This window comes from Equus przewalskii, chromosome X (assembly GCF_037783145.1).
Source record: "Equus przewalskii isolate Varuska chromosome X, EquPr2, whole genome shotgun sequence".
NCBI lineage: Eukaryota > Metazoa > Chordata > Mammalia > Perissodactyla > Equidae > Equus > Equus przewalskii.
In genome coordinates, this window is record NC_091863.1 from 57,021,520 (window position 1) to 57,165,068 (window position 143,549).

Consider the following 143,549-nt stretch of genomic DNA (forward strand, 5'->3'; position numbering starts at 1 on the left):
TGTTTATGGTTGACTGATTAGCCAAAACATCCACTCTGTCCTACTCCCAATACTGGATATTTATGTATCTGTAACTTTTAAGTGTCCATGTTTAACCTTTCCTTTCAATAAGCCTTTGCTGGGTGTGAATATGTATTTGCAGGGCACTGTGCTAGGCCTTGCTCTGAAAATTAAAGTTTTAAATAAGATAAGGTCTCTGTACTCAGGGAACTTAAGATTTTGTTAGAGGCAGGAGAAATAGAGGGTAAGGGGAAGACCTGGGGACCCTGTCCTCTCTTTTTCATTCCAAGCATCAGGTTGGACCCATTTCTACAAGTTATTATGATAGCAGAACAAGTTTTAAATTTCTATTAAAATTATTCTCTTTCTAGAAATGAGTTTTTTTAGATCTAGGTTTTGTCTTTACTGGGGGATGGAAGTGAGAGGTCAAGAGAAGACATGGCCTCAAGTTGGTGGTATAGCCTCCTCAGGACAACCTAGCCAGATTTACTATAGAGATAGGCTTATTCTTCTGAGAGAAAAATTGGGGCCTGCTGTGGTTCTTCTATCTAAAATAGCTACCTAGAGTGAGTATTTCATGAGCAGTAGATATATTCTTTTCTAAGATGCCTTAGTGTCCTTTACAAAGTCGTTTCCCACCATTCTCACTCCCTTTCCAGACCTTGATCAGTAGATTAACCAAGGCTTAACTGAGCACTAAGCCAGGCTATGTTATGGGAAATACAGAGATTTAAAAATTTAGAATCTTAAGCCTCTTTTGATCCAGATGGAGATGTAGGGGAGGAATACATTTCCTGCCCATGGGCCCTGTCCCCACGCTGTTCTCTGAATGAAGGAGCACCACTACTAGACCTTGAGAGTCCAAGAAGTCTTTCTTTTGACTCCTTGGCTCGCTGAGCCCACTTGCTTCACCAGCTTGCAAGCTGAAGTTCTAGTCTTCCTTGTGCCTTTCTCTTTTTCAAGGATGGATCTAAATTCACTTCTGCATCGGGAACCTTCTCGGACAGCTGTATGAATCCACGTTTGCTGCCTATGGCTACTCTATGGGGCAAATTGTGGCATTCAGCCTGAAGAGAATCAGTACCTTAAGCCTGACGGTGATGAAAAATGAATTAATCTGTTCCTTCCTAATCCTATCTCTAATATATAAATTTTACATGGGCGCAGATCGACCACTTAAGTCATTAGGATGGTCGCCAATCTCCAAGATTCCCATAACAGGTTTCTTTTCCTAAGGCCGCATTGGTATCCCTCCCTATGGCTCCTGACCACATTCCGAACACGAGAAAGTCCCAATCGGCACTCTGGTTCAAGGGAAGTACCAAACTCTAACCTTTGGTTGAGTATGGGAACCCCTTCTTGGGAGAACGGCTCCAGGATGCAATTGGGTAGAATGTCCCCCAGACCGATGGAAAATTCTTCACTGTTTTTCCCTATTCTTTTATCTTTGGGACAATTCACCCAGCACTTATTACTGCCAGGCATAATAGGGAAGGTATACAAGGGATGCAATGCAGAGGGACGCCCCCATCGCCCCCTGCTATAGGAACCCCACAGGCACAACGGGTAGGATGCTGCCCTAGGTTCAGGGGAGATTTTCAAGGTAATGGACCCTTTTCTTTCGTCTCTCTTAAAGTTACAGTGGCCATTTTGGGCTCCTTTTGAGCTTTACAATAGACAAACAAGGAAATCTTTAAAGTGTCAAAGGCTCCACCTCTGGGAGCCTCCACTCTGGTTTCCGGGCCTGATCACCCTGGCGACCAAGTGGGATGCCCTCTCTTGACAGTTAACTCTGAGTATTTTAGGTGCCTACTGAGTCAGTTATGAGGATAGGAGACCTGTGATTTATTCTGTGCACTGTCCTGCGGGTGTTGTGTGCCCCAGCATGGGAACTGTTGTGTGACCCTTATCTTGATAACCCTCAGGAAGAAGCCATGAGGGTGAGGCCTGATCCCTTCTTTCCCCTGCTTTGTCTGTCTTGTTTGTCACCTCTCTTTTCACCAAGTCGAGGTTAAGTTCAGGCTGGACCTGAGTAGAACCTGGACCTTCTGTACTTAACTCTCAACCCCGGACACAGGGAGCCTCAGCTCCCAGGCAGCTCCAGGCCTTTGCCTCCTGCTTCCCTGCCTCGCATTGTGCTGGCTTAGGGACTAAGTGCCCGGGAGTGGGACTTAACTAAATCTTAAGTATGTTAATGCCTGCAGTCAAGCTCTGCACCCTTTCTTTCCCTGCTGTCAGCTGGACACCAGCTTTACTGCCATGGGGAATGCCTCAAGCATCCCCAGAGACTCACCCCACCCCCACCCCAGGTGCATTTTAACTAGTTGGAAATGCTTTCAATTGAGTGGTTTATGCCCCAGGAACTCCATCTGAAAAAAAACTTGAGCTGTGTCTCTGTGCTGTTGTGATGAAGTTAATTCCCAGGACTGAAGAAAAAAAAAGGTGGGGGGTGGGGAGGCCATAAGCGTGCCCTTGCCGAAAAACAAAAAAGAAAAAAAAGAGCTAGCATCTTGAGTGTCTTCTCCACAGATATTGGTAAAAAGACTCAAAACAAAATTTGGGTTCATTACTAGGGAGCTTTGTTTTATTGTATTTGATTCATGGCAGTGATTTTTAAAACAATAGCTGTGGAAACTCTGTGTCTGCGTGTCTATATGTATGTTATATATGTATGATTTTTACTTCCGGATGGTATGGCCAAAACTAACAGCTCTATTTAATTGACTTAAAGTAAGCGCTTACATAAATTCTAAATGTAATAGTAATTAACCCAATGTCTTTTAAGTTAAGATGATATAGATTAATCTTTGGTTAACGAAAGTTTAAGTTGTTGGTTTGATTGAAAAGGCATGTCCTCAAGAGTAGTTGGTATTTGAATATGATGCAGATATGCAGCCTGGGTTTACTAGTCAAATAAGCTCACGTTGTCTGTTAGAAATTTCTCAGCATAATAACTTTAAATGATAGCTAATTTTATCTAATGTCTCATGAAGTTTTATAGGCAATCTAAATAAGTATTAGGAACAAGTAAACTAAACAGACATGAAAAAGATAAGTATTGGGTAAACTTTTAAAATAATTACGTCTTATGACATGTATATTTAAAATAAACTCCAAAATCTCTTTGGTAACTTGAAACTTTGAAGTTTTACTAGGTTTATTTAAATGATAAAATTCATTGAGTATCTAGATCATTTCCAAATAAGATATTAGATATTAATTATTAAATGTAAGTTTATCTACTTTTGACTTCTTATTGCAAAGAGGCTAAAAGCGTTTGGGTCTTTTAGAAAGCATGCCTGGTGTTTTATTGTGGAGTGGCGTGTTTCGAGAAATTATGAAAAATGTTTAGAATGCTGATATAAAAGACAGTTCATAATTGCTTAGTTTTCAGTGTTTACTAGGGTCTGTTAAGGGTTAAAATTTCTAATTAATATATGTAATTAAAGCTACTGGAAATTAATAAGGAAAACAGCTCTGTATTCAAGGAAAGTAAAATGTATGTTTTCAGTAAAGAAGGTATAAGGGATGGAAGTATTTTTGTTGGGTTAAGAAAGATAAATTTGTCCTAAAGTACTAGAAGGGAATAAAAGAAAGCATGGGACAAATTCTGAATGTAAAAAGAAATTTGGATAAGTTTATGAAGGAGAAATTCTGAAAGGAGTTTTATGCTGGTAAAGTTGGCTAAGATTAAAGTAAATCGAATTAAGTAAATGAGTTTTAATGTTAAAAAAATGAGTGGGTGCTAAAATTAAAATTTGTTTTTCTCTCTGAAAAGGATAATTTTCTTGAACTTTTGGCCAGCTCTAAGTCTACCTAAAGAACCTCTGTTTTGTTAAAATAATATCTTATGTTCAGAAAGAAAGAAATCTCTTAAGATTTTGACTGTTTTAACTGTTTTGCCCTTGACTATTTCTGTTGTCATTTTGAGTATATACCTGACCATTGTTTCACAGTGAGTGTTGTTTCCTATTTGAACAAGTGTTTAAAACCTTTTGATATTTTTGACAAGCTTCTCCCTCAAAAATATTCAAGTCCTGAATAAAGGCTTTGTTTTGACCTGGATGAAGGAAGAGGATTTCTCTGGGGATTTTCAGAGGGCCCCTGGGACTTCACAGAGAAATTTGCTCTCTCTTCCTATAAGGTGGAAGATTCTAAACTAATTAGGCATATTTGGTCTGTTAAATTACATTGGAAGCATTGTCAGATAAGTGATGATAATCTTTCTTAGGTGGTATTATGTGGGTGAATGTTATTGATATAAATGTTTTGAAAATTATATAACATTCCTAAAATTCTGATCTGTTCTGGTTATCAGGCATAATTCTGCTTAAAGTGTTGTATGTCACAAAATTAACCAAATTTCTTTGTCAATTTCCATTTTTGAGTCTTTTGTTGTTTACAAACAGTTGTTGTTTTACTCTAATGCTTTCTGCTTTTGCAAACATGTCTCATCTTCAGAGAGATTCATGGAAAGGACTCTGACACTCTGGAATACAGGTTTCTGATAAACTTTTAGGTCATAAAACTGAACTGGGTAAGACATTACAGAAATCTAATGGAAAAACTGATGACCTCATAAAACTGCTAGCAGAAGATTAAGATCAAGAATTGATTATACAGGACTGAATGAACTGATGAGGGTGATTATAACTTTAATGACTTTTATTTGAAATATTGTTGATTTTTTGATGTTTTGCTTTGTTTTCTCAGATTTAAGAAAATCTTTTTCTCTTTTCTCTTATGCTAACTATGACTTATAGCAATTTAGTGAAATTATACCTTTGTGAGCAAAACTGAAACATTTATCTTTTTCTCCCTACCTGATCCCTCCAAAATTTTGAAACTCAGTGAGTGAGTATGGTTATTTCGTGGCAATATGGTTATTTGCATAAGTTCAATAAGAATTTGGTCTCCTTATAACAGGACACAATTGGACACATTGGTTATCTTACCAAAGCTTTGACTGGAATGTCATATTTGAGAAACATACAGGCTTGGATATGACAATACTGCCTTTGAGGAATAAGGTTGACTTTCTGGAAATAAAGCCACTTGGAAATATGGGCCTGGTACCTTGTTTACAGAGAGAGATTCCAGCAGTCTTACCTGGTAAGTAAGGAAGCTCACTTTTCTGGCAGGTGCAAGGAACCTTGAAATATTTTGGGGAATCTCAAGAGAAGAGAGAAATTCACCCAAATCTGTAGGTACTGCAGGCAAAATCTGATGGCAAGTCCCTGTCTTGGCTTTTCTGTCCTCGAGAGGTCAATCTGAGGTTCCTCATAAAAAATTCTAGCAAAGCAGATTTAAGAGTCTATATGGGGGCTGGCTCCGTGGCCGAGCGGTTAAATTCACACACTCCGCTGCAGGCGGCCCAGTGTTTCGTTGGTTCGAATCCTGGGCGTGGACATGGCACTGCTCGTCGAGCCATGCTGAGGCAGTGTCCCACATGCCACAACTAGAAGGACCCACAATGAAGAATATACAACTATGTCCGGGGGCCTTTGGGGAGAAAAAGGAAAAAATAAAATCTTTAAAAAAAAAAAAAGAGCCTGTATGATCAATTGCTATTCTTGCTGCACTTATGTAAATAATTAGGCCAAGTTTCTTGAAACTAAACTTATTTTGCAAGCCAATTAGTCTTAATTTGGCTATCTTTGGAAAAAATGAGGGTGATTTTAGAGAGAAAAATTATGTTTCAGTAAAAAATTATAATACACATTTGTGAATATTAGATCCTAGTTCTGTTAATTGTCTTTGAGGTTTTTCTTTCTACATGTGAACTGGACTGGATCCTGAATTCTTCTCCTGAAATATCTGGTTACAAATCTCCAAACTAAGCTTTTCAATTTTTTCCCTCATTTTCATTCTGAATCATTGAGAATTGAACCTGGCTTTTTTTCTGAAGCCTTGCAAACTAAAGCTGAACAACTTGACAGAAACTTAAGAGACATTCCTGTCTGTTGCTGTGTAAGCTGCAAGCCACTCAGAAAGATACCTGAATGCCCGATGACATCATCAGAGACATTTCAAGCTGCAAAAGATGCTCTGACTCTGACATCTAGAAATCTTCTTGACTGGCTGCCCCCTGGATTCAGGAACTAGTTTATAATTTGCTCCAACCATTAACCTTGCTTTCCTTTTTATTTCCATAGAAATACTTATTAAATACCTGATTGCTTGCTTCCAAAATATAGGCCTAATGTTGGGAGCACACCTGTATCACTGCCTTCTAAAATGGATTTCACTGGACTGATCTATTACCAGGACTAAGAAATGTGTTCAGTGAGATGAAACAATCTGCGACTCAGCTTCTGGACTATGAAACTTCTTAAAGTTTCAAAGGACTGTGAAACTTAAAGGTTTCTAAGGTGGGACTGTGGAGGACTGGAATTGGCCACCCCAAATATGTCTCTTTGGCATGAGGATTATTTTGGGCTGGATACTTTTAAAAACTGCAGACAGGAAAGAAACTCTGAAAAGCAGAGTTTACTTACCCTTTGCTAAGAAACATTTACATTGTAAAGGAAATCTCCATCTGCAAAGGTGTTTCCCTCTCTGTACAGGAAGAAGGGGGGATGACCTTATCTCTAGAAACTCTTATCAATGCAGAAGGCAAGGACTTAAATCTGCATAATAACCTGACCCTTGTTTACTGCACTTGTCTAGTAATCTCCTGTAACTGACTCCCCCCAACCCCAACATCCTCCTTTGTCTTTAGCTGAGGATGATATTTAAGTTGGTGGCTTCAGCCATTTTGGCAAGTCACTCAGTTTGCCTGAGCCTCTCCCATGTATACATGTTATAAAGCTTTGTTTAATTTTCTCCTGTTATTCTGTCTCATGTGAATTTAATTCATTCTTTGGCCAGAAGAACCCACAGTGGGTAGAGGAAATGTCTTCTTCCCTTACAGGGAGAAAAGACTAAAGTGAATAAAAAACAGGTTCCACATAAAGCAGTTGTATTCCAAGGGTGAAATGAGTGGTATTGATAGTCAATGCTATAGTTCAGAGAAAGGAAAGATTGCTGTGGTGACAAAAGATTTCAAGACTAAGATCTTGAAGGATGGGTAAAATTTAGAATGGTAAAAAGAAGGAGAGGGCAAAGACAGCCCAGGTAAAAGTAAAGATACAGAAAATGGGTGTTATGGGATACTGTATAGACTGATTTGAGGTGAAATAGAGAGAAAGTAGCGAGAGACGAGGCTGGGGCAGACATGGGCACTCAGAGATGGATTGACTTCTAGACTAAAGAGTTCAGACTTTATTCAGCAAGCAACAGCAGCTATTGGATATTTACAGCCTCAATTGCATTGCTTCTTCTATATGTTCTAGCTCCTGTACTGGACTCCTAGCTGCCTCAAGCTGAGAATGGTATCATATATCTTTATAACTCCAGAGTGCTTAGCAGTGTAAATGAAAAGGCCAGAAATATGAAGGAGGAGTTGGCAGTTGGTTTATGAACTGAATTCCTGATTTTGCTTGCGGCCCTATGTTAAATCAGATATGTGAGACAGAAATGGGCCCTCCTAGCCACTTGAAAATTCAGGGTAAGTGAAAAACAACAGAAAACTTGAGTTGAACTGAGAGAGAGAGAGAGAAAGAAAGAGAGAGAGAGAGAGAGAAAGAGAAGGAGAGATCCCTTGCCTTTGTATGAAATTAGGGCCTCTTCAGGGAATGAAAAGTGTCCTTGTGGAATTCAAGCTTTGCTCTTAAGGCCCTCACTAACAGTGATAAGAGAAGTCTTATGACTTGTTCTCCTTAGGCATTTGTGAACTGCTATGACAAATCATTTGTAGGGCAAGGAACCTTCCTACAACCTCTGAAATCACATTTTATACAGTCTCTAACTTACAAACACTTGATTTACAAGTGACACTTCCATGCAAGCACCTACTGCCATCTCTGCCCTTCCTTTCCCTTATCTGCATCCCTCTCCTCCAAGGCCCCTGATGCCACTGGCACTTGAGGCATTGAGAAGAAATTAAAATGAATTTGCAGAAAACCTGTAGGAGAAACGGACAAAGCTGTGACAAATAAGAACAATTTAGAGGACATGAAGAGGGTTCAGGAGTAAGCTCCCAAATAGGTCTTGCCTGACTATATGGTGGCCCTCTGCCCCAAAATATCTTTCACCAAAAGGCCTGAATTATTCTCATAAATGTGTTATACTGTCTGAAAATAAACGATATGGAAACACATTTTGATTAATAAGCACCTTCTTTCTCTGTATACAAACACCTCTGGGAGGGTTAAGGCAGCTATCAGACCTTTATTTACTTTTGCTGTGCCAAATGAAGGCCCATTGCCTACAGGCTAATAATTAGCTAACTTTTCCCCCTGGCACGTGAATATTATTAGAATCTCTGGGCTGGGAGTTTGGGTTCTGGTAGAGAGGGTAGGTCACTCTGTAAGGCCTAGCAGACTTCTGTGGTATGGTAGGCAGGATTCTAAGATGACCTCCTAAGATTCCTGGGTCCCTGGTATATAACCTTCTCCCACGAATTCAATCAAACGCTAATCTAGGTACTGCCATGAATGGATTTTGCAGATGAAATTGAAGTCCTAAATCACTTGACCATAAAATAGAGAGATGATCTGGGTGGGCCTCATCTAATCTACAAGTTTTTTAAAGGTAGAAAGTTTTCTCCAACTAGTGGCAGAACAGGAAGTCAGAGACTTTAAGTCCTAGTAGGATTTGATATATAAGAAGTTTTTTGTTGTTGGTTTGAAAACGGAGAAAGATAGGTGGAAAGGAATGTCAGCAAACTCTTGGAGCTGGGAGTAGCCCCTGGTTGACAGCTTGCAAGAAAATGGGAACCTCAGTCCTGCATTTGCAAGGCAATGAATTTTGTGAATAACCTGAGTGAGTTTGGAAGAAGACTCCAAGGCCCCGAGGAAAACTGTAGCCCCGGGCAATACCTTCATTTTAATCTTGTTAAACCTGAGCAGAGGAGCCAGCTAAGCTGTACCAAACTCCTAACTCAGGGAACCGTGAGCTAATAAATGGCTGTCATTTTAAGCCACTAGGTTTGTATTTTGTTATGCAGCAATAGAAACTAGTACAAATGTGATCTCCTAGGATGAGCCTGAGGGTTTGGGCACTCAAGAGTCTCGGGCACTCAAGAGTCTTTATAGAGGGGCTCTATAAAGCAAGGGGCTACAAAAAACAAAGTTACCTATTTGAATATTTTGCTGATGAGCTGGCTCTCTGCTCAAGAAAGGGAAGGTAACTTTCTTTCCTCCTCTGCTCCATCCTATGAACAACAGGACCTTCTTCTTTCTAAAACTCAAGGCTCAGATCAGTCCTGTTATTTCTATAGTTCAGTTTTACAAAAGTTAAATGGATTTCTACAGTCTGGCCTGAGAACTTAACTACCACGTATAATGTTGTTTCCCTGGGAAAATTCATTCTGAGTTCCCAAGAACTTAAAAGCAAGTTTTTGGAACAACACCCATGTGTTCTAAAAACAGACTGCAATCATTTTAATAGAATATAAAGCTTTAACCCGAAGATATCTATCTATATGTATATCTATCTATCTATCTATCTATCTATCTATCTATCTATCTATATCTGCAGATATACAGGCACCTGAGAGCTGGTGTTTGGGAGGATGAAAAGGAGAGGAGGAATCAGTTTTGTAGCAAGGCTGTATATAGCATAGCATATCATGGATCTAGATCCTAGTTGCCTGTGTTTAAATCCTAGCTCTGACACTCGCCAGTTGTGGACTTTGGACAAGCTGCTTAACCTCTCAGTGCTTCCTGTTTTCCATCTACAAAATGAGATAATAATACCAGTCTCATAGGGTTGCTGCACAAATAAAAGAGCAGATATATGTAAAGCCCTTACACTAATACCTGGCACACTACATAAGTATTAGTTATTTCTGTTATAAACTCGCAGAAACTTTTTTTTATAGTTTCTTTTGCCTCTCAGTTTCCTCAGCCCTACCAGTTAATCTAAATCAGTTAATCTCTAAAGCTTTAGTTATTTGATCATTCAGGCATTTACAGTCTTAGAATATTAGGGCCATCCTTAAGCCATTCCACCTGGAGATTCCCTAGTCTAAGGCCAAGTTGGGAGTGCTTTTTATCTAGACCAAATCCTATCTACCTCAACAGAAGCCCAATATCTTTTTGTCTGGTCACCAAAGAAGAGCAATTCTTGTTTGTTTTGTGTTTGTTTTAAGTAGAAGAGTGTAAAGGTGAAGAGAGTGAACCTGAAAATGAGTTTTAAGACCTCAGTCTTGAGGGTATGCATGGGATCTAAGTTCAAAGTGTGAAGGTGGTCTGACCATGAAGCCTGAGATCCAAGTGAGGTTATTATGACTGAATTTAGAATTTTGATTTTCACTCTTTAGTCAAAGCTTTCCAACCTAATTCAATTTGCATAGTCTATTTGAGCCAAAGTGTAGCACTCTGGCATATCAAAAACAAATAGTTTATAACAACAACAACAAACAAACACACAAATATAGAGATTGGATTGGTGCGCCAAAGGGGAAGGGAGGAGGGAGGAGGGTGAAAGGAGTGAAAGGGCACATGTGTATGGTGACACATGGTAATTAGTCTTTGGGTGGTGAACACGATGTTCTTTACACAAAAATCAAAATATAATTATGTACACTTGAAATTTACAAAATGTTATAAACGAATGTTACCACAATAAAAAAATTAAATTAGATTAAATTTAAAAAGAAAAGAAATACAATTGATATTTTTAGATTGACTTCATATCACACGGCCTTGCTAAATTCACTTGTTACTTTCAGCAGTTTGTAGATGCCTTGGATATTTTATGTACACAATCATGTCATTTATGAATAAAAAATAGTTTTACTAAAATAAAATAGCCACCTTTACACAGAAGGGCCTAGTTTTAAGAACTGTAAAAGATAACTTAAAAAGCTTACTAAAGAAGCCACAAGAGGCATCGGGGTGGCACAAAGCTCTTTCTAAACATTTTTATGAGATAAATGAAAATAAATCAGAATATAAATCTGAAATTACATGGAATATAACAGACAGCTTTAGTTCACGTTCGAATAGACGGAGGTTTTTGTTTAGAGGTAATCAATAATGCCATTTATTATTGTACTTGGCAAAAAGCAAGAGGCTGGCAAAGAACTCATGAAGAGGAACTCTAGTATATCCCAGTACGATGTGTATATGTCATTTGGCTAAGGACTTCCTCACTCCTGCCTCCCTCATCCTTTTCAAGTGTTGGCTGCATTTTTGGAGATATACAGGAGGGTAGATTTTGAGGGGTGTGAGGCAGGAAAGAAAATGAAACTCATCCAGTCACACCTCTTATAGCTCCAGCACCATGAGCCAAGGAGAATAGACAGGCCTCTGTGTGTGAGAGGTTGCAGGATGTAGTGAAAAGATCATGAAACCTGGATTCTAGTCCTGACTACTGCTTAGTTTAACCTCAGTTTTCTCATGTGTAAAATGAGAACACCAAACTCTACTCTGCAAAACTCAAAGGGTTGTTGTGAAGATCCAGTGAGATCATGTGTGAGAAGGTGCTTTGTAAACTATAAAGCACTGTGCAAACCCCAATACTTTCCCTCCTCTGTGCACTATCTCATGCCTTTATTATAGTACTTGGCACTATACAAAATCAGGTTGTTACCGGTCTATCTTATCTACCAGACTGTGAAGTCATTGAAGGCATGGGACATGTCTGTCCTTTTCATGGCATTACCCCTGCACCTAGTACAGAGCTTGACATAGAGTAGATATTCAATAAATATTAGGTAAATTGATCATAAGAAATTCATATTAAAAAGGCAGAGTTTGCTTCTGTGGCCTTCAATCTTTTTTCTCTTCACTTCTCTGATTTCTGGTGCCCTCTGTTTCAGAGCCCTAGTATCTTATAGTTTCCCATTAAAAATGCTCTGGGGAAAAGAACCAATAATTTCAATTATAAGATGTCAATGGTAGACAATACTTACTGAGATATTCTCTGCCCCTCTTCCTCTTGGGGAATAGGAGTGAAAACCTTAGGCTAAAGGGATAATCTCTAATAGTTGGAATTTTAGGGATCAGTAGCTTGTGGGGAATGCATGATTTTATGTAAGAAACCTTTTCAGAGTCAGGATTAGGGTGAGGTATGGCACTTGCCTTGGATGCAAAATTTATGAGAGCATCAAAAAACTCAATAATTAAGATAAATAATATTTTAATGTAATGATTTTCTAACTTTTTTATAGCTTTATTGAGATATAATTTACATACCACAAAGCTCACTCATTTAAAGTGCATGATACAATGGTTTTTAGTATGTTTACAAAGTTGTGAAACCATCACCATAATCTACTTTTAGAACATTTTCATCACCCCAAAAAGAAACCTTGTACCCATTGGGAGCCAGTCCCTATTCCCCTCAACCCCTAATCCCTCTCCTCCTAGTTCCAGGCAACCACAAATCTATTTTCTGTCTCTATAGATTTGTCTATTCCAGACATTTCATGTACTTTAAATTATATAATATGTGCTCTTTTGTGATTGGCTTCTTTAATTTAGCATAACGTTTTAAAGGTTCATCCGTTGTATGGATATACTACATTTTGTTTATCCATTCATCAGTTGATGAACATTTGAGTTGTTTCACTTCTGAGATATTGTCAATAATGCTGTTAGGAACAAGTTTTTGTGTGGACACACATTTTCAATTCTCTTGGGCATAGACTTAGAAGTAGAACTGTTGGGTCATATGGTAACTCTAGGTTTAACTTTTTGAGGAACTATCAAATTATCTCTCATTTTACATTCCCACCAGTAATATATGAGGGTTCCAATTTCTCCACATTCTTGCCAACGCTTGTTTGTCTTTTGGATTACAGCTATTCTAGTAGGCATGAAGTGGTAAATGCAATATAAATTATTAAATTAAAATTAATGCAAAAAATACATGATGAACAAAATATTGAAATTTTAAATAAAGACGGAACCCAGCAGTGCTGTGCTGAGCCATATTAAAGTCTGATGCAAAATGAAACGTTTCCATATGCATGTTTCTATGTAATTTTTTAAGTACATTTCTTTTTAAGATTTTATTTTTCTTTTTTCTCCCCAAAGCTGCCCGGTACATAGTTGTGTATTTGTAGTTGTGGGTCCTTCTAGTTGTGGCATGTGGGATGCCGCCTCAATGTGCGTTGATGAGTAGTGCCATGTCCATGCCGAGGATCCAAACTGGTGAAACCCTGGGCCACCAAAGCAGAGCTCACGAACTTAACCACTGGGCCGGCCCCTCTATGTATTTTTAATGGTAATGAAAGAAACCAACTATGAAAGTATGTTGTTTTGTTTTTTTGTTTTTTCTGAGGAAGATTAACCCTGAGCTAACATCTGCTGCCAATCCTACTCTTTGTGCTGAGGAAGACTGGCCCTGAGATAACATCCATGCCCATCTTCCTCTACTTTATATGTGGGATGCCTACCACAGCATGGCTTGCCAAGCGGGGCCATGTCCACACCCAGGATCCAAACAGGCGAACCCCGGGCCGCTGAAGTGGAACGTGCACACTTAACCATTGCGCCATGGGGCCCGCCCCTGAAAGTATGTTTTATGAATGTAAAACTTTATCATGAGATATGAATATTCTTCCCAGATTTGAAAATAAATGAAAAAGAAAAGTAAATAAATTGGAAGTATACAAATCACCAGATGAGAGCATCAATTATTATGGAGAAAATGCATATCAGATAGAAATTAAGAAAATTATAGATGTCTTAATTTCACATTTGAAGTAGAGATATGAAAAATTAAATGAAGTGCTCTCACAATTTCATTTTTAGCCAGAGAAAAGTTATTTTCTATGAATAACTCTGATTTACAAAAAGCAGCTAATGACCTGGCTCATAAATATTCTGATGACTTAAATCCTGTAGAAATTTCATCTGAAATAGTTTTAAGTATCATGCAAAATTAAAACAACACAAACTATCAACAACTGACTCAAAAAAAAATTAGAAAATCTGAACAGACCTTTAAAAGTGATGAGATAGAACTAGTAATCAAGGAAAAATCCATAAAGAGAAGCCCAGCCCTGGATGGCTTCACTAGTCAGTTCTACCAAATGTTTGAAGAAGAAGTAACAGTCCTTCATAAACTCTTCCAAAAAATAGAAGAGGAGGGAACAATTTCCAACTCATTCTCTGAGACCAGAATTACCCTGATACCAAAACCAGACACAGACATTGTGAGAAATGAAAACTATAGAGCAATAGCTCTTATGAATATAGACACAAAAATCCTCAACAAAATACTACCAAACTAAACCTGGAAACATATGAAAAGGATTGTATGTCATGACCACGTGGGATTTATTGCAGGAATGCTAGGTTGGTTGAACATATGAAAATCAATCACCCTAATAATGGCATAAAGCACAAAAACCACATGATCATCTCAATAGACGTAGGAAAAAAAACGTTTAACAAAATCCAAACCCTTTCATGAAAAAAAAAAAAAGCTCAACAAACTAGGAATAGAAGGGAACTTACTCAAACTGACAAAAGGCATCTTTGGTAGGCTGAATAATGGCACCTGTCCTAATCTTCACAACCTGTGAACATGTTACCTCACATGGCAAAAGAGACTTTGCAGATATGATTAAGATCTTGAGATGGGGTAGATTATGCTGGATTATTCAGTTGGGCCCAATGTAATCACAAGGTTCCTTATACGGAGGAGGCAGGGGATGAGAGTCAAAGAGAAGATGAGAGGCAGGAAGCAGAAGTGAGAGGTTAGAGATGATGTTACACTGCTGGATCTGAAGATGGAGGAAGGGGCTCATAAGCCAAGGGATGCATGCAGCCTCTAGAAGCAAGAAAATGCAAGGAAACAGATTCTCCCCTAGAGCCTCCAGAAGGAGCACAGGCCCGTTGACACCTTGATTTTAACTAAGTGAAACTGTTTTCAGATATATGACCTCCAGAAGTGTTAAGAGAATAAATTTGTGTCATTCTCAGTCACTAACTTTGCAGTAATTTTGTTTTTTTTTTTTTTTTTGAGGAAGATTAGCCCTGAGCTAACTACTGCCAATCCTCCTCTTTTTGCAGAGGAAGACAGGCCCTGAGCTAACATCCGTGCCCATCTTCCTCTAGTTTTTTTTATACGTGGGATGCCTACCACAGCATGGCTTTTGCCAAGCGGTGCCATGTCTGCACCTGGGATCTGAACCAGCGAACCCGGGGCCGCTGAGAAGCGGAAGGTGCGAACTTAACCGCTGCACCACCTGGCTGGCCCCCTGCAGTAATTTTTTATAGTGGCGATAGGAAGCTAATGAAGCACCTCTGAAAATACTTTCATCCTGAGATCAAGAACAAGCCAAGGATGTTTGCTTTCGCCACTTCTATTCAGCCTTGTAGTGGAGGTTCTGTTCAGGGCAATTAGGCAAGAAAAAGAAATGAGGCACCCAGATGAAGAAAGAAGTAAAACTACATTTACTTTCAAATGACATAATCCTGTATACAGAAAATCCTAAGGAATCCATAAAAAATTACTGGAACTACAACTAATAAACAATTTTAATAAGGTTGTACAATACAAAACCAATATACAAGAACCAGTTGTATTTTTATACACTTGCAATGAAAAATCTGAAAATGAAATTAAGAAAATAATTCCATGTAAAATAGCATCAAAAACACTCAGGAATAAATTTAACAAAAAAGTAAAAAACTTGTACATAGAAAAGTACAAAACATCATTGAAAAAACTTTAAGAACTAAGTATATGGGGAAACACCCATTCCGTGTTCATGGATTGGAAGACTTAATATTGAGATGTCAATACGCTCCCAAATTTTCTGAACATTTAACACAATTCGTATCAAAATCCCAGCTTGATTATTTCAAAAATTGTCAAGCTGATCCTAAAGTTCACATGGAACTACAAGGGACCAGAATAGCTAAAACAATCCAGAGAAAAGGAATAAAACAGCACTCACACTTCTTAATTCCAAAACTTACTTCAAAGTTACAGTAATTAAGACTTGTGGTACTGGCATAAGATTAGACATATAAATCAATGGAACAGAATTGAGAGTTCAGAAATAAACTCTCACATTTATGGTCAACTAACCTTCGACAAAGAAAGACTAGTCTTAAACATATGATGCTAAGACAACTGAATATTCACATGCAAAAGAAAGAAGTTAGATCCTTTTTTCCCACAATATACAAAAATCAACTCAAACTAGATCAAAGATCTAAGTGTAGGTGCTAAAACTATAAAACTCTTAGAGGAAAACTTAGGTGAAATCTTCATGCCCTTAGCTTAGACAATGGTTTCTTAGATATGATATCAAAAGCCCAAGGAACAAAAGAAAAAAAACAGATAAATTATACTTAATCAAAATTAAAAACTTATGTGCTTTAAAGGACACAGGAAGAAATTGAAAAAAATTCATAGAATAGGAGAAAATATTTGTAAACTATATATCTGATAATGGACATGTATCCAGAACATATATAAAATTCTTACAACTCAACAATAAAATACCAATAACCTGATCGAAAAATGGGCAAAGGATTTGAATAGATATTTCTCCAAAGCAGATATACAAATGGCTAATAAGCACAGAAAAAGATGCTCTACATTATTAGCCATCAGAGAAATGTAAATGAAAATCACAATGTGATGCTTCTTCACACCTACTAGGCTGGCTATAATTAAAATGACAAATGTTGGCAAGGATGTGGAGCAACTGGAACCCTGATACACTACTGGTGGGAATGTACAATGGTGCAGTACCTTAGAAAACAGTTTGGCAATTCTTCAAAGAGTTCAACATAGGATAACCATATTACCCAGTAGTTCCACTCCTGGGTATACTACCAAGAGAAATGAAAGTATATGTCCACACAAAAACTTCTACATGAATGTTCATAGCAGCATTATTCATAATAGCCAAAAAGTGGAAACAGCTCAAACATGCATATTGGATAAACAATACATTGTATATCAATACAATGGAATATTATTTAATCATAAAAAGGAATGAAGTATTGGTACATGCTATAACACATGTGAACTTTGAAAATAGTATGCTAAGTAAAAGAAGCCAGTCACAAAAGGCCACCTATTGTGTGACTTAATTTATATGGAAGATTCAAAAGGGGTAAATCTATACAGACGAAATAAATTGGTATTTGCCAGAGACTTATTTGGGGGAGGAGGAAATGAGTGACAATGGGTATGGAGTTTCTTTTCAGAGTGATGAAAATATTCTGAAATTAGATAGTGATGAGGATTACGCAAATCTGTGAATATACCAACAACCACTGAATCATACTCTTTGAAATGCTGAATATTATGGTATATGAATTATACCATAATCAAAAAGGAGAGGACAGGTCAACTTTATCCATAGTGTAAGCAGTTTGATTTTACATTTTTTATGATATATCCTTCATTCTAATACATTGCCATCACTGGTTGGCAGTACATCCATAGATATCTTTTTGTTGTTGTTGTTCGTCCCATTCCCTACATCACTTAGTATAGTGCCTTGCAAAATGTATGAGTTTATAAATCATTTTAGGTGTTGAAATGTATATTTAAATACATTCTTCATTTCCTTGAGTCCCGTAATAAAAAATATTACCCAACCTTCCTGTTTTATTTTTGCCCACTAGTGTGTAAATTCCCTGAGGCTAAGAATCATGGTAGATTCATCTCCATATTCTCCTACACCCAAACCTCACTTTTAGTCCCACCTTGTACCTATTACAGTGCCTGATACAAAGATACTGCCTATAATTCTTCTAGAATTCCTCTTATTTTCCCTTCCCCAACTTGAATCTAATCTCCTTCAGGACCAATACTGCATTGCACTCATATTTGTACCTCTATCACCTGCTTCTGTAGCCCTATTCTTTACGTGTAAGTTCTTAATGAATAACTTCCATGTTACGTCTGCTCTCCCACTTGCCACATGAAATTGTACTTTCTCCCAACTCATGTTTCAAATGAACGTGTTCTAGTTTACCTCTTTATACATCTATTATTTTGACTGTCATTTATAGGCCCATTACTCATTTATTTGTCTTAGATTATGAATTCACAAGTAACAGAAACTATTGTCCCAAGGGTCATCGCCTGTGCAATTATCTTTGTAAATTCTGCAGCTGAGAGCCCTTTGTAAGCAAGAGCCTGCTAAATATGCTAGATGATGGTGAAATCCCAACTCTTCTTTTGCCTATTTGGATTTTATATCCTTGCAAAAGATAGTTTTCTTACTTTTGGAACAACTACTTATGAAAGAGGAAAACTGGGCTCTCATAGAAAATGGAATAGGTACTGACTGGAACAGTAGTCCAGGAAGCCAAGAGGATCAGCCTTGAAGAGCAAATATTGTAGCCTGGCCATCAGACTCTGTTTCTGGTGTTTTCTGGAAGCATTTTTGGGGGAGGGGTGGTTGGAATTAAGGCAGATACACCAAGGGAAACGTAAGTGGGTGAAGGCAGAGGTATAAAGTTTTCACCTTGGCTGTGAATTAATGGAGCTTTTCTGCCCCTAGGTCTCTGGGTCCAGCAACTTTCAATTTGAAACACCACTAAATAAAACCAGTGCCTCAAGGCTTTTTTTCCCCCTAAAATTGATTAGCTGCTTCACAAGCCTATTGTTTTACTAATGCTTCTTGCTAATTTTATTTAGATGTATTTCTTTAAAATGCAAATAGTCATTTGTTCCTGACAGAAAAAGTCTTTAGAATCATCAGATCAAAACTGCAATAGGTTTCACTCACTTTTCTCCACCTTTCTACTTACGATTAAGTCACTGCAGAGAGATGTTGTGTACCTAGTTCAAAATAAATACATTTTGTAGTACAACCAAGAGTTGGGATGGGAAAAGATGATTGAAGTCACAGATCCCCTGAAATAGTCAGAAGTGATTTCTCATTTACTCTAGGTTGTCTGTCTGACTCCTTCCTCCCCTAGGATGGGTCTTTTCTCAAGAGTTCAGCAGTTCCTTTTGCAATTGACTTCTGGTGTCTGCCCTATCACTTTCCAAGATGTGCTCAAACATGCCTAAACCCCAGGAAATGACACACCTTAAGCTTCAACTAAGGCCTCTTCACCTCACAGCACTCATTACTGACAACACAGATTGGCTGCATGCAGTGCTTTACCCAGGAACGGCCATTCATCAAGGCCCAGATGTTTACACAATTCTCTACCATCACCCTCTATTTGAGGGTGACTATCAAAGAAAGAAAAAGTAATGATGCAAATGAATACAGTAAGAGGTGTTCTATGTTGAGTTCTTGTAGAAAGCTAGAGACAAAATTAGACTGTCGAGAGAAACTATACCTTTGGAAACGGATTAGGACCTCTGAATTGTCTTTTCCTTACTTTGGAGCAGAAACCTTCCCCCACTAACCTTCCACACGATTCACAAACAACTTTCAGCTTCATTTTTTTTTAAAAAACGTTTTGGGGGCTGGCATCCAGCTAGTGTATTTTCCCGCATGGAGAAGGACTAAAAAAGACATACGTTTTGATAAACATAGAGGCTTCCTATAGGAGTCAGGACTTGAGCTGAGTCTAAAAGAAGAGAAAGACTTTTAGGCTGGAGAATACCATCCTAACCCCTTTATGAAGATGCTTTCTGTTACAGAATTAAACAAGGAGGCAGCCTGTTTTGAAATCCAGTTTTGTCATTGATTCACTGTATGAATTTAGGCCCAAACCCTTCCCATCTTTGTCTTCAATTTTCCCATCTTTTCAATTAATTGGTTTAAGTAGATCGTGTTCTATAGGGGAGGGGGTGGGGGCGGGGTGGGGGAGGAGTGGGGGAGGGGGTGGTCACCGAGGTGAAAATATTTAAGTTCTTGTCCACTCTAACACTTACTAGCTGTTGTAGCTTTTGGGACATTGGTTCATGTCTCTGGGTCTTAGTTTCCTTATCTATAAAACAGGGAAAGTCAGTCCTCAGCTTACCTTATAATGTCAGAATTTGGTAAAATCACATAAAGATAGGTTTGTCTATTATAAAATGCGGCACACTTGTGAGGTAAATGAAAGTTGAGGAGAACGACAGCTATCTAGAAATACGGAAAGAAAAAAGGAATCGGAGCAAAGGTAAAACAAATTTGGGATGGAAAAAGAAAAAACAAATGAAGGGAAAGAAAAGGAGGAAAAACGAGGGAATTTCAACAGAGATAACAAAGGCTGTGAGGGGAAATGCAACCAGTCAGGCAAACTGGGGGAGGGGCGGCAGGCAGCTGGGTCACGTTGCCGGCGGAGCCATTTGAGTTCTGCACGGAGGCTGGGCGCGGGGCCGATTTAGCTGTGACGCCCACCAGGCTTTCATCGCCCTATCCCCTAGGGCGCATCTAAGGCCTAAGATGGCGGCGTTTGCGCCGGAGGCAAGTACTCCAGGCGAACCAGGGGTGGAAACGCGGCCAAAGCACAAATCTACGAAGGGAAGTCCAGAGACTGGCCCATTTTTGTGTTGTGGTGAGTGCTGCGCCTCACATCGGCTAGAAAAGTGGCCGTTAGCAGGCTACGCGCTTCGGGATCGCGTGGCCAGCCTGCGTGGGGGGAGGGGCCGGCCTGTATTTCATTTTTCTCTCTCGCCTCTCTGCAAAATATCGGAGAATAATTTCTCTGTCCTTAATCACCTTACCAGCGATGAGGCTAGGTGGTTGGCGGAAACTGGCTCCTAGGAGGGATTCTGGGTCGTTTTCCTTGTTTAAATGGGTTTTTATTGACACCGTGTCGTTCCAAAACGAAAGGAGCCCATCTCCCCAGAGCACTTTCAGGACCAGCCTAACCTGTTGGGGCTGCTCTTCCTTATTTCCTTCCTGCTGCCTTTCGCTTGCAAACTTTGTAGTTTTGACAGTCTAATCAGTTTGTAGCATATTTATTATGGGCTAGATTAAAATTTTTTTCTGTGCCCTTTATACCCCAGATGAGGACTTTTGGGCATATAATGCTTAACATTTGTTCTGGAAGCATCTCAGAGGTAGAGGTGTGTGTTTTTTATGTGTGTATACAGGTGATCGTTGGGCTAATTGCTACTTTATTTTGTGAATTCTCAGCTTGATTACTTATTTAGTAAGGAAAGAGCTAGATTTCCCATGTTTAAATCTCTTCGTGAAAACAAATTTATGTTAAGCATAACATGTTTATTATATGGAGAAGACAGTTAAAAAATTACATCTAATTTATTGTTAAATGCTTCTGTGGTTAAAAGAAATTTCAGTTAAGAAGTGCCCATATTTCACTCATAAGTTGCTGGAGAGTGTGAATTGCTACAACCTTTTGAAAAAGTAATCTGGCAAGATTTAGGGAAATAGAAAATACAGATATCACTTGACTAAATACTGGAACCTAATAGTATGACTTTTTAGAATCCATCCTACAGAAATAAAAAGTATCAGTATGTAAGGATACATGTACAAAGATGCTTTTCCAGTTTTGTTTTTGGGACAGGTAACTGGAAACAACCTGTATATCCATCAATAGGAGAATGTGTGAATAAATTGTGGGACATTCACATTATGAAATATTTTGCACCTGTGAAAACATTTACCTCTTTTTGATCTAGAGAATGCTATAATGGATTGTTATATCAGAAAAGTAAGTTGCAGAATACTGTAGTAGGTTTCTATTTTTTGGTGGTGATGGGTTGATGAAAGAATATAAGATTAACTTTCTTTGTGTTTTTTGTGGGGCTTTCTATATATGTTATGAAATACTTAAGACATATACAAACATATAAAGAATAATACAATGAACCTCTGTTCTCACCAGCCAATCAAAAAAAGTAAAACATTACTGTTACAGTTGAAGTTCTTGTGTACCCATCCCTGATTGCATCTCTCTCTTCCCTCATCCCCAGAGGTAACTATTATTTTAAACAGTGGTTATTTTTTGCAGGCATTTCTTTTTTTTTTTCTTTCCTGAGGAAGATTAGCCCTGAGGTAACATCTGCTGCCAATCCTACTCTTTTTGCTGAGGAAGACTGGCCCTGAGCTAACATCCGTGCCCATCTTCCTCTACTTTATATGTGGGACGCCTACCATAGCATGGCTTGCCAAGCAGTGCCATGTCCCCACCCCGGATCGGAACTGGCAAACCCCGGGCCGCCAAAGTGAAACGTGTACACTTAACTGCTGTGCCACCGGGCCAGCCCCTGCAGGCATTTCTTAAACTTTTGTGACATATGAACTTCTTCTGGCATGGGTTATTTTTTTATAAATCTTGAAGAGTAATTTTAAAAAGAAAAGTCAATTAAAAACGGTGAATTTTTAAGTGTGTGTTATCTGGATTACAGCAGCAGTGGCCATTTAAAACAACTTCTAAATTGAGGGGAGAATTTAATTTTTAAAAAAACCAAAACCAGGAAATAAGTATTGGCAAGGAAGTAGAGAAATTGGAACCCTCATACATTGCTGTTGGGATATAAACAGTACTTGGGCAATTTCTCCATAAGTTAAAGATAGAATTACCATACTTCCTTGTCAATGCTTGTTATTTCCTGGTTTTGGTTTTTTAAGAAACTACAACCATCCTAATGTGTTTGAAGTGGTATGTTATTGTGGTTTAGATTTGCATTTCCCTAATGACTATTGATTTGGGGCATCTTTTTATGTACTTGTTGGCCATTTGTATATTTTCTTTGCAGAAATGTCTATTCAAGTCCTTTCCCCATTTTTTAAATTTGAGTGTTTGTCTTTTTGTTTTTGAGTTGAGAGAATTCTTTATATAGTCTGGATAGTAGACTGCTATATATGATTTGCAGATTTTTTCCCCATTCTGTAGATGTTTTTTACACTTTCTTGATAGTGTCCTTTGGTGTACAAATTTTTTAAACTTGAGGTCTAAAGTTAGCTATTTTTTTGCTTTTATTGCTTGTGCTTTTGGCGTCAAATCTAAGAATCCTTTGCCAAATCCAAGGTCATGAAAATTTATTTCCGTGTATTCTTCTAAGTGTTCTGTGGTTTTAGCTCTTCTCTTTATGTCATTGATCCATTTTGAGTTAATTTTTGAATACGATGTGAGGTCGAACTTCATTCTTTTACATGTGCATAGCCATCGTCCCAGTGCCATATGTTGAACAGACTGTTTATTCTGCTGTTGAATGGTCTTGGCACTCTTGGCGAGATCAGTTGGCTATAGATGTCTGAGTTTATTTATGGTCTTTAAAATTTACTCCATTTGTCTCTGTGTGTGTCCTTATGCCAGTACTACATTGTTTTGATTACTGTAGACTGTAGTAAGTTTTAAAATTGAGAAGTGTCAGTCCTCCAACTTTGTTCTTCTTTTTCAAGATTGTTTTGGCTATTTAGGGTCCCTTGCAATTCCCTATGAATTTTGGGATCAGCCTGTCCATTTCTTTTTATGTCATATAAAAAAAATAAGAGGAGATACAAACCAAAAATATAGTAATACTGGCTTTTATATTTACCTACGTAGTTACCTTTACCCGTGTTCTTCATATGCTTTTGAGTTATTATCATCCTTCCATTTTAGCCTGAAGAACTGCCTTTGGCAGTTCTATTAGCAATGAACTCCCTCGGCTTTTGTTTATCTGGGAATGTTTTAATTTTTCCTTTCGGTTCTCTTTTGACAGATTTATTGAAATATAATTCATGTACCATACAATTCACCCATTTAAAGTGTACAATTCAGTGTTTTTTAGTATGTGTGCAGCCATCATCACAATCAATTTTAGAACATTTTCCTTACTTCAAGAAGTCCATATGCTTTAGCCATAACCCCATACTCCCTTGAACCCCACCTCTCCAGCTCTAGGCAACCACTAATCAACTTTTTGTCTTGATAGATTTCCCAATTTTGAACATTTCATATGAATGTAATCATATAATATGTGGTCTTTCGTGATTGGCTTCTTTCACTTAGCATAATGCTTCAAGATTCATCCATGTTGCAGTATGTATCAGTACTTCATTCCATTTATGGCTGAGTATATTCCATAGTATGGATATACCACATTTTGTTTTTCTGTTCATGCATTGATGGACATTTGGGTTGTTTCCACCTTTAGGCTATTAAGAATAATTCTGCTAAAACACTCATGAGCAAGTTTTTGTGTAGACATACGTTTTCATTTCTCTGGGTGTATACTTAAGAGTGTTATTGCTGTGTCTTATGGTAACTCTATATTTAATTGTTTGAGAAACTGCCAGACTCTTTTTCAAAGTGGCTGCACCATTTTACACTCAACACCAGCAGTGTATGAGGGCTCTAACTTGTCTACATTTTCACCAACTCTTGTCATTATCTAAATTTGCTAATTTATCCAATTCTAGCCATCCTAGTGGGTATGAAGTGGTATTTCATTGTAGGCTCCTTTCCCACAAGGTTCGTCCCTCGATGTTGCTCTTTACGGAGGTGCAATTTGAATATGCCCACAATCACCCTGGGATGACAGTGGTTTTGTTAGGGCTGTCTTTCTGTGACCACACTCAGCAGCCAAACTCCACTTACTGTGAACTGATTTTTTAATTGTTTTCCACAATGCCCTGGGGGTATAAACTACTCCAGTCAAAATATGGGTTCTTTGAAGGAATAGTTTCTGAGATTAGTTTTTGCTATTTGTTCTCACCCCAGGAGGGCTCCTCCCAGTTGCCTTTATTACCCAGTTCCCTCCTGCAAACTAACAGACCTACAGTTTAGTCTATATTTTGAATCTCCTCCTAATCGCCTTTCACTTTAACCTCACTGTTTTTTTAGGACTCCTCTAGGCTTGACTTTCTCCATGCTCTTGCAAATGAAGTCAGTCCTTTGGGAAGAGATTAGGAGCTATCTGTTTTAATGTCTGCTTCTACCCTCAAGCAAAAGCTCTGAACCTGGTCTCTAGAGGTGGGGCTAGGGAGTATGGCAAGTTTCTCTGTGACCTGCTCGATTAGCTGAGTGTTTGGTGGAGGGGAGGGTGCAGCCAGAGGTCCTCTCAGTTTGCCCCCCCCTCTCTTCTCACAACCCAGGGCAAGGATGTTCAGAGCCTCAGTCTTCTCCATGCACCACACCCAATTAAACCCCACATTCCATCAGTGGGGGCTAGGCAGCACAGGGAACCCTTACCTCTAAACCACACTTGATCAGGACTCTACCTTAGCAGCTGGCAGCTGTGGGCTGGATGAGAAACACTGATGCTCTGTTTCTCCTGGGAGGAAAGCCTCTGAATGGGACCTGTGGGGAGAGGGAGCCCTATGTTCTTGGCTGCAGGACTCTTGAGTGGAGTCTCACTCCTTCTTGAGTTGGGATGGGAGAGGGAGGGAGGGAGTAGTCTTCGTTCAAATGCCACAGACTCACCTTTCTTAGTGAATTTTTGAAGATGTTCTTGTATAGATATTTTATTATTTGCTGTTTGTTCTTAGAACCATTTCCAGTGGCTTTAAATGGTTGTGGTTTTTAAAATAGTTTTCACTGGGGAGCAGGTCACTTGAACTCCTTATGCTGTCATGCCATAAGTTGATCTCTTTATTTTTGAAATTCCACTGCCTTCTGGCCTCCATGGTTTCTAATGATGAATTACTTCTCTTGCTTTTAAGATTTTCTTTTTTTCTTGAGTTTCAGCAGTTTGATTATACTGCATTTCAGTGTGGATCTCTGAGTTTATTCTCTTTGAGATTCATTGAAGTTTTAAGATATGTAGATTGGCCATTGTTTCTTCAGATATTCTTTAATGCCCCTTTTCTCCCTCCTTTTCTTCTGGACTTGTCATTTTGCATGAGTTGGTACACTTGATGCTGTCTATAGGTCTTCTAGGCTCTTTTCATTTTTCCTCATTTTTTTCTCTTTCCAGTCCTCAGACTGGATAATCTTAATTTACGTATCTTCATGGTAATTTATCTTTTCTTGTGCCTATTGAATCTTAAGTTGAACCCCTCTAAAATTCAGTGAATTCTTTATTTCAGTCATTGTACTTTTCAGCTTAAGAGTTTCTGTTTGGTTCCTTTTTGTAATTTCTGTCTCTTTATCGATATTTTCTATTTATTGATTCACTGTTCTCCTGGTTTCCTTTAGCTTCGTCTATGGTTTCTGTTAGCTCTTGGCATATTTGTGACTGTTGATTTTCTAATAAGTCTAATGTCTGGTATTCCTCAGGGACACTTTCTATTAATTATCTTTTCTTTCTGTGAATAGGCCATACCTGCTTGTTTCTTTACGTGACTAATAATTTTTTGTTGAAAAGTAGACATTTTGCTTTTTATAATATGGCGGCTCTGGAACTCAGAGTATTCTTCCCCTCTCCAGCGTTTGCAGTTGTTGCTTATTGTGGGCTGCAGTCATCCATTTGTTTGATGGCTTTTCTAAACTACTTTTTTTGCAAAGATTGTATTCCCTGTCAAATGTGGTCACTAAAGTCTCCATTCCATTACCTGAGTTGTTAACCAGTGACCTGATTAGATTTCTTTAACAAAATTTGCAGCCCCTTTCTTTGTTAAGCACTGTCCTGGTTGTAGTAAGTTTCTGATTAGATTCTCGAATTCTGAAAAAGTTGGTAAGAGTTTTTGCCAGCTTAATCATTTCAGTGGAAGGATGGATCCTAGGAGCTCCCTACTCCACCATTTTTGGTGGTGTCTTCTCATCCCATACATTTTTATTTATTGTGTCTTCATTATAATTCAGTTCATAGTACTTTCTAATTTTGCTTGTGATTTCTTCTTTGACTTATGGGTAGTAAAGAAATGTATTGTTTAATTTTCAAACATTTGTGGAATTCCAAATTTTTCTTTTGCTTTTGATTTCTTTTTTAATTCCATTTTGTCGAAGAACATATTCTGTGTGACTTGAGTCCTGTTAAATTTAAATTGTTTTTTGGCTTAGCACAAAGCTTTTAACTGTGGCTTGTGGGTCAAATCTAACCTGTTACCTGAGTTTGTATGACTAGAAAACTAAGAATAGTTTTTGCATTTTTAAGTGGTTTAAAAAAATTCACAAGCAGAATAATATTTCCCAACTCATGAAAATCATGTGAAGTTCAAATTTCAGTGTCCATAAATAGTTTTACTGCCACACAACCATATTTATCTATATGTATATTGTCTGTGGGTAATTTCACGCTATAACAGCTGAAGTGAGCAGTTAAAACAGTGACCACATGGCCTGCAAAGCCTACAATATTTACTAACTACCTCTTAGTGAAAGAATTTGCTTAGTCCTAGTTTAAACAAACATCTCTTGTATCTATATCTCTAAATTATGCTACTACCACCCCGCATTGTCATCAAAAACAGATTTTATGCTATAATCTCTTGTTTTTTCCTGCTTTTTCCCCCAAATCCCCCCAGTACATAGTTGTATATTTTTTTAGTTATGGGTCCTTCTAGTTGTGGCATGTGGGACACCGACTCAGCATGGCCTCATGAGCGGTGCCATGTCTGCACCCAGGATCTGAATTGGTGAAACCCTGGGCAGCCAAAGCGGAGCGTGCAAACTTAACCACTTGGCCATGGGGCCGACCCCTATGCTATAGTTTCTCTTAAACATGGAATAAAATTATTCTTTTTGCCTCTTACCATTTTACCAAGTTGAAAGGCAGGAATAAAAGCCCACTGAACAAAAATATTGCTGACTGATATATGAGAAAAACTATAATGTTCTTACGCCAATAATGTTTTTGTATTGAATCTTTCTGAACATCTTTTTCTTCTGTTCTAATTTCTTTCCAAACTTAAATAAGTTTACCAAAAATAATAAATATTAGAACATTTTTTGTTATTCAAAATGATCTATCTTTACTAATGTACGTATAAGCGTTCTGCATAGTTTTAATCAATTACTATAATCAATGTTAGTTAAGAATATGTTTTTTTTTAAGATTTTATTTTTTTCCTTTTTCTCCCCAAAGCCCCCCGCTACATAGTTGTATATTTTTCGTTGTGGGTCCTTCTAGTTGTGGCATGTGGGACACTGCCTCAGTGTGGTTCGATGAGCAGTGCCATGTCCGCACCCAGGATTCAAACCAACAAAACACTGGGCCGCTTGCAGCACAGCACGTGAACTTAACCACTTGGCCACGGGGCCAGCCCCAAGAATATGGTTTTATATTCCATTTTTCCTTTTTAATGTTATTTTATACAAACAATACATTTATTTTGTACCCATCAAGATGGGCCACAGAGCTGTGGTTTCAAATAGGTTTTTGGTACTGAATTTCTATTTCTTTTGTTTTTACCTTTTGACCCCCTTCACCCATTTCTCCAACCCCCGACCCCCACCTCTGGCAATCACCAGTCTATTCTCTGTATCTATGAGCTTGGTTTTTTTGTTTCGCTTTTTTGTTTGATTCCACATATAAGAGAGATCATATGGTATTTCTTTCTGTTTCTGACTTATTTCACTTAGCATAATGCCCTCAAGATCCATCCACGTTGCAAATTGCAAGGTTTCATCCTTTTTTATGGCTGAATAGTGTTCCATTGTATATATACTTAGCATATCTTTGCCCATTCATCCATCAATGGACACTTAGGTTGTTCTCCTATCTTGGCTATTGTAAATAATACTGCAGTGGGCATGGGGGTACACGTATCTTTTCTATTTAATAGTGTTTTTGTTTCCTTTGGATAAATACACAGGAGTGAAGTTGCTGGATCATATGGTAGTTCTATTTTAATTTTTTGAGGAACTTCCATACTATTTTCCATAGTGGCTACACCAATTTACAGTCCCACCAACATTGCACGTGAGGTCCCTTTTCTTCACATCCTTACCAACACTTTTATTTTTTGTCTTTTTAATAATAGCCATTCTAACAGGTGTGACATGATTGTCTCATTGTGGTTTTGATTTGCATTTCCCTGATGGTTAATGATGTTGAGCATCTTTTCATGTACCTATTGGCCATCTGCATGTCTTTTTTGGAAAAATGTCTATTCAGATCTTCTCTTTTTTAGTTGGATTGTATAACTATCTCATGCCGGTAATTTTTGGTTACCAATATGTTGGAAAAGAGTGGGAAGATACCAGAAGTTTTAGTTCGAATAGTGAATAGTGATTTGAAAAAAAATGTCAGGCCTGCAAAGATCTGGAAAATATGAGGAGAAAAAATTCTGTCAATTGAAGCTGACTCTGAAATGACAAAAAATATAGAACTAATGTTTAAAGACTTTAAAACAGTTATTATGGGGGCTGGCCCGGTTGCACAGCGGTTAAGTGTGCACGTTTCTCTTCGGCAGCCCGGAGTTCACCAGTTGGAATCCGGGGTGTGGACATGGCACCGCTTGGCAAGCCATGCTGTGGTAGGCGTCCCACATATAAAGTGGAGGAAGATGGGCACGGATGTTAGATCAAGGCCAGTCTTCCTCAGCAAAAAGAGGAGGATTGGCAGCAGATGTTAGCTCAGGGCTAATCTTCCTCAGAAAAACAAAACAAAAATAAAGCAATTATGAATGTAGAGCAAAGACTGAAAATGTTAAGTTGAAGTATGAAAGATATAAAAAAGATTTCAGCTTCTGAAGATGAAAAGTATAATTGGTTTTTAAGTTGTTTAGGGAGTTTCCTGTGTTCTTTCTGTTATTAATTTCTAGTTTAATGTTATGACTTGAGAAAGTGCTTTTTATACTTCCAATTTTTTTAAATGTATGTTAGGCTTTGTTTTATGTAAGTGTTCCGTGTGTACTTAAAAAGAATATGAATTCTGTTATTGGGTGGAGTGTTGGGTAACTGCTGAAAAGATTTCCTTGGTTGATGATCTTGTTCAATCTTCTATACTCTAGCTCACTTTCTGCCCATTAATTCTGTCTAATACTGACAGAGAAGTGTTGAAGTCTTTAAGTATACCTGTCGATTTGCCTATTTCTTGTTTCATTTTGTCAATTTTTGTTCCATGTATTATGAAACTCTATTGGGTGCCTAGGCTTATACATTTAACATTGCTGTGGCTTCTTGTTGAGTTGACCTTTTTATCATTATATAATTCCCGTCATTACCCCTGGTAGTTTTCTTTGCTTTGAAGTCTATTTTTGTCTTTAATAAACATAACCAGTCCTGTTGTGTGGTTGATGTTTGCATGGTGTGTATCTTCTCATTTCTTCCCTTTTGGTCTGCCTGTATCAATATAGTTGAAGTCCATTTCTTTTAGGTAGGATATTGTGTCATGGTTTAGGGTGGTTTTTGTTTTTTGGTTTTTGGTCATTCTGACATTTTCCGTGCTGAGTTTTGGTGCTTAGGTTGTTTACATTCGATGTAAATATTGTTATGTTTGGATTTCGGTTTGCTGCTTTATTCTTTGTTTTCTGTTTGTTCCTTTTTTGTTCCTCTTCCCCTCACCCCCTTTCTGCCTTCTCTTGGGTTATTTGAATACTTTTTGGTTTTACGTTTTAATTTTATTGATATTTTTGACTATATCTTTTTATATAGTCTTTTTTAGTGTTTTCCTTAGAAGGTTACACAATACATACTTAAGTTTTCACTGTCTGTATTTTACCTGGTAGTTTTGAATACAGAAACATTAACATCTTGTAAGTCTCTTAACTCCCTGTTTTATAATTGTCATGTATTGTATTGGCATACATTGAAAACTCTATCAAAAAATGTTTGTCTTTTGTTTTCAGCCCTCACACAATTTGAAAGAACTCAAGAGAGAGAAATAATCTATTGTATTATCTAGATAAATGTTACTGTTGCTCATTTCTGATGAAGCAGATTTCCTTCTATTGTTTCGTTTCTATATGAAGAACTTCCTTTAGCAATTCTTTTAGAGAAGATCTCATGGGCTACATGTTCTTAGTTTTCCATCATCTCAGACTGTCTTTATTTTACTTTGATTCCTGGAGGTAATTTTTCTGCATAGATTATTTGAGGTCGACAGTTCCTTTATTTCAGCTGTTTAAACATATGTGCCACTTCATTCTGGTTTCCATGGTTTCTGATGGGAAATTGGTTATTTGAATCATTATGCCAGTAAGGGGTAATGTTTCATTTTTCTCTATGATATTTTCTTTGGCTTAAGTTTTTGGCAGTTTTATTATGATGTATCTGACCGTGGATTTCTTTGTGTTTATCCTTTTTGAAATTTTCTTAGTTTTTTGAATCTGTAGGTGTATGTTTATTGCCAAACTTTGGAAGTTTTTAGTCATTAATTTTTTTCAAATATTTTCAGTCCCACACTTTTTATCCTATCCTTCTGTTACTGTCTTGTAGTTCCCTTAGCCTTTGTACGTTTATGCATTTATGTTCAATATTTTCTCTATCAGTATTGGATAGTTTCTGTTTATCTCTTTAAGTTCCTTTGCCATCTGCATTGTGCTGTTGATTCTCTCCATTTATTTTTTTTTTTTTTTTTTTTTTTTTTAAAGATTTTATTTTTTCCTTTTTCTCCCCAAAGCCCCCCGGTACATAGTTGTGTATACTTCGTTGTGGGTTCCTCTAGTTGTGGCATGTGGGACGCTGCCTCAGCGTGGTCTGACGAGCAGTGCCATGTCCGCGCCCAGGATTCGAACCGACGAAACACTGGGCCGCCTGCAGTGGAGCGCGCGAACTTAACCACTCGGCCACGGGGCCAGCCCCTCTCCATTTATTTTTTAATTTTAGTTATTGTATTTTTTTTTTTTTAAGGAAGATTAGCCCTGAGCTAACATCTGTTGCCAGTCCTCCTCTTTTTGCTGAGGAAGACTGGCCCTGAGCTAACACCCGTGCCCTCTTCCTCCACTTTATATGTGGGACACCTGTGCCAGCCTGGCTTGCCAAGTGGTGTCATGTCCGTACCCGGGATCCAAACTGGTGAACCCGGGCTGCCAAAGCAGAACATGCGCACTTAACCACTGTGCCACCGGACCAGCCCCTAGTTATTGTATTTTTAACTTTAAAATTTCCATTTGTTCTTTATGTCATTTATTGACAAGATTTTCTATTTCAGTATTTGTTGCAAGAATGTTGTGATTGAACATTTTATAACAGTTGTTTTAAAATCTTTATCAGTTAATTTCAAGATCTGTCACATTGTTGACATTTATTATGATTTAATTCATGTCGTGCAATCTTGGGAATAATGCTACAGAAGTAATGCTGTGCTATTCTCTGTGCGTCATATGTACATGATGTTATGTCTTAATATGTGTGATGTTAATTTTGATCCCTTGGTTAAAGTGTATCAGTTTTCCACTGTAAAGTTAGTGCTTTTCCCTTTCACTTTTATATGCTTTGAGATCGTGCAAATGTCATGTTTCTCATCACACTTTCACCCACTGATTTTATCCATCCATGTTTCTTACCTGCCACAGTGATTATGTTTGTGTTTGTCTCGGTTATTTAGATTTTCCATTATTCCTTCTACATTTCTTAATTGGAGTTCTACTGTAAGGAAGCACTGTCTTTTCTTCACATTTCCTTTATTTAATGAAATACTTATGTCGGTATGGACTCATCAATATTTCGTTCTTTTGGTTGTAATTCAATACTGTCATTGTTTTATTACTGTGGCTCTGAGGTTTGGCCATTGGACTTTCCTTCACGTTGGCTCCTGTGTCCTTTTGCTGTCTCTCCATGGTCTTTGAGCATTGCTCTGCTTTCTAGCACCACAGTATGTTCTAGGCACATCTTGTTTTTTTCCCACCCCAACTCTGGAATCAACCATTTCTCTAAGGAATCTTGGTTCCTGTTATTGGAGAATGGTTTTTAGAAAACAGTATTTGTGTGTTCATTGTTACTGAGGTATCATTGTTTCTAGGCCTTCTCAGTCAACAGAGTTAGGAGATATATCTTTATATCCATATACATAGATGATCCTGTTTATGTATGTATGCTTTTGTATGTATTTATTTATGTGTGGTTGTGTGTGTTTCATGTAAAACCATGAATTTGTATTAATATATCTGATTCCAATTAAAAGCACAGGGTTAATTCTCTTCTAGTCTTCCCATTTTTCTTTTTATTTAAATTTAATTTTTATTGAGTTAATGATAGGTTACAATCTTGTGAAATTTCAGTTGTAAATTATTGTTTGTCAGTCGTGTTGTAGGTGCACCCCTTCACCCTTTGTGCCCACCCCCCACCCCACCTTTCCCCTGGTAGCCACTAATCTGTTCTCTTGGTCTACATTTTTATATTCCTCATATGAGTGGAGTCATACAGAGATTGTCCTTCTTTATCTGGCTTATTTCACTTAACATAATTCCCTCAAGGTCCATCCATGTCATTGTGAATGGGAAGACTTTGTCCTTTTTTATGGCTGAGTAGTATTCCATTGTATATATATACCATATTATCAGTTGCTGGGCACTTAGGTTGGTTCCATGACTTGGCTTTTGTGAATAATGCTGCAATGAACATAGGGGTGCATGGGACTTTTGGAATTGCTGATTTCAGGTTCTTAGGATAGATACCCAGTAGTGGGATGGCTGGGTCATAAGGTATTTCTATTTTTAACTTTTTGAGGAATCTCCATACTGTTTTCGATAGTGGCTGCACCAGTTAGCATTCCCACCAACAGTGTATGAGGGTTCCCTTTTCTCCACAGCCAACATTTGTCGCTCTTGGTTTTGGATATTTTTGCCATTCTAACAGGTATAAGGTGATATCTTAGTGTAGTTTTGATTTTGCATTTCCCTGATGATTAGTGATGATAATCATCTTTTCATGTGTCTATTGGCCATCCTTATATCTTTGGAGAAATGTCTGTTCATGTCCCCTGCCCATTTTTTGATCGAGTTGTTTGATTTTTTTGTTGTTGAGCTGTGTGAGTTCTTTATATATTATGGAGATTAACCCTTTGTCGGATAAATAACTTGTAAATACTTTTTCCCAATTAGTGGGCTGTTTTTTTGTTACAGTCCTGTTTTCCCTTGCCTTGAAGAAGCTCTTTAGTCTGATGAAGTCCCATTTGTTTATTCTTTCTATTGTTTCCCTGCTCTGAGGAGTTATGGTGGCTGAAAAGATTCTTTTGAAACTGATGTCAAAGAGTGTACTGCCTATATTCTCTTCTAGAAGACTTATTGTTTCAGGCCTAATCTTTAGGTCTTTGATCCATTTTGAGTTTATTTTTGTGAATGGTGAAAAAGAATGGTCAATTTTCATTCTTTTACATGTGGCTGTCCAGTTTCCCAAGCACAATTTATTGAAGAGACTTTCTTTTCTACATTGTGGGCCCTCAGCTCCTTTGTCAAAGATTAGCTGTCCATAGATGTGTGGTTTTATTTCTAGGCTTTCACTTCTGTTCCATTGATCTGTGTGCCTATTTTTGTACCAGTACCCTGCTGTTTTAATTAATGTAGCTTTGTAGTATGTTTTGAAGTCAGGGATTGTGATGCCTCCAGGTGTGTTCTTCTTTCTCAGGATTGCTTTAGCAATTCGGGGTCTTTTGTTGCCCCATAGGAATTTTAGGATTCTTTGTTCAATTTCTGTAAAGAATGTCATTGGGATTCTGACTGGGATAGCGTTGAATCTGTAGATTGTTTTAGGTAGTATGGACATTTTAACTATGTTTATTCTTCCAATCCATGTGCATGGAATGTCTTTCCATCTCTTTATGTCATCATCAATTCCTTTCAAGAAAGTCTTGTACAATACTTGGATATAAGCTTATGTAAACATGTACAGGATCTGTATTCTCGAAATTACTGAATGCTGATAAAAGAAACTAAGGAAAACATAAATAATTGAAGATATTTACCATGCTCATGAATTGGAAAACTCGACATAGTAAAGCTGTCAGTCGTCCGCCAAGTGATAAAGGTTTAATAGAATTCCTACTTAAGTACTAGTATGTTTTTATAAATATAGATGAGCTTATTCTAAAATTTATATGAAAGGGCACAGGCCCTAGAATAGCTGAAACAATCTTGAAAAAGAATAAATTAGTGGAATCATTCTGTCTGTTATTAATACCTACTATATACCTGCAGTAATCAAGACAGTGTTATATTGGTGGAGGGATAGATACATAGATCAATGTAACAAAATTGAGTACTCAGAAATAGACAAAAACAATTATGCCCAACTGATTTTTGATGAAAGTGGAAAAACAGTTCAGTAGGCAAAAGAGAGCCTTTTCATCAATGGTGCTTGAGCAATTGGACATCCATAGGCAAAAAAACGAACCTTGACCGAAGTCTTACACCTTATATAAAAATGAACTGAATGTAATTGTAGACTTAAGTGTAAAACGTAAATCTTAAAACTATAGGCTTCTAGAAGAAAACAAAGTCTTCTGAATCTTGGGCTGGGCGTGGAGTTCACATACTTGACCTCAAAAGCATGACCCATATAACGAAAATTGGTGGATTAAACTTCATGAAAATTAAAAAGTCTTACTTTGGCAAAGACACTGTTAAGAGGATGTACAGAGCAGCAGACTTTATTTGTAAACCACATATCTCATAAGTTACTAGTATTGAGAATATATAAAAAACTGGAAACCAAGTAGTAAAATCCAAGCAGCCAATCCATTTAGAATATGGGCAAAAGACACGAAAGGATATTTCACGGAAGAAGATGGCAAATTAGAAAAGGAAAAGGTGTTCAACACCATTAGTCATTTTTGAATTGCAAATTAAAGCCACAAGGAAATACAGCTACGTATCTATTAGAATGCTAAAATGAAAAATAATAGTAACACCAAATACTTTTTTTTAATTTATATATATTTAATTAAAATAGAATACACATAAATCAAAAAGAAGAAAAAAATCAGGTTAAGTGTCACTGCCATTTTGTTTGCAAGGAGGAGTCAGAACATGGTACAAATTACCAGGGAAACATTCTATGAACATGCCAAAGTAGCAAGGTTACATAATCCTAAGAGTAAAATGCCCAAATTAGGTATTATCCCACTTAATCTAAAAATGAAAGAAGGGAGTCAGAAGTTTGTCCTATTTCCTATAAGAATTTTTACATTAAGTATATAGTGATTCATTTCTCAGAAAGTGATACCAGTAACTTTTAGAAGAAAGAAGTTTCCATTACACAATGACTAGAAAATCTGAAATGGAACTAAGCAGCTATGATATAGCTCAGTATCTCCCAGTAAACTGCTCTGGGCTGCTGAACATTTCAGTTAATACAGAACTGCATGGTGGGTTTCAGAAAGGCAGCAGTAGTTACATTTTGGCTTTTATTCTAGATGCTTAGCATAGTTAAGGCGACAGTTTAAGCATATTAAGTGAAGGTAGTTAAAATTTAGTGATAATCTGCACAATCTCTTGCAACCTACATACACTGTCTAATGCTTACAATGGAATGAAGCCAGTGTTACTTAATTGGTGTTTTACACACACACACACACACACACACACACACACACAGACACACAAACACACAGAACTAAAAGAGAAAAAAAACTATCAAAAGCAATCATTCTAAATGTACTATGGTAAACACAGTAAAAATGCAAATATCCCATAGAACTAAAGTAATTAAACAGTACTACTTGATTTCTAGGATAAAGGTAACTGGTTCTAACACAAAGCTAAGCCTGTATCAGTCATCCTCATCATAATGGCTTGTAAAAGCATCAGGTTTCCAGTAGAGAAACTATTCTATGAAAGTCAGTAAATGTTTTCGAAGTTTCATGTTTGTAAAACCAGGATAAGGCTATACAACTATCTTGAAGTTTGAGCAAGGTATCAGATCAAACAGTAAGACTCCCAGCCATGATGTAAGACAGAAAGGTCCTCATGCAGCACATGCTCTCTGGCTCCTAGAAAGCTTCATGTGCATAATATAAAGTTAAGTTGCCAAAGAAGTAAACTGGAGAAGTTCAGCGAAGTTTCCATTGTGCCATGACTTTTAAACCTCAGGAATGGTGTGATCCATCAGGCTTTTCATAATGCTTGGTGCCATCTGTTTAATAATATGTTCAAAGATAAAAGCAGGCATGATTGTAATAGTAACTACAGTCCCAGATGTTGACAGTATGTCTGCAATTTGAGAGCCCTTCAGCCCAATGACATTCTGTCCATTGATCTCACAGGTGTTATGTTCTGTGAGGAGACCATTTCTGGCTGCAGAACTATCTTTCACTATGGATGTTATTTTTCCGTTTTTAAGGATAAAACCAACACGTACAGTACTATCCTTATGCATAGTAATTGTCCGTTCGAAGGGTCTGTCATGAATAGTCCTGGTGGTGATGTTATAGTATAGTTTTGCAAGCTGTTACTATTGGGGGAACGTGGGTATTAGTAAAAGAGTTATCTTTGTATTTCTTAAAACTGCATGTGAATCTACAGTTATCTTAAACGTTTAGTTAAACACACTCGTCTTGAATTCTTGATTTGTCAAACCTCTTTTTCTGTGGACTTCAGGTTTTCTGGACAAGACTTCATTTTAAATGCAAGTGCAATATTAAGTCTGGAGCTCATCTGTTTAGCCAGTTAACTTGTTTTGAACACAACTGAGAATTAGAATAAAAAGGATTTTGAACAGCTAAAAGAGGTTACAGCAATGTCTGTGCACTAGAACTCACATTGAATTCATTTCATTGTTATCTCTCACATGGAGCCTTCAATACATAATTCTAATAAATCTGGTTTCCAAGTCCATGGCAGATTTAGAAGATAGAAGAGAGGCAATGGCATAATAAATTGATCGTTATTACAAGTGGCAGCTCATGGCCTGACTGCAAGTGAGGAGACATATGTAAAATAGAGTACTCTGGGGCGAGTTAATGTAGAGGACATCCATAAAAGGTTAAGTTATAGTTATATCTTCTGTTTTGTTAAGCAGAAATGTAGGTTATACATTTTAGGATTCCCTTACAAAGTTAAAAAAAAAAGTTTGCTTACAGTCTAAACCCTTGGCTAATTGATAAAAGTGAGCTCAGCTTTTATGATTCCTGGGACAGATGAGAAACTTACTGATTTGGAAATAAGGTAGGGTTTTGTTTTTTTTTTTAATCCCTTGTTTTCCACAAGACACTTAACAAGGTTAAATGATAGTGAAGTTGTCATTGCTTAAACTGGTCCAGACATCAGTAAGTACTACTGGGAAAGGGCAATAAGCCATACTGGGGTGGTAGCAGATATAGGGGAACATATTACCTTAGGCGGTGGCCAACAATATACAACAGTTTTCAGAGTTTGGGCTCTTCAAAGGATCAGCAAAGTGGGAAATATTTTCATAATAGTACTAAGTTGTTACTTTCACTTTTCCTGTGCTGACATCTGCACTGATGGTGTCAATAGCGGCAGAAAATCAATCTGCTACTGCCTGATACGAATCAAGGTAGTGGCATCAAACTGTACCAGTAGTCATTTTATTCTTCACCTTGCACCTGTAGTTAAAAAAAAAAAAAGCTAGTTTCTCTTTAAAAATGTCTTTGAGCAGTAAGAGTTACTATTTTTATTGAATATGAACCTTTGAGTACATGTCTTAATATTGTGTGATGAAAAGAGAAGTATGCATAAATCTGTAAGCCAAATTATGGTTATGGTTATGATGATTAACTTGAGGAAAATCACCTGTAACGTTGTCAGCAAACTGTGCTGCTCACTTTTTTCACTTAGAACATTTTACTTAGAAGAATAACGGAAGACAAACTGTGGTTTTTCATATTTGGTATTAGGCATATATTTTTTGGTAAATAAACGAAGTGAGTTTATTCCTTCAAGGAAAACAACTGATAGTATTTGTTGCCCATCTTAAATTTGAGCTTTCAAACAAAATTAAGAATTTTTGTAAACTTGTATCCACCTGTGTGAGCTTTATAGCGTCCCAATTCTTAAAAGATTTTTTTGATGACATGAGAGATTTTATTGTGTGGTTTTTAAAATATTATTTAATGAAATATGCCAACATTTTGAAGATCTGCATTACTCAGTAAACCAGTATTTTCCAAATGACGTCTGTGGGATGTTCCAAAATCATGCATGGGTCAAATATCCATTGAAAAGGCAAGACAAGACCGGTGGATTTTACTATAACAGGGTATGAAAAGTTTGTGGATATGTTTTCAGATTCCTACCTTTCAACTGATCTTTGAGAAGCTACCAATTGTTGACTTTTGGTATAGTATCAATGAAGAATATTCATAATTATCTGAAAAGATACTAATATACTTTTTCAAGTGCAGATCTGTCAGGCAGGATTTTCTTCATATATTTGAACCCAAGCAGAACATTTCATAGTAGCTTGAATACAGAAGCAAATATGAGGCTCCACCTGTGTTTTATTGAGCCAGACATTAAGGAGATTTGCAAAAATATGTAAATATGTATAAAGGAATACCACTCATCACTAATATTATTTGATTTTGAAAATACATTTTCCATAAAAATTTGTTGTGGATGTTAACACGTAATATATACAGTATTTTTAAATTAAATATTAAATTTTTAAGTTAATTACATCAACCAGTTAATTATTAACTAATTAACTATTGATTAATAAGTATCTTAACTATTTAAAAAGCTTTTTAGTTTACTTTGTGATGTAGTAAATAAATCAACTAAAGCTCTTTGGGCCCTCAGTAGTTTTCACAGTGTTAACTCTTATGAAAGCTTCAAAACCGCTGGTCTGAAGTGTATGTTTGGGGGTAGGGGCAGGGCAAATGTGTGCCTGATCTGGCCTGATATTCAGAGAGTTGGCATCCAAATTGGTAGGTAGAACATTTCAGCGGGAAACTTCTAGGTGGTTATGTTGCTCAGGCAGGCAGATATTAGCATGTGGTCCCCTGTAGTTTGGTTCAGATTGGAGCAGGACCCGAACCAAAGGATTGAGGTACAGGGCAAGACTTCTATCCGAACAGGAATGAAGGCTAGTCATATAGACTGACAATAGTAGGTCAAAGGAAAGCTCCAAGTTGGTGGAAGCAGGGGTAATCAGGGCCCACCTTTGTGCTGTGTCTCAGAACATCTCTTTCCACATTATTGTCTCTCTCTTATCTTTAAAAGTCTACATAAAGAGGTTACTGAGATTTTGATTGGGATAATATTGAATCTATAAATCAAATAGGGGAGATTTGGTATTTTACTGAGTCTTCTGATTTGTAGACTTAGTATCTCTCCTTATTTATCTAGATTTTATTTGATTTATTGCATTAATGTTTTGTCATTTTTCAGCATCTGCATCCTGTACATATTTTGTTAGATTTATACATAAGAACTTCCTTTTTGGGGGGTGGTACTATAAATTGTATTACTTTTACTTTTTTATTTCAACTTCCAATTACTCATAGGAATTTGACTGACATTTGTTTATTTACCTCATTTTCGGCAGCCTTGCTAAACTCACTTTTTAATTCTAAGAGGTTCTTTTGGGTAGATTATTTGAGATTTTCCAGATGGAAAATAATATTTTCTGCAAAGAAAGGCCTTTTTTTTTTTTTTTAGGAAGATTAGCCCTGAGCTAACTGCTGGCAATCCTCCTCCTTTTACTGAGAAAGACTGGCCCTGACCTAACATCCGTGCCCATCTTCCTCTACTTTATATATGGAATGCCTACCACAGCAGGACTTTTGCCAAGCGGTGCCGTGTCTGCCCTCGGCATCCGAACCAGTGAACCCTGGGCCACTGAGAAGCCCGGGCCACTGAGAAGCCCAGGCCCCTGAGAAGCAGGGCCACTGAGAAGCAGAATGTGCAAACTTACCTGCTGCGCCACCGGCCCAGGCCCCAAATAAAGGCCTTTTAAATTCCTTCTTTTCAAAGATATATGCCTTATAATTGTTTTTCTTGTTTTATTGAACTGGTAGGCCTTCCAATGTTGAATAGAAGAGAGAGGGAGGGCATACTTTTCTTCTTTCCAGTCTTTGTTAGCTGTAGGTCATTCATCCATGCCGTTTGTTAGGTTAAGCACTTGCCATTGTGTTTTTAGTTGAGTTTTTATCATGAAAGTTTGTTGAATGGCTGGACCTTGAGGGTATTATGCTGAGTGAAATAAGTCAGAGGGAGAAAGTCAAATACCATAAGATCTGAATCATAAGTAGAAGATAAAACAACCAGAAAAAAAACCACATAGCATTGGAGATTGGACTGGTGGTTACCATTGGGGAAGGGGGGAGGGGGAAGGGCAAAAGGGGTGATTAGGCACACGTGTGAGGGGATGGACTATAATTAGTGTTTGGGTGGTGAACATGATGTAATCTACACAGAATTAGAAATATGTACATCAGAAAAAAATAAAAATAAAGATAAAAAAAACTTTGTTGAATTTCTCAAGTGCCTTTTTCTAAATCTATTGAGTTGATTGTCGTCTTTCTTCTTTAAATTGTTGATACAGAATTTCATTCATTTTTAAATGTTGAACTAACCTTGTGTTCCTCAGATGAAACCCACTTGATTGTGATATAATATTTTTATATTACTGAATTTGATTTGCTAAAGTTTTGTCACAGTTTTTACGTCTGTGTTTATTAGACATACTGATTTGTAATTTTCTTTTCTGGTAACGTTTCTCTGGATTTGTGAACAGGGTAATATTAGCTTCATAATTGGAACCTGTTTTCCCCTTTTTGTTTTAATAGAATTGTTTATGTAAAATTGATGTTATTTCTTCCTTTGTGGTAGAATTCACCAGTTAAACCATCTAAGCCTGAAGTTTTCATCTTTAGGTTTGTAACTTGCAATCCAATTTATTTACAAGATATAGGGCTATTCAGGTTTTCTTGAACAAGTTTTGGTAGTCTGTGTCTTTCAAATAATTATTCCATTTCATGTAATTTATCAAATTCATGAGAATAGAATTGTTTGTAGTATTCCTTCATTTTCTCTTAATGTCTTTGGCACCGTTTGTGATACTGATGATTTATATTATAGTTTCTCTCTCTCTCTCTCCTTTTTTTTTGGTCAGCTAGGCTACAAGTTTATCAGTTATATCATTGTTTTCAAAGACCCAGATTTTGGTTTTATTGACTTTTTTTGAGTATTGTTTCAATATCTGCTCTAGATCTTTATTATGTCCGTCCTTTTGCTTGCTTTAGATTTACTTTGCTGTTCTTTCTCTACTTTCTTTAGTACAAGCTTTCGTTACTGATTTTAGGTCTTTGCTATTTCCTAATACATTTATTTAATACTGTAAATTTTTCTGTTAACACTTCTTTAGCTGCATCTCACAGATTTTGATGTATTGTATTTTCATTGTCTTTTAGTTCAATCCATGTTTTAATTTCCCTTGAGACTCTCTTTCATCTATGTGTTATTTAGAGTTTTGTTATTTAATTTCCAATTGTTTGGGGATTTTCTGGATATCTTTGTTGTTGATTTCTAGTTTAATTTTATATTCTGAAAATGGCCCTTGTATTATTATTATTTTCTTAATCCATTGAGATTTTTCTTACAGACCGGAACATGATCTATCTTGAAGAATGTTATACATGTGTATTTTAGAAGAATATGTGTTCTGTTGTTAGTCTTTGGAGTGTTCCATAATCATATCAAGCTGTTGATAGTGTTGTTCAGGCCTTGCATATCTTTTCTAATTTCCTGTTTGTATTATTAATTTCTGAGAGATCAGTGTTCAAATCTCAAACTAATTTTGAATTTGCTTACTTGTTATTTCCTACCTGTCATTTATTGTTTTATGCATTTTGAAAATCTTTTGTTAGATGCATATACGTGTAGGGATGAAGACTTTTCCTCTACCTAAATGTGGGTTCGTCTGGCCGGAGAACGAATTAAATTCACATGAGACAGAATAGCAAGAGAAAATTAAACAAAGCTTTATGAGGAACCATGGCCCAGGGCCTTTCTTCCCGAAGGAAGAAAGGGCACCGAAGAAGTGGGGTGCATAGAGTGGTTATATACCCCCAAACAGGGTGTTTCACATTAGATTGAAATGTCCCTCCCACAATAGTCACAAGATTGCCCTGTCAGCACAGCGCTTGATGGACACAGCAGGTAGTGGTCTGCTATCTCAGTGGGCGTAGCAGGAGGCAAGTCTATTGTCTTGAGCTGGGTGGTCACAGGTGAGCACAGCAGTCAGTTCCTAACCTAAGGAAAGATGCTTAATCCTTAAAGAAATGCCAACATTGGGAGGGGGAGGGAAGTCAGTTACAGGTTACCAGACAAGCACAATAAAATGCAGATTTAAGTCCTTGCCTTTGGTATTGATTAAGAGTTTCTAGAGAGAAGGTCATCTCCTTTCTTCTTCCTGGTACAGAGAGGGAGACACCTTTTACAGATAGAGATTTACCTTACAAATGTAAATATGTCCTAACAAAGGGCAAGTTCCATTCCTCAGAGCCTCCTTCCCTGTACCAGTTTATCAAAAGCAATCAGCCTCAAATCATCCTGATGCCAAAGAGACATATCTTGGGGTGGCAATTTCCAGGTCCCCTACATAGGTATGGGATGATTATGCTGTTGGAAGATGTCACACCTTTATCTTTGCATAATGTTCCTTTTTATTCTCTGATAAACTTTTTTGTTCTGATGTTTACTTTGTCTTAATTTTCAGGGATTTTCAACTTCTTCTTTTGGTTAGTGTTTCTTGCTGTATCTTTCTTTGTCATTTTACTTTTAATTTTTGTATGTCTGTATAGTTCGCGTGTGTGTGTATTTCATAGTAAGTACGTTGGTGGTTGGGTTTTTAGGTTGGATAGAATAAGTAGGTAGGTGGATTGGCTTGTGTTTTATCCTATATGACAGTGTTTGTCTTTTTACTCTTGATGTTTAGACAATTTCAATTTTAAAAAACAGCCTTTTTTCAGGTAATACTAACATACCATATAATTTACTCATTTAAGGTGTACAATTAAATGACTTTTAGTAAATTTAATGAGTTCTGCAACCCTCACCATAATTTAGTTTTACATTTTCACCACCCCAGTAACATTCCTTATACCAGTTTACATTTAATCTCTGTTTCTAACCCCAGGCAAACACTAACCTACTTTTGTTTCTGTAGATTTGCCTTTTCTAGACATTTCATACAATTGGAATCATGTAATACTTAGTGTTTTGTGTTTGAGTTCTTTTATGTAGGTTTATTTTGAGGTTCATCCATATTAGTATATGTATCAGTATTCCATTTATTTGTGAATAATATTCAGTTGTCTGAGTATACCACTCTTTTGTTTCTCCGTTAAACTCTTGGAATTTGGATTTTTTCTGTTTTATTGGCTATTATAAATTATGCTTCTGTGAACATTTACTTGGAAATCTTTGTGTAGATGTTTTTATTTCTCTTGTGTATGAATTGTTGGCTCATGTGGTAATTTATGTTTAACTTCTTAAGAAATTTCCAAATTTGTTTTCCAAGTAACTGTAACATATTACGTTCCCACCAGCAACGTTAATGACTTTCATATCTTTCTCCATGGTTTTTTTTTAAAGATTGGCACCTGAGCTAATACCTGTTGCCCATCTTCTTTTATTTCCTTCACCTCAAACCCACCCCCCCTCCGGACCAGTACATAGTTGTATATCCTAGTTGTAGGCTCTTCTGGTTCTGCTATGTGGGATGCTGCCTCAGCATGGCTTGATGAGTGGTGCTAGGTCCACGCACAGGATCTGAACTGGCAAGACCCTGGGCCACCAAAGTGGAGTGCGAACTTAACCACTTGGCCATGGGGCTGGCCACCTTTGTCTACATTTGTTACCACATTCTGTTAGAGTAAAATTGCACCTCGTGGTTTCAGTTTGCATTTTTTTTTAGTGACTAATGAATAGGGTATTTTTTCGTGTTCTTATTAGCCATTCATATATCTTCTTTGGTAAAATGTCTATTTAAATTTTTTTCTCAATTTTTAAGTGGATTGTGTGCCTTCATATTATTGAGTTATAACAGTTCTTGGTATATTCTGGATAATAGCGTTTTATCAGATATGTGATCTGCAAGTATTTTCTTTTAGTATATGCCTTGCCTTTTTCATTGTCTTATTAGTATCTTATGAAACAAAAAGTTTTCAGTTTTGATGGTCTCATTTTTAATTCTTCCTTTTAGGTATGATTCTTTTGGTAACAAATCTAGCAAACCTTTGCTTAACCCAGTGTCTCAAGGGTTTACTTCTATGTTTTCTTCTAAAAGTTTTATAGTTTTACATTTTATAGTTAGATTTCTGCATACGTTTTAAGGTACTGTATATGTATGTTCTGAAGTAAGGGTCTAAGTTCATCTGATTGGTTGTAGATATCCAATAGTTCTATTACCATAATTTGGAAAGACTATACTTTCCCTATTGAATTTCCTTTGCATCCTTGTTGAAAATGAATTGACCATAATGCTAAGGGTTTATTTCTGTACTCTCAATTCTGTTGCATTGATGAATATATCTGTCCTTATTCCAGTAGCACTTTCTCCTGATAATTGCAGTAATTTTTGAATGTGGCAGAGGGAGTCCTCCAAATTTGTACTTTTGGCTATTCTGAATTTTTTGCATTTTCATATAAGTTTTAGAGTCAACTATTTTCTGGAAAAAGTCTGCTGTAATTTTTATAGTGGTTGTAATTGACTTGATAGTTCAGTTTTGGGAGAATTGCTATCTTAACTGTAATGCATTTTAAACATGAAATATTTCTCCATTTATTTAGATCTCTTTTGGTTTCTTCAACAGCATTGTGTAAGTTTCACTGTAAAAATCTTGGAGTTTTTTGTTAAATTACTCTTAAATATTTAGTCTTTTTGAAGTTGTATATGGGTTTGCTTTCTTCATTTCATTTCATTTTTAGATTGTTCATTGCTCGCATATAGAAAAACAAAAAAAGACAAAAAGGCTTGTTAAGGAAAAAAAGGAAAACTGTAAGACTTCTAAAAGAAAATACAGGAGAATATATGACCTTGGGTTTAGTGATGAGTTTTAGATACATCAAAGTATAATCCAGAAAGAAGAAATTAATAAGTAGGACTTTATTAAAATGTTTGCCGTGGAAAAAAGTCAAGAGAATGAAAAGGCAAACCACAGATTAGGAGAAAATTTTGAAAAACCCATATCTGGTAAAGGACTTTATCTAGTATAGAAACAACTCTTAGAACCCAACAATAAGAAAACAAAGAACCCAATTGAAAATTGGTCAAAAGATCTGAACATAGACCTCACCAAAGAAGATACAAGATGGCAAATGAGCAAATGAAAAGATGCTCACTCACAACTAGAGAAATTCAATTAAAAAGAAGAAACAAATAGTATGTCCCTATGCCCGTGTTAGAATGATTAAAACTTTTAAATACCTGAGAATACCAATCGCTGGCCAGGATGTGTAGCAATAGGAACTCTCATTTTTAGTGTATCTCTTAGTTTATTTTAAAATCGTTGCTCAAGAGGTTATAATATGCATATTAGCTTTAAACATCTGCTTCAGATTAATACTAATTCATGTCCGATATTCTATGGAATCTTCCAATATAGCTTTCTTCATTCTGTCTCCTTTGTGCTGTTGTCATATGAATTAGGCCTTTATGTCTTACTGCCCAACAGTTTTATCGTTGTTTTATACTTGTGTCTTTTATGCAGTTCTCTTTTAAATCATTTAAGAAGAAAAGAGTAAAATGTATATTTATACAGTCACTTATGTTTATCTATGTAATTAGCTTTTCTGGCCCTTTTTATTTCTTTATATAGATTTGAGTTAAAGTCATTTCTTTTCATCTTTAAGGAGGTGTTTTTCTTTTAAGGCAGGTCTACTAGCAATGAGTTCTCTTAGTCCTTTTTTGTGTCTTAATTTTTCCCCATTGAAAGATAGTTTTTCTGAAGATAAGATTCTTGGTTGTCATTTTTTTCCTTTTAGCACTTTGGCTATACCACACACTGCCTCTGGTCTCTGTTGTTTCTCATGAGAAGTCACCTGTAAAGGTTCTTGGGGTCACTTGTATGTGATGTATTGTTTTCCTCCTGCTCCTTTCATAATTTTCTCTTTGCTGAAAACAGCAAAACATTAATAAAATAAATCAAAGAAGATCTAGATAAATAGGGATAAATAGTACGTCCATGAACTAGAAGACTCAGTAACATATCAAGTCGCTGCGTTTTCATGTGTAGATTCAGTGTCATCCCAATCAAAATCTCAACAACCTTTTATTGTAGATATTAACAAGCTTATTCTCAAATTTATGCAAAAATGCAAAGAAACCAGAAAAACTGAAACAATTTGAAAAAGTAAAAATAAAAATATTTGAAAGCTCACACTACCTGATTTATAGACTTACGGTAAAGATGGAGTAATCAATACTATGTGGTATTGGTGAAATGAGAAATGCAAAGATCAGTGGAACAGAGTAAGGAGTCCAGAAATAGAACCACACAAACCCAGTTAATTATTTTTCAACACAGTTGCAAAGACCATTTAATGTAGAAAAGAAAATCTCTTTAACAAAAGGTGCTGGAACAATTGGAGGAACAGATACAAAAAAATGTGAATGCATACCTCACTCATTAAACAAGTTTAGTAATTAAAATGAATCTTAGAGAAACTATATGACATCTAGAAGGAAATATAGGGGAAAATGTGCATTTTTAGAAATAGCTCTGAAGGCAGAAGACTAATGCCATTTGATAAATTTGCTTCCTAGAGGAGTATGGGCTGTTTTCATTTTTAAGAAAGATTGGCCCTGAGCTAACATCTGTTGCCAAGCTTCCTCTTCTTTATTCCTCCCCAAAGCCCCCTAGTACATAGTTGTATATCCTAGTTGTGGGTCCTTCTAGTTCTTCTATATGGGACACCACCTCAGCATAGCTTGATGAGCGGTGCTAGGTCTGTGCCCAGGATCTGAACCGGCAAACCGTAGGCTGCTGAAGCACAGCGTGTAAACTTAACTACTCGGCCACAGGGCCAGCCCCGGCAGGTTTTAACAGGTTTCATTTTTTAGTGCAGTTTTAGGTTCATTGCAAATGTCGATGAAAATAATCCATAACCAATCTATAAATGAAAATTTGGGTGAGTTTATTCTGAGCTAAAATGTGAGGACCATGGCCCGGGGCCTTTCTTCCTGAAGGAAGAAAGGGCACCAAAGAAGTGGGGTGTACAGAGTAGTTATATACCCCCAAAGAGGATGTTTCACATATGATTGAAATGTCCCTTTTATAATAGTCTCGAGACTGCTCTGTTGGCACAGCGATTGATGGAAACAGCAGGTGGGTCTGCTGTCTCGGTGGACACAGCAAGGTGGCAGGTCTGTTGTCTGGAGCTGGGTGGTCACAGGTGAGCACAGCAGTCAGTTCCTAGCCTAAGGAAAGATGCTTATCCTTAAGGAAATGCCAATGTAGGGAGAAGTTGTACCTTTATCTTAAGGCCATTTGTTCTTGCCATAGTAAATGTTTAAAGCAGATATATTGTGCGTGCTCAGTGGCCACATTAGGCTCTTTTGGAAAAAAAACAAACTCAGGCCGAATTAGGTTTGCACCAAATGTCTTCCTCATATACTCCATTGTATCCTACTGCTTGCCATTTCTATTTCACAAAATTGAGAGGAAGGTACAGAGATTTCCCATATTCCCCCTCCCTCCACAACACATTGCCTTGCCTGTTATCAACATCCTCCACCAGAGTGGTACATTTGTTACAACTGATGAGCCTACATTGACACATCAGCATCCAGAGTCCATAGTTTACATTAGGGTTCGCTCTTGCTGCTCTACATTCTGTGGGTTTGAACAAATGTTTAATGACATGTTTGTCATTAAAGTATCATACTCAGTCCCTGCCCTAAAAATCCTCTGTACTCTGCCTATTTATCCTCACCCCCTACCCCCAAGCTCTGGCAACCACTGATCTTTTTACTGTCTATGTATTTCTGTCATGAATGATTTTTTCTCCTCTACTTTGTTTGCTTCTTAGTATGGGTAGTTTCTGTTGACCTTTGTTCGAGTTTCTTGATTCTTTGTGTTGATTCTACTTATGAGTCCATTAAGGACATTCTTCATTTCTGTTAATGTGTTTTTGATTGCTACTTTTTTCATTTGATTCTTATAGTTTTCATCTTTTTTCTGATGTTACCTATGTGATCTTGCCTGTTGTCTACATTTTTAACATGTTATCTTAGTTATTTTAAAGATTTTATTTTTTCCTTTATCTCCCAAAGCCCCCTGGTACATAGTTGTGCATTGTTCAGTTGTGGGTCCTTCCACTTGTGGCATGTGGGATGCCGCCCCAGCATGGCTTGACGAGCAGTGCCACGTCCGCGCCCAGGATTCGAACCGGCGAAAGCTTGGGCTGCCGAAGCGCAGCACGCGAACTTAACCACTCAGCCACGGGGCCGGCCCCCATCTTAGTCATTTTAAATTTTGTTATTTCCCATATCTTAGATTATATCTGAGCATGGTTTTGAAGATTGCGGGTTTTTTCAGACTTTTTTGTCCCTTTGTTTTTGTATATATTATAAGTTTTGTTGAAGGTCAGACGTGTTGTATAAGATAGTAGATACTGAAGTAAATAGTTTTTATTCTTTCAGAAAAGCACACCTTGTCTTTGTCTAGGCTGTTAATGTAGAGTTTTGTGTCAAAGTAGTGAATATTGGACTGGTTTTGAAGCTTGTTATTATGGTTTCCCCCAGTACACCAGAGACTTGGGACCATGTAATGATACTTTTTGTGTCCCTGCTTGGCTTTGGGTTTCTGCCTTTGCAGTGCTCCGTAGAGAGGGCCTGTCTCCTTCAGCTTTCCCCTGTATATCATTCTAATTTTACTCCATGCTCGTTAGCATGTGGTTGGGGGTAGGAATTGGGGGGCGTTCTCTAATGTTCCAATTAAGACTGTCTTAAGCAGGCACCATGAATCTGGGTCTTGGGTATGGTCTTCACTAGTCTTCTTGTACTTTCAACACGATGCTATTCTCAGCATGTATTCCAGTTCCTCCCACAGGGCTAAAGCTTTGTTTTTTCTCCCCTTGCCCAGATGTAGTTGGATTCAACCAGTGGGTATCCCCATGGTGTGCACTTAGGCTTTTATGCCTTAGGGGAGATAAGCCTGTTATTAATTTTGATCTGCCCTCTATTTCTCTAACCAACGCTCAAGGCTACAGATTTTAATGGTTTTCTTTTTAGATTAAGAACTTTTTTGTTGGTAAGAGAGATAGGAGAGATGCAACTGGATAGAATTTCAGCCATAGTTATTGCTCCCCTCCCCCAGAAAGCACCAAGGGAATCTTTCTCTGTGATCTTCCCTTTGGCCACCGGTTGGTAAAGGCTGCAGGTGAGTGGGACTTGACCCTTTTTTGAAACCCCTAGGGGGCTTCTCATTCTCCTGTTTGGCAGTTTATTATAATTTTTAGTTTAATCATCCTATCTGCTTTTATATGACTTTTTGTGGCATTCAATCAAATGCTTAGATTCTGTTTTTCCCTGCAGGCATCTTCCTTTCTCTAAATTTCTATATAATTTTTTGCCCTATGACTTCACTTCTAGGGTCAATTAGTTTGCAGTTGTCAAGCCTTTTTCTCCTCTTAAGGCTTATAGTGATGCTGTTTTTTACATGTCTGAGCTTTGTTGTCTTTGTTATTTTTGTTTGTTTCTCTGTTTTTCATTTTTTTTGCATTATTTGAATATTTTTTAGTATTCCATTTTAATGTTCTTTTCAACTTTTTGGTTACATCTCTTTAAATTTCTTTTGTTGTCCTTGTTGCTATAGAGATTACAATATACATACCTAGCAGTCACCTAACACTTTATATAATATTTTACCACTTCAAGTAAAACAGAAGCCTTAAATTCATATAGACCTCTTTATAATCCCCCATTGATTTTTAAAATAGTTGCCATGTGTTTTACATTTATCTATTTTGAAAGCCCACCCCAGACTGTGTTAAAATTTCTGCTTTCAAGAATCATGCATATTTTAAAGAACTTAAGAGAAGAAAAATAGTGTTTTATATTTGCTCAGTCACTTACTAGTTCTATTCTTCCTTCATTTCTGAATATCCTATCTTCTCTTGGATATCATTTATCTTCAGAAGAACTCATATCATTTCATCTCAACTCTCCTTGAGATAGATTCTCTTTATTTTCCTTCATCTAAGAATGTACTCATTTCAGCCTTCATTCCTGAAGGACATTTTCACTGGATGAAGAGGTGTTTGATGATTTTCCTTCTGTCAGCATTTTAAAGATGTTTTACTACTATCTTTGTTGTGCATGGTTTCTTATGAGAAATTTGAATTTGCTTGAATCATTGTTTCCCCATATGAAATGTGTTGTTTTTTATAGATACTTGTAAATTTTTTCTTTATTTTGGGCTTTTAGCAGTTTGTGATATCTATGGATATGTTTTTCTTTTGGTTTATCTTGTTTGGTTTTCCTGATGTAGTTGAATATGTGGATTTGTCTTTCTTTGGATTTGGAAAGTTTTCAGCTGATATTCCTACAAACATTTTTTACTGTGCAGTTTTTTTTTTTCTCATTCTGGCAATTCTGATGACTTGTGTGTTAAACGTTTTGATATTGCCCCGTAAGGTCCCGAGTCTGTGTTTTGTATCAACCTTTTTTATGTTCTGTTGCTTACATTGGGTAATTTCTGTTGCTATGTCTTCAAATTCAGTGATTCTTTTTTCCTGTCTCCATTCTGCTATTGAGATCTCAAGTGAATTTTTTTTTTTTACTGTAGGTGTTTTTTTTTAGTTAAAAATTTTCAGTTTGGTTCTTAATCATTATTGAGGTATAATATCATACCATAAAAATTATCCATTGTTTATGTGCAATTCATTTATTTTTAGTAAGTTTTTATAGTTTACAGTCATCACCACTGTCAAGCTACAAAAACAGAAACCAATTTAAGAGGCAAAGTGTTTATTTGGGATCAAAGAATTGCAGTTCGGGGAGCACAGATTCAGGTAGAAACCCAAATAGTGTCCCAATTACAGGAGAAGCACTCTGGGGTTTTTTTTGGAAAAAGAGAGGAAGATTAGATAAGTTGTATTAAAGAAGAGTTCATTGGTGTTAGATGAGTTTATGATAGGTTTGTAATTCATAGATTGGCTTGAGATTCGGTTGTCAGGTAAAAGACTAGACTAGTACATCATTGATTGGTTAGTGATGCCGTCATCAGTAAAATCCATTTCATGAGTCCTTATAAACAGGATATTCTTGTCCTTACTGACTTCTTAGAATGTTAGCAGTTTGATCCAGTTTGGAAGATGAAACAAGATGTGCAAGGTAATTCCTGTGAAATGACTGTTCCAGATTTATTTTAATATGGTTCCGTTCATGTCGCCTTTCATACCACAATCTGGTTTTGGGACATTTCATTGTTTCCAAAAATTCCCTCAAGACCATTTATAGTCAATCCTGTTTCCGTCCCCAGTCCCAGGCTACCACTGGTCTCTGATAATTATCCTTCTTGGGATATTTCATATAAATGAAATCATATGATATTTATTATATTGAGTTTTCCTCCACTTACTAAGATCCTTTTGAGGTTTATCTCTGTGGTAGCACGTATCAGTATTTTATTCTATTGTTTTATAGATATACCGCATTTTTATTTCTTTATTCAACACTGGATATAAAGTTGAATTGTTTCACTTTTTTTTCTTCTGGCTATTGTTAATAAATGTTATGAATGTTGATGTGCGTGTCCATGTATGTTTTCATTTCTCTTGTGTAGATTCTTTGGAGTGGAATGGCTGGGTCATGGACTAAGTATTTATTTAGCTTTTAAAGAAACTGCCAAACCTTTTCAAAGTGGCTGTACTATTTCACATTCCCACCTACAGTATATGAGAGTTCACATTTCTCTGCATCCTCCTCATCCGTTCTTATTGCCTGTCTTTTTGATGGTAACCATTTTAGTGTGAAGTGGTATTTCATTGTGATTTTATTTTGCATTTCTTTAAACTCTAATGAGATTGAGCATCTTTTCATTTGTTTATTACTCATTTGTATATATTTGGTGGAATATTATTTAAATCTTTTCTCCATTTCTAATTTTCTTTCATTTCATTCTGAGTTATATGTGTCTGTGTGTGTATGTATGTGTATGTATATATATGACACAAGTACTTTATCAGAAATATGACCTACAGATATTTCCTCCCACTTTGTGGCTTGTCTTTTTTTCTATAGCGTCTATCTGAAGTACTAAAATTTTTAATTTTGGTGAAGTCCAATATATCAGTTACTTTCTGTATGTAATCTTTCATCAGTGTTACACTGTCTTGATTACCATAGCTTTAAAATCTGGTAATGAAAGACCTACTACTTTGTTTTCTCATGTTTTGGGTATTCTGTATCCCTTGCATTTAGGATCAGCTTGCCATTTTCTGCAAAAGAAACCTCGCTAGGCTTTTGATATGGATTGCACTGACTTATAGATCATTTTGGTGGGAGTTGTCTTCATAATAATATTGCATCTTCCAATCCATGACATAGATTTCCATTTACTTCTATTTATACATCTCCTTCAGTTCCTCCAAGGAATGTTTTGTAGTTTATAATGTGTAAATCTTTCTTTTCTTTTGTTAAATTTATTCTTAAATGTTTTATTCTTTTGATGCTATTCAGAATGGAGTTCTCTTAATTTCATTTTTGGATAGTTTATTGCTGCTGTGGAAATAGGTTGATTTGGGGGCTTTAATTCTTGTATTCTATTACCTCCTAAACTTCTTTGTTAGTTGTAGTAGTTTTAATCCGGATTCCTTAGTATTTTCTACATATAGGATCATTTCACCTGCAGATAAGGACAGTTTTACTTCTTCCTTTCCAATCTCATTTAGAAATTATTACTATTATATTTACTGCCTAGAACTCCCAGAACACTGTAGAGTAAAAGTGGTGGGAATGGGCATCCTTGTCTTATTCCCTTCTGGAGAAAGCATTGGGACTTTCACCATTAAGCATGGTAGTAGCTGTAGGTTTTTGTTTTGTAGATTTCCTTTATTAGGGCAAAGCAGTTTCTTTTCATTCTTAGTCTTTTGAGAGTTTTAAAGTCTTGAATGGGCTGTTAATTTAGTCAAGCGCTATTTTTGTGTTCATTGAGATGATTATATGGTTTTTCTTTTTGAATTCAGTATATTGAACTATAATGATTGTGGTTTGAATTTTGAAACAGGCCTGCGTTTTGGGGATAAACTCTGCTTTATCAGGATACGTTATCCTACTTATATATTGTTAGAGTGGACTTGCTAAAGTTTTGTTAAGAATTGTTACATTTACTTTCATGAGGGAGATGTGTTCGTAGTTTTCTTGTAATGTCTTTTTGAGGTTTTAGTATCAGGGTGATTGTGGCTTAATGCGTTAAAATGATTTGGAAAGTAATACCTCTTCAGTTTGCTGGAATAATGTTTATAGACTCCATATTATTTCATTCTTGCGTGTTTGGTAGAATTCACCAGTGAATCTCTCTTGGCCTACTGTTTTCTTTTTTGGAAGATTTTAAACGTTTAATTCAATGTCTTTAATTGATAATTAATGTTCAGCTTATATATATTTTTTGAGTGAGGTTTGATAGTTTGATCTTTTAAGGAATTTGTCCATTTCATCTCATTGAGTTTATTGACATAAAGTTCATAAAATTCACTTTCTCTATCTTTAAAATTTTTCATAATGTCATCTTCGTCATTTGTGAAAAGACCATCTTGCTTTTTTTCTCTGTTTCCTAATCAGCCTGACTAGAGGTTTATCAACTTTGTTGATCTTCTCAGTGATCCACATTTTGACTTCATTAATTTTCTTTTTAATTTTATCGATTTTATTGACTTTTGATCTGGTTTTATTGTTTTTTTCCTGCTTACTTTTAGTTTAATTTGCTCTTTTTCTATTTTCTTAAGGTCAAGTCATTGAGTCAAGACTTTTTTTTTAATTAAGATTATGATAGTTTACAACCTTGTGAAATTTCAGTTGTACATTATTGTTAGTCATGTTGTGGGTACACCACTTCACCCTTTGTGCCCTCCCCCCACCCCCCCTTTCCCCTGGTAACCACCGATCAGTTCTCCTTGTCTATATGAAGACTTTTCTTTTTCATGTAGGTATTTTATGCTGTTTTCTCCTATGTACGTCTTTGGTGACATCCCACAAATTTTGATATATTTTTTCATTTTTATCTTATTCAAAACAGTTTCCAATTTCCATCTTGATTTCTTCTTTTGTCCATAAATGTGCTGTTTGGTTTACATGTATTTGGAGAATGTTCCAGAGATCTTTCTGTGGTTATTGTCTATTTTAATTCTCTTGTAGTCAGTGTCAGTGCCTACAAACATAGGTTCCTTACACGCCACACGAGGGGCCAAATAAAAACCGTAATGCCAGGCTTATGGCAAGGAAAGAGTTTTTATTTCAGGTGCTATTAGCCGGGAGATGAGAGTGAGCCCTAAAATTCGTCCCTTTTCATCTCGTCTTCTTGGAAAATGGGAGGCAAGGGATTTTAAAGGTTGTAAGGAATGTTTCTGTTTGTAGGGACAGGCAGGAGCCTGTGGCCTTGGTCATTTACCCACCAGCCTGTGTTCAGCCTTGGGAAGCTCCTCGAGGGAGGAGGAGGAGATGATAAGGAATCCAGATGGTTGTCCTTGGCCGTGTCTGTCTCCGCGGCAGATAGTGGATTCTGGAGCTGGGAAACCAGAGAGTAAGCAGGGAATGAGTGTTTTGGTTCTAAACTCCATATATGCTGGATTTAATGTAGGGGAACTGATATCAGGGCCAGCATCAAAAGAATATACTTTGTATGATTTACATTCTTTTAAATTTACTTAGAGTTGTTTTATGGCCCTGATTGTCATCTATCTTAATAAATGTTCAGTGTGTGCTTAAGAAGAATTGTAGACTGAAATGTTATATAAGTAGCAGCCAGGTCAAATTAGTTGATTGAGTTGATCAAGTCTTCTGTATCCTTACTGATTTTCTGTGCACTTTTTCTATCAATTATGGAGAGAAATGTATTGAAATCTTTGAGTATGAATGTTCATTAGTCTGTTTCTCCTTGCAGTTCTATCAATTTTTGCTTGTTATTTTGAAACTGTTTATAAACATTTGACATTGTCTTTCTTAAACTTTGTCATTATGAAATGACCTTCATCCATGGTAGTATTCTTTGTCAGAAATCTGGTTTGTCTGCCCAAATGGCCGTTGGTCTCTAGCAAATTAAGCCATGACCAAAAAAAAAAATACTTGGAGAAAAATTGAAAATATGATCCCAATAATTGTTGATAATAAATTTGTTGAGGCTTTAAGAGTTGCATGAAGTAGGAAATGATGAAAATGTGAGGACTTGAACATTTTTAATACCTCTGAAAATTCATTTTTCACTTGTGAAAATTGCAGCCTCCAACTAAAACAGAAACTTGAATCCTTTTTAAAGATAGGTTTAAATATATAAAGTTTAAAAATAAAAACTTTTATGGTAAAATACACCAAAAACAGAATTCAGAAGAAAACTAATTTGCATTGCACACCAAAGATAAAGGGTTACTACCGATGTTGTTTCAGGTAGTTTGTAAGAAAAATAGTAGATAAGTGTGTGAAAGATAGGAAAAATAGTAGATAAATGGGTGAAAGATAAATGGGTGGAAATGCATACCCAAATCAATATTAAACATGGAAAAGATACTGAAGGAAATGCAAGTTCTATTATTAGTGCAATATCCTTTCTCATCTCATAGAGAGGGATAAAATTAAATAATTATTATTGGCAGTGATGGGTGAAGGGTACTTTTATATGTTGCTTGTGGAAACTGAATTGTCACTCTCTTTTTTAGATAGAAAAGGCCTTGACCTCATGCAGGAAGCCCTGCCCAAGCTCCTTTTCTTTCTTGACATCACATTTCTTGCTCAGGCTTCACAGCAGTGGTTTTGATTTCTTTGTTTCTGGTAGTTGAGGAATTTTTTCTCTTCTTTTTGATCTGTCTTTTGCATTTTTATTAGTATGTTCTTTTTTATCCAGCATTTCTACTTTGAGTTGGTTGAGGGGAGGTTTTCCATAGCACTCAAGTTCACCATAGTGACTGGAATTCACCCAAAGATTTGTCACCAAATCACTCACAAAAGTCAAGTTGCTTTTGAAGTATTAAGGAGACAGGCAGAAATGATCAACTATAAACTCATGGAGTTAGCATCCATGAGCCCTTCTTGAAAAAGGTATCTGACAGTGAAATGGAGTTAACCAAGAAATAAAGAAAAATAAAGATCCAGGAATAGAGTAACTGTGATAAAAGGGCTAGTGGTAAGCACTGAATCTATGTAAGTATTGAACTAGAAGATAAACTGAGGGAGTTAAGGTTACACAACAAAATGTGTCATAAGCCCTGACAAAGTAGAAATACTTGAGCCACAGAAATTTATATTTTTATGAGGAGATGTAGGAGTAATTATCCTCATTCTTCTAATGTCATTCTTCGTTGTATTGTGTCAATGCTTACTCTAAAGTTAACATGTGGTAAAAATATATATAATGTTTACACATTAGTTTTCATCAAAAAAACGTTTTAGGGTATCCTTTTGGAAATTACATTTCTTGTGAAATAGCATCTGGACTTGAGTAATTTCTTCACTGTTCCTTTTTTTTCTTCTCTTTAAATCAAGGAGATAAAATTGAGTCATTTAAAATAAAAGCTCATATAATCCCATTTTAAAACATTGAGATATAATTCATATATATTAAAATGCACTGTAGATGTTCCACTTGACAAAATAGAATACATGTCCATCACTCCTGAAAGTTTCCTTGTACTCCTTTCCAATCACTTCTCCTCTCCCTAGCAGCCACTTTGTGATATAATCCTAGGTTAATGAAGTTATTTGTAACTATGTTTTTTCTTTAAAGAATGAGTTGTTTTTCCTTCTTCTCCCCAAAGTGCCCCCGTACATAGTTGTATATTTTAGTTGTGGGTCCTTCTAGTTGTGGCACATGGGGCACTGCTTCAGCATGGCCTGATGAGCGGTGCCATTCTGCGGCTAGGATCTGAACCCGCAAAACTCTGGGCTGCTGAAGCAGAGTGCGCGAACTTAACCACTCGGCCATGTGTTCAGCCCCTGTAACTATGTTTTTAATCTACCTATGTTTTTCTTTCTAAATTATATGCAGAGAGATGTCCAAAAGATGTTCAGTAAATGTTAAGCCTGTTTTTTTAATGATAAGGTTTTTAATACTTTATGCTTTTTTATTTGTGCTTTCCTGAATTGCTTGATTTTAAAAAGTTAGCATTCTTTTTTTAGAAAATATGATTATTTCTTTAGAAAAGAATTTTTAAAAGGGAAAATCTTCAAAGCAAAATTATCCTCCATCTTAGGAAAGGTATGAAGAAGAAAAAGATTAAGCACAGAATTATAAGGGGTAGGAGGCTAAGAAAGTCCTCCTACTCGTTTTAGTGCCTGTCATCATTTTGACGTGATGGTCTCAATCCCAGAAAATGGAGTAGGGAAAATTGCAAAAAAATGAGGTGCTTTGCTGTTTTCATGGATTTAGTACTTTTCTGTTTTGTTTTGTTAAATGTAAAACATTATAAATTTCTGGAACTATCAAATTATTTGTATTTTCCAAAGCTGAATATAAATCATTCTATTTTTATGTTAATATATAGTGTTTTCTTTGTGTATGTGTTGTGTGAATTTGCCCCTTAAAAAGTCTTTATTTATATCTTAAAATTGTCTAGTTTTGCTCATTTATTTATTTTACAGTTGTATTGAGTGCTGCCTCAGTATAAGTCCTACTATGGGTAGGCACTGAAATTGTAATTTGAGTGATCAGTTTTGTGATACGATGTAAGAGGAATAGAGGATCAGAAAACAGAGAGGACAAATAGAAAACAAATAATTAAATGGGAGACCTAAACAATCATATCAGTAATTAGATCAAATGTTAACAGACTAAACATCAATTAAAAGGCAGATTATCAGAATGGATTAAAAAAAAGCAAGATACAATTTTATGATGTCACCAGGAGATTTACTTAAAATAAAGACACCGGCTGAAGGGATGCTGTTAATATCAGATAAGTAAGACCACAAATCAGACTATTATAAGAAGTAAAGAGGGACATTTCATATTGGTGAGAGTCAGTTCATCAGGAAGCCATAACAATCTTAAATGTATATGACTAATAATAGAGGTTAAACATACATAAAGCAAAAGATGACAAAATTTAGAGGAAAAAGAGGTAATTCCACTATTACAGTGGGAGATTTTTGCCACCTGACTCAGCAGTTGATAGAATATCTAGACCAAAAAATCTGTAAAGACATAGACGGTCAGATGAATACTATCAACCACCTTGATATAATTGGTAACTGTTTAACACTGCACCCCGAAATTGCCAAATCACATTATCAAGTGTACGTCATATGTTCACCAGCATAGTCCACATGGTGGGCCATGAAATATGTTATGATAAATTTAAGATGATTGAAACCAATATATATTCAAAATATGAATTAAAAAAATTCAATGTATAATCAAAGTTAAAATAGAAATCAGTCAAAATAAATTATCTAGAAATACCCCATATATTTGGAAATTAGTAACACAATTCTAAATAATCTAAGAGTCAAAGGGAAATCAGAAAATATTTTGATCCAAATGATATTGATAATACATCATGTCAAAATTCATGGAATGTAGCTAAAGCCGTGCTTAGAGGGAAAATTATAATGCTTTTATTTATTAAATGCTTTTACTGTTAAGGAAAAAAGTCTAAATATCAGTAACCTAAGCTCCACTTTAGGAAGTTATGAAAAGAACAAAGTAAACCTATAGTAAGTAGAGGTAAGTAAATAATAGAATAGAAATCAGTGATGTGGAAAACAGGCAGATAGTAGAGAAACTTAACAAAGCCAAAATATTGTTCTTTGGCAAGACCTACAACAATGATAAACTTCTAGCTTCAGTGATCAACAAAATGACAATGTGATGTGTTATAATAGTAAAAGAATATACTCACTGCTGTGGAAAGAGAACACAGAGAAGGGCTCATTCTGAATGGAGTTTTCAAAGGTCATTTCAAAGAGTTGGTCACATTTGTGTTTGGCTTTCAAGAATTAGTATAATCTTTTCCTCATATAGATTGGGGAAAAGGATATTCTAAGTAGAGAGAAAGTAAGAGCAAAGGCATGTCTGTTTGCAAGTTTATGGAATATTTAGAGTGATATATTGTTTGTATCTGTAACATAAGGGTTATGTGAGGTGGAGAGCAATAGCTGATGAGACAAGAAAAGTAGTTTAGAGCTAGAATATACAGAACCTAGAATGCCTTCCTTGGTAATTTGTACTTCATTCTGTTGAAATAACAAGCCATCTAACATTTTTAAATAATTTTTTTTTCTTTTTGTTAAACATTGGCACCTGAGCTAACAACTATTGCTAGTCTTTTTGGTTTTTTTCCTCTGCTTTTTCTCTCCAACCCCCCTCCCCCCCCCAAGTACAGAGTTGTGTATTTTAGTTGTGGGTCCTTCTAGTTGTGGCATGTGGGATGCCGCCTCAGCATGGCCTGACGAGCAGTGCCCTGTCCGCACCCAGGTTCTGAACCCGCGAAACCCTGGGCCGCTGAAGCAGAGCGCACGAACTTAAGCACTCAGCCATGGCGTCGGCCCCTAAATAAAATTTTTTAAATGAAATATTTGAAACAGAAAACATTAAGAATGACATACTGAACACTTGTTACCACTACCCAGCTTTAACAAATCTTATACCTTATCATATTTCACATTTTTAAAAAATTTAAACATCATAGGTACAGTTGAAGTCCCCTTTGTACCTCTCTATCCCATGCCACAAGTAAGTCCTATTCTGAGGTGGTATATCCTTACCATGCATTTTGTATACTTTTCCTGCTTAGTTATATGTTAATGGTATTTTTCTTCTTATTAAACTTTATACAAATTTTATCATATTTTATTTATTACACAACTTGAGTTTTTCACTCATCATTATTTTATTTTTTATTATTTTGGTGGGGAAGATTGATTGGCCTTGAGTGATTGCCAGTCTTCCTCTTTTTACCTGAGGAAGATTGTTGCTGAGCTAACATCTGTGCCAATCTTCTTCTATTTTGTGTTGGATGCTGCCACAGCATGGATTGACCATTGGTGCTGGGTCTACACCTGGGCTCTGAACCTGCGAACCCCAGACTGCCAAAGCAGAGCTTGCAAACTTAGGCACTGTGCCACCAGGCCAGCCCCTTACTCACTATTTTTAAGATATAGGATATTCAGCAAGTACAGAGTGGTGTGGCCATAGTTGTTATTTACAGCCAGTGTCCTTTGTGATTGGTTGGTGCGTATACTAGTTCTTAAATATTTTTAATGTCTTACCCTTGAAGTTATCTATGTTGATAAATGTGTTGATCTGGCTAATTCATTTCACTTACTGTATCATATTTGACTTGGTGAAAATACAATGGCTCTATTTTCCTATTGATGGACTGGTTGTTTCCAGTTATTTGCGGTTAGATCTAATGCTGCAGTAAAATATTTGACTTCTTGTGCACATCCGTGAGTATTTCTTTAGTGTTTTTATTTAAAGTGAAATTGTGTTGTATTTAAGGCAAAATATGTGTTACTCTCCAGAGTGTTTATCTCAATTTACACTCTCACCAAAGAGTATGAGAATATTGGTTTCTCACTATTATTTTCTTTTCCCTCCATATCCCTTTTACCCCATGCTTATGCTTTTCAGGACTTTGAAAAGAATTTGCCGATATTATGCATATGAAATGATATGTTGTGCTTTAATTTACCTTTCACTCATTGGTAGTGATGTTGAAGATCTTTTCATAGGCTTATTAATGATTCTGGTTTTTCTGAAGTTTCTGATTGTCTTGTCTTTTAATTTTGTTAATTGATTTGTGACAACTTTTTTTTAATATTCTGGATTTTGATTTATAACACTTGTTTTTGTTTTAATATTCTGGAGAGCATTCCTCTCTTTCTTTTAAAAAACTTTTTCATTTGAAAATAATTTCAAACTTACAAAAACTTACCAAAAAATAATACAAGGAACACATGTATTCTCTTGTCAAGATCTGTCTATTGCTCACATTTTACACCACTTGTTCTATCTTTTGTGATCCTCCCTCTCCACCTTGTATGAATTGTTTTCTTCTGGACCATTTAACCCTCTGCCCCTAAATCTTCAGTGGGTACTTCCTAAGAGTAGGAGTTGTTTTTTATAACCATAGTACGTTTGTCAATCTCATTTGTTTAAACTACCCTTCATATTCTGCAACAATGTTTTTTATAGAATTTTTATCCCCTCTACTCCTGGATCTAGTCTAGAGGCAAGTGTTGTATTTAGTTGTCATATTTTTTTACCCTTCTTTAATATGCAGGATTTCCACAGCCTTGCAAAATTGCAGTACAGTCTGGCAACCAGAATATTCATGGTGTAGGTACACGGTGATTCCATCACAAAGTAGTGAGACATTTTAAGATCATGAAAATATCCTGCTGCCTATCAAAATGCCCCCCCCCCCCCCCCCAGATTTAACCTTTTTCCTTGCTCATTCTTTACCATGATTGTTTTGCAACTCTGGTGCTTCCTCCACATTTACCAGTCAGGCCTCAGTCAGGCTCATAATTCTGTAAGCACAAGACCTACCTTCTCTCTGATATATTTATTAATTATCAAGAGAGATTCAAATCCTTAGCTTTTTCAATGGTTTGTAGTTCATTATGTTTCTTAATTACTTTTGTCCTCAAAATGTTCTAGATTTGGCCAGTGGAAGCCCCTTCAAACTCTTCCTTGAGTCTGTGTGATATGTCCCCAACATGTATTTAAGCATTTCCTTACTTTTCTCATCTTAAGACTCATCTTGTGCCTATCCTGCCTCATCCTGTGATTATCCGTTTTTATTAGGAGCCTTGGTTCCTTTTAGTGGAAGAATAGTATTTAGAAACCAAGATCTTGGCACTAGGTTGCTCATTGCTCCTGGGGTCTGCTTCTTGTGCCTTTCAGTATTCAGAGCTAGGAAGTTCATGCATTTATATACAAAGATACACAAATATGTATACACACAAACGAATGTCTATTTTAGAACCTATGTGAGTTCATACTGTACCTTTAGTTCTAGTCCATCCCTACAGTGTTCTTTCTTGCTTTTCCCCATTCTATAGTTGTATCTTCCTTTTATGGACAGTGAGGAAACTGGCTCCCAACATGAAAAACGTTTATTCAATTATGCAGTCTTATAATATATCTAAAATAGTTTCAAAATTGCTTCACCCAAAAACCAATAAACAAATCTACTAAAAATAGTTAAGGATTTGTGTGCACTTCTACTGCTCCTTGTCCCCTGACGCCCACATCCCCCCTCCCAAGACTGAGGGTTTATTGTCAAATACTGTGTTGATAAGATACTTGAATCCATCCTTCCTACTTCCCTTCCTTGCCCGTGCTCCTTCCCTTCTGTTCCTTTGCCCCTTCCCTCCCCTTCCTCCACCCTTTCCCTTCCTCTACCCTTTCCTCTTTCTCTTCCCTTTTCCCATTCCATTTGCCTTCCTTTCATTCTTTCCGTATGTTAAAAACTCAAAATATAACTAGGTTCATTTGTTTAGTTTTATTTTTTCTTCCATCACATTCTTATTGATATAATTTTACTTTTTGAGTATTTAGGATAGTAGTGTGCTTTAAAAAGTTATAAGTGTAGGACCCAGCCCGGTGGCACAGTGGTTAAGTTCACATGCTCTGCTTCGCTGGCCCAGGGTTTGCCTGTTCGGATCCTGGGTGCTGACCTACACACTGCTTGTCAAGGCATGCTCTGGCAGGCATCCCACATATAAAGTAGAGGAAGATGGGCACAAATGTTAGCTCAGGGCCAGTTTTCCTCCGTCAAAAGAGGGGGATTGGTGGCAGATGTTAGCTCAGGGCTAATCTTCCTCAAAAAAAAGAGTTATAGAAGTGTACAAAAAGGAACACTCAGAGAAGTGTCACTCTCTCCTGTATCTTTTCTACCTCACTTTACCTCCCCATCCTTTATGGATCACCAACTTCAATGTTTTCTACTTTATTCTTCCAACCCAGATACATATTTTCTTAGTTTCCTTTCTTATACAATAGGTAGCATGTTATATATGTTCTTTAGCATATTGCATGTTGATTTCTCTTTTTAATATTGTTTCTTGGAAACCATTCCACGTCAGTTTATAATATTCTTTTATTATCTTTTGAATGTATGATGCTTCTGGAGTGATGTTTCTTATTTAATTCTTGATATTAGAAATCTGTCTTTTTCTTTCTTTATCAATCTATCTGGGTTATCAGTTTTAAGATTTGTTTTCTTTATTTTCTTTCTTATTTCAGCGATTTCTGTTCTTTATAATTTCCGTCTACTTTCTTTGAATTTGTTTTCCCTTTTTACTTTCAAAAGGTAGAAGCTTAGATCAGGTGTGGGCAAACTTTTTGTTAAAGGGCGACATAAATACTTTAGCTTTATGGCCCATATGGTCTTTCACAATTCCTCAATAGTGCCATTGTAGCAAAAGTCAGCTGTAGATAATTCTTAAGTGAATGAATGTAGTTGTGTTCCAATAAAACGTTACTTACAATGACAATGCAGGGCTGAGGGCTGTAGCTCAGTGATCCCTGGCTTAGATCATTGATTTAAGACCTTCCTTCTTTTCAAACATAGGCATTTAAAGTTACAGATTTCTCTATTTAGCTGCGTCCTACAGATTTTTTTGGTTATATTTTTATTATCTTTCAGTTCAAAATGTCATCTGATTTCTCTTAGAATTTTTTTCACTGACTCTGATTATTTAAAGATGCTGTAATTTCCAAATATCTGGGCTTTTTCTGGTTATCTTATTGTTTTTGTTTAATTCTATTGCAGTTAAAGAACATATTCATTATGATCCAAATGTTTTTAGTTATATTGGGACTATGTTATGCTCTAGAATATTGTCTATCCTGGTAAACCTACCTTGTACAATTGAAAATAGTGTATTATGCCATTTTTGGTGTAGTATCTAAACATATCAATTGAATCTAGTTGATTGATAATGTTGTTCATATCTTCTTTGCATGTATTTGTTCCTGAATTTTTTTTTAGGTCTATCAGTTGCTAGGAGAGAGGTTTAAAATTACCAAGCATGAATGTGGAATTGCTTGTTTCTCCCTTTACTTTTATCAGTCTTTAGCTCATGTATTTTGATACAATGTTATTGAGTGCCATATGTGTTTATAATTGTTATGTCTTATCGAATGAATCCTTTTATCAGTATGAGTCCTTCTTGATTTCTGGTAATACGTTTTGTTTTGAAATCTGTTTTATCTGCTATTAATATAACCATTTTATTTGTCTTATTAAATTGCTAACTATTTTCTTGTGATATCTTTTTCCATCCATTTACTTTCAATCTATTTGCATCTTTATGTTTAAAGTTCATCTCTTGTACTTTGTATTTAGTTTTCTTAGTTTTTTAATCTATTCTTGCAGTCTCTGCCTCTAGTCAGAGCATATATTCCATTAGCATCTAATGTAATTGTTGATATGCCGTGGCTGGGGTCTGCCGTTTTATTTTTGGCTACTTGTTTCTGTAGGGGAGGAAGACATTTCCTCTTCCCAAATGTGTGTTCGTCTGGCCGGAGAACGAATTAAATTCACATGAGACAGAATAGCAAGAGAAAATTAAACAAAGCTTTATGAGGAACCATGGCCCAGGGCCTTTCCTCCCGAAGGAAGAAAGGGCACCGAAGAAGTGGGGTGCATAGAGTGGTTATATACCCCCAAACAGGGTGTTTCACATCAGATTGAAATGTCCCTCCCACAATAGTCACAAGATTGCCCTGTCAGCACAGCGCTTGATGGACACAGCAGGTAGTGGTCTGCTATCTCAGTGGGCGTAGCAGGAGGCAAGTCTATTGTCTTGAGCTGGGTGGTCACAGGTGAGCACAGCAGTCAGTTCCTAGCCTAAGGAAAGATGCTTAATCCTTAAAGAAATGAGAACATTGGGAGGAAGAGGGAAGTCAGTTACAGGAGGCTGCCAGACAAGCACAATAAAATGCAGATTTAAGTCCTTGCCTTTGGTATTGATTAAGAGTTTCTAGAGAGAAGGTCATCTCCTTTCTTCTTCCTGGTACAGAGAGGGAGGCACCTTTTACAGATAGAGATTTACCTTACAAATGTAAATGTGTCCTAGCAAAGGGCAAGTTCCATTCCTCAGAGCCTCCTTCCCTGTCCCAGTTTATCAAAAGCGATCAGCCTCAAATCATCCTGATGCCAAAGAGACATATGTTGGGGTGGCCAATTCCAGACCCCTACATTTCTGTTGTTATTAGTCCATCTGTTCTTCCTTTCTTGCTTTTCTGGGAGCAATTGAATAGCTTTAGAATTCCGTTTTAGTTTTCCTGTTTGGTATTTAGCTATTTTTTTTTACATTATTTTTTCAGTGGTTTTCCTGTGGATTACAATGTTCATTCTTGACTGAGGAAAAACCAAGAAAATGTAGCACATTCTCTAGAGAAAAAAAAATTAATTCCATCTTTAAGATGAACCAGATGTTGTAACTAGCGGATGAGAATTTTAAAGTTGGAATTTTAGCTATTCTCCATGAAGTAAAACATTTTCAGTGCATGAAAATCTCAACAGAAAAATGGAAACGCTCAATAAGAAAATGTAAGTCATGAAAAGGAAACAAATGGAAATTGTAGAAAGGAACAATACAGTTTCTGAAGTGAAAAGTTCACTGAAAGGAGTTAGCTTCTGTATGATGTATAGGTGTGACAGAGGAACGAGTAAGTGAACTTGACGCCAGATCGATAGAAATTATTCTAGGTGAAGGAAATAATAATAAAAAAGACTGGAAAGAACTGAACAGGACCTCAGAGACCTATTAGATCACATCAAACAGTTAAACATAGATGTGATTGGGATATCAGAAGAGATGAGAGAGAGAGAAATGGGGAAAAACTTTGTAGTGACTGAAAATTTCTCAAACTCAATGAAATATAAAAATTTGCAGATACAAAATGCTAAACATGTAGCATTATAAAAGCAAAGAAGCCCACCTTGGGCACATCATAGTTAAAGTGTTTACAGCCAAAGACAAAGTATAAATCTTCAGCAACAGAAAAATGATATATAAGTGGGCACAATGATCCTATAGTTTGACTTCTCATCATAAATCATTCCAGCCAGAACTGCATGGAACACCTTTAAATTGTGAGAAAAAAACCCCAAACAATCCCGTCAATCTTGAATGTATATCCAGTGAAAATATTTAAAAATAAAGAGAAAATAAAGGCATTCTCACTAAAAGAAAACTAAGAATATTTGTTACAAACAAATCTATATTACAACACATGAGAAAGGAAGTTCTTCATACTGAAGTAAATGAAACTTCATGGATCCTCAGAAAAGAATGAAGGACATTTAAGCTGGCAAATGTCTGGGAAAATACACTGTTTTTGTGTTTTCTCTCTTAATAGCTGTATATACCAAATGCCTTTTTAAAAATTAGAATTGTAACATTGTCTTATGAGGTCCATAACATATTGTCGTTAGCACTATTGAGTCAGTTCCAACTCCTTAATGACCTTGTGTACAGTAGAGTGGAACACTGCCCTGTCTTTTTGGCATCATCCTCTCATCTTCTGGCGCTCCATCAAACAAAGCTTCGCTGCTATTCACCAGGTTTTCATGGCCGACTTTTTCAGAAGTGGGTGGCCAGTTCCTTCTTCCTAGTCTGTCTGAGTCTGAAAGCTTCACTGAAACCTGTCTACCTTAGAAGACCCTCCTGATATTTGAAATACTGTTGGCATAGCTTTCAGCATCGCAGCAATACATAGCTGCCACAGTATGGCAACTGGCAGACAGTTCCTGTGGTTCCCTGACTGGGAAACGAACCCAGACCGCAGTGGTGAGGGCACCGAATTTTAACTACTAGACCGCCATGGCTGGTTATCTATAGTATATATACATGTATTATATATAAAGATAGTAACATAAAGGACAGAGGGCTATGATCTTATAAGATTGCAAGAAGTTATGAAACAATACATTGTTAACTGCAAATGGACTGTGATGTACTAGACTTTTACATGTAGTTGGATCTATTTCTAGACTTTTCTGCTTTTTCTATTATTGATCTGTTTATTCGGGTGGCAGTACCACACTTTTAATTATATAGGCTTTACAGTATATTATAATATTTTGTCAGGCTAGTTCACTCGTGGAGCTTTTTTTTTTCTTCAATGTTTTCCCAGAAATTTGTGTAGGTTAATTTTTCCCTTTGAACTTTAGGATCAACTTGTGTACCTCTACAAAAACTCACTGGGAGTTTTTTCACATTTTATTAAATTTATAAATTAATATTTTTATAAAATTTATAAATGACATGTTGAAGATTTTGGGACATCCTAATCCAAGAACAAGGGATGTCTTTTCTTTCGTTTAAGGCTCTTTTTGAATTTTAATTATATTTTAGTTATCTTCATCTATATTTTGAACATTTTTTTGTTCTGCTTATAATATTTCAGCTTTTTCGTTGCTATTGTATTTGAGGTTTTATCATTATGTCCTCTATAACACAGGGGTCAGGAAACTTTCTGTAAGGACCAGATAGTGAATATTTTAAGTTTTTTGTCTGTGTCACACTACTTAACTTTTGCCATTGTAGCACAAAAGTCACCTTAGAAAATAAATAAATGAATGAGTGTAACTGTTTTGCATTAAAACTTTATTTATAAAAAGAGGCACCAGAACTTCTGTTTCAGACAGGGTAACACAGACACATTTCTCCCTGTTCTTCCCATTTTAAGTACAGTATAATCCTTGGAAAGTTGGAGGCATCACAGTCTCTGACTTCAAAATATACTACAAAGCTATAGTAATCAAAACAGCATGGTACTGGCATAAAAACAGAGACACAGATCAGTGGAACAGAATTGAAAACCCAGAAATAAAACCACACATCTGTGGACAACTAATCTTTGACAAAGGAGCCAGGAACATACAATGGATTAACGAAAGTCTCTTCAATAATGGTGTTGGGAAAACTGGACAGCCACATGCAAAAGAATGAAAGTAGGCCATTATCTTACACCATACACAAAAATTAACTCAAAATGGATTAAAGACTTGAATGTAAAACCTGAAACCATAAAACTCCTAGGAGAAAATATAGGCAGTACACTCTTTGACATTGGTCTTAGCAGTATCTTTTTGAATATCATGTCTGCTTTGGCAAGGGAAACGAGAAAAAATAAACAATTGGGACTACATCAGACTGAAAAGCTTCTGCAAGGCAGAGGAAAACCATGAACAAAATGAAAAGACAACCCACCAATTCGGAGAAAATGTTTGCAAATCATATATCTGACAAGGGGTTAATTTCTAAAATATAAAAAGAACTCAACAAGAAAAAAAAGAAACAATCTGATTGAAAAATGGGCAGAGGATCTGAACAGACGTTTTTCTAACAAGATATACAGATGGCCAACAGGCACATGAAAAGATTTTCAACATCGCTAATTATTAGGGAAATGCAAATCAAAACTATGAGGTATCACCTTACATCTGTCAGAATGGCTGTAATTACCAAGACAAAACATAGCAAATGTTGGAGAGGATGTGGAGAAAAGGGAACCCTCATACACTGCTGGTGGGAATGCAAACTGGTGCAGCCACTATGGAAAACAGTATGGAGATTTCTCAAAAAATTAAGAATAGAAATAATGATCCAGATATCCCACTACTGGGCATTTAACCCAAAGGAACATAAAATCAACAATACAAAGAGATTCATGCACCTCTATGTTCATCACAGCATTATTCATAATAGCCAAGATGTGGAAGCAGCCCAAGTGCCCATCAACTGATGAATGGATAAAGAAGAGGTGGTGTGTGTGTGTGTGTATATATATATATATATATGTATGTATGTATATATGTAATGGAATACTACTGATCCATGTAAAAAGACAAAATCATCCCATTTGCAACAACATGGATGGACCTCAAGGGTATGATGTTAAGCTAAGTAAGCCAGACAGAGAAATACTGCATGATTTCACTCACTTGGAAGATAAACACGTGGATGCTGAGAAAAAATTACTGGTTACCAGTGGAGAAGGGGATGTGGGATGGGTGAAAGGGGTAAAGGGGCACATATGTATGGTGACAGATAAAAACTAGACTGTTGGTGGTGAATACCATGCAGGCTATACAGAAACTGATATATAATAATGTACACCTGAAATTACACAATGTTATAAACCAGTACGACCTCAATAAAATAATTTTAAAAAATGAAGGTTAACTGAACCTGAGTGCAATTTAAAAAATATATATATATAGGTAATCCTTGTAAATTTCTTAAGAGTTAACCCAATGAGAACTCTGAAAAGTGGAAAGAGGAACTCTATTGATGCAATGGTAAGGTTAGGGAGAAGAGTAGCATTCTATAATCCTGTGATTAAGTGTCAGTCTTTTAGTTAGCCTGTATACCTTGTCTGTGACCTTCCCAAGTGATTCTTGTTTTTTTCTTCAGGTGAGACAGTAAGAGTAGAAAGAGTTGAATTTGGGTACTTCGCTTTCTACCGTTGAAGGCTCCAGGAGACTGGAATTGCGTATTTTCTTTCCTCCATGTCAAAGGCTAGAGGGAACTGGAGTGTTTCCCTTCCCCCAGGTCTGTTTGGCTCTGGTAAAATAGTTTCCCTTGAGAGCTTGCCTTTTTTAAGGAGAACAGAATGCTCTTGGTCTATTTCAAAATGGTTACTTTCCTCCTGTCCCTGATGGAAGCTGGAGGGGACTTTCCTCCAATCTTCACTCTGAGAATCTTGGAAGTAAAACTCGTGGAAGTTTGGAGACCTCTATAAGACTGGGCACCCTGATTTTTTTTAACTCTTCAAGCTAGTCTATACTGAGCTCCCAGCAATTCATGAAATACAGTTTGAGTTTATTCCAGTATTGACTCCAGCTGCAGGCTTTTACTCCTGGGCTTTTGCTTTCAGCAAGCTATGATTATAAATATCTGCCTCTCTTTCCATTTTTCAGAGTAACAGTTTCCCCTGTGATGACTTCAGTTCTCTAATGTGTCTAAAAAGAGTTGTTGGTTTTCAATTTCTTCAGCTTTTTCTAGTTGTCAGGATATGAGTTATGACTTTTAAGCTTTGTAAAATGTCAGACCAAAAATTGGAAGTCTTGGGACACTTTTTTAAAATCAGTTTATTCATTTGTTCATGCAAACATGAATCTATTTAATGACTGTTCGCAATGAATTTTTCAGCTTAGATTTTGTTTTGAAGCCCTCGTTCTTGGGCAGAAAAAAATATTTTCAAAATAAAACTAGTTTAATGTGGTTAAGAAATCGCCCTATGGACTTAGCACATCATCTGATGGTGCGTTCTTTAAAATTTTATATTCCACTTATGATATAATCATTACAGTCAAGACAGTCATTAAAAGTGTAAGTAATAAAGGTTATATATATGTATGTATATGTGTGTGTCTATGTATATATATAAATGAACAGTAATCCCAGAACCTCTATATGCTTAAAAACAAGTAATATGGTTAAACCTCCTAAAGGAGAGGTGGAACTTGGGTTTGGCTTTGAAAGATAGGTCTGACTCAACGTTCTCTTCCCATATACTGATTCCCAAGTTAATTTTTCATTATCATGAATGGAGTGGGATTAGTGCAAGTGGTGTGAGAGTTAAGTAGAGACACTCTTCTTGAAAATAATGTCAAACCTCCACACATATATCTGGAGGTGTGAAATATGGGCATCAGGGTCCCTGGGTTCTTTTAAGAGCAATAGAAGCACTTCCCTGTCAACTCTGTTTTTTACCACTTCCTCCCGGCTTCATTGTTCTGACTCATTGGTAGCCTTTCAATTTTCTCATGTGGCAGCCCTGACCTGAGAAAAGCCCCAATATTAGAACTGTACTACTGTGGGTGCCTGAAATCTTGAGAGAAACCTTCTTTCTTTGGCTAGAGGAACAAGAGAAAGTGGACCTCTGTTCTTTGAAGAGTGGGTAGGATTCCTGTTATTTTAGCTCTTTTTGTCCCACTGCTTTGCCCCAAAAGTGGAGTGAGTTGTGCAGAATTGGATGACAGCCTGGCAGACTAAACTCTGAGAGAATCCCATTTTTCTGACCAGAGCAAGTACAAAAGGAGACTCCTGCAGTCATTTGTGTGTAAGGGAAATATTGGACAGGGAAAGCTAGAGAAGGGGTTGAATAGAAATATTCCAATCTGAAGAAGAGAGAGGGGAAAAAAGATTATAAAAAAATTGAATCTCAGGAATATAAAAAATATCAAAAATTCAATATGGAATATCAAAAACTTAAAATTTCTGTCATTGAGTCACAGAGAGGAGGGGGGAGATCACTGTAGGAAAATATTTGAAGCAATAATGGCTAAAAAACTTTCCACATTTGGTAGAAGACAAATTTTTAGATTGAAGAAGTTTGGTGAACCCCAGACTGTATTAATGCCAAGAAAATCTAACCCAGACACATCAAAATCAAATTGGTGAACATGAAAGATGAAAAATAATCTCAAATGCAGCCAGAGAGGGATGAAACATATAGGGTAATGGTGGTTCAGATAATTGTAGATTTCTCTGGAATCAATTGGAGTTGAGGGGATAGTTCAACAACATCATCTTGCTGAGACCAAAGAATTGTAAACCTAGAACTTGATATCCAGCAAAAATATCCTTCAGAAATGAAGATGGATAAAGATATTATTCTATGCAGGAGATCTAAGAGAATTCATCAGATTTGTTCCAAAAGAGATGTTAATTGATGTTATTTGGCCCAATGGAAATCATTCCACCAGGAATCTTCAAACTTAAAGTGTGATGGAAGAACAAAATGAATAGTAAATATTTAGGTAAATATTTAAAATTTTTTATCTTCTTGTAAGTTCTATAAAATATCTAAGACTCTTGAAAGCAAAAATTATAAAATTGTCACAGCTGGGGTTTCAATGGATATAGATATATGGCAAGTATGATATAAACAGCTATAAGAACATATTGTAATGGTTCTATCTTTGTGTTTCAGTGGTAAAATATTAACTATAAATAGAATATGGGAATGTATATACAGTTTTATTAAAATCTCTAAATCAGTCAGTAAAATTCCACGGAGATATAACCCAAAATTGACACACAGGCACACACACAGAGTATTTATACCATCCAAAGAAGGATAAAATATAGGAGGCAACCAAAATATAATAAAATGATAGATCTAAATCCAAGTGTATCAGTAATTGGATTAAATGTAAATAATTTTAAAAAACCCATAGCCTGTCTGATTTGATTAAAAACTCATAACCCAACTAAATGCTATTGAGAAGATATCGAGAAGTCTCAAAGTACAAATATCAGGAATGAAAGAGGGGCTCTCTGGACCTTGCAGAGATTAAAAGCATAATAAAATGTAAACATGAATATTTATATGGCACAAAATGTAAAAAATTAGATGAAATGACCCAAGTCCTTGAAAAACAGAAGCTACCAAAATTCACTCTACAAGAAACATACAAAGTATGACTATTTCTTTTTTACCCTTAGGAAATAGAATTCATAGTTAACATACCTTCCAACAAAGAAAGTTCCTAACCAAATTGTTTCATTGGTTGATGCTTCTAAACATTTAAAGAAGACACAGCAGCAATTCTATGTGTCTCTTTCATGAAGTAGCAGAGAAAGTTATATTACAAGGTCATTTTATGTGGCCAGCATTACCCTGATACCAAAACCAGAGAAAGATCACAAATCATAAAAGACTACAGGTCACTATCCCTCATGAACATAGACACAAAAATTCTCTGCTAAATATTATCAGACAGTATCTAGCAATATTTAATAGGTTAATACATGACAGAGTTTGGTCCCATTCATAACTAACACAGTGATTCAATATTTGGAGTTGAATCATGTAATTCCTCATACCAACAAACTAAAAAGGAAAGCATACCATCTCAATAGTGCAAAAAGAAAAGCATTTGACATAATTTAAAATGCATTCCTTATAAAAAGTCTTAGCAGATTTGGGGTAGAAGGTAGCTTTTTTTAATGTGATAAATGGAATTTCATAAATACTGATAGTAACATCATATTAATCATTAAAGACTGAATAGTTTCCCTCCTACGAACAGGAGCTGGGCAAGTATGTCAGATTTCAACACTAGTATTCAACTTTGCACTGGAAGTTTTAGCTGATGCCGTAAGGCAAGAAAAAGCATTATGCTATAACTACATTTGCAGTAAATTCAAACTTGTCTTCCAATGTTATCACTTACAGAATTTTCATTTTTCTTGGACGTTTTCGTGTTTTGACTGTGTTTTTTGAAAGATGTGATTTGTGTTTATCACTGGAAGTCAAGGAGGCAACATAACTACATGTTTTTTGTTTGCACATAGACTGTTGAATAACTGATAGACAGTGACCAATCACTGATAGACTTTAAAAGAAGAAGTAAGGTTGTCAGTTCCACCTGTAGGGAGCTTGGAAGTTGCTGCTGCATCCTAAAAATAAGTAAAAAGCTGAACAGACTGAAAAATCAGGAATGCTCCTTGGATCTGTAAAGGAGGAGAGGACCCAGGGCAAACCATTGCCCACAATATTGGAGAGAACACAGGAAGGTATGGCTTACTGGAGTAGGAACAATTGGAAACCACTACAGGAACCAGTGCCAGGATAGGGAAGCCTGAACTGTAATGGACAGATTGCTGGAGGCTCAGCATGGACAAGTCTAAGAGTTAAAAACTACAAGAGGACTGGGGCTGGCCCGGTGGTGCAGCGGTTCACTTCGCATGTTCTGCTTTGGTGGCCTGGGTTTTGCTGGTTCAAATCCCAAGTGCAGACCTACACACCGCTTGTCAAGCCATGTTGTGGCAGGCATCCCACATATAAAGTAGAGGAAGATGGGCATGGATGTTAGTTCAGGGCCAGTCTTCTTCAGCAAAAAGAGGAGGATTGGCAGCAGATGTAAGCTCAGGCTTAATCTTCCTCAAAAACCCAAAAACTACAAGAGGACCCAGTCATAGAGGGACCTCCACAATATTGTAAGATTTATCTTCAGGAGCTACATACTGGAAGAAAATAGTCTTGTATTTCTGTCAGGAGGAGAGCAAAGGGAACTATTTTGAAATAAGCTGGAATACTCTGTTCTACTTAACAAGGCCTGACCTCGGAGAGAACTCACCAGATACTAACTTATTGTGGTATTATTAGAACCTGACTTACCTGGGGAAGGGAAATACCCTACTCCAGCTCTCTCGAGCCATCCTGCCCCACCTAAGGGAGGAACAGTAAAGCTGAGAAACTCTTTGTGAAGTTACATAGTCCAGAGACATAGGCTCAGTAAAAGATTGAAATCTAATTATAGGATTAGAGAATGCCTCCCAACTTTCCTCACACTTCACCATTACATTATCAAAGGCCTGTTTACAGCAGTTCCTTTTATGCAGTACATCATGTCTGGTTGTCAAGAAAAAATTACAAGACATACCAAAAGGAAAAAAAACAATATGAAGACACAGAGCAAGTACAAGAACCAGAGATGGCAGACCTAGAATTTATCAGACCTAGAATTTAACACAACTGTGGTTAATATGCTAAGGGCTCTAATGGGTCAAGTAGACAGCATGCAAGAACGCATGGGCAATGTAAGCAGAGAGATGGAAATTCTAAGAAAATCCCCCTCAAAATTGTAAATGTCAAAAACACTGTAACATAATTAAGAATGCCTTTGATGGGCTCGTTAGTAGACTGGAAATCACTGAGGAAGGAATCTCTGAGCTAGTGGATATGTCAATAGAATTCTTGAAAACCGAAAAGGAAAGAGAACAAAAGACTTAAAAAAATAGAATATCAAAGAACTGTGGTATAAGCACAAAGAGTGTAACATACACTTAATGGGAATATAAGAAGGAAAAGAAAGAACAGAAACAATATTTGAAGTAATAATGACTGAAACTTTCCCCCAAATTAATCTCAGACACCACACCACAGATCCGGGAAACTCAGAACGCCAAGTAGGAAAAATGCCAAAAAGAAAAAAAAAATCCCAAAATTATATCTAAGCATATCATTTTTAAACTATAGAAAATCGAAGCTAAAGAAGAAATCCTGAAAGAATCCAAAGGAAAAGAACACCCTACCTATGGAGCAACAAAGATAATAATCACATCTAACATCACACAAACCATGTAAGCAAGAAAGCATGGAGTGAGGGGCTGGCTCTGTGGCCGAGTGGTTAAGTTCTTGCGCTCCACTGTGGCGGCCCAGGGTTCAGATCCTGGGCGCGGACATGGCACTGCTCGTCATGCCACGTTGAGGCAGCATCCCACATCCCACAAGTAGAAGGACCTGCAACTAAGATATACAACTATGTACGGGGCGGGGGGGGGTTTGGGGAGATAAAGCAGAAAAAAAATATGTAGTGAAATGTTTAAAGTGATGAGAGAAAAAAACCTGGAACCTAGAATTCTGTACCCTGCAAAGTTGTCCTTAAAAGTAAAAGAGAAATAAAGACCTCAAACAAAAATTGAGGGAATTTTTTTGCCAGTACACCTGCATTGCAAGAACTATTAAGAGAAGTTATTTAGAGAGAATGAAGATGGTAAAGCTCAGAATCTCAGATCTACATAAAGTAAGGAAGAGCATCGAAGAACGAATTAATGAAGGTGAATAAAAACTTATTTTTGTTGTTGTTAATTGACCTAACAGGTAACAGTTTGTTACAGATAATATTAACAATGTATTCAATTATGTATTCTTGTTTATATCATACACATATATGTATACTTACATATAGGTGAAATGAATGAAAACAATGATACAATGGACAGGATTAGGATTGTTTTATTATAAGGTCCTTGCACTATCCAGGAAGTGGTATAGTACTGTTTGAAAGCAGACCTGGGTAGTTGTAAATGTATATTGCAATCTGTAGCAAGTAGTAAAAAAAAAAGTTGCAAAAGAAGTATAACTGATATGCTAATAAATGGGAGAAAATGGCATTGTATTCATTGCTCAATTAAAACCACAAAAGGCAGAGAAAGATTGGAAGATAAAAATAGGAACAGAGAACAAGGGCAACAAAGAGAAAACATGAACAAATACAGTAAAAATTAATTAAACTATATCAGTAATCACTCAAAATCAGTGGTCTAATTTCGTCAATTAAGGCTTGTTCACAATAAGTTAGAAAACAAGACCCAACTATATGCTTCCTACAAAAAAATTCATTTTAAGTATAAAAACACATAAAGATTAAAAGTAAGTGGGAAAATAATTACCATGCTAACACTAGTGAAAAGAAAGCAGGAGTAGCTGTATTAATTTCAGATGGAACAGATTTCAAAGCAAGGAAAGTTACCAGGGATAAAGAAGGGCATTACATAATGTTAATGGGGTCAGTTCTCCAAGAAGACATGAGAATCCTTAATGTGTATGCCCTTAACAACGGTAAACCAAACTGTTTGAGACGAAAACTATTCAAATTGCAAAGAGAAATAGATGAATCCGTTATTGTTAGAGACTTCAACACCTCTTTCAGAAATGGACAAAAGCCAGCCAAGAGGAAATCAGTAAGGACTTACTGACCTCAACAACACTGGCAATCAATTAGATATAATGAACATTTATAGAATACTTCATCTAACAACAGCAGAATACACATTCTTTTTCAAGTTAAGGTGGAACATTCACCAAGATAGAACACATTCTGGGCCATAAAACACACTTCAACAAATTTAAAAGAATGGAATCATACAATGTATGCTTTCAGACCATGATGGAAGGATTCTAGAAATCAGTAGTAGAAAGATAGCTAGAAAATCTCAAATATGTTGAGATTAAAAATACACTTCTAAATAACACATGGGTTAAAGAAACAATATTAAGAGAAATTAAAATATTTTGAACTAAATGAAAATGAGAACCCTAGTTTACTGAAATTTATGGAGTGTAGTGAAAGCAATGCTCAGAAGGGAATTATAGCATTGAATGCATGTGTTAGAAAAGACAAAATACCTAAAATCAATAATCTATGTTTCTACCTTAGAAAAGTAGAAAAGACCAAATTTATCGAAAGTAAGCAGAAGAAGAGAAATAACAATTAGAGCTGAAATTAGTGAAATTGAAAACAGGAAAGAGAGAAAATAAATGAATCTAAAAGTTGATTCTTTGGAAAGATCCATAAAATTCATAAGGCTTTAGCCAGGCTAACTAAGAAAAAGGAGAGGACACAGATTACTGACATCACAAAAGAAAGATGGGACATTACTACAGATTCTGTGGACATTGAAATAATAATAAAGGAATACTATGAACAACTGTATGTTCACACATTTGATAATCTAATGAAATGGACCAATTCCTTAAAAGACACAATTTGCCAAAATGTACATGATAAAAATGATCTCATTAGGGGCCGGCCCTGTGGCCAGTGGTTAAGTTCACGTGTTCTGCTTCAGCGGCCCAGGGTTTCAACCAGTTTGAATCCTGGGCGTGGACCTAGCAGTGGTCATCAAGCCTTGATGAGGCAGCATCTCACATAGCGGGGCCAGAGGGACCTACAACTAGAATATACAACTATGTACTGGGGGGCTTTGGGGAGAAGAAGAAGAAGAAGAAGAAGAAAAAATTAGCAAAAGAAGGCGCCAATGTTATTTAAAAAATCTCATTGACCTTATATCTATGAAAGAAATTGAGTCAATGATTAATAACCTTCTCAGACAGAAAACACCAGGCCCAGATGGGTTCACTGGAAAGTTCTACCAAACATTTAAGGAAGGAATCAGACCAACACTCTACAATCTCTTTCAGAGGATAGAAGCTGAAAAAATGTTTCCTAACTCATTCTATGAGGCCAGCATTAACCCTAATATGAAAACCAAAGACATTACAAGAAAAGAATGCTACAGACCAATATCTCTTATGAGCATAGATGCAGAAATCCTTATCAAAATATTATCCAATCATATACAATGTATAAAGAGAATTATACACCATGACTAAATGGAATTTACAAATAGTATGCAAATCTGTTTTAACGTTTGAAAATTAGTTAATGTAACCCCTGATATCAACAGGCTAAAATAGGAAAATCACATGATCATAGCAATAGATGCAGAAAAAGCATTTGATAGCATACAACATCCTTTCGTGATAAATATTTGCAGTAAACTAGGAACAGAGGAGGACTAATTCAGCCTGATAAAAGATGATTGATGTACAAAATGCCTACAGCTGATGTCATGCTTCATGGTGAGAAACCAGAAGATTTCCTACTAAGATTAGGTAAAAGGCAAGGATGTCCCTCTCACCACTCCTTTTCAACAGTGTGCTGGAGATTCTAGGTAATACAATAAGACAAGACAAGGAAGTTAAAAGAATACAGATTACAAAGGAAAAAGTATAACTACCTTTATTTGCTGACGACATGAGTGTCTATGTAGAAAATCCAAGTTGACAAAAAATAAGAAAGAAAATTCCTGGAACTAAAATGATTATAGCAAGGTTGCAGGATACCAGGTTTTGTCAGTAGCTCTCCTATATAAATAAGTGGAATATGAAGTTAAAAACCTAGTACTATTTACATTCATGCCCCATAAATGAAATACTTAGGTATAAATCTAACAAAATATGTACCAGATCTGTATGAGGAAAACTATAAAACTGTGATAATAGGAATCAAGAATTGAATAAATGGAGTGCTATTTCATGTTCACTGGTAAGGAAAACAATATTTTCAAGATGTCTTTTCTTCCTAACTTGATCAATAGACTCAGTGTAATCCTAATCAAAATCCCAGCAAATTATTTTATGGATGCCAAGAAACTGCTTCTAAAGTTTATATGGAGAGCCAAAAGACCCAGCATTACCGACATGTTGTTCTAGAAGTAGAAGAAAGTTGGAGGATTGGCACTATTCGAATTCAAGACAATTTAAAGCTACAGTAATCAATATACTGTGGTACTATATAAAAAAAATACATCCATCAGTGAAACAGAATAAATAACCCAGAAGTTAGACCCAAATAAATATTAACTGATCTATAAGAAAGGAGCATTGGCAATACAGTGGAATAAAGGTAGTCTTTCTAGCAAATGGTGCCAGAACAACTGGGTATTAACAAGAAGAAAAAAAATGGAATCCTACCCAAAGATCTTACAGTCTTCACAAAAGTTAACTCCACGTGGATCCCAGATGTCAATGTAAAATGCAACACTACTAGAAGTTAACAGGAAAAAACCTAGATGACTTTGGCTATGCCAATGAATTTTTAGATACAACACCAAAGGCACAGTCCATAAAAGAAATAATTGATAAGCTGGACTTCATTAAAATTAAAAAGTTTTGCTTTCTGAAAGGTAGTGTCAGGAAGATGAGAAGATAAGCTACAGACAATATTTGGAAAAGGTACATCTAATTAAGGACTCTTACGCAAAATATACAAAGAATTCTTAAAACCCAACAATAAGAAAATAATCCAGTTTAAAAAATGTGCCAAAGACCTTAACTGACACCTCACCATGGGATATAGACAGATACCAAGTAAATGTATGAAAAGATGCTCCACATCGTATGTTATTAGGGAAATGCTAACTTAAACATTAATGAGATACCTTTACACACCTATTAGAATGGCCAAATTCTGAAACACTGACAATACTATACGTTGGCAAGGATGTGGAGCAACAGTAACTCTCCTTCATTGCTGGGCGGGTTTCAAAATGGTACAGCCACTTTGGAAGACAGTTCAGTTTCTTACAAAAGTAAACATACTCTTACCATACAATCCAGCAATCACACTCTTTGATATTTACCCAAAGAATTGAAAACTTACATCCACACAGATCTGCACATGGATGTCTATAGCGTCTTTACTCATAATTGCTCAAATGTAGAAGTAATGAAGATGTCCTTCACTAGGTGAATGTAGAAATAAGCTGTGTTACATCCAGACAGTGGAATGTTATTCAATACAAAAAGGAAATGTTGCTTGAAGCTGTGGGAAGACATGGAAACTTAGAGTTCCTAAGTGCATATTATAAAGTGAAAGAAACCGATCTGAAAAGGCTGCATAATGTATAATTCCAACTATGTGACATTGTAGAAATGGGAATACTATGGAGAAAGAGAAAGGATCAGTGGTTGTCGGGTTGGGGAGGTATGGGATAAACATGTTCAGTACAGAGAATTTTTAGGGCAGTGAAAATATTCTGATATCTTAATTATACCATAGAATGTACTCATTAAGATATTATCTTAATGGGTGCTGGGAAAACTGGAAAGCCACATGTAAAAGAATGAAAATTGACCATTCTTTCTCACCATTGACCAAAGTAAACTTAAAATTGATCAAAGACATAAAGGTGAGACCTGAAACCATAAGGCTTTTAGAAGAAAATGTAGGCAGTACACTCTTTGACATCAGTATTAAAAGGATCTTTTCTGACACCATGTTTTCCCAGAGAAGGTAAACAATAGAAAGAATAAAGAAATGGGACTTCATCAGACTAAAGAGCTTCTTCAAGGCAAATGAAAACAGGATTGAAACAAAAAAAAACCCCACTAACTGGGAAAAAATATTTGCAAGTCATACATCCGACAAAGGCTTAATATCCCAAATATGTAAGGAACTCACACAAGTCAACAACAAAAAAATCAAACAACCCGTTCAAAAAATGGGCAGGAGACATGAACAGACATTTCTCCAAAGAAGATATATGGATGGGAAATAGGCACATGAAAAGATGTTCATCATCGCTGATCATCAGGGCAATGCAAATCAAAACTACACTAAGATATCACCTTACATCCATTAGAATGACAAAATATCTAAATCTGATAGTAACAAATGTTGGAGAGGTTGTGGAGAGAATGTAACCCTGATACACTGCTGGTGAGAATGCAAACTGGTGCAGCCACTATGGAAAACAGTATGGAGAGTCCTCAAAAAATTAAAAATAGAACTACCATAGAGCCATTCCACTACTGGGTATCTATCCAAAGAGCTTGAAGTTAGCAATTCTAAAAGTCCTATGCACCCCAATGTTCATTGCAGCATTATTTACAATAGCGAAGACATGGAAGCAATGTAAGTGGCCATCAATCAGATGATTGGATAAAGAAGATGTGGTATATATATACAATGGAATACTACTCAGCTGTAAAACAGAACAAAATCATTCCATTTGCAATAACATGAATAGACCTTGAGGGAAGTATGTTAAGTGAAATAAGCCAGTTAGCGAAGGATAATCTCTGTATGACTCCAGTCATATGACGAATTTAAAAATGTGGACAAAGAGAACAGATTAGTGGCTACCAGGGGAAAGGTGGGGTGGGGGGTGGGCACAGGGGGGTGAAGTGGTGCACCTACAACACGAATGACAAACATTAATGTACAAGTGAAATTTCACAAGATTGTAACCTATCATTACCTCAATAAAAAAAAAGAATCTTTTCGGACAGCATAACCCCTCAGACGAGGGAAACAATAGAAAGAATAAACAAATGGGACTTCATCAGACTAAAGAGCTTCTTCAAGGCAAGGGAAAACAGGATTGAAACAAAAAAACAGCCCACTAATTGTTAAAAAATATTTACAAGTTATTTATCCAACAAAGGGTTAATCTCCATACTATATAAAGAACGCACACAGCTCAACAACAAAAAATCAACCCAATCAAAAAATGGACAGGGGACATGAACAGACATTTCTCCAAGGAAGATACGCGGATGGCCAATAGACACATGAAAATATGCTCATCATCACTAATCATCAGGGAAATGCAAATCAAAACTACACTAAGATATCACTTTACACCTGTTTGAATGGGGAAAATATCCAAAACCAAGAGTGACAAATGTTGGATAGGCTGTGGAGAAAAAGGAACCCTCATACACTGTTGGTGGGCATGCAAACTGGTGCAGCCACTATGGAAAACAGTATGGAGATTTCTCAAAAAGTTAAAAATAGAAATAGCTTATGACCCAGCCATCCCACTACTGGATATCTATCCTAAGTACCTGAAATCAGCAATTCCAAAAGTCCCATGCACCCCTATGTTCATCACAGCATTATTCACAATAGCCAAGACGTGGAACCAACCTAAGTGCCCATCAACTTATGATTGGATAAAGAAGATGTGGTATATATATATATATATATATATATATATATATATATATATACACACATATACATACAATGGAATACTACTCAGCCATGAAAAAGGACAAAGTCGTCCCATTCACAACAACACGGATGGACCTTGAAGATATTATGGTGAGTAAAATAAGCCAGACAGAGAAAGACGAACTCTGTATGACACCACTCATAAGTTAACATATAGACAAAGAGAACTGATTGATGGTTACCAGGGGAAAAGGGGTGTGGGGGGAGGGCACAAAGTGTGAAGTGGTGTACCTACAACATGACCAACAATAGTGTACAACTGTAATTTCACAAGGTGGTTAACTATCATAATCTTAATAAAAAAAATTAGTTCTTCAGGTTTAAATGAAAGAACACTAGACAGTTCCTCAAAGCCATATCATGAAATAAGAAATACTCTTAAAAATAGAAAGTTAAGAGCCAATATTTTAGTATCTTGTGTATGATTCTGTATGATTTAAAAGAGAAAAGCATAAAATAATAATCATGACTGTTAATGGGCACATCATGTAGAAGGTTGTAATTTGTGATATAGCCATGTGAGGACTAGTGCTGTATAGTCACAGCATTTTTGTAAAATACTGCAGCTAAGTCAGTACTACTTCAGGGGGCTGGCCCTGAGGCCAAGTTGTTAAGTTTGTACACTCTGCTTTGGTGGCCCGGGGTTCACTGCTTTGGATCCTGGGTGTGGACCTCCATGGCACTCATCAAGCTATGCTGTAGTAGCATCCCATATGGACAATGTAGAATGACCTACGACTAGGGTATACAACTATGTACTGGGGCTTTGGGGAGAGAAATAAATCATGGCTGGCAACTCGGTTAGCTCAGGGCCAATCTTCCTCATGAAAAGAAAAAAAATACATATATCCAAGCCTTATAGTAACAAACCTAAAGTAGTAATTGCAGTCCTCAGGTTAGTCACTAAGAAAAAATATCTAAATAAACAGCTTGGCTGAGTCTCAAGGACTATCCCAGCAGAGAGCCAATTCACAAAGATTGATGGGGTTTTATTCTTAACCTTGTTTTCTTTGTTTTGCTCCCGCTTTTCAAGAAAATCTGGGTATAAACACTAGCTGAAAAGAAGCTTAAATGACCACAGAGAACAAGGAATAGTATCTGCAATAATAGTTTACAAATCTCGCTGGACAACTGTAGCCTTTAATAATCAAGAAGAAGAAACCCTGGTGAGTTTCTAATCTGATTTTCAGAGTAACCAAATTAAAATAGACAATGGTCCTATTTTCAACCTAATATCACAAAGCACACACAGAAAGAAGAAATTATGGCCCATTACAAGGAAATATATGGCAACCATTCCCATTGAATCTCAGAAATTGGCCTGACTATAGAAATACTTGAAATCAGTTGTATTAAATTTGCTCAGGGAGAGAAAGGAAACCAAGATAATCATGTAGAAACAAAATGAGAATATCAATAAACAGATATATAAAAAGGAATCAAGTGGAAGCTTTGGAGATTTAAATTGTAATAACTGACTAGGAAATTCAGTACATATGCTCTTCATCAGACTTGAGCAGGCGGAAGAACTATTGAGTGAACTTGATGATTGGATAGTTAATATTATCCAGTTAGAGGAGAAGATTGGAAAGCAAATAAAGAAAAGTGCACAAAGCCTAAGGGATCTGTGTGTTACCAGGACATGATGCAACATATGTATTTTTGGAGTTCCATAAGAAGAGACATCGCAGAGGCATAAAGAATATATTTCAATGTTTAATAGCTTAAAACTTCTGAAATTTGAGGATTAAATGAATCTACAATTCCAAGAAGCTTAACAAAGTTTTAAGTAGAATAAACCCAAAGAATCCATACTGAGACTCAGTTTAATCAATTTTTGAGAAGCATGGTCCTCAGAGAAATTCAGTTTGCAACATACGTTATATCTGCAAAAGATACACAACCAATTTCTCATCAGAAACCATGGAGGGCAGAAAACAGTGGGATGATATTATAACTGTTAAAAGAAAATTGTGCCCCAAGAATTCTGTATCTAGCAAAAGTACTATGTAAATGAAACAAAAATTGGCATTCCCAGATATACAAAAGCAAAGGGTGTTTGTATCTGTAAACTTTGTTATATCTGTTATGTGTTTGTTTGTTTGTTATCTGTAGAGTTTACTTGTAGGAGATACAATCAGTCATAAAAAGAGTACTTTCTGTTGTAGTGAAAGGATAATATATAGTAACTCAAAGCTGAATAAAAACTAATGATGTACAGTGACGTGCACTAGACAGGTAAATATAAAACCCAGTGTTATTGTGTTTAGGTTTGGTCCTCCACTTTTTCTTTCCTGCATGACATAAAAAGTGTGCATATAAAATAATTAAATAATTGGGCAAATGATATATGAAGTTTCTATTGGTGACAAACCAATATAAGTGTGTTCGATGAAAGTGTATAGGAGCAGAATTTTCTAGGATTTCATGCAATTGTTAAAAATCTAGGATGCATTGTAATCTCCATAATAACCATAATGAAAATACCTTTAAAAATCTAAATATATATTATAAGACACATACACACACACACGGAAATGAGAAGGTAATCAATATGAACATTATAAGAAATCTACACAAAATGTATCAGTAATGGAGGAAATGAGTGATAAAAAGTGCTAGAAAACAAAGTCACAGAACACATCTTTATCAGTAATTACTTTAAATATAAATGTATTGAACTTTGCAATGAAAAAGCAGAGATTTGTGAAATGCGTGAAAAAAACCATGATCCAAAGAGAGTGACATCAGCCTCATGCCAGAGTGAATTCTCCCCTAATATAAAACAAAAAGGATATTCACACAATACACTAGATCCCAGTGATCCATGCAGCCATATGGCTGAAGGCGGGGCTGCTGGGTCCTGATGGGAGACAGTGGAAGGAAGGAAGTGGATCTCCTCTCTCTCCCCCAGCATCAATGATCTTGGGTACATCACCTTGCATGGCGGCTGCCACATGACTCTGAGAGGGGAGGGGGGAAATTGCAGCCCTCAGGGGTAACACTTTTGCTCTTGGAGTTGCCTCCCAGCCCATGGGATTGGTCCACACCATGGTATCTAAGCAACTATGGTGGTGCCCTCTCCCAGCGAAGAGTGCAGGTGGCCAGATGGTGCATGCATAGCGGGAGTGCCTGGGATTGTACATGTACAAGAAAGCACCCTCACCCATTCCTACGTTGTGCACCAGCTTGGCCAGTCAGCCAGAGTAGGAGATCCATGCCAGAGCAGCTGTGCTTATGTGTGTAAAGCAGCAGCAGCCAGTGGGCAAACACAGATGGTCCCTGTTGGCAGAGCTTCCACTGGACAGGAACAACTGCCAAGGGTTGCTGTGGGCTCAGAGAAAAACAGCTGCTTCCATCCCCTTGGTGGTAGGTGGAATTTGCAGTGGTATACTACCAGTGTGCAATGGCAAAAGTCCACCCCATCAAATAGCATGAAGAAGTATATTAACACTCCAGACCAGAAAAAAATTACAGGTACTCAGAAATCAATCCTGAAGGCCGTAGTTTACAATCTAAACAGATAATTCCAAATAGTTAAAGAAACTCAACAAGTTCAAGGAAAACTCAGTTCAATGAACTTAGGAATAAAGTTAATAAACAGATGGAATTCTTCACAAAAGATATTGAAACTATAAAAAAAAAAGTCAGAAATGTTGCATATGAAGAACGATGAATGAATTAAAGAAAAATCTGGAGTCCTTAAAAAACAGCTGATATTATGGAGAAGAGGATTAGTAATTTAGAACATAGAAATTCTTAAGATGGAGGAGGGGAGAGAACTAAGACTAAAAAGAAATCAAGAAATTCTCTGAGAAATGCTCGTCACTTAAGAAATGCAAGATAGGGATTATAGGTATTCCCCAGGAAGAAGAGTGGGAGAAAGGAGCAGAGAGCTTGTTCAAAGAAATAGTTGCTGACAACTTCGTAAACCTGTGAAAGGAGCTGGAATTATAAGTAAAAGAAGATAATAGAACTCCTAGTTACATCAATGTAAAAACGTTCTCCAAGACATGTATTAGTAAAACTGGCAAAAGTCAGTCACAAAAAAGAATTTGTGAGGACAGTGTCAAGATGGCAGTGTAGTTGGACTCGGATCTCACCCCCTCCCATGGACACAAGAAATTTACAACTACCCTTCGAACAATTCCCCCTGAGATTGAACTGAAAACTGGATAGAAGTTTCCCCACAACAATGGACTGTCCTGACTGAGGTGGAAGAGGCAAAACTTCATTTCTGGAGAGAAAAAAGCCATGTTTGAGCTGCAGCAATTCTCGGCAGATGTAGCTGGCCTACCTAATACGAAAAAAGACACTGAGAAAGAGGCTAAATGAGGAGACAACGGAGTGTACCACATAAGGGAACACAACAAAACCCCAGAAGAAGAAGAATGAAACCGAGATAAACACTGTACCTGACAAGAGTACAAAGAATCATAAGGATGCTCATTGGTCTTTGGAGAAGAATGGATGAACTCAGTGAGAACTTCAACTAAAATATGAAAAAGAACCAATTAGAAATGAAGAATACAATAATGGAAATGAAGAATTCAGTAGAGAGACTCAATAGCAGAGCAGATGATATAGACGACCTGGATATAGCTGGATGAAAAGACTAGAGGAAATCAGTCAAGCTGAACAGAAGAAGAAAAGAATTAAAAAGAATGAGGACAGTGTAAGGGAGTTCTTGGACAACTTCATGTGCACTAACATCCATATTATAGGTGTCCCAGAAGGACAAGAGAAAGACAAAGCAGTAGAGAATCTATTTGAAGAAATAATTTGTGAAAACTTTTCTAACATAAGGAAGGAAGCGGAAATCCAGGTACAGGAAGCACAGAGTACCAAACAAGATAAACCCAACCAGCAGCAAATGAAGACACATTATAATTTAAATGTCAAGAATTAAAGAGAGAATCCTAAAACCCACACAAGAAAGGCAACAAGTCACATACAAAGAAAACTCCATAAGGCTATCATCTGACTTCTCAGCAGACAGCTTACAGGCTAGAACAGACTGGCATAATATGTTTAAAGCGCTGAAAGGAAAAAACCTACAGCCAAGAGTACTCCACCCTGCCAGGTTATCTTTTAGAATGGATGGAGAGAGAGCTTTTCCCAGACAAGCAAAACCAGAGGAGCTTATCACCAAAAAACCAGCCTTGCAAGAAATGCTGAAGGGACTTATTGAAGTGGAAAAGAGAAGACCACAAATAGAAAAAAGAAATTTATTTTTAAAAAGCAGTAAAACCAGTGCTAAAGGCAAATATTTAGTAAAGGTAGCAGACCAACGACCTCAGAAACTAATATGAAGTTCAGATGACAAAAGTACTAAAGTTATCTGTTTGCATGATAAGAAAGTAACAGATTCATATGGACAAAATAAAAGACATTAGATGTTATATCAAAAACATAAAATGGGAGTAAAAGTGTAGAGCTTTTACCAAGAGTTCAAACTAAAAGACCATCAACTTAGAGGTTGCTAAAAATGTAGGTTGTTGTATCTGAACCTCATGGTAATAAGAAACAAGAAACCTATTATAAATACACAAAAAAGTAAGAGAGCAGAACCTAAACATAGTGCTAAAGAAAACCACGAAATCACAATGGAAGAGAGGAAAACATGAACAGAGGAGAACTACTAAAACACCCAGAAAAATAGTCACAAAATGGCAATAACTTGATTCTCATCAATAGCGACTTTAAATGTCAGTGGACTAAATGCTCAAATCAAAACACATGGTGTGACTGATTGGATAAAAAAGACCTATATATATATGCTGCATACAAGAGACTCACTTCAGTCCTAAGGAAACTCACAAACTGAGAATAAAGGGATAGTACAAGATACACCTTACAAATGGCACTGAAAATAGAGCAGGGGTAGCAAAACTTATATCAGACAAAATAGACTTTAAAATAAAAACTGTAACTAGAGACAAGGGCAGTACATAATGATACAGGGAAAAATCCAAGAAGAGGATATAACACTTGCAAATATCTATGCACGTGACATAGGAGCAACTGAATATATAAAACAGTTATTGGGGCTGGCCCCGTGGCCGAGTGGTTAAGTTCGCGTGCTCTGCTGCAGGCGGCCCAGTGTTGGTTCGAATCCTGGGCGCAGACATGGCACTGCTGGTCAAGCCACGCTGAGGCGGCGTCCCACATGCCACAACTAGAAGGACCAACAACGAAGAATATACAACTATGTACTTGGGGGCTTTGGGGAGAAAAAGGAAAAAATAAAATCTTTTAAAAAAACCACTTATTAACACACATAAAAGGAGAAATAGTTACAGGATAATAGTAGTGAAGTTTAACATTCCACTTACACCAATGGATAGATTAAAGAAAATCAATAAAGAAACGTTGTCCTTAAATCACACATTAGACTAGATCGACTTAGTAGATATATACAGAATATTCCACCCGAAAACCACAGAATACACATTATTTTCAAATGCACATGGAACATTTCTCAGGATATATCACGTATTAGGCCACAAAACATCTGTTAATAAATTTAAGAAGATTGAAATTACAGCAAGCATCTTTTTTGACCACAAAGGTGTGAAACTAGAAATCATCTACAGGAAGAAAATGAGAAATACCAGAAATATGTGGAGATTAAGCAAAATGGTAGTGAACAATGATTGAGTCTATGAAGAAATCAAAGGAGAAATGAGAAAATACCTGGAGAACAATGAAAATGAAAATATGACATGCCAAGATTTATGGGGCATGGCAAAAGCAGTTCTACGATGGACATTTATATCAACACATGCCTACCCCAACAGACAAGAGGAATGTAAAATAATCTAACAGTGCGCCTAAAGGAAGTGGAAAAAGAAGAACAAACAAAGCTCCAAATAAGTAGAAGGTAGGAAATAATAAAAATTAATGCAGAAGCAGTAAAAATAGAGACTAAGAACAACAATAGAAACATTCAATGAAACCAAGAGCTGGTTCTTTGAGAAGATAAAATGGACAAACCTTTAGCTACACTCACCAAGAAAAAGGAAGGCTTAAATAAGTAAAAATCAGAATTGAACCAGGACTGGGGCTGGCCCCGTGGCCGAGTGGTTAAGTTCGCGCGCTCCACTGCAGGCGGCCCAGTGTTTCGTTGGTTCGAATCCTGGGCGCGGACATGGCACTGCTCGTCAGACCACGCTGAGGCAGCGTCCCACATACCACAACTAGAAGCACCCACAACGAGAAATATACAACTATGTACTGGGGAGCTTTGGGGAGAAAAAGGAAAAAATAAAATCTTTAAAAAAAAAAAAAAGAATTGAACGAGGACAAATTACAAAAGACACCTCACAAATACAAAAGATTATAAGGGAATACTACGAAAAGCTATATGCCAACAAATTGGATAATCTAGGAGAAATGGATAAATTGTTAGAATCATGCAACCTTCCAAAACTGGAGCAAGAACAATAGAAGATTTGAATAGACTGATCACCAGTAAAGAGATCAAAACAGTAAAAAGCCTCCCCCAAAACAAAAGTCTAGTACCAGATGGCTTCCTGGCTGAATTCTACCAAACATTCAAAGAACACTTAATACCAACCTTCTCAAACTCTTCCAAAAAACTGAAGAGAGGGGAAGGTTCCTTACTCATTTTGTGAAGACAGCCTTACCCTAATGGCAAAACCAGAGAGGAACAGCACCAAAAAAGAAAATTGCACAGCAGTATTGCTGACGAACATCAATACAAAACTTCTCACCATAATGCTAGTAAATTGAATACAACAATAAATTAAAAAGATACCATGACTGTGGGATTTATTCCAGGGATGGTTCAACACCCTCAAATCACTCAACATGATACACCTCATTAGCAAAATGAAGAGTAGAAATCACATGATCATCTCAATACATGCAGAGGAAGCATTGGACAAGATACAGCATCCATTTATGAAAAAGCTCTGATTAAAATGGGTACAGAAGGAAAGTACTACAATATAGTAACAAGGCCATATTTGGCAAACCCACAACTAGTATTCTAAATGGAGAAAAACTGAAAGCTATCCCTATAAGAATAGAAACCAGACAAGGATCCCCACTTTCACCACTCTTATTTGACGTACTATTGGAAGTCCTAGACAGAGCAGTCAGGCACAAAAAAGTAATAAAAGATCCAAATTGGAAAGGAAGAAGTGAAACTGTCACTGTTTGCAGTTGACATGATTTTATATATAGAAAACCCTAGAGAACCCACCAAAAAACTTTCAGAAATAATAATATGATAAAGTTGCAGGATACAAAGTCAGCATACAAAAATCAGTTGTGTTTGTATACACTCACGATGAAGTAGTAGAAGGAGAAATTAAGAATACAATCTTATTTACTATCACAACAAAAAGAATAAAATCTCTAGGGATAGACTTAAAGAGTGAATGGTCTGTACAGTGAAAACTAGGAAACATTGTTGAAAGAAATTAAAGAAGATACAAAGAAATGGAAAGATACTCCCTCCTTTGGAGTAGAAGAAGTAACGTAGTTGAAATGTCCATATCTTCTAAAGCAATCTACAGATTCAATGCAATCCCTATCAAAGTTCTGACAGCATTTCTCACAGAGATAGAGCAAAGAATCTTAAGATTTATATGGAAGACCAAAGACTGCAAATAGACAAAGGAATCCTCACAAAGAAGAACACAGTTGGAGATATCACACTCCCTGATTTCAAAATAGATTACAAAGCTGTAGTTAGCAAAACAGCATTGTAGTGGCAGAAAAACAGACACACAGGTCTATTGAACATAATCAAGAGCCCAGAAATAAATCCACATGTCTATGGACAGCTTATTTTCGACAAGAGAGCCAGGAACACTCAATGGAGAAAGGAAAATCTCTTCAATAAATGGTGTTGGGAAACTGGACAGCCACATGAAAAAGAACGCAAGTACATCCTACATAAAAATTAACTCAAAATGTATGAAAGACTTGAATATAAGACCTGAAACCATAAAACTTTTAGTAGAAAACAGGCAGTGTGTTCTTTGAAATTGGTCTTAGCAGCATATTTTCAAGTACCATGTCTGACTGGGCAAGGGAAAGAATAGAAAAAACAAACTTAGGGGACTACATCAAACTGAAAATCTTCTGTACAGCAAAGGAAACCATCAATAAAACAAAAAGACAACCTAACAACTTGGGGAAGATATTTGCAAGCCACATAGCTGATAATGGGTTAATATCGAAATATATAATGAACTCATACATCTCAACAGCAACAAAACTGACAACCCAATTAAAAAATAGGCAAAGGATCTGCACAGACATTTCTCTCAAGATGGCCAACAGGCACACGAAAAGACTTTTAACATTGTTAATTATCAGGGAAATTCAAATCAAAACTACAATCAGACATTACCTCCCTCCCTTCAGAATGGTTATAATTAACAAGATTGGAAACAAGTATCAGGGAAGATTTGGAGAGAAGGGAACTTGTGTACACTCCTGCTGGGAGTTCAAACTTTTATAGCCACTATGCAAAACAGTGTGGAGATTCCTCAAAAAATTAAGAAGAGAACTAACATGTTCCATCCATTCCACTGTGGGCTATTTCTCCAAAGAACATCAAAACACAAGTGCATGAAGATTCATCCACCTCCATGTGCATTGCAGCATTATTCACAATAGCCAAGACTTTTAAGCACCCTCGGCGCCCATCAAGCAGTTAATGGATAAAGAAGTCGTGGTATTTATACACAATGGAATACTACTCAGCCATAAGAAATTATGAAATATGGCCATTGGTGACAACATGAATGGATCTTGAGGGTGTTATGCTAAGTGAAATAAGTCAGATGGAGGAAGCTAAGTACTGTGTGATCTCACTCAAAAATAGGAGATAGAAACAACTAACAATCACATGGAGTCAGAGATTGGATTGGTGGTTACCAGAGAAGAAGAGGGAGGGAGGAGGGTGAAAGTGGTTTTTAGACACGTGTTTGCTGATGGATTGTAATTAGTCTTTGGGTGGTGAACATGATGTAGTCTATACAGCATTTGAAATATAATGATCTACACATGAAACAAAGGAATGACATAAGAAAACAAACATATAGACTAAGTCATCGATGTCAGGAGACAATTAGGAAATTATATATTGATAAAAGGGCTAATTGATCAAGAAGATAACATTTGTACACCCTACAGTAAAGCCCAAAATGATTGAAGCATGTATTGACAGGTATATAGGGAGAAATAGCTCTACAAATACAGTTGTAAAAGTCAGAACCTTACTTTCAATAGTGAATAGAACAGTTAGATGGGAGATGGATGAGAAACTGTAGCTCTTGTATTATAGACCTGATTCAGGCTTAATCTCAGAACAGCAGAATACATATTCTTCTCAAGTGCATGTTGAATAATCTCCAGTATGTATCATATGTTAGGTCTAAATCCAAATTTGTACATAATTTTTAAGAATTAAAATCAAAGGCCAGCACCAGTGGCCTAGTGGTTACGTTCAGTGCACTCCACTTCGCTGGACCAGGTTCGGTTCCTGTCCGTGGACCTACAGTTCTCTGTTAGTGGCCATGTTGTGCTGGCAGACCACATACCAAAAAATAAATGAAGAATATTGTGGATGTTAGCTCAGGGCAAATCTTCCTCAGCCAAAAACAAATACAAAGTGTCTTCTACTGCAGTGAAATGAAGCTCAAATCGATAGCAAGGAAAAGTGGAAAATTTATAAATACGTGCAAGGTAAGAAGCAGCTTCTAAACTAATGGCTGAAAGAAGAAATCACATGTGGAGTTAAAAAGTACTTAGAGATGAATGTACATCAAAGAGCATCCCAGCATTTTTGGATGCAGTGAAGCCAATGTACCGAGGAAAATTTATAGTAGTGAAAGCCTGTCTATATTAGAAAGGAAGAAGTATTTCACATAAATAACCTAACTTTAGACCTATGGAATTTGAAACTCAAGAGGGTACTAAACTCAAAGCTAGGGACAAAAGTATAGATTAGGTAAGTTAAATGGAAAATAAAATCAACTAAAGCAAAAGATGGTTTCTTGAAAATATAAAGAAAATTAATAAGCCCTTAGCTTGAGTGAGCAAAAAGAACAAGATTCAATTACATAACTTACAAATTAAATTGGGACGATTACTACCAACATAGAAAAAAATTCCAAATATTGGACACCAATGATATAATTTAGATGAAATGTAAAAATTCCTGCAATCACACAGATATCGAAAACATAGTCATCCAGAGTTAGAAAATCTGAAAAGATCTATAAATATAAAGGAATTGAGCATGTAGTCAAAAGTTTAAAACCTGTCAACAAAGCAAAGACCTATATGAGATGCCTCCAGTGGTCAATTCTTTGAAATATTTAGAATTGATATTAACCACTCAAATTCTCTTGAAAAATAGAAGAGGAAGGAATACTTACTTATTCTATGCATTCAGCATTTCCCTGACTCCCAAATAAAACCATCTCAAGAAGATAAAGTTAATTACCATTGTCACTTTGAATATAGATACCAGCCTTCAATAAAATGCTACAAAAAGCAATCCAGCAGCATTTTAACATGATTGTACACCATGAGTAAGTGGAGTTGGTGCCAATTATGCAAGGATAGTATTCTACATTAATATAAAGAAGAAGAAAATCCAGAGGGTCATCTCAATTGTTACAGAGCAAACATTTGACAAGAGTCAACACCTTTACATGATTTAAGGAAAAACAAAAAACAGTGAACTAGGAATAGACAGGAACTTGCTGAACATGGTATGTAGCATTTATGAAGAACACACTGCTAATAACAATCGTGGAAGATTGAATCCTTTTCTCCTATGATCAACAAGACAAAACATGCCTGATTTCATCATTGCTGTTCATCATTGTATTTGATGTTGTAGCTACAGTAACTAGTCAAGAATAAGCAATAGAAGGTGTAATAATTGCAAAGTAAGAATTAAAACTATTTATATACTACTGTGATATGAACACTTATGTAGAAAACCTCAAGGAATTCACAAAAAGTTTCTAAACATAATATCAGAATCAGTAAAGTTAAAGGATAAAAGATCAACACAAAATTAGTTGTATTTCTATAGTTAATTACAGTCATAAAAAGGGAAGTTAGCAAAACAGTTCCACGTACAATGACATCCAAAAGAATAAAATACCTAGGAATAAATTTAACCTGGGAGGTGAAATACTTGTTCAGTGAAAACTGCAAAACTTTGCTGGAATCAACTAAACAACATTTAAATAAATGGAAAGACATCCTGTGTTCATGTATTGTAATACAATATTCTCAAGATATCAATACAACCCATAGTGATTTACAGAGTCAATGCAGTCCTTTCAAAATCTTAGCAGCTATTTATGCAGAAATGAAAAAGCTCATTCTCATATTCATGGAATTTCTAGTGTTTCTTTGTAACCAAATCAATCTTAAAAATGAACAAAGTCAGAGGACTCAAATTCTGATTGCAACTCTTTCTACACAGCTGCATTAATCAAAAACAGTGCAGTACTGACGTAAGTAAAGACATAGACCAATGAATAGAATAGAGTTTCCAGAAATAGATCCATACATCTATACACAGTTGATTATTGACAAGGGCACCAAGATCATTTACAGGAATGAACAATCCCTTCAATAACTGCTGGCTGGACAACTGAATTTCCACATGCAGAGGAATGAAATTCAACCTCTACCTTACACAATATGCAACATTAACTGAAAATGCATGAAACATTGCAAAGATAAAAGCAAAATCTCTCATTTTAGTAGAAAACAGGACTAAGTCTTCACCTTGGATTTGGCAATGGAAATTTAGATGTGATACCTAAAGCATAAGCAACAAAAGAAAGAAATGCATTAGATTTCATCAAAATTTACTATTGTGCATTAAAGGACATTACCAAGGAAGTAAAAAGACAGCACTCATGAGAAAATATTTATGAAGCATATGTCCAATAGAGTCTACATTGCGTATTAAAAAAAAAACCTCTTACAGTTCAACAACTAGTATTCAACAAAATTAAAAAATGGGCAAAAATTTTAAAAGATATTTTTCAAAGAAAGTCTATAAATGGACAGCACCTGAAAGATGGTTCATATTAAGTGCAAATCAGAACTACAGTGAGATAATTTCATATCCACTAGTGTGTTTGTAAGTTTTAAAGCATGAAAAATAATGTAGTGGCAAGAATGTGCATAAATTCAAACCTGTTCTCAAAGCTTGGATTTAAAATGGTTCAGCTGCTGTGGAATATGGTGCAAATGTCCAAAGAAACAATCAAATTTTGGTATGTGCATACAATGGAGTGTCACTCTCCCATGAAAAGTATCAAAGTAATGATACATGCTACAATGTGGATGAACCTACAAAACATTTTGCAAAGTTAAGGAAACTAGACTCAAAAGATCAGATGTTGTATGATTCCTCCATATAGATAATTCCTTTAAGATTTTTGGTTGGCTCCAGGAGGTGGGGGGAGAGGGAATGCTCAGAACCTTTTTAATGACTATAGGGTTTTACTTTGGAGTGATGTAAACATTTTGCAACTAGATTGTGTGAATTTGCCAAATGCCACTAAATTGTTTACTTTACAATTCTCATTTCTAACTTACATGGATTTCACCTCAAGAAATCATGTTTTAAAGAATAAACTGCCAAAAAAGAGGAGCCCAGTACCAGATGGTTTCACTGGTGAATTCTTCTAGACATTAAGGAAGGATTAACAACACTCTTCAATCTCTCTCAGAAAATAGAATTGAGGGAACACTTTTTAACTTATTTATGTGTTGACATTTCCCTGATACCAGTGTCAGACAAAGACAAAGCTTATATGTCAGTATACCTTATGAATATAAATGCCAAAAAGTGTAATAAAGTACTGGTAGACCAAATGTAGCAACCTGTTAAAATGATTATACACCATGAGCAAAAGGGATTTTTTCCCAGAATTGGAAAGCTGATTCAAAATACAGAAATTGATGTTATCTACCACAGTAATAGTACAAAGGACAAAAACCCACGTGATAATTTCTTCCAGAAACAGCATTAGACAAAATCCGTAACGTTTCACGATATACAAAGCTCTGCAAACGAGGAATAGAATGGAATTTCCTTAACATGATGAAAGGCATTTATGAAAAACAGCTAACATACTTAATGGGGAAAGACAACTGTCCCCTTATGAGCAGAAATAAAACTAGGATGCCCGTTGTATTCACCTCTGTACTAGAAGTTTTAGTGAGAACAATTCGGCAGGAAAAAGAATAAAATACATTGAAATTGAAGTGGAAGAACTAAAATTGTCTCCGTTCTCAGATGATGTGATCCTATATATAAAAAATCCTAAAGAATCCACACAAAGTACTATTAGAGCTTATAAGAAATTCAGCAGATTTTCCAAATATTTGCGAAAAGCACACACTAAGTTGTATTTTTGTGTGCTAGCAGTGTACAATGCAAAAGCCACAATGAAACAATTCCATTAATAATAAAATATTCAGGGTACATTTATTCAAGGAAGTGTGAGACTAGCAAATTGATATCTATAAAACTTTGCCAAATGAAATTAAACAAAAAACATGGAAACACATAGTCATTTACTGGAAAGCATTTTAACATGGCATCAGAATTTAAGGTGATACATAAATTTAATAGAATCCTTTTCAAAATTTCAACTGCCCTTTTTACAGAAATGGAAAAGTTGATCCAAAAATAGGTACTGAATTGCAGAGCATCCTGAATATCCTAAACAATCTTGAAAAACTACAAATTTGGATGACTCCCATGTTCTTTTTCAAAACTTACAGCAAAGCTGTAGTAATCTGAATGTTGTGGTATTTGTATACCAACAGGAATGCCAATGGAATAGAAATGAGAGTCCAGAAATACTCCCATACATCTATAGCTAATTGATTTTCCCAAAGGTTGCCAAGACCATTCAATTATGAAAGAATAGTCTTCAACGGATCAACATAGAAAGGAATGGAGTTGGACCTTTACCTGATACCCTTTACAGAAATTAAGTCAAAATGGATCAAAACCTAACTGTATTAGCTAAAACTATACAAGACTTAAGAGAAAATATATAAAGTCTTACCTTTAATTTGGCATTCAATTCTTAGATATGACACTGAAAGTAAAATCATCAAAGTAAAAAATACATTAATTATGCTTTATGAAACTTAAGAAAGTGGGCACCATAGGACACAGTCGAAAAACTGAAAAGGCATTCCACAGAATGGGAGAAAATACTTGGAAATTATATCTCTAAGAAGCTACTAGCATGCAGAATATATAAAAAAAAAACTTCCAATTAATTTTACGTAGTACTGGAGGTCCTGGCCAGAGCAATCAGGCAACAAAAAGGAATAAAAGGAATCCAAATCAGGAGGGAAGAAATGAAACTCGCTGTTTGCAAATGACATGATTTTATATAGAGAGAACCCGAAAGAATGCATTGGAAAACTTTTAGAAGTAATCAACAACTACAGCAAAGTTGCAGGGTATAAAATCAATTTACATAAATCAGAAACATTTCTATATTCTAATAACAAACTAACAGAAAAAGAACTCGAGTACAATACCAGTCATAATCGCAAGAAAAAGAATAAAATACCTCAGAGTGAATTTAACTAAGGAAGACCCATACAATGAAAATTATAAGGTCTTTCTGAACAAAATGGATGACGACATAAAGAGATGGAAAGACATTCCATGTACATGGATTGGAAGAATAAACATAGTTAAAATGTCCATTCTACCTAAAGCAATCTACAGATTCAATGCTATCCCAATCAGAATCCCAAGGACATTCTTTACAGAATTAGAACCAAGAATCCTAAAATTCATGAGGGGCAACAAAAGACCCCGAATTGCTAAAGCAATCCTGAGAAAAAAGAACAAAACAGGAGGCATCACAATCCCTGACTTCAAAACATACTACAAAGCTACATTGATCAAAACAGCATGGTACTGGTGCAAAAACAGGTCCACAGATCAATGGAACAGAATTGAAAGCCCAGAGATAAAACCACACATCTATGGACAGCTAATCTTCGACAAAGGAGCAGAGGGCCTACAATGGAGAAAAGAAAGTCTCTTCAACAAATGGTGCTGGGGAAACTGGAGAGCCACATGCAAAAGATTGAAAATTGACCATTCTTTTTCACCACACACCAAAATAAACTCAAAATGGATCAAAGACCTAAAGATTAGGCCTGAGACAATAAGTCTTTTGGAAGAGAATATAGGCAGTACACTCTTTGACATCAGTTTCAAAAGAATCTTTTCGGACACTATAACTCCTCAGTTGAGAGAAACAATAGAAAGAATAAACAAATGGGACTTCATCAGTCTAAAGAGCTTCTTCAAGGCAAGGGAAAACAGGATTGAAACAAAAAAACAGCTCACTAATTGGGAAAAAATATTTACAAGCCACTTATCTGACAAAGGGTTAATCTCCACAATATACAAAGAACACACACTGCTTAACAACAAAAGAACAAACAACCCGATCAAAAAATGGGCAGAGGACATGAACAGACATTTCTCAAAAGAAGATATGAATATGGCCAATAGACACATGAAAAGATGTTCATCATCGCTAATCATCAGGGAAATGCAAATCAAAACTACACTAAGATATCACCTTACACCCGTTAGATTGGCAAAAACATCCAAAACGAAGAGCAACAAATGTTGGAGAGGTTGTGGAGAAAAAGGAACCCTCATACACTGTTGGTGGGAATGCAAACTGGTACAGCCACTATGGAAAACAGTATGGAGATTTCTCAAAAAATTAAAAATAGAAATACCCTATGACCCAGCCATCCCATTACTGGGTATCTATCCTAAGAACCTGAAATCAGAAATCTCAAGAGTCCGTTGCACCCCTATGTTCATCGCAGCATTATTTACAATAGCCAAGACGTGGAACCAGCCTACATGTCCAGAAACTGATGATTGGATAAAGAAGATGTGGTATATATACACAATGGAATACTACTCAGCCATAAAAAAAAGACAAAATTGGCCCATTCACAGCAACGTGGATGGCCCTCGAGGGTATTATGTTAAGCGAAATAAGCCAGTCAGAGAAAGACGAACTCTATATGACTCCACTCATAGGTGGAAGTTAGTATATTGATAAGGAGATCAGATCGGTGGTTACCAGGGAAAAGGGGGGGTGGGGGGAGGGCACAAAGGGGGAAGTGGTGTACCCACAACATGACTAACAAAAATGTACAACTGAAATCTCACAAGGTTGTAATCTATCATAACATTAAAAGAAATATATATGTAAAAATGACTGACAAAAAATATAAAATATGTAAGAAACAGCTCAATTCCTGCTAGTAGGAATTTATATCACTGAATACTTACATAAGAAAACACAAAAGCTCAAATCAGTAAACAAAGGAAACACCTTAGGACACTGGGAAAAGAATAACAAATTAAATCCAAAGCGAGAGCAAGGAAGAGAATGAAAAAAGCCCAGAAATCAACAAAACTAAATGCAGATGGCAGAGAAAATGAGCCATAAACCTGTTTCATTGAAAAGTTGATGAAATTGATAAACCTCTACCAAGGTTGGCAAAAAAAAAAAAAAGCCACGAATCATCAATAACAGAAGTGAAATGAGGTATAACATCCATGAAGACCTTAAAGGGAAAATAAGAGGAAACTATGAATAACTTGTCATGCTTGACTTAGACATATTCAATGAAATGGACCAATCTTGAAAGAACACAGATTACTGTAACTCATACAAAGTAGTAAAATGAGTAGCCCAATACCAACTTAGTAAATTAAATTCATAATTTTAAAACTTCTGGAAAAAATTCTCCAGGCCCACTATGTTTATTCGAAACTGAACCGAATATCTAAAGAATTATCACCAAGTTGTATGTGATCTCTTCCAGAAAAGAGAAAAAACACTTCTCAACTCATTCTGTACAGCCAATGTTGCCAGACTACCAAAGGCAAAGGCAAAAAGAAGTTAAAACTACAGAGTAATATCACTTTTAAATATAGATGTGTAATACCTTAACAAAAAGACAATATGCATAAGCCCTTACGTATTAAATTAAGTCAATATATAGCCTTCCACAAAGGAAAGCATAAGACCCAGATGGATTTACTGGGGGATTGTATCAACCATTTGAGGGAGAAATTATACCAATACTCTACAATCTGTTTCAGAAGATAGAAGCAGTAAGAATACTTCATAACTTGTACAATGAGGCCACCATTACCATGTATCAAAACCAGGTAAAGACATTTTAAGAAAACTACAAACCTATATCTTTCATGAACTCAGATGGAAAAATCCTCAGCAAAACATTTGCATATCAAATCCAACAGTGTATTTTATACCACCACCATATGGGATTTATTGCATGTATACAGGGTGTTTTCAATATTCAAACCTCACTTTCTGTAATCCATCACATCAATAGGCTAAGTAAAGACAAATCATATGATCATAAAAATAAATACAGAAAAATCATTTGACAAAACCCAAAACCCATTATATATATATATATATATATATAATGTATGTATCAGTAAACTAGGAATAGGGAGTAACATACTCGACTTGATAAAGGACTTATACAAAATAACCCAAGAGTCAATATCATATTTAATGGTGATAAACTAGCCAATTTTCTGCTAAGATCAGAGTAAGGCAAGAATATCTCATGTCACCACTTTTAAACATCATACTGGAAGTCCTAACTCAAACAATAGTACAAGAAAAGGAAATAATAGTTATACAAATTGGTTAGGAAGAAATTTACCTGTCTGTCAGAGATGACATAATTGTCTATGTAGAAAACTCAAAGTATCACCAAAAAACACCCTGGAACTAATAAGTGATTATAGCAAGGTTGTATGATACAAGGTTAATATTCAAAAGCCAAGTGATTTCCTATATATTAGCAATCATCAAATGGAATTTGAAATTTAAAAATGCCATACCTATTTTATTAGCACATCTTCCACTTTAAATACTTATGTATAAATCTAACAAAATATATAAAAGCTATTTATGAGAAAAAGTATGAAGCTGTGATGAATGAAATCAAAGAACTAAATAAGTAGATATTCCATGTTCATAGATAAGAAGACAATATTCTCAAGTTGTCAGTTCTTCCCAACTCGAGCTATGGATTCAATGCAATCCAAATCACAATCTCAGCAGTTATTTTGTGGGTATCGACAAACTGATTCTAAAGTTTAAATGGAGAGGCAAAAGACTCAGGATTACTTGAAGGAAAATAACAAAGTCAGAGAACTGAAGCTACCCATCTTCAAGACTTACTTTACACCTACAATAATCAAGACAGTGTGGTATTGGCAAAAGAATAGACAAATAGATCAATTGAACAAAATAGAGAGCCCAGTAATATATCTGCATAAATATAGTCAACTGATCTTTGACATTGGAGCAAAGGCAATACAACGGAGTAAAGACAGTGTTTTCAGCAAGTGCTGCTGGGACAACTGGATCTATGCATGTAAAAAATGAATCTGGATATAAACCTTACCGCCTTCACAAAAATTAACCAGAAATGGATCATAGAGCTAAATGTAAAATGCAAAACTATAAGACTCCTAGAAGGTAACATAGAGAAAACCTAGATCATCTTGGGTATGGCAATGACTTTTTTGTTACAACACCAAGGGAATGGTCCATGAAGAAATAATTGAAAAGCTGCATTCCATTAAAGTTAAAAACTTGTGCTCTGCAAAAGACAATGTCTAGAGAATAGGAAGATAAGCCAGAGACTGGTGGGAAATATTTGCAATAGCACAGCTGATAAAAGGCTATATTATCCAACATCTGTAAAGAATTCTAAAAACTCAACAATAAGAATGCAACCTGATGAAAAAATAAGCCAAAAACTTAACATACATCTCACCAAAGAAGATATGCAGATGGGAAAGTGTATGAAAGGTGCTCCACATAATATGTTATCAGGGAAATGCAAATGAAGAAGGAGATACCACTGCACAACTATTAGAATGATCAAAATCCAGAACACTTACAAAACCAAATTCTGATGAGTCTCTAAAGTTGCTGGTTGGAATGCACAATGGTACAACCGCTTTGGGAGATAGTTCAGTGACTTCTTAAAAACGTAAACATACTTTTATCGTACAATCCACCAATTGTTTCTCTTATTTACCCATAGGAGTTGAAAGTTTTTGCCCACCCAAACACTTCCACATGTATATTTGTAGCTGCTTTATTCATAATTGCCCAAACTTGGAAGCAACTAAGATGTCTCTCAGTAGGAAAGACAATGTAACTAGAGTGGATTAAACAATTGAAAAGAATTATATAGTGAGTGTTATTACTCTACCCAATTATAAAACATTAAAAAATGTTACCATTATCAAGTCTGCATGGTTTTGATGGAGGGAAAGAGACATATATCAATGAAACAGAATAGAGAATCCAGAAATTTACCCACAGAAATATACCTAGCCTGCTTTTGAAAAATTTCTAAAATCAATTCAACGGGAGGAAGATGGTCTTTCAACACTTCGTTTTGAGTCAATCAAACATTCATAAATTTTTAAAATGTACCTTGACCTAAACCTCACATCTCCTACCCAAGTTAACTCAAAGTAGATTATGGACTTAAATGTAAAAGGCAAAACTATAAAATATTTAGACCTAACCATAGGGGAAAATCTGTTGGACCTAGGGCTTGGTGAAGTGTTCTCTCTCTCTCTCTCTCCCTGTTTTTGTTTTTTTTTTTTTGCAGAAGAAAATTTCCCCTGCGCTAACACCCATGCCAATCTTCCTGTTTTTTAATATCTGGGCCACCAGCACAACATGGCTACTAACAGACCACTGTAGGTCCATGCCCAGGAGCTGAGCCTGGGCCACTGATGTGGAGCATGCTCAACTTAACCAGTGGGCCACCAGGGCTGGCCCAAAGTGTTCTTAATCATGACAACAAAAACAGCCCATTAAAGAACATGAATTGATAAATTGAATGGAATTAAACTTCTATACTTTTGCTTTGTATAACTCCCTATAAAGAAAATGGAAAGACACTGTGCATTTTCAGAGAAAATATTCACAAACCACTAATATGTCATTGAACCTGTGCCTAGAATATATAAAGAACTTTCAAACTCAACAAGAAAAATGCAAGCCAGATAGTTAGAAATTGAGGAAAAGGCATGTTGGAGCATTTTACTGATAAACATTTTACTTAAGATTTCACTGATAAGGCTAGAGAAATGTCACCAAGGACATGTAAAGATATTGAAAGTCACTAGCAATTAGAGAAATAGAAATTGATGCCATAATGAGATACCATTGCATACCTGTTATAAGAGCTAAAACACATAGCATTGACCATACAAAACTCTGAGGATGCTGTAGAGAAACGAACTCTCAGACATTTCTGATGGGTACATCAGATTGTATATCCACCCTTGAAAACCTTTTAGTATTTTCTTTTAAAGCTGAACATGCAATAAGACTCAATAATTGCAGTCATTGGTTTTTATCTCAGAGATATTAAAACCCATATCTACACAAAAACCTGTATTTAAATTTTCACATTTTTATTTGAAATAGCCACAAACTGAAATCAGTTCATATGCCCTTCAACAGGTGAATGGCAAAAATTTTGGTATATCCATACTATGGAATACTACTCAGCAATAAAAAGAAATGAACTATGAATATATACAAAAAGTTGGATTCAAGGGTAGTATTGTGAATGAAATATTAGTTTCAAATTGTCACATATGCATGGTTACTTATAAAATTATTCAGATGGGAAACAGGTTATTGTCATCTGTTAGGCATGGCAGAGGATATTGGGAGTGATTATAAAGGAGTAGCACAAGGAGTATCTTTGCAATGATGGAATAGTTTGTTGATAGATTGCTATGGTGGTTACAGCAGTCCACATACGTGATAAAATGGCGTGGAACCATATGCACCCTATGTATTAATGTTGATTTCTTGGTTTTGATATTGTGCTACAGTTAAAATGTTACCTTTGGGGGTGACCAGGTGAGAGGTATGAGCCTTGCAGTAGTCTTTTGAAACATCCTGTCTCCATAATTATTTAAACATAATTTGTTAAAAATATAAATCACCTAGAAAAATACCAAAGAATACCCACTTTCAATAGAGTAACAAAGATATGTTACAAGCAACAAGAAGAAAAATGACAAACTTGTGAACACTAATCAAAAGAAGGGTGGAATAGCAAGACTGCAGAACAGAAAAAATTACCTGGATTATTCTTAAATTTGGATGCTACTAATTCCTTCATTCATTAAAACATGTAGACAGAAAATACGCCAGATATACAAGTCTGAGATACATATATATGAACATAACCAACCCTAGTGGTCGAGTGGTTAAGATTCAGTTCTCTCACCACCATGGCCTTGGTTCATTTCCTGGTCAGGAAACCACACCACTCATCTGCCCATTGTCATCCTGTGGCAGCTACATGTTGTGATGCTGAAAGTTACACCACCAGTGTATGAAATACCAGCAGGGTCACCCGTAGTGGACAGGCTGACTTCAACAGAGCTTACAAACTAAACAGACTAGATAGATTAGGAAGAACGACATGTCCATCAACTTCTGAAAAAAATTGTCCATGAAAACCCAATGAATAGCAGTGGAGCATTGTCTGATATAGCACTGGGAGATGAGAAGATGATGCAAAAAGACTGAGCAGTGTTCCACTCTACTGTACACAGGATTACTAGAAGTCAACAACAACAATAAACAGCAGTCTGAACACTGTCAATCAACTTGACATGTGACATTTGTGGAACACTCAACCCAACAAGAGATTGCAAGTTCTCTTGAAACATTCAGCAATATTCATCATATGCTCAGCCAAAAGGAAATCTGATCAAATGTAATATAATCATACTTATAGAAAGTATTATTTGTGGCAATAATGGAATTAAACTAGAAATCAATAACAGAAACCCCAAATACTTGGAAATTATTAAAAGCTCTCCAAAAGCTGACTGGTCTAAGAAATTTCAGTGGAAATTAGAACATATTTGGAGGTTAATAAAAAGGAAATACAACATCAAAACTGCGATGTTTGTAACACAGAACAGGGACATTTTTAACATTACGTGCTTATAGTGGAATTAAAGGTCTTAAATCAATTGAAATTTCCCCTTGATAAAGCTAGAAAAACAACAAATTAAAAGCAAGCAATAGTAACAAATAATAAATATGAGAGCAAAAACCAATGAAATCAGAAAGAGAAAACAGTAAGGAAAATTAGAAATAGCAGAAGTTTTAAAAAATTTTATTGAGGTCATAATAGTTTATAACACTGTGAAATTTCAGTTGTACAGTGTCAGTCACCATATAAATGCGCCCCATCACCCCTGGTGCCCACCCCCCAACTCCCTTCCCCTCTGGTAACCACTAAACTGTTCTTTTTGTCCATGTGTTAGTTTATTTTCCACATATGAGTGAAAGTATACGGTGTTTGTCTTTCTCTGGCTTAATTCGTTTAACATAATACCCTCAAGGTCCATCCATGTTGTTGCAAATGGGCTGGTTTTGTCTTTTTTATGGCTGAATAGTAGTCCATTGTATATATAAACCACATCTTCTTTATCCAATCATCAGTTGATGTGCACATGGGTTTCTTCTGATTCTTCGCTATAGTGAATAATGCTGCAATGAACATAGGGGTGCATAGGTCTCTTTGAATTGTTGATTTCAAGTTCTTTGGATCAATATCCAGCAGTGGGATAGCTGGGTCATGTGGTTTTTCTATTTTTAATTTTTTTAGACATCTCCATACTGTTTTCCACAGTGGCTGCACCAGTTTGCATTCCCACCAACAGTGTATGACAGTTCCCTTTTCCCCACGTCCTGTCTAACATTTGTTATTTTTTGTCCTGATGATAATAGCCATTCTAACGGATGTAAGGTGATATCTTAATAGGTGCAGAGAAAGCATTTGAGAGGATCCAACATCCATTTATGATAAAAACTCTCAATAAAATGAGTATAGAAGTAAAGTACCTCAAAATAATAAAGGCCATATACGCGAAACCCACAGCCAACATCATCCTCAGTGTGGAAACCGTAAAAGCCATCCTTCTGATAACAGGAACAAGACAAGGGTGCCCACTCTTGCCACTCTTATTCAATGTAGTACTGGAGGTTTTGGTCAGAGCAGTTAGGCAAGAAAAAGAAATAAAACGAATCCAAATAGGCAGTGAAGAAGTGAAACTCTTGCTGTTTGCAGACAATATGAGTTTTATATATAAAACCCTATAAACTACAGCAAACTTGCAGGGTACAAAGTCAACTTAGAAAAATCAGTTGCATCTCTATACTCTAATAACAAACTAACAGAGAACTCAAGAATACGATCCTATTTACAATTGCAACAAAAGGAGTAAAATATCTAGGAATAATTTAACCAAGGAGGTGAAAGACCTATACAATGAAATCTATAAGACATTACTGAAAGAAATTGATGATGACATAAAGAATTGGAAAGATATTCCATGCACATGGATCAGAAGACTAAATATAGTGAAAATGTCCATACTACCTAAAGCAATCTACAGATTCAATGAAATCCCAATCAGAATCCCAAGGACATTCTTCACGGAAATAGAACAAAGAATCCTAAAATTCATATGGGGCAAGAAATGGCCCCAAATAGCTAAAGCAATCCTGAGAAAAAAGAACAAAGCTGGAGGCATCACAATCCCTGACTTCAAAATATACTACAAAGCTATAGTAATCAAAACAACATGGTACTGGTACAAAAACAGACACACAGATCAATGGAAAAGAATGAAAGGCCCAGAAATAAAATCACAAATCTACACACAGCTAGTCTGACAAAGGAGCTAGGAACATACAATGGAGGAAGGAAAGTCTCTTCAATAAATGGTGTTGGGAAAACTGGACAGCCACATGCACAAGAATGAAAGTATACCATTATCTTTTGCCATACACAAAAATTAAATCAAAATGGGTCAAAGACTTGAAGATAAGACCTGAAACCATAAAACTCCTAGAAGAAAATATAGGTAGTACACTCTTTGACATTGATCTTAGAAGGATCTTTTTGAATACCATGTCTACTTGGACAAGGGAAACAAAAGAAAAAATAAACAAGTGGGACTTCATCAGACTAACGAGCTTCTGCAAGGCAAAGGAAACCAGCAACAAAATGAAAAGACAACCCCCAACTGGGAGAAAATATTTGCAAATCATATATTTGACTAGGGTTTAATCTCCAAAATATGTAAAGATCACACACAAATCAACAACAAAAAAACAAACAACCTGATCAAAAAATGGGCAGAGGATAGGAACAGACATTTTTCCAAACAAAATAGACACATTGCCAAAAGGCACATGCATGTACAGATGTTCAACATCACTAATCATCAGGGAAATGTAAGCAAATTTCTTTTAAAAATAAAACAAATTTGATAAGCTACCAGCCAAATCCTCCAAGAAAAAAAGAGACAAGACAAAATTATCAATATCAAGAATAAAAGACATGTTATTACTACAAACCCTAAAGACGTTAAAAGATATTAAAATACTAACTACTATAATTTCCCTAAGAATAGATTATTTGAATAGGCTCATATTTATTAAAGAATTTAAATTTGTAGTTAAGTAGCCTTCCAACTTAAGAATTCTGTTGGAAGAAGTTAAATACCTAAATTAATCAAGAGACATACTGTGTTCATGGATTTGATGACTCAATGTAGTAAGGATGCCAGTTCTCCCCAAACTCATCTGTAGAATTAACAGTATTCCAAACACAATCCCACCAGTTAGTACAATGTCTGCCTACCAAATTGTGTTCAACAAGTATTTTTGTATGATTGAGTGATGAAGTAAGTGGCCAGAAAAGTACACTACAAATAAACTTCTTGTGTAGAACTTATTTTTAAGTTTGAGGCTACCCTATATATCAGTTTTCCATTTATCGAATTCCTGTACAACTGTGAGATCTCAGTTTTTCTTAAATGATTCAATGCAAGGTATCATGGGTATAAAGTGTATTTAATTGAACTCAGTATGATGACTAACACCATGCAGATTTCCTATTTTAAAAAAAATTTTTTATGTAATATCCTATGACATATTTTCTTATTTGGTTCACTAGAATTTGTTTTGTTTTGTTTTGTTTTTTTCTTTTTATTAAGATTATGATAGGGGGCTGGCCCTGTGGCCGAGTGGTTAAGTTCACGTGCTCTGCTGCAGGCAGCCCAGTGTTTCATTGGTTCGAATCCTGGGCGCGGACATGGCACTGCTCATCAAACCACGCTGAGGCAGCGTCCCACATGCCACAACTAGAAGTACCCACAACAAAGAATATACAACTATGTACCAGGGGGCTTTGGGGAGAAAAAGGAAAAAAATAAATCTTAAAAAAAAAAAAAGATGATAGTTTACAACCTTGTGAAATTTCGGTTGTACATTATTGTTAGTCATGTTGTAGGTGCACCCCTTCACCCTTTGTGCCCTCCCCCCAACCCCTCTTTCCCCTGGTAACCACCAATCAGTTCTCTTTGTCTAAATGTTAACTTCCACCTATGAGTGGAGTCATACAGAGTTCGTCTTTCTCTATCTGACTTATTTCACTTAACATAATACCCTCAAGGTCCCTCCATGTTGTTGTGACTGGGACAATTTTATCCTTTTTTATGGCTGAGTAGCATTCCATTGTATATATATACATACCATATCTTCTTTATCCAATCATTAGTTGATGAGCACTTAGGTTGCTTCCATGACTTGGCTATTGTAAATAATGCTGTGATGAACATAGGGGTGCATGGGACTTTTGGAATTGCTGATTTCAGGTTCTTAGGATAGATACCCAGTAGTGGGATGGCTGGGTCATAAGGTATTTCTACTTTTAACTTTGAGAAATCTCCATACTGTTTTCCATAATGGCTACACCAGTTTGCATTCCCACCAACAGTGTATGAGGGTTCCTTTTTCTCCACAACCTCTCCAACATTTGTCACTTTTTGTTTTGGGTATTTTTGTCATTCTAACAGGTGTAAGGTGATATCTTAGTGTAGTTTTGATTTGCATTTCCCTGATGATTAGTGATGATGAGCATCTTTTCATGTGTCTATTGGCCATCAGTATATCTTCTTTGGAGAAATGTCTGTTCATGTCCCCTGCCCATGTTTTGATCAGGTTGTTTGATTTTTTCTTGTTGAGCTGTGTGAGTTCTTTATATATTATGGAGATTAACCCTTTGTCAGATAAATAACTTGTAAATATTTTTTCCCAATTAGTGGGTTGTTTTTTGTTTCAATCCTGTTTTCCCTTGCCCTGAAGAGGCTCTTTAGTCTGATGAAGTCCCATTTGTTTATTCTTTCTATTGTTTCCCTCGCCTGAGGAGTTATGGTGTCCGAAAAGATTCTTTTGAAACTGATGTCAAAGAGTGTACTGCCCATATTCTCTTCTAGAAGACTTATTGTTTCAGGCCTAATCTTTAGGTCTTTGATCCACTTTGAGTTTATTTTTGTGAATGGTGAAAAAGAATGGTCAATTTTTCATTCTTTTACATGTGGCTGTCCAGTTTTCCCAGCACCATTTGTTGAGGAGACTTTCTTTTTTCCATTGGAGGCCCTCAGCTCCTTTGTCGAAGATTAGCTGTCCATAGATGTTTGTTCACCAGAACTTTTAAAAGTTTTTTCATGTTCCTGTTATGTGCATGTTTTTAAAATAGAGGATGAATGAGAAGTAGTATTATGTAGTTGACTACTGTGAAGGTTACTTTTGTGTGTTGATAGTTTAGATAAACTACTCCATAATGTTGCTGCCTTGGCATCCATTTTGTGTGGCCAAGCAGACTGCAGGGACCTTGAACTGACATGAGCCCCTCCCAAGAATGCATGCCCTACATAACAGCCCACAGAATCACAGGTAAATGTGAGTTCCTGATATGACTCCCCCAACTGCCCTTGTGATAAGCATTCTCCCTCCCCTCCCAGAGCCTTCCTCTTGTGCACCTCTTTATAAGACCCCCAAGAAGCTTAACAAAACCTCACTCTTTTTGGCTTGAATCGACCAATCTGTCCTTAGCATGGGAACCCCAAAACACTCCACCCACAGACCCTAATAAAGGCATGTGTCCTAGGTCCTGCCCTCCTCTCTCTGCCTGCTCCCTGCCTTGACCTCCCCATGTGGCTCCTCCAAGCATGCCATGTACTTCCTCCAGGATCTGTGAGTAATAAACTTTTCTATTTCACTTTCCCTTGCAGTCTTGTTGAACCGTGGCTCACCATCTGACATCCTGAGGTTCTAGTTAACAAATGTTAATCTAAAAAGTCACAACATGTGTCAACTTGGCTGCGCTAAGTGATGACCAAATAGCAGCTGGTAAAACATTATTTCTGAGTGTGTCAGACACAGCATATATTAAGCCTATGCATTTTTTGGAGACAACACATTCCACACTTACCCATTCTGCTTAAACCTGTATTTATGCTGTTACATGCGAGTCAGCTTCTTTCCATTGGGAAGAACTTCAACAAACTGCCTTGTGGCTGGTGCAACAAGGCCACACAACAGGCCCTGCCCTTAGTCCACCCAGGCTCAGACTTCTCAGCTGAGTCACTAGTAATGCCTGATTACTCTTCATGGACTCTCTGGTCTAAGCATGACTCTACCTGGCTGCTCATGGGGTTCTGGACCAAATGCCTGCACCAGATAGTAGCCACTCAGGCTCCAAATTTTGCCAGCCTCCTGGTCCCTTTTAGAGACAGAGGCACCAATAGGGTCACAACTCATAATACTTCACACACAAGCCCATGGTGCTTCACACTGAAGTCCCCATCCAACCCAGCAGAGGTTCAGCACAGCCACTGAGGCCTCACTGTTAAAATGGAAATGACACCATCAGGAAAAGGCTAAACCGAATGTCAAGGGCCTTTTCAGGTTATTGGAGGATGTGGCTTCCCCCATACTCAGCCCCTTGTGCACTGACATGGACCTGCAGCTAGTGGCATCCCCACTGTTGGCCCCTCTAGCAGTTGAGGGAGCCTCTTGGGACCAACTGTCTGACAAGAAAAGGGAATCAGTGTTTTCTGACAGCAGTGCCACCATTGTACACAGTGCAGCCAGCTGGAAGGCCGCAGTATTATTTCTCTAGTGGCATATCCCTAGTCAAGGAGTGCTGTCCTGGCTCAGCCCCATTGGAAAGATTGGTGGCCATACACCTTGCCCTACAACAGGCCACAAAAATGAGACTCCCAAGGGCATACATTTTTACTGACTCCTGGGCTGTATCCAATGGGCTCACAGTCTGTTCTGGACAATGGAAAAAAGATAGTTTTGTGTTTCAGGGAAAGCCTTTCTGGGACGCCTCCATTTGGAAAGAGATAGCCAACTCACACATGCTGATTATGGTCACTTGTCTCTGCATATGCACACCAACAAACACCAAAAGCACATTGTAATAAGAGTGCAGACTTCTTATCAAATTACATGCCTATTTCAAGGCCCCATGTTAGCCATCTCCCAGAGTAGCAGACACAGCCCCAGAAACAACTATTTCTTCAGAGATGCCATACCCACTAGCAGAGTGGGCACAGATTGCATCAGGCCAGAAGGGAGTGACAGCACTCACTGATTCGACATACAGGCATGGCCTCCCCCTCACGCTGGCTCTAGCCAAACTGGTGGTAGATAATTGCCCCGTTTGCTCCCAAACAAAAGTCTGTAAGGCTCCCAGCTGGGGACATGTGCCCCAGGGCGACAGAATCTATTAAAGATGGCAAATTTATTTTATCAGTCCACTGCCGCCCTCTGCTGGAGATAGTAGATATGCAACTGCCATCATCAATACTTTTACTGCACTCTGCTGGCAGCTCGCTCCAGAAACACTGCTTCCCATAATATAATTTCCTTTTAACCAGGTATGTGCTCATTCTCTTTGGCCCAGGAGACATTATAGATTCAGACATGGTAGCCATTTCACCTCCCAAGCTGTTCAGTCATGGACTCTAGAACATGGAATCTTGTAGAATTTCCACCTCGCTTACCAGCCCCAAGTGGCTGGACTTATGGAGAGGCACAATGGCCTACTTGAAGACATGCTCCTCAAACTTTTAAACAATAAATGGTCACCTAAATGGACAGAAATGTTAGCTCAAGCTCTAATACTGCTTAATTCCGAGCCCTCAGATCTCTCAACCCCCACACTAGCTACAAGTCTTCTCCGGAGACTTCCCTGCTAGCCATTACAGGGATCTCCCACTCCTTTGATATTTAAAAGGACCTCATTCACATCTGCTCACCAGATAAATGCTCCTATTACCATTTTGATGTTTTTTATTGTGTTGCTGCCTTCCACATGCTGGCGACCTGATTGAGGGTAGATTGTGCAACATGACCCTTTTATAATAGAGAGATCTCAAGGGGACAAACCCCTACCAAATTGCTTAGAAATCATGATTATACAGACTTTTATTGGTTCAGATGATGGCCCAGTTCCAGCTGCAAAGCTAAGGCCACCAACTTTGCCTCACTATTCAGGTTATAAAGGCTGGATAATTAAACCAAATGCATCAAAAATTTTACTGGAGATTGAAATTATAGTTCCAGTGCCCACTATTGTAACTGTGTGCATCTCAGATAGAGGAAAAGAAGCCCTCCACCTAGTGGATGCCAGCCACATTAGGAAATGAAATCGACAAAGGAACCCTGAAGTCCAACAGTTGCTATCAGCAGACACAGGCCATGTTCCTACCCCATCTTAAATGAAGAGATAAGCAACCTATTGCTCCAAAGCAACCACACTCTACCTTTGGTCTGTATCTAGATTGCAAGCCCTGAAGGAGGCCTCCATAAGCTAGTCAAATTCAAGTGCTTTGTTGAGGGTTTTGCTCTTATTGTGTACAAGCCGAATAATAGGGTTGTTAGTAGACATCTCAGGCCTAATCCTGTCCCAAGAGATGTGCTGAACCAAAATTAGGTACACACCTGCACCGCAGGTTGGCTGAGCACCAAGTGCCGGCAGGCCCTGTAAGAAGGGCTTTGGCCAACGTGCCACTGGGCGTGGATTCTGACCCAGATCGTATCTCCCTTTCTGTTAAATGATGCCAGGGGAAGTGATACTTAAATGAGCTCATCTCTCCTTATACTATGCCTCAAATTATATCCCAGGCAGAATGGCCTTCTCGATGTAACCAAATCAGACCTATCTGTCTGGTAGGTTTGTGCCCTAATGATTCCACTATAGTCTTAATGGGATGATCTCCAGATTGTAAAGCTGCCATCCACAAAATGTCCCTACAATTAGCCCATCAGTATGCACAGAGTTATTATTATGAATGGAGTTCCCACAAAGCTTTGTCTTGGACATTGTGCTCCTTTGCAAGGTGCGCCCCTGATGATCTGATGAAGCTCACTGGAATCTGCTCAGCTAGCAGTAGATCCCATAGCTGTAATTTCATCCTGAGCCAGGCCTCTAGCATATAAACTCAGAATTTAACAGCAGCCAGCCACTCCTACCCTTTGTGGGTCTCCATCTGGGAAGGCCACCTTATCCCTGGGCTGGTCATAGCCATCCTCAAGTACACCAACACCTCAGATGATTTCACCCCAGCCCAAGAGAATGATGAGGGAGACAACACACCCCCGACTTTGCTGGAAATTGGGATTTACACCCGAACCCCTCTTGCACCAAGAGAGAAATGATGGTGGTAACTGTCAACCTGGGGGCTGAGTTGCAAGAATGCCTCCAACTGATTGACCTTGAGGACCCTATTGAATACTATTTTTCTGAAATGGCTAACAGCTTGCCTTGTGAACTTTGCTTCTATCAAAACTCTTGCAAAACTGTAAGTTCCCTGCCAACTGCCTGACAACAGTATTTCACTTTTCACCCTTATGGCAAGCCACACGATGTACTCTAAACCACACTAACCACAATATGGCAGTTCCTCTCAACACCACTAGCTTAACTTGCTTAGATCCCACGGTTAGGGACCTCTTGCTGCTGTGTTCGCTGTTCACTGTACTAGATTATAGCTTTTGCTTTCCATCTGATACATCCACAACAGACTTATTTCTCTCATTATTCCCACTACCACTGCTGACAACTCCTCCATACTCAAAATCATGATCTCTTCTTCTCACGTCTTATCCAAAAGTCCCTCCCTGTTGTAAGCCATGACCTTACCCCACACCAAAACTAAGTGGACTAGATCCCACACGACAAATGTATTCAGATAAACCTCCAAGATAGCAGACCAGGCCTTGAAAGTAAAACCAATGTTGGATCTGTTACCATATAGGGCCAGGCCTACATCCCCATGTCACTATCTATCCCACAGCTCTTCCTAGTGATCAGCCCCTTGTGCTAATTCCCTCCCAAACACAGTGAGTCTCATTTAAGCTAAACCAAACCCCTAATCTAGACCCCATGTTTGGGCATGAGCACCTTGTAAGTAAGCATCAGAAGGATTAAACCATGGTGGTACTTTCTAAAGGCTACCAACTATACTCAAACACAAAAGTTGGACTTAAACTTGTATACTCACTGCCCCCTAATGGTAAATAGTGCCTCATTCAGATTCTATTGTGGACCTGACTCAAGGGGCCAGGAGCAAGTCCGCTTGACCCTGCTCCACCAACAAGCTATCCGTGGAGATGACCCCTATTATTGCAACATTGTTACTTTTAATATTCTAGCCACCGTTTACTCTCCCAGCACTTCTCCACTAGAGACACCCCACTCACGTACCAAAAGGACCATTTTTATCCCTGTCTTGTTGAGATTGGCCATCCCTAGTGCACTGGCAGGCTTAAGAATAAGTGCAACCACCCTAGCCCAACAAGATCAATTATTAAAAAGCCACTCAGCAATTATTAACCACCATCACCAACCACATGCAGACACTAGCTTGAGTTTGATGCAGGAACAGCATGACTCACTAGCACAAATGGTGATGGATAATCAACTGGCATTAGATTTCCTACTGACTGAATGGGGTGCATTCTGTTCTTTACAGGGCACCTCTTTCTGCATGTACATTAACAACTCAGGACCAGTACAGGCCAACCTCCAGAAGATATCTCAAAGTATGCAGATCATGCATAATATAAAATATTTCAACAAATTTCCATACTCCCTGAGGTCCCTGATTTGTTATCATGGCTCTTGTCATCCACGTGGGGGGCAATGGCTGAGAATGGGATTTCAAACAGTAGCATATTCATCATAGGCTTCATTGTTATTGTTTTGGATAAATGTGCTTTACAATAGCTTCAGAAAACAATACCTATGTCCTTTAACATATCTGCTACACAAGTGATTGCTATTCCTGATGCTGAAACATCACAGGATGGATTGTTGAAAGTTTAGCTAAACTACTCCATAATGTTGTTGCTTCAGTGTCCATTTCGTGTGGCGAAGTAGACTGCAGGGGCCTTCAACTGACAATAACCAACCCCCCCCCCCCCAAGAATGCATGCTCTAGGTAACAACCCACAGAATCACAGGTAAATGTAAGTTCCTGACATGACTCCCCCAGCTACCCTTGTGATAAGCATTCTCCCTCCCCTCCCAGAGCCTTCCCCTTGTGCATCCCTTGTATAAGACCCCCAAGAAGCTTAACAAAACCTCACTCTTTGGTTTGAATTGACCAATGTGGCCTTAGCGTGGGAACCCAAAAGCACTCCACCCACAGACCCTAATAAAGGCATGTGTCCTAGGTCCTGCCCTCCTCTCTCTGCCTGCACCCTGCCTTGACCTCCCCATGTGGCTCCTCCAAGCATGCCATGTACTTCCTCCAGGATCTGTGAGTAATAAACTTTTCTATTTCACTTTCCCTTGCAGTCTTTTGTTGAACCGTGGCTCACCATCTGACATCATGAGGCTCTACTTAACAAATGTTAATCTAAAAAGTCACAACATGTGTCAACTTGGCTGCACTAAGTGATGACCAGATAACTGGTGAAACATCATTTCTGGATGTGTCTGTGAGTGTGTATCCAGAAGAGATTAGTATTTGAATCAGTAGACTGAGTAAAGACTATCCACCTTCACCAATATGGATGGGCATCCTCCAATCCATTGAGTGCCTGAATAGAACAAAATGACAGAGGAAGGTTGAATTCTCTCTCCTGCCCTCAGACATCAGAGCTCCTGGTTCTGAAGGCCGTCAGACTCGAAGACTTGGACCAGCACCTCTCCCCTCCCCTAGGCTTTCTACCTGGGACCAGGAGATACACCACTGGCTCCCTGGTTCCCAGGACTTCATACTCGGACTGAGTTATACCACCAGCTTTCCTGGTTCTCCAGCTTGGAGACAGCAGATCATGGGACTTCTCAGCCTCCATTATGACATGAGCCAATTCCTATAATAAATCTCATATATTTGTAGATATATCCTATTGGTTCTGTTTCTCTGGAAAACCCTGACTAATACAACTACTTTATGTGAATGTGTAAAGTGAAGTAGTAAGAAACAGCACTCTCAAATTTAAATCTCAGAACTTAGAATGCTCAAGTTAATTTTGGAAGACTGACTTTCAAGCATTAGATTTAAAATTTTCATTTTTATTTCATAATATCTTCAAATGTTAACCTTAAAAGATTAGAGCAATTATAATGAGAAAAATCTACCAGTGGAGCAATTATACCTTGCTCTAGTAAATTTATTTGAGAATCATTATAACCATTTATCATTGGTTCCTAAATTGGGCTATATTCGTGATAATTTGTTCCAAAAATAAAATAATGTATTTTCCAATGTATTCACAAGTGTCTATCATCAAGATTTTTTGTAGACTAATAGAACTAAAGTTAATGTTTTGTAGTGTTTTTTACTGCAATAATATTAAATATGCTAATTATTGAAAAGTAAATTGCAGGCATTAATAAAAACATTGGAAAGCAAATAAAAATAAACTATTTTATATACATATAGAATTCATAGTAGTTGGGTATCTTCTTATTAAGTCTGGGAAACATCACTTCTAAGTAACAACACCTCTTTGGTCCTGTCATTTTTTAAAATAGGTTTGTAGCAGACAAACCATCAGTTAACCCATAATGATTTGTTATTTACCAGCAGTCACACCTTTGCTTATTCCTTTGCCCTTGTATGCACGCAATACCCGTGACTTCTAACCAAAAGCAAATTCTAAACAATGGCAAAAGTGATAGAATGTCACTCCCTTACTTAGGTTATGTTATATGGCAAAAATAGCTTCTATGATTACATAAGTAAGAATCTGTCTTATCAGACTGGAGGACTGTCATTGCTGGTTTGACAATGTAAGCAGTTATGTTGGAGAAGCACGTGGGAACAGGAACTATTCCTGAATCATTTAGGACCTGAGGACAGTCTCCTGCTGGCAGCCAGCAAAAAGCCTGGAACTTTGGTTATATAGCCACAAGAGCATGAATTCTGCCAACAACCTGAAAGAACTTGGAAGTATATTCTTCCTCAGTTATTCCTCCGACGAAAATGCAGCCCAGCCAACATTTCCATTACAGTCTCGTGAGACCCTAAGCAGAGCATGCAATTAAGCTGTCCCAGATCCTTGGCCTACGGAAAACATGATATAATAAATATGTGCTGTTTAAAACTAAGTTCATGGTAATTTTTAAGCAGGAATAAAAAACAAATACGAGGTTTAGTGTGAATCTTAGTTGGTTCTCTGCAAATAACCTATCTTTCAAAAACTTCTTTTTGCAAGGTAAGAATTTAATCCTGATTCACCCTATAGAGACCCCAGTGAAGAATTTCCATGACATAAAATGGGAAGAGGCTATTTTGTCTTGAATGATGTTTTCTGTATATTAAACACACCTGCAAAGACCCCTATATCATTGAAGATTGTCTTCATAATAAGTGGCACGGGAAGTTGTTATATGAATGAGCCAAAGATGGCCCCTGTATATTGGCCCTACATTCTTTTCCTTCTTTACAGCAGGCCATAACAATTAGCTTAAAAGCTCACCAGTGCCAAACTCAAATTTTTACACGTTTTGAAAATTTTTACAAATTTACACATTTTGCGCAATTGCTTTAAATGTAGCCTTTATAAAATATTTTTAGCTTTTTAGGGTTTGCCTGACTTTTATACTTGTAAACTGAACTTGTAAATCTGCTGGCCATAGATAAGGTAGACCCTGGTGCTATAAATGACCCCAAGCCTCTGCTGCCCTTTAGAGCTCTCTGACTCAGAGTCCCCATCTTGCTGCCAAGTGATATCACCTAGACATAAGGCCCCGCTTCTATTCCCTTCTTGCCTGGGAGTTTCCATGCGCTCCTCCCCTTCTGAGTGGTAGACCTCTGGAAGGTCTCATGCTGTGAGAACTCCCCCATACCCCATCCTTTATACAAATCTATTCGAGTACCACCCAAATAACGTTTCTTGTGTGCTACTGCCACCTTGTGGTCACATTTTTTTCTAAATCAGCTCAGAAATCCCCAAACTCGCTACAGAAATTGACCCTCTGCTTATAAATGTTATCTCCTTTTCTATAGAAACCATTTCAGAGGTGTAACAGATAAGCTGTCAGGAACTATATCAGAAGCCGTTTGAATAGGCCTTGACCTGTTCTACTAATATCTTTTTTGATTAGCATTCAAAAAGATTAGTATATTCTTCAGGATTGCTCTTAACATCTTAATATTTTTGTTTTCTTTATAAGCAGGTTTATGAGCTACCTACTGTTATGTAACAAATTGCCCCAAAATAGAATGGTTTAAAACAACAAACATTAATTATCTGACAGTTGGTAGGGGTTAGGAATTTGGGTGGAGCTTAGCTAATAGTTCTGGCACAGCAGCTCTTAGGACATTGGAAGCATGGAGTCCGCTGGGACTGCAATCATCTGAAAGTTTGACTGGGTTATAGGATTCACTTATAAGATTACTCAATCATGTTGCTTTTGGTAGGAATATTCCATTCCTTTTATTGGGCCTCAGTGTGTAACACTTGGCTTTCCCCAGAGTGAATAATTCAAGAGAGAGAGCAAGGAAGAAGCACTCAATGATTTTTGTGACATAGTCCTTCTGAGTCATGTACCATCACTTCCACTTTCTTTTATTCATTACAATTGAGTCACTAAATACAACCCACATTCATGGGATGATAGTTTGACTCCACCACTTAAAGGATGGAATATTAGAGAATTTGTAGATGTATTTTTTAACCATTATAGGAGTGATATCAGCAATGACAAAGAAAAGGATTCAAAATCTTGCCCCTCCATAAAATCAATGAACAAATGGACAAAATTAACATTTTTTGGAACTCTGGAAATTGACCAAAGGCTTGAATCAACCTAGGCAATGCTTATTCTAGAAAGTATAGCTGATTCTTGATAAGAACAGCAACGTTTGTACCATTTAATTTACCTCAGTCCCATTCTCCAATCCTTGGCTAAACGTTAGCAGTGAAAACAAGAGCCCACATTCTTGGGACTGGAGGGGCAGAACAGACTTCATTTATAAGTAAATGTAATTAATTATTTGTTCTTACCTGTCTGGTGGCTACCTGGGAGACTAATTAAAGTTTTTATCTTTATTTCATCTAATTCAGAACTGAGCTAGTAATAAAGATGTTTCCCAGGAGGCATTTGTTGAAAACATGTATAAGATAATGTCTTAGGTTGCTGCTGCCTGAAGCAATAGGTAACAGTTGGGGCATATAATACACTAACAAAACAGCTTGAGAGGAAAGGCTGGGGAATGACATATCTAAAAAGGCTTTGAAAAGCTCTGTCAAATACTTGGTAATCTAAAAAGCCACATGCCTACTCAGGACTGTGTGCATACTCAGAAAAAAACCTGAGTAGACCCTAGGTCTCTCTCCTCTTGCTGACCTTGAGGCTCTATGGAGGTAGAAAATGAAGACAAAGGCAGAATTGTAAACTGCCTGGCTCAGTGTTGGAGATGTGCCCCAACACAGACAGAGCCCATTGTCAAAGATGAATATTTTTTGTCTTCAGATATTCAAGGAAATCTCTGCCCAGTTATTACCTGACAGAGACTTTAAAGGCCACAAGTAACAAGGAGCACAGAAGTAATTTCTGAAAGTCACTAAACAAGGGGTTTACAGAGAGAAATTGGATGAAGGTGGTCAAAAGGTACAAACCTCCAGTTATAAGATAAATAAGTACTGGGAATGTAATGTACAACATGATGACTATAGTTAACACTGCTATATGGTATATTTGAAAGTTGTTAAGAGACTAGATCCTAAGAGTTCTCATCACAAGAAAAAACTTTTGCTTCTTTTTTTAGTATCTGTATGAGATGATGGATGCTAACTAAACATTGTGGTAATTATTTCACAATATTTGTAAGTCAAAGAATTATGCTGTACACCTTAAACTTATACGGTACTGTATGTCAATTATATCTCAATAAAACTGGAAAAAAATTATCCCTTTGAGGATAAAATAGTCATTTGAAATATTTGTTTAATGAGAACTCTATGAAAAGAACTTTGTAAAATCAAAGCAATATTTAAATAATTATGAAATTATGCATATAACTACTCTCTGTCTCTTTCTCTCTCTCACACACACACACATTCATGCCCTTATAAAGATTTGCTAGTATATTGTTGGTAGTTCTTTATATTATTATTTAAAAGTCAACAAACTGTAGGCTAATAGACTTAATTTGTGTGAAAAAAGAACATGCTTGGTGTAAATTAAAAAGGCGTTTCAGAAAATTTCCATTTATTTAAATGTGGTATGCAGATTATAGCTTAGTTAGGTAATTGAGTAAGTTGGTAATTCTAATAGTTTTTCCATTCCAACTCCAAATTCTGGATATTAATAGCAGACTTGTTATAAGTAACAGCTTACCATATATATATGTACTGTGGTTTGTAAACTTACTGACAAGATTGTGGAAGCTGAAGTAACATACTCATGTTGCTATACAGAGTGTTGTTTATCTCTTTTTCTTTCTCTACGCATCTCAGCTTTGTGTTGTTCCCAAAGAAGAGTTTAACCACATTCCAGCAAGCTTCTTCATTTTGGACTGCCACCTGCACTGTTGAGCGCTGTGGACCTGATTTCATGCTTGGTTCAGTTTCTGTAGCATCTTTATTAATGCTATAAAAAGGAAATTGAATATTAACAAATTCATCCAAATGTCATAGAAGGTTGAAAAAAATACAAGTAGATTGAAATGCAAGTGCAGAATTCCACAGTAAAGAATAATGCAGGGGCTGGCCTCCTGACCTAGTCATTAAGTTTGGCATGCTCCACTTTGGCAACCTGGGTTTGGTTCCCAGGCGTGGACCTATGTCACTTGCCAGCAGCCATGCTGTGGCGGCAACCCACATACAAAATAGAGGAAGACTGGCACAGATGTTAGCTCAGGGTGAATCTTCCTCAGCAAAAAAAAAAAAAAAAAGGAATATTAATATCTACAAAAGAAAACCACAAATAGATTCAAAATACTGTGGAGGGGAACTAGGGAAAACGCAATAATAAGGCCAAAAAAAATGCTTAAGGACCATGATCTAAAAAAATAAAAATTCACTTGCATGTGATTTGGTGAGAAAATAAAACCAACATTATTAAGAATGTTTATGTAAAAAGGCTACCATTAAAACTAAATTTGAGGATCTTTTTCTTATAGCAATAAAAAAGTCACTAAATGATCAACAACTACTACAATAAGCAGCAACAATAACAAATCCTGGGGACAGGAGAAAATCTGATTTCTATAGTTGCCATATTATAATATTCAAAATTGTCCAGTTTTCAAGAAAAATCTATAAGATATGCAAAAATATGGCCCATAAACAGGAAAAAAAATCAATACAATCCATGCTTGAGGAAGCACAAATGAAGTATTTCTAGACAGAGACTTTAAGTCAGATATTTTAAATGTGTTTAAAGAGCTAAAGGAAACTATTATCTAACAAACTAAAGAAAAGAATGAGAACAATGTCTCACCAAATTGAGCATATCAATAAAGAGATGGAAATTATAAAGAGTGAATAAATAGAAATTTTGGACTTGGAAGGTACAGTAACAAGTGAAATATTCACTACAGAGGCTCCATAGCAGATTTGAGTATGCAGAAGAAAGAATCAGCAAAGACAGGTACATTGAGATTATCTAGCCTAAGGAAAAGAAAGAAAAAAGAATGAAGAAAAGTAAGCAGCCCTGGAGACATGTGGCTCTAATGCTAATGTAAGACATTAAGCATACCAACACATGCCTAATTAAAGTCCCTGAAGGAGAGGACAGAAAGGGGCAGAAAGAATATTTACAGAAACAATGGCCAAAAACTTACCAAATTTGATGAAAGACACAAATCTATACATCCAAGAAGCTCAAAGAACTCCAGCTTGGATAAACTTAAAGAGATCCCCAACTAGACACACTATATTCAAAACATCGAAAGCAGCAAGGGAAAAATGATGCATCATTTACAAGGAAACCTCAACAAGATTAATAATTGATTTCTCATCAGAAACAATGGAGGATAGAAGGCAGTGGGATGACATATTGAAAGACCTGACAGAAAAAAACTATCAACCAAAAATTATGACAAGACTATCCTTCAAAAATGAAGGTGAGCTGGAGGAGTGAAGTCAGCATAATGGTGGAGTGAGCTTGCCTGAGACTCTCTCCCCTCCAACATACAACAAAAAGGAGCAACAATATTCCAACAAAAAATATCCTAATAGCACAGGAATCTACAGCAGCCAAATGACAGAGGGCAGAGAGGCTGGAGCCCCCCCTCAGAGGAGCTGGAACTGGGTAAGAGAGAACTTCGCTCCCTCTCCTAAAGACTGGGATCACTGCCACAGGAGGCTCCGTGAGGGAAGGACTGGGGGAGGGGCTGTGAGTCAGCAGAATCACCCAGGACTCCCTAGTGCCCTTGCAGCCCAGACGGAAGCCCTTTAACGGGGTGAAAGCTTTTGCATGGGGTAACGTCATCAAGCCAAGACCCCAGGAGACTAGATAGCGAGAGCTGATTGGAAACCGGGTCTGCCCGGAAGAGAAAGTGCCCCTCTTTTCCCAACCCATGCTGTGCTGGCCATCTTGGCTGAAGGTGCAGGGCTCAGAATATGTGGCTCTTGAACCCCATCTAGTGGTGACAGGCTGTAACTACAACCGAACAGTATTGCAATGGGCAAGACCTGTAGTTCCAGCATCAGGCAGTTCATAAAAGCTCCAGACCAGAGGGAAGACAAGCACCCAGAATTATGTCCTGAGGACTCGGAAATAAGTAAACTAAATGACAATGAGTTCAGAATAGCTATTGTCAAAAAACTCAATGAGGTAAAAATATAGAGAAACAAGTCAACAAGTTCTGGAGTTACTTCATAAAAGAGATTGAAACTGTAAAGAAGAATCAATCAGAAATACTAGAGCTGAAAAATACAATGGAAGAAATAAAACATTATACAGATTCCATGAATGCCCATGTAGAAGCCATAGAGGAGCAAATCAGCATAATCAAAGATAGACAGGTTGAATGGCTCCAGACAGAGGAAGAGAGAGAACTAAGACTAAAAAGGAATGAAGAAAATCCTTGAGAAATAGCCAACTCAATGAGGAAATGCAATATAAGAATTATTGGTATCCCCGAGAATGACGAAAAGGAGAATGGACCAGAAAGCATGCTCAAAGAAATAATAGCAGAGAACTGCCCAAATCTAGAGAAAGAGAGAAATGTGTGTGGAGGAAGCTTTCAGGTCTCCTAGATATGTCAATGTAAAAAGACCTACTGCAAGGCATATAGTAGTAAAACTGGTAAAAGCGAATGACAAAAAAAGAATACTCAGGGCAGCAAGACAGAAGAAAATAACCTACAAAGGAACCCCTATGAGACTTTCAGTGGATTTCTCTGCAGAAACCTAACAAGTTAGGAGAGATTGGAATGACATTCAAAACTTTAAAAGATAAAAATCTTCAGCCAAGAATACTCTATCCAGCAAAAATATCCTTCAGATATGAGGGAGAAATTAAATCTTTCCCAGACAAACAAAAGCTAAGGGACTTCGTAGCCAGGAGACCACCCCCCGCCCCCCACCCCAGACACACACAAGAAATCCTCAAGAAGGCCCTCATACCTGAAAAAAGAAGAAAGGGAGAAAGGGGTCACAAAACACAGAGTAAGGAGACAAATAGAATTAGAATAGGATAGCAAATATACAACTATAGCATTAGGATAAAGGGAAGGAAAACACCAAAAACAAAGACAATCTTATCACTTTAACCACAAACTCACAGCACAAGTTGGAATAAGAGATGACAATAATAACTTAGGAGGGAAGGAGGAAAGGGACTGAATCAGTTTAGGCTAAGGAAATAAGAGGCCACCAGAAAATGGACTATGTTATACACAAGATTCTAAATACAAATTTCAGGGTAGCCACTAAACTTAAAAACAGAACAGAGACACAAAAGATAAGTAAGGAAATAAGAAACTGCAGAAGTCAATGGGTAAGCCGAAACACACAGGATGAGAAACAAAGGAAATGTAGGAAAACCGGAAAACAAGTGACAGAATGACAGAATTAAGCCCTCATGCATCAATAATCACCCTCAATGCAAACGGATTGAACTCTCCAATAAAAAGACACAGAGTGGCAAGATGGATTAAAGAACGAGATCCAACAATCTGTTGTCTCCAGGAAACACACCTCAGCTCCAATGACAAATACAGGCTTAGAGTAAAGGGGTGGAAGACGATACTCCAAGCTAATGGCAAGCAAAAGACAGCAGGTGTCACAATACTTATATCAGACAAAGTAGATTTCAAGATAAGGCAGGTAAAGAGAGACATAGAGGGTCAGTATATAATGATCAAAGGGACACTACATCAAGAAGAAATAATGCTTATAAATATCTATGCACCCAACACAGGAGCACCAAAGTTCATAAAGAAACTATTAACAAACCTAAAAGAAGATATCAAAAATAACACAATAATGTAGGGGACCTCAACACCCCACTCACATCATTGGACAGATCATCCAGACAGAAAATCAACAAGGAAATGGTGGAATTAAATGAAAATCTAAAACAGTTGGACTTAATAGACATATATAGAACACCCCGTCCAAAAACAGCAGAATACACATTCTTCTCAAGTGCACACGGAACATTCTCAAGGATAGACCATATGTTGAGAAACAAGGCAAGCCTCTATAAATTTAAAAAAATTGAAATAATAAAAAGCATCTTCTCTGATCATAGTGTTATAAAGCTAGAAATTAACTACAAGAAAAAAGCTGAGAAAGGGACAAAGATGTGTAGACTAAACAATATGCTATTGAACAAGCAGTGTTCATGGAAGAAATTAAAGAAGAAATCAAAAAATATCTGGAGACAAATGAAAATGATAACATGCCATACCAACTCATATGGGATACAGCAAAAGCTGTATTAAGAGGGAAATTCATTGCAATACAAGCACACGTTAACAAATAAGAAAAATCCCAAACAAGAAACCTCAAATTACACCTAACTGAATTAGAGAAAGAAGAACGAAGCCCAAAGTCAGCAGAAGGAGAGAAATATTGAAAATCAGAGCAGAAATAAATGTCATTGAAACAAAAAAGGCAGTAGAAAGGATCAATGAAACAAAGAGCTGGTTCTTTGAGAAGATAAATAAAATTGACAAACCAGACTAGCCAGACTTACAAAGAAAAAAAGGGAGAAAGCTCAAATAAACAAAATCAGAAATGAAAGAGGAGAAATAACAACAGACTCCGCAGGCATACAACGGATTATAAGAGAATACTACGAAAAACTATATGCCAGCAAAATGCATATGCTAGAGGAAATGGATAAATTCTTGGACTCCTACAATCTCCCAAAGCTCACTCAAGAAGAAGCAGACAATTTGAACACACCAATCACAAGGAAAGAGATTGAAACAGCAATCAAAAACATCCCAAAGAATAAAACCCCAGGAGCAGATGGCTTTCCTGGGGAATTCCACCAAACATTCAGAGAGGATTTAATACCTATCCTTTTCAAGCTATTCCAAAAAATTAGGGAAGATGGAACACTTCCTAACACATTCTACGAGGCCAACATCACACTGATACCAAAGCCTGACAAAGACAGCACGAAAAAGGAGAACTACAGGCCAATATCGCTGAACAACATAGATGCAAAAATTCTCAACAAAATTTTGGCAACTCAAATTCGTCAATACATCAAAAGGATCATATATCATGATCAAGTGGGATTCATACCAGGGACACAGGGATGGTTCAACATCTGCAAATCAATCAACATGATACACCACATCAACAAACTGAGGAATAAAAACCACATGATCATCTCAATAGATGCAGAGAAAGCATTTGACAAGATCCAACAGCCATTTATGATAAAAACTCTGAACAAAATGGGCATAGAAGGGAACTACCTCAACATAATAAAGGCCTTATATGACAAGCCCACAGCCAACATCATACTCAATGGGCAAAAACCGAGTGCCACCCCCCTGAAAACAGGAACGAGACAAGGATGCCCTCTATCACCACTCTTATTTAACATAGTACTGGAGGTTTTTGCCAGAGCAATTAGGCAAGAAAAAGGAATAAAAGGAATCCAAATAGGGAGGGAAGAAGTGAAACTATCGCTGTTTGCAGATGATATGATCTTATATATAGAAAAACCCAAAGAATCCATTGGAAAACTTTTAGAAATAATCAACAACTACAGCAAAGTTGCAGGGTATAAAATCAATTTCCATAAATCAGTAGCATTTCTATACTCTAATAACAAACTAACAGACAAAGAACTCAAGAACACAATACCATTCACAATCGCAACAAAAAGAATAAAATACCTCGGGGTGAATTTAACTAAGGAAATGAAAGACCTATACAATGAAAATTACAAGGCTTTTCTGAAAGAAATGGATGACGACATAAAGAGATGGAAAGACATTCCATGCACATGGATTGGAAGAATTAACATAGTTAATATGTCCGTTCCACCTAAAGCAATCTACAGATTCAATGCCATCCCAATCAGAATCCCAATGACATTCTTTACAGAAATAGAACAAAGAATGCTAAAATTCATATGGGGTAACAAAAGACCCCGAATTGCTAAAGCAATCCTGAGAAAAAAAAAAAAACACAGCTGGAGGCATCACAATCCCTGACTCCAAAACATACTACAAAGCTATAGTAATCAAAACAGCATGGTACTGGTACAAAAACAGGTGCACAGATCAATGGAACAGAATGGAAATCCCAGAAATAAAACCACACATCTATGGACAGCTAATCTTCGACAAAGGAGCTGAAGGCATACAATGGAAAAAAGAAAGTCTTTTCAACAAATGGTGCTGGGAAAACTGGAAAGCCACATGTAAAAGAATGAAAATTGACCATTCTTTCTCACCGTTCACCAAAATAAACTCAAAATTGATCAAAGACCTAAAGCTGAGACCTGAAACCATAAGGCTTCTAGAAGAAAATGTAGGCAGTACACTCTTTGACATCGGTATTAAAAGGATCTTTTCAGACACCATGTCTTCTCAGACAAGGGAAACAATAGAAAGAATAAACAAATGGGACTTCATCAGACTAAAGAGCTTTTTCAAGGCAAGGGAAAACAGGATTGAAACGAAAAAACAACCCACTAACTGGGAAAAAATATTTTCAAGTCATACATCTGACAAAGGCTTAATATCCATAATATATAAAGAACTCACACAACTCAACAACAAAAAATTAAACACCTGATCAAAAAATGAGCAGGAGACATGAACAGACATTTCTCCAAAGAAGATATACGGATGGCCAATAGGCACATGAAAAGACGCTCATCATCACTAATCATCAGGGAAATGCAAATCAAAACTACACTAAGATATCACCTTACACCCATTAGAATGACAAAAATAACCAAAACAAATAGTAACAAATGTTGGAGAGGTTGTGGAGAAAAACAAACCCTCATACACTGCTCGTGGGAATGCAAACTGGTACAGCCACTATGGAAAACAGTATGGAGATTCCTCAAAAAGTTAAAAATAGAACTACCATACGATCCAGCTGTCCCACTACTGGGTATCTATCCAAAGAGCTTGAAGTCAGCAATTCCAAAAATCCCATGCACCCCAATGTTCATTGCAGCGTTATTTACAATAGCCAAGACGTGGAAGCAACCTAAGTGCCCATAAACAGATGATTGGATAAAGAAGATGTGGTATATATATACAATGGAATACCACTCAGCCATAAAAAAGAACAAAATCTTCCCATTTGCAACAACATGGATGGACCTTGAGGGAATTTTGTTAAGTGAAATAAGCCAGATAGAGAAGGACAATCTCTGTATGACTCCACTCATATGAGGAATTTAAACATGTCGACAAAGAGAACAGATTAGTGGCTACCAGGGGAAAGGCGGGGTGGGGGTGGGCACAAAGGGTGAAGGGTTGCACCTACAACACGACTGACAGACAATAATGTACAACTGAAATTTCACAAGATTGTAACCTATCATTAACTCAATAAAAAATCAATTAATGTAATCCATCATATTAACAGACTGCAGGAAAAAATTCACATTATCATATCTATTGATACAGAAATAGCCTTTGACAGAATTTACTATAAAATTACTCACCAAACTAAGAATAGAATGGAATTCTCCCAATATTATATAAAGCATCTGCACAAATCCTACAGTAAGCACGATATTTACAGGTGCAAGACTGAATCCTTTCCCTAGAAGATTAAGAACAAGGCAAGGATGTCCACTTTCCCAACACTATGGAAAAATAATCCAAAAATGGGAAAATTATTTAAAGAGCATGTACCTGACAACAAACTTATAAGCAGAATATATAAAGAAGTCTCAAAAATCAACAGTAAGAAAACAAGCAACCTCCAACAATTAGCAAAATATTTGAAAAGACACTTCGCCTAAGAACATACACAGATGACAAATAAACATATAAAGAGATGCTCAACATTATTAGCCTTTAGGGAAATGCTAATTGAGACCACAATGAGGTAATACTACACACCTATTACACTGACAAAAAAATTGACAATTGACAAGTAGATATTTTAAGTTTTGTTAAAAATTTGTAATGGACAGTTAAGGAGATTAACAGTAAGAGAAACCCAGATCACCCGACAAGAGTTTCACTGTATATTTTGTCTTTATTTAACAAATGTAAAGGAACAAGCTACAGTTAAATTTGAATGGAACAGCCTGCCATTGTTATTTCACATCCAGTTGTTACTATTTACTTTCTTTTATTGAGCCTACCTACATCTTAGGTCCAACAAAGGCCTAAGATACTGACAAATGATTCGTATACTTTCTTCTGGCTTTTTCAATGACTATGTCTATTCCCTTATTTTGATTTATAAGCAAAATCTAAAAAACTTGCAAAGATGAAATGTTTTGTGTTTTTTTATAGGCATAATACAGAAAATATTGGTGTTGATATTGATGAGGAAAACCAATTTTGTATAATTTATTTCAATCTAAGTGGACTGAAAATTTTTAAAGACTGACAATATCAACATTTCATGAGGATGTGGAGTGACTGGAACTCTCATACACAGCTGTTGGGAAAGCAACATGCTACAGTGACATGGGAAACTAGTAATTTATTTTATTTTATTAAAATTTTTTTATTGAGATAACATTGGTCTATAACATTATATAAATTTCAGGTGTACATCATTATATGTTTCAATTTCTGTGTAGATTACATCATGTTCACCACCCAAAGACTAATTACAATCCGTTGCCACACACATGTGCCTAAGCACCCCTTTTGCCCTCCTCCTTCCCCTCTTCCCCTCTGGTACCCACCAATCCAATCTTTGTTGCTATGTGTTTTTCGTTTTTGTCTTCTACTTATGAGTGAGATCATATGGTATTTGGCTTTCTCCCTCTGACTTATTTCACTTATAATACACTCAATGTCCATCCATGTTGTCACAAATGGCCAATTTCCTCATTTCCTATGGTTGAGTAGTATTCCATTGTGTATAAATACCACATCTTCTTTATCCATTCATCCCTTGATGGGCACTTAGGTTGCTTCCAAATCTTGGCTATTGTGAATAGTGCTGCAATGAACATAGGGGTGCATGTATCTTTATGCATTTGTGTTTTCATGTTCTTTGGATAAATACCCAGCAGTGGGATAGCTGGATCATATGGTAGATCTATTCTGAATTTTCTGAGGAAACTCCATAATGTTTTCCATAGTCGCTGCACCAGCTTGCACTCCCACCAGCAGTGTACGAGGGTTCCCGTCTCTCTGCATCCTCTCCAACACTTATTGTTTCCTGTCTTGTTAATTATAACCATTTTGATGGGAGTGAGGTGATACCTCATTGTAGTTTTGATTTGCATTTCACTGACAGCTAATGATGTTGAACATGTTTTCATGTGCCTGTTGGCCATCTGTATATCTTCTTTGCAGAAATCTCTGTTCAAATCTTTTCCCCGTTTTTTAAATGGGTTGTTAGTTTTCTTGTTGTTGAGATGTATGAGTACTTTGTATATTTTGGATATTAACCCGTTATCTGATATATGGTTTGCAAGTATCTTCTCCCAATTGTTAGGTTGTCTTTTCATCTTGTTGATGGTTTCCTTTGCTGTACAGAAGATTTTTGGTTTGATTTAGTCCCATTTATTTATTTTTTCTATTGTTTCCCTTGCCTGGTCGTACATGGTACTTGAAAATATGCTGCTAAAATCAATGTCGAAGACTGCACTGCCTGTCTTTTCTCCTAGAAGCTTAATGGTTTCAAGTCTTACATTCAAGACTTTAATCCAATTTGAATTAATTTTTGTGTATGGTGTAAGATAATGGTCTACTTTTATTCTTTTGCGTGTGGCTGTCCAGTTTTCCCAACACCATTTATTGAAGAAACTTTCCTTTCTCCATTGGATGTTCTTGGCTCTTGTCAAAAATTAGCTGTCCATAGATGTGTGGGTTTATTTCCGGGCTTTCGATTCTATTCCATTGATCTGTGTGTCTATTTTTGTGCCAGTAGCATGCCATTTTGGTTACTATAGTTTTGTAGTATATTTTGAAATCAGGGAGTGTGATACCTTCAGCTCTGTTCTCTTTTCTCAGGATTCCTTTGGCTATTCGGGGTCTTTGGTTGTCCCATATAATTTTAGAATTCTTTGTTCTACTTCTCTGAAAAATGTTATTGGAGCATTGATAGGGATTGCATTGAATCTGTAGATTGCTTTAGGAAGTATGGACATTTTAACTGTTAATTCTTCCCATCCAAGAGCATGGACTATCTTTCCATTTTTCTGTGTCTTCTTCAATTTCTTTCAACAATGTTTCACAGTTTTCAGTGTACAGATGTTTCACCTCTTTGGTTAAGTTTATTCCTAAGTATTTTATTCTTTTTGTGCAATTTTAAATGGGATTGTATTCTTAATTTCTCTTTCTGCTACTTTGTTGTTAGTGCATAAAATCAATTGATTCTTGTATGTTGATTTTGCATCCTGCAAATTGACTGTATTGATTTATCATTTCTAAAAGTTTTTTTACTGGACTCTTTAGGATTTTCTATATATAAAATCATGTCATCTGCAAATAGTGACAGTTTCAATTCTTCCTTTCCAATTTGGATTGTTTTTATTCCCTTTTCTTCCCTGACTGCCCTGGCTAAGATTTCCAATACTATGTTAAATAAGAGTGGTGTAGGAGGGCATCCTTGTCTGCTTCCTGTTCTTAGAGGGATAGCTTTCAGTTTTTCTCCGTTGAGAATGATATTGGCTGTAGGTTTGTCATATATGGCCTTCATTATGTTGTGGTACTTTCCATCTATACCCATTTTATTCAGAGTTTTTATCATAAATGGATGCCCAATGCTCTCTCTGCATCTATTGAGATGATCATGTGATTTTTATTCTTCATTTTGTTGATGTGGTGTATCACGTTGATTGATTTGCAGATGTTGAACCATTCCAGCATCCCTGGAACAAATCCCACTTGATCATGGTGTATGATCTTTTTAATGTATTGTTGTATTTGACTTGCTAGTATTTTGTTGAGGATTTTCGCATCGATGTTCCTTAGTGATATTGGCCTGAAATTTTCTTTTTTTATGATGTCCTTGTCTGGTTTTGGTATCAGGGTAATGTTGGCTTCATAGAATGAGTTAGGAGGCTTCGCTCCTCTTCAATTTTTGGAAGAGTTTGAGAAAGATAGGTATTAAGTCTTCTTTGAATATTTGGTAGAATTCACCAGGTAAGCAGTCTGGTCCTGGACTTTTATTTTTCGGAGGATTTGATTACTGTTTTTATCTCCTTACTAGTGATTGGCTTATTCAAATTCTCTATTCCTTCTTGATTCAATTTTCGAAGGTTCTATGTTTCTAAAAACTTATCCATTTCTTCTAAAGTATCCAATTTGTTGGCATATAGCTTTTCAGGTGTTTTCTTATAATCTTTCGTATTTCTGTGGGGTCTGTTGTAATTTCTTCTCTTTCATTTCTGATTTTATTTATTTGAGCCTTCTCTCTTTTTTCCTTTGAGTCTATCTAAAGGTTTGTCAATTTGGTTTATCTTTTCAAAGAACCAGCTCTTGGTTTCATCAATTTTTTCTATTGTTTTTTCAGTCTCCATTTCATTTACTTCTGGTCTAATTTTTATTATTTCATTCCTTCTGCTGATTTTGGCCTTTGTTTGTTCTTTGTCCATTTCCTTTAGGTGCACTGTTGGATTATTTTGGATTTTTCCTGTTTATTGAGGTAGGCTTGAATTGCTATAAACTTCCCTCTTAGAATGGCTTTTGCTGTATCCCATAGATTTTGGCATGTCATATTTTCATTTTCATTTGTCTCCAGGTAATTTTTGATTTCTCCTTTGATTTCCTCATTGACCCAATCAGTGTTCAGTAGCATTTTGTTTAATCTCCACTTATTTGTGGTTTTTCTGATTTTCTTCCTGTAGTTGATTTCTAGTTTCATACCTTTGTGGTCAGAAAAGATGCTCAATATCATTTTAATCTTCTTAAATTTATTCAGACTTGTTCTGTGACCTAATACATGATTAGTTCTGGAGAATGTTCCATGTGCATTTGAAAAGAATGTGTATTCTGTGGTTTTTGAATGGAATGTTCTCTATATATCTACTAAGTCCCTCTGGTCTAATGTGTCCTTTAAGGCCAACCTTTCTTTATTGACTTTCTGTTTGGATGATCTATCTATTGGTGTAAGTGGAGTGTTAAAGCCCCTACTATTATTGTGTTACTGTCTATTTCTCCTTTTATGTCTGTTAATAATTGCTTTATATATCTAGGTGCTCCTATGTTGGGTGCATAGATATTTACAAGTGTTATATCCTCTTGTTGTAGTGTTCCCTTTATCATTATGTAGTGCCCTTCTTTGTCTCTTCCTACAGTTTTTGTTTTAAAGTCTATTTTTTCTGACATAAGTATTGCTACCCAAGGTTTATTTTCTTTGCCATTTGTATGGAGTATCTTTTTCCATCCCTTCACTTTCAGTTTGTGAGCATCTTAAGGTCTGCTGTGTGTCTCTTGTATGCAGCATATATATGGGTCTTGTTTTTTTATCCAACCAGCCACCCTATGCTATATGATTGGAGCATTAAGTCCATTGAGATTTAATGTAGCTATTGATAAATATGTACTTTTTGCCATTTTGTTATTTTTTTTCTGTGTGTTTTAGTAGTTCTTCTCTGTTCCTTTGTTCTTCTCTTGCTATCTTCCCTTATAGTTTGATGGCTTTCTTAAGAATTGTGATTAAGTTCCTTTCTCTTAATTACTTCTGTATTTAGTATAGGTTTCTGCTTTGTGATTACCATGAGGTTCGTATATAATAATCTACATATATAGCAACCTATATTGAGGTCATGGTCTCTTTAGTTTGACCTCTTTCTAAAAGTCCTACTCTTGCTCCCCTCCTCCCACATTTTATGTTTTTAGTATCATATCTAACCTCTTATTTTGCATGTTTGTATCCATTACGTTCTTATCATTGAAATTGGTAGTTTTAATACTTTTGTCTTTTGACCTCCATATTATCTTCATAGGTGTTTGATCTGCTACATTTAATGTATTTTTGCCTTTACCAGTGATTTTATTGCCTTTTAAAAAAATACTTTTCTTATTCCTATTTGTGGCCTTCAATTTTCCACTTAAATAAGTCCCTTTAGCATTTCCTGTAAAACTGATTTCTTGATGATAAACTCCTTTAATATTTGCTTCTCTGGCAAACTCTTTATCTCCTCTTCCATTCTGAGTGACAACCTTGCCAGGTAGGGTATTCCTGGCTGTAGGTTTTTTCCTTTCAGCACTTTAAATATATCATGCCACTCCCTTCTAGCCTGCAATGTTTAAGCTGAGAAGTAAGCTGATAGACTTATGGGGCTTCCTTTGTATGCCACTTGTTGCCTTTCTCTTGAAGCTTTTAGAATTCTCTCTTTATCTTTAATTTTGGACATTTTAATTAGAATGTGTCTTGGTGTGGGCTTCTTTGGGTTTGTCTTGTTTGGTGCTCTCTGTGCTTCCTGTACTTGGATGTCTGTTTCCTTCCTTAGGTTAGGAAAGTTTTCTGCTATTATTTCTTCAAATAGATTCTCTGCCCCTTTGTCTTTCTCTTCTCTTTCTGGAACACCTATAATATGAATGTTAGTGCACTAGTTGTTGTCCCAGAGTTCTCTTAGACTGTTCTCATTCTTTTTAGTTCTTTTTTCTTTTACCCGTTCAGCTTGGGTGATTTCCTCTAGTCTTTCATCCAGCTCACTGATCCATTCTTCTGTATCATCTACTCTGTTATTGACTCCCTCTACTGATTTTTTCATTTCCAGTATTGCATTCTTCATTTCTGATTGGTTCTTTTTTATATTTTCCAATTTTTTGTTGATGTTCTCACAGTGTTCATCCAATCTTCTCTCAAGATCAGTGAGCATTCTTATGACTCTTAATTTGTACTCTTTGTCAAGTAATTGTTTATCTCTGTTTCATTTAGTTATTTTTCTGGGTTTTTGTCCTGTTCCCTCACTTGAAATGTATTCCTCTCTCTCCTCATTTTGCCTCTTTCTCTGTGTTTATATCTATGTATTAGGTGGGTCAGCTATGCCTCCTGATCTTGGAAAAGTGGCCTTATGGAAGAGATGCCTTTTGAGGCCAAGCAGTGTGGTGCTTCCCTCTTGTCACCAGTTCCAAATATTCCAGGAGTGACCCCTGTGTGGGCTACATGTGTTTTTCTGCTGTGGCAGGGTTGCTCTTGCTGCAGGTGCCCAGGGAGTCTAGGCTGTCCCCCTGGCTGGCTGGTTGTAATTCTCAGCTACATGTGGCTGTTACAGACCCTTCTGTCACTTTGTCTGGTTTGGGGAGCCCCAGCACACTTGGCTGTAAGGTCTAATAGCACATTCCTATTGCAGCTTTTCTGTTAAGTGAGTAGGCCCCCAGTGTGACTGGTTGCTAGGCTCAGGGACTTACAATTGCTATAGGCCTCTGGCCTGCAAGGCTGTTGTCAGCTCTCTCAGGATTGCAGCTGAGTGGGGCCAGCTCCAGGCATGGGAGCACCGAATTGTTTCAGGCTTTTGAAGGCAGGGCCAATCCCCTATGTGGCTGTTTGTGAAGCACAAGTCTTCTCTTGCTGATAAGCCCCACAGCCCACAGGTCCACAGACACCATCAACACAGTCCTGGCCTGTGCTCACATCCCAGCCCCCTGGAGCATACATTGCCCCACTGCAGAGGCCCCCACACACTCCACCAATGCCCCACCCACTCCACCACTCCTCAGGCAAGCCCCACCCCCACAGAGGTGGAGCCACTTGCCTGCCTGCAGCAGATCCAGGAACCCAGTCTATGCAGTTCAAAAAGTTGCCCAAGTGCTTGCTGTTGGGTGGGGGTCAGTCCCCAGAGTGGGCTTCCTGCTCTGGCTAATCTCAATTAAATTGGAGCTCTAGTGGGTGGGGGAGACCTCTGTGCTAACAGGCCAGGGGAAGAACTCCAATGGTGTCTGCCATCGTCTATGTCCACATGCCTGTACTAGGTCACAATAATGGCTGCTGCCAATGTTTCAGTCCCTGGAGAGGTCTCACCTCTCCCTGAGATGCACCCAGAGCCTACCAAGTGAGTCTCTTTTCACCTTTCTTTCTGGTCATTTTAGGTTGCTTTCTGACATGGGTGAATTTCTGCATGGGCCCTTTAAGAGCTGGCTCTTTTAGGCACATGTCCAATAGCTTTTCTAGGAGAATTCCCCATTGTAGTTAATAGACAGCAAAGCCAGATATTATGAGACTCATCTCACTTGTGCTGAGTCTGAAGGATGCCTGTAGTGGTAACACTCCCTTGTACAGGTACCTCACTCCCCCAGGGAAGTCTGAGTACCTTCGGGTTGCTCCTGACTGGCTGTGGAGCACTGCACCTTTTGAAGGCAGCTTTTTTCTCTCCAGAAGGAACTTCTGCCTCAGTCAGGACTGTCCCTTGTTGTGGGGAATCTTTTTACCCAGTTTTCACATCTCTCTCAGGGGTAATTCTTCCAAAAATAGTTGTAGCTTAGTTGTGTTCATGGGAGGAGGTGAGTTCAGAGTCCACCTATGCTGCCATCTTGACACCAACCTCTGGTAATTTTTAAAATAAAGTTAAAATGCACCTATCATAAAACCCAGTCATTTCACTCCTTGATATTTACCCAAGAGAAATGGAAACATATGTCCACAAAAAGACTTGAATACAACATAGATTTATTCACAATAGTAAAATCCTGCAATCAACTCTAATGGTTATAAACATATGAATGTATAAATAATGTGTGTTATATCCATACAATGGAATACTACTCACCAATAAAAAAGAATGAACTATTGATAATGTAACAATATAGATGAATCTTAAATTATTATGCTGAGTGAAATAAGCCAGTAAAAAAAGACATACTGTATAATTCCACTCATATAAAATTCTAGAAAATGAAAACATGTCTAGTGATTTAAAGTAGATCAGCATTTATCTGAGGATGTGAATAGAATGTAAAGGAGCATAGGAATTTGGGGGGTAATAGAAATGTTATATATCTTGATTTTGTTGTGGTCTCACAGGTATATACATATGTCAAAAGCCATCAAATTGTACACTTTAAATTGTGTAATTTATTTTACCTAAATTATACCTTAATAAACTTGATAAATAAATGATGAAAAACGTAAAAAGTATTCAAAAGAAAGTGGGAAGTATTGATGATAAGCAAAGGTGATCCAACATAAATAATAGAAGTCCCTGAAAAACAAACCAAAGCAACAGAAAAGTGAATATACTAAAACTATAATTCGAAAAACCCTTAATATAAAGAAAATTTGAAATTAAATATTGCAAGAGTACACCAATGTATCTGAAAATATGAGTTAGACTGTCAAAAATCATTATATATTCAAATAAAACTATGGAACTTTAGAGAGAAAGAAAAAGTCCTTTAAGTATTTAGGAAAAATGAACAAGTGACATATAAGGAAGATAAGTTATTATCAGAAATTTTAGAATGATATGGATAAATCTCAGAATCATCATGCTGAGTGTAGGAATTCAGACAAGTCCAAGACCAAAATGGAATTATATATTTAAGATACACAAAGAAAGAAAATATGAGCCTAGCATTTGTTTTTATACTGATAGACTTTTTTTTTTTTTTTTGAGCAGTTTTAGGTTTACAGAAAAATTGAGAGGGAAGTACAGAGAGTTCTCATATATGCCTCACTCCCACCCCTGGTTTCCACTACTGTTAACATTTCTCATTAGTGTGAGCAATACATGATTATTAACTAAAATCCATAATTTACATTAAAGGTCATTCTATAGATTTTTGTTTTACATTCTATAGATTTTGGCAAATGTATAATGTTATATATCCATCATTTCATACAGAATAGTTTCACTGCCCTCAAAATCCCCTGTGCTCCACATTTTCATCCCTTCCTCCCTCCCCCATGAACTCCTGGGAACCACTCATATTTTTACCGTCGCCATAGTTTCACTTTTTCCGGAATGTCATATAGTTGGAACTATATAGTGTATAGCTTTTAAAATTAGCTTCTTTCACTTAGCAATATGCATTTAAGTTTCCTCCGTGTCTTTTTGAGGCTTGGCAGCTTATTTTTTTTAATTGCTGAATAATACTCTGTTGTATGGATGTACCACAATGTGTTTATCCATCCACCTACTGAAGGATATCTTGGTTGCTTCCACATTTTGGCAATTATTAGTAAATCTGCTATAAACTTTCATGTGCAGGTTTTTGTGTGAACATAAGGTTTCAACTCATTTGGGTAAATACCAAGGAGCAGGATTGCTGTATCATATCGGCATGAGTATGTTTAGTTTTGTAAGTTTCTGCCAAATTATCTTCCAAAATGCATGTAACATTTTGCATTCCTCCCAGCAATGAATAAGAGTTCCTCTTGCTTCATATCCTTGTCAGCATATGGTACTGTCAGTCTTTTGGATTTTAGCCATTCTAATAGGTATGTAGTGGTATCTCATTGTTGTTTTAATTTTCAATATCCTAATGCCACATGATGTTGAGCATCTTTTCATATGCTTATTTGCCATCTGTTTATCTTCTTTGGGTAAGGTGTGTGTTCAGATCTTTTGCCCTTTTTAAAATTGAGTTATTTGTTTTCTTATTGTTGAGTATCAAATATTCTTTCTGTATTTTGGATAGAAGCCCTTTATAAGATATGTGCTTTGAAAATAATTTCCTACAGTCTTTTAAATCTCTTAATAGTATTTTTTGCAAGAAGTTTTTAATTTTAATGAAGTTCAAATAATCAACTTTTTCTTTCACGCATCATACTTTTTGTATTGTATCTAAAAGGTCATCACAAACCCAAGGTAACTTAGATTTTATTTTATGTTATCTTCTGGGAGTTTTATTGCTTTGCATTGTTCATTTAGGTCTGTGATCTATTTTGAGTTAATTTTTGTGAAAAGTGTAAGATTTGTGTCTAGATTCATTTTTTTGCATGTAGATATCCCATTGTCCAACACCATTTGTTGAAAACACTAGCCTTTCTCTATTAAATTGACTTTGATCCTTTATCAAGATCAGTTGATTATATTTGTGTGGGCCTATTTCTGGGCTCTCTATTCTGTTTCATTGATCTGTTTGTCTATTCTGCCAATTCCATGCCGTCTTTATTGTAGCTTTATAGTAAGTCTTAAAGTTGGGTAAAGTTCTGCATCTATTGATTTGACCATATGAGTTTTCTTCTGTAGTCTGTTGATATGATGGATTTCATTAATTTTTGAATGTTGAACCAACCTTGCATATTTGAAATAAATTTCCTTTGGTGATGATGTATAATTTTTCATACATTGTCACATTCAATTTACTAATATTTTGTTGAGTATTTTTGCATGAATGCTCATGAGAGATATCTGTCTGTAGTTTCCTTCTCATAATGTCTATCTGGTTTTGGTATTAGAGTAATGCTGGCCACAGTAAATGAGTTAGGAAGTATTCTTTCTGCTTCTTTGTTTTGGAAAGTATCGTAAAGAATTGGTATCATTTCTTCCTTAAATGTTTGGTAGAATTCACCACTTAATCAATCTGGGCCTTGTGCTTTCTGTTTTGGAAGGTTATTAATTATAGATTCAATTTATTTAATATATAGATGCATATTCATGTTGCCTATTTCTCATTGTGTGAGTTTTGGTAGATTGTGTTCCTCAAGGACTTGGTCTATTTCATCTAGATCATCAAATTTGCGTGCAATAAGTTGTTCATAATACTCTTTTATTATCTTTTTAATGTGCATGGGATCAGTAGTGATGGCCCATATTTCCTTTCTGATATTAGTAATTTGAGTCTTTTCTCTCTTATTTTTTCTTGGTTAACCTTGATAGAGGTTTATCAATTGCATTGATCTTTTTCAAAGAACCAGTTTTTGGTTTCATTGATTTTCTCTATTGATTTCTTGTGTTCACTTACATTGATTTCTGTTCTAATTTTTATTATTTCTTTTCTTCTGCTTCCTTTGGGTTTAATTTGATTTTCTTTTTTTATTTTCCAAGATGGAAGCTTAGAATATTGATTTTAGATCTTTCTTCTTTTCTATTATATACATTCAATGCTATACATTACCCTCTGAGCACTGCTTTTACTGTATCTCACAAATTTTGATGTTGTATTTTCATTGTTTGAAATATTTTTACATTTCTCTTGAAACTTCTTTGACCAACATATGATTTAGAACTGTTTTGCTTAATCTCCAAGTATTTTAGGGGTTTCTAGCTATCTTTTTATTATTGATTTCTATCTTAATTCCATTGTAGTCTGAAGGCATACTTTGTATGATTTCTATTCTTTTAAAAATTTTTGGTGTCTTCTATGGACTAGAAAATGCTCTATCTTGGTGAATGCTCCATGTGAGCTTCAGAAGAATGTATATTCTGCTGTTGTTTGATAAAGTAGATATCTTTACAGAAGAATTAGGTCCAGATGATTGATGGTGCTCTTCAGTTCAACTATGTCCTTACTGATTTTCTACCTGCTGGACCTGCCAGTTACTGATAGTGGGGTGTTGAAATCTCCAACTATAATAGTGTGCTCAAGTTTTTCTCAATGCAATTCCATCAGCTTTTTACTTCACGTAGTTTGATGCTCTATTGTTAGGCACATACACCTTAAGGATTGTTATGTCTTCCTGGAGAATTGATCCATTTGTCTTTATGTAATGCTCTTCTTTATCCCTGATAATTTTTTTTGCTCTGAAATCTGCTTTGTCTGAAGTTATAGCTACCCTAATTTTCTTTTAATTACTCTTATCATGATATGTCTTTCTCCATCCCTTTACTTCTAATATATTTGTGTCTTTATAGTTAAATTGGGTTTCTTATAGACAGCATATTGTTGAGTCTCATTTTTTATTTACTCTGGCAGTTTCCATATTTTAATTTTTGCATTTAAACCATTGAAATTTAAAGTGATTATTGATATACAAGCATACCTTGGAGATATTGTGGGTTCAGTTCCAGACAACCACAATGAAGCAAATATTACAATAAAGTGAGTCACACAAATTTTTTGGCTTCGCAATGCATATAAAAGTTATGTTTACACTATGTCATAATCTATTAAGGGTGCATTGTGTCTAAAAAAACAATGTGTATACCTTAATTAAAAAATACTTTATGGATAAAAAACGATAACCATCTTCTGAGCCTTCAGTGAGTCATAATCTTTTTGCTGGTGGAGGGTCTTATAAAAAATGCATTATCTGTGAAGTGCAATAAAGCATAATAAACAAGGTATGCCTGTAGTTGGATTAATATCTACCATATTTTTTACTGTTTTATATTCATTGCCCTTGTTTTTTTTGGCTTCCACTCTCTTTCTGCCTTCTCCAGTTTTAACTGAGTATTTTATATGATGCTATTTTTTCTCCTTTTTCACTATATCAATTATACTTTTTTTACTTTTTTCAGTGATTGCCTTTGAGCTTTCAATATACATTTACAACTAGTTCTCTTTTAAATAACACTATACTACTTGTTGGGTAGTGTACCTTATAAAGGATTGTTACCAATTCTTCCCTCCTGTCCGTTACAATATTTCTGTCATTTCACTTATTCATGAGCTATAATCACCAAATACTTTGTTCTATTATAATTATTTTAAACGAACTGTTATCTGTTAGATTTGATTTATTAAGAATAAGAAAATTTAAAATTTTTATTTTGGCTTCTTTTATTCCTTTTGTAAAGCTCTTCCTTTCTTCATACAGACCTGAGTTTCTGACCTCTATCCTTTTTCTTCTATCTGAAGAACTTTCTTTTTATTGAGTTCATAATAGTTTACATCAATGTGAGATTTCAGTTGTACATTATTTCTTGATTGTCACCACATAAGTGCTCCCTTTCACCCCCGTGCCCACCCCTCACCCCCCTTCCCTGGTAACCACTGAATTGTTTTTTTTTTTTTTGGTCCGTGTATCTGTTTATAGTCCACATGTGAGTGAAATCATCTGGTGTCTGTCTTTCTTAGACTGGCTTATTTAGCTAAGCATAATTTCCTCCAGGTCCTTCCATATTATTGCAAATGGGGTGAATTTATCTTATTTTATGGCTGAGTAGTATTCCATTGTATATATATGCCACATCTTCTTTATCCAATCATCAGTCAATGGGCACTTGGATTGTCTCCATGAGAAGAACTTCCTTTAAAATTTCTTGCAAGGCTGGTCTACTAGTGACAAATTCCCTCAATTTTTTGGCTGTCTGTGGAATTATTTCTCCTGTACTTTGAAGCATAATTTCATTGGATTAAGAATTCTAAACTGATGGAGTTTTTTTCTTTCAATACTTTAAATATTTCGTCTCACTCTCTTCTTGCTTTTGTGGTTTCTGAAGAGAAGCCCAATATAATTCTTATCCTTGATCTTCTACAGGTAAGGTGGATTTTTCTCTCTGGGTTCTTTAAGATTTTCTTTTTGTCTTTGACTTTATGCAGTTTGAATATGATATGTTTAAGTGTAGTTTTTTTTGTTATTTATCCTGCTTAGTGTTCTCCGACGTTCCTGAATCTGTGGTTTTGTGTCTGTCACTAATTTGGGGACATTCTTAGTCATTATTGTTTCAAATATTTCTTCTGTTCTTTTTTCTCTTTCTT

The 143,549-nt window shown here is 36.6% G+C and overlaps 1 long non-coding RNA gene across 1 annotated transcript; it reads left to right on the plus strand.

The window, feature by feature from the left end:
* The first annotated feature begins 20,225 nt into the window (after positions 1–20,225).
* Positions 20,226–117,868, plus strand: LOC103544639 (uncharacterized). Its single transcript, XR_011536189.1, has 2 exons — positions 20,226–20,480; positions 116,774–117,868. It is a non-coding gene; the product is annotated as an uncharacterized lncRNA (long non-coding RNA).
* Positions 117,869–143,549: the final 25,681 nt, after the last annotated feature.